Genomic DNA, 144179 nt, shown 5'->3' on the forward strand with positions numbered 1-144179 from the left:
ACGGTTTAAAAAATTGTTCCCATACACTTTTAACATCCTTGCATGGATATCGCTACCTTTAACACCTTCCGCGACTAAAAATCTAATCACGGCAAGTTGTTATTCTGTGGTTCAATTCTCAATCAGACTTGACATCTTGAACTAACTGATGAACGAACGATAATCGTTGGGCAACGACAAATTTTATCGAAATGATAAGCTCAGAATGAGCCCCCTGTGCAGCAATGTGGCGGAACACAACCCGCCCAGGGGCGAACTGTTCATTTGCCAGGCTTGGCTAGTGGGCGATACTCTACACAGAGGAGTGACCAATCAGAAGCAACTTGGCAAATAGATAGTGACAAGGTTAATGGTTTTATTGAAGTGAAACTTCTTTTGCTGAGGGGGTAACAATTTTTGAGCGTAACGAAAATTCCAATCGCATGAGGGGAAATAGCTAGGTATGTGGCGGGGGAACCGGGAGAGGAGGGGCATATGAGGTGGGAGAACTGATAGAGTAGACGGCAGGGAAAGGTATAAATGACGCAGCGTACTTGCAATCTTGCTCACTTGCGCACTCGCACACTTTCATGTGCGTGGTTGTTTCTTGGGGTTGGACGTCGCATCATCCCCACTCCAGGCCCGTTGGTGCGATCAGTGATCGCTGGAGCAGCCTTGAGCGGGCTCCACGTGGCGGCGTGCGGCTCAGATTGAACCCCGCCGTGCTGCAGGGATAGGCGGGTCGCGGCGGTAGGGACTTGCTGGCGTCTAGTAAGGGCAACTCAACCGGGGTTTTAGCTTCTTGTTGTGCACCGCGCCACGGGCCATATTCAAAAGAAAATATTGTTCTTTCATGTATGTATTATTAATTTAATTACTTGTGTAAATCAGTATTGTTAAACAGTGTTATGTGAGTATTGTTTTAGCTGTGTAACTAAATATTTCTGCTGGTATAACGCTTTTCACGCTTTAGTTTGACATGCGTAAATTATTTGTCACGAAATATTATTTGATTAACGAAATCACACACCGTATTTATAGTTACGAGCCCACGAGTGTGTGAATATGTTGAGCTCAACTAAGAGGTGTGGATATTTCTCAATTGTAGTGTAGCTGTGGGCGACTGTGGCTCAACAAAGTAGCATTGAGCTACGTAGGTCCTATTTGTATGCTGTCACTTTCACATCCCAGATACCTACCTCAGACTACACACGTCCATTTGGAAAATTAGTTAGGCTACATAAACTACATAATTATCAGCAAGGTTCAAAAATTGTTTAAAATCAAAGTTTGTTTTAAATATACAAAAAAAAAATTGAGTACATTTTTTTTATTCAAAGAATCTACAATTTATTTATCCGTGTGGAAAAGAGTTATTTCATTTGAGATCATCTGCGTGTCCTTACATTATTCAATTTTTCTCTCTTGTTCTGTTAAAAAATATTAGTAATTTATCTCTGTCTATATCTAATAAGCAAAAAGTTTCACTTTTGTCACGCGTGGACTCGCACACTTTTTTTTTAAAGGTTAATTTTGTTTTTAAAACGGGGGATTTCTGTTACTGTTTTCATTTTTATGCATTGTCTTTATTCATACAAAAACTTTATTATTCAATAAATATAAATCTGAATTACTTCTTAGTATTTATTTTACCCAAAGAGACTCATTTTGACTGACAACAGTGCACTTACACAAAATCATTAGTTCAGCATGTCTAGAACTGAATTACCAATAATAAAAAAAACCTGTAAATTTGTTTTTTTTTTTTTTTAATTGTGCCAACATCATTTATTTAAAAACTTGTTACTAATAAGAGATGTAAGATCAAACAGTGAATATTAATTTTTTTTTCAAGTAATTTATTTCATGCATTTTGATGCAAAATAAGTTATATTCTATGAATTCACCATAATAAAAAAAAATATATTTAAGTTTGGTCAAATTGCTGATTTATTTCATACTTTCACTTATATTTCAGTGCTAAATTGTGTATTAACTTGCATTTCAGTGTTGCATCATGTTGTACTGACATGCTTTGCGGTGTTACATGGTTTTATCGCAGGACACCATGTAATCTTGTCCGTACCAGTACATGACTGAGGAGAGGCCAGTGGATTTTGCTTATGATTAAGTGTTGTGTGGCTTGGCTGTGTTACGTAGAACCTCACTGTAACATTTTGTAGTTAAGAGTTGGGCACAGGTGAGCAGATGCAAGTTGGGTGGGCACAGCAAGTGGGAGAAAAGTGAAATTTGGGTGTGTATTGTGTTTGTGTTCATACTCAAGAATTAACAAAAAAAATTATGTTTCCATTCCAGAGAGATTTCTTGACTTGCTGAAATTGTGTAGGCTGCATGAATACAGAATGTACTTCACTTTTGTTAACTTTTGTTACAGGTGGATGTGGTGCCATGTTTGAGATTATGGTGGAAGCTCAAGAATTCAAAGGACTGAAGACTGTGAAGCAACATAGGCTCGTTAATGAAGTAAGTATTTGTTACACTAAGGGCCGGTTTCACCAAGCAGGTTTAATTTTGTTACAAAACGAGATTTACAAAACTAGATTAAGTATAATCGTAAGTTGAATTCCGACGTGTGTTTCACCATCGTTACACAAGTTTAAATTAATCGAGATTTCTAAAACTCGATTTATAAATGCCTTCCACATAAAAACACCCATTACCTAGCTAATATACCCGAATATCTGTCGGAGATACCCGAATATGTATTTTTTCCCCTCTTGTAGATGCAGCTTTTGGCCGAGCGTAATTTATGGTGGCCGCATTAACCTAAAAAAAAAACTTTATTTTTTTGAAAAATTAGTAATATCGTAGAAATTGTCATATCGCATATAAACATGATTGGCAATGGTGCAGTTTCAGCTGTAATTAAAGAAAAGCTACAAATAAGTCTAAATCTTTCGCCACATGAGAAGTCAGTTTTGTTAGATCAGTCTATGTGCAGACTGTTTCGACAGACGGAAATGGGTTCTAAAGTCCACTTCATCATAGTTTTCAAAATAATTACTCCTTTCGCGAATTGTACGAGGTCGACGCAAAAGAATAAAATCATCTCCATCCGAATCTTCTTCAAATATAACATTGTAAGCTGCTCGAGCCATTTGTTTATATACGTTAAGCGAGATTAGCTGCGCAAACTGGAAGAACTTGGCCAGTTAATATAAAATCTCGCTTTACTCTGGAAAATCGAGATTACGCATGTGGTGAAACGCACAATCGACTAAACGAGTTTATATTGAAACTAATCGAGATTAATTTGCTTAAACTACTTTGGTGAAACCGGCCCTTAGAGGTCTTTGTAGCTGGCTGCCGTTCAATGTGCAAAGTTTTCGTAATTTTTTTTTTTTTTTTTTTTTATAGGAACTACGGAGTTCAAAGTTTCTGAATGGTGCCTTAATAAGACTAGAGTTTAAGAAGCTTATTAAAGCATAAAGTTTACTACTTTTGTTTCTAACGTGTACTTTTGTTTGAGATTGAAGATGTTAATAAAGAGTATTTCTGCGGTAATTCGTAGGTAGGCCTTTCAGAATTCAAGTCCATAATCTTTAAAGCTGCAAAGGTTAACTTTTACCTTTAATCATTGCACTGAATGGTTAAAATGTATTTTTTTAAACTTGCTTGCTGATAGTGACTCATCACGGAAAATCAGCTCTTGTCTTGTAGAGATGGTAAGGGTCCAGCAGTGTTGCTCTTAATTTTCTTCAAGGATAACCCACATGACTTAAGGAATATTTGTCACTGTTAATTTTAATTTATTAATTTTTTGCTGCAGATATTTAGCTTTAGTATTCCTCTGTATGGATTTTTATATTTTTATAATACAATCATTTTTGTCAGTTTAATATTTTCTGATTATTTTTATTTGGAAACAAAAATCTAATTTATTTGTAATTGTGATGGACAATATTATTTTAATGTGCAATCAAACAATTTATACTTTTTGACAACATGGTTCGTATTTGTCTGATTAAATTTTTTTTTAAATTTGTCTCACTTAGGCCTCTTTCACATTAGTAAATAATTTATGTGCAGCATTTTTATAGTGTGTTAAAATTGACAGTTGATTTGTCAGTATACACATGCTTTTAATTTGCCTGTTCCAATAGCCTATAATTCTGAGACATATGTCATAATTTCTTCACATCTGTTTGTAAATTGAAGTTTGTATTTTAAAAAAAAAATCCCTTTTGGCACAGCCTACAGGCGTAGGTAGATTTCGAAGTACCTATTTCTTCTGAGAATATTTTGATAACTTCTATCAACTCCTGGAAAATTTTAAGAACTTAAGTTAGCCCACATAACATTCTATATGTTTGCCAATATTCAAAAAAGATTGATTTAACATTTTCACATATTCCATGCAGCGAAAATATTTTGAATATTTTTTACTTAATGCATCCAGCATTGAATGTCTTAACGAATTTCATATTATTCCTACTAAGGTGCAATTATTTTTGATATTCAAACACTATTTTTCATCCCTTGCACTAATACGTGGTCATATAAATTTCCATGTATTTGATACTAAGAAAGTTTTTATTGTTAAAAATTTTAAACCCTGTTTTTACAGTAGTAGTTCAGTTCATCAAAAATTGTTTCAGCCAAAGGTTTTAGAAAAATTATAATGGATTTGATAGTATGTATATATTTTTAACAAAAGTATTGACATTTGGTCTTTCTACCATTGTTATTTCTACCCCTTGCAAGTAATGGTTTGTAGGATCAAAAATTGTTTCAAACATAAGTTAGGTAAAAATTATAATATTTACAAACAATTTGAATGAATTTGATAGTGTTCCTACTAAGCGAGTTACGATTTTTTTGAATTCTAACCCTCATTTTTTCAACCAGTTACACCAATGGTTCGTTTAATTAAAAATTGTTTCAGACAAAAGTTTTATATAAAAGTTATAATATTAACACATTATTTGCATGAATTTGATGTTGTGCCTACAAAGGAAGATGTGATTTTTTTTGTCCTCCAAACCTTGTTTTTTCAACACTTTGCAGTTGGTCATATCAAAAACTTAATTCAGACAAAACATTTTTGGTATTATTCCTACAAGGTATAAAACGTTCAAACAGATGTGAATTTTCCGTATCATGAGAGTTATAGCGATTTTTCTTTTTAAAAACCTTCCCCATTTCTACCTCATTGGTCGGATATTGCCTATTAACAAACTCGACTGAGATTTTTCACAGTTAGATTTTATGTATCAGTTTGGAAGTGATTTGTGAAAAATTCCGACAGTTATAGTGTCCACAAACACACGTATATATACACACACACTTGTTGAAAATTGTGCTAAATTTATGAATATAGGGTCATTCCATCTCAAATCAACACACTTTTAATAAAATCCTAAAGTAAGGGGAATCCCAAAGCTAGGGAAATCCCAAAGCAAAGTTAGGGGAATCCCCAGTAGCTGGATGCTTGTCTGAACTAATCTTTGAAATCCTGTATCAGAGACAAGCAAAGTGTAGCACTAGAATTAATTACAATTGTGTTATTAGTGATTTTTAATCAATTTTATGTGTCTATACTTTCAACATAACTTATTATAATTATAAAAAATAGTTAAATATCATAATTGGGTAAAGTATAAATATGGTTACAATTACCAATTAATTTTACTATGAACCCATTATTTCTCCACTTTGAAACTTTGTAGACAATTTAATATTTGTACAAAAATTTTTATAGAATATTTTGAAAAAAAAAAATTAAAAATGCACTTTTTCAAAAATTTTAAATTTAAATTTTAAAAATTATTTTTTTTTTAGACATTATTGTTTTACACATCACATAAAAGGCCATGCCAAATGCTGCAAAATGACACCTGTCTCACCTTTCTAACTTAATTTGGAGAAGAGTTATGGTAATTTTAAAATATGCCTGTCGTGCGATTTTGAGTGTTTTTCAAAAAATTACAAAGCAATATTTTCAAAACGGATGGATATATCATTCTAAAATGTTATATTTTTGTTAGTCTGTATGGAGGTAACATCTGTGCAAAATTTCATCAAAACCTGAGATGGTGAGGTAAAATGGGTGTGTTGATTTTACATGGAATGACCCTATACAAAGTTAATAAAACACTAACACCGAAAGCTCTTGTTTTAAAAATGCAATTGTCCTATAAATAAACCTATAAAATGTTATCTCTAACCATAAGCTTTGTGTATAATTGCCTTGTCCTCTTTGTCCCAGGCTCTCAAGGAAGAAATCAAAGACATGCACGGACTAAGGATTCACACGTCGGTTCCATCTTGATGGTGAAGTGGATGCGACTGATGCTCGTATTAATTTTTATTATGTGATATGTAAATAATTTAGTGGTGTACGCACCTTAAAAGTGTATGTTGAACAGTTGAGAATGTGAGACAATGCTTATTGGTTATAAAGTACAAAACAAGCAGATTTGATGATTAAGTTGAGCTCTCTTTCAAATATTATTGATGCTGATAACTTTGTTAACTGTAATAAGTTTAGAGGTACGATCTTGCCTGGAAAATAGTTTTTACGTTTTTCCCCTTGGGAATGTTCCCAGAAAAATTAAATTTTTGAAGAAATGTTTAAAATATCAGTTAAATCTTTAATAAATTTTTTTTTTCAGATCAATTTCAGTACCCTCTCAGCAACATTAATCTGTAACTGCATACCATAATTCATAATGCACGGCTGTACTTAAGTGTTGACTTGAGAAAATATAGTCCAGCAATATCTTACTAGATAGTCTTGTTAATTAATGTGTAAAATTTTAAACTATGCAGTATAAAAAATTACTAACAAAAATATTAAAATACAACCAAAATAGACTTGTCCCAACAATACTGCTTGCTGGCGGTTCACAGTAGGTTTTTGTGTTCTGTGATAAATGACTTGTATCTTTACAGCAAATTGCTCAAATGTTTGAATGGTTCTATGTTTTGTCTCTGGTGCAAAGGTAGAATTGCTGTTTCAAATAATTAGAATAAACAATCAGCATATTTACTGATTTTCATTATTAAAATTTATCTAAATTAAATTTTATATGCATGTTTATATTGAATACTGAGTTGCAATGGCTCTTGTCAATCACCCTCACTTCTCTACCTCCAACCCCTACTTTTACATGCAACTTTTTTTTTGTGTTGTGATGTTTTCCCCTCTCCTCTTCAGTCACCATGCATGTGGTCACTAATGTGATAAATATGCTAGCGCCCAAGACCTCAGTCTTGCTTATTTGTCTAGCCTTCAGCTTTGTATTTAGTCCGATTAGGATTGTTATTTCCTGGCAGACGTGTTCACTGTAGAAAATCATGCTTTTCCTAATGACTGCTGCCTACGTCTGGGATGTTGCACTGAATTTAACATTTTTTTAGCCATTGGTATTTAATGCACTTATTGCCAGTAAGCCTTTAAACAATATTAGTCTATTTTTCTGTAATTGGCGGTTTGCATTACCGCTTACAACACATCTGTACGTGTTATTTTTCTGTATCTCCCGGATCTTGCATTTAATATCTACATTTTTGATAGTATTTAGAGAGGATACTATGCTACTCTGTCACTGCAAGTGTTACACATGCTGTGTAATGCATGAGTGGTCTAGTCTTGTGTGTTGTTTGCAGCTTTCAGTTCATTTTTTAAATTTGTTGTACTGTACCTGCCCTATGCTGTTTACTTTCTTATTGAAGAGTATTCTCCTTTTTTATGTATCGGGCCATTTACGGTAACTATGGTATTGCATCCGAGGTTACTGTACCATAACATTCAACTTGCACAATATCTATTGGGTCATTTATGGTAACTATGGAACTTAGTCCGAGTTTATTCATCAGCTGCTGTTCATTTGTTGTCATGCACCATTTTCAGCTATGTTGACTGTAAAGAATTGTTGTGTGTTTTGAACATGTTTGTTACTTTTTGATAATGCATTGTACAAATTAATGATTATGTAGATAAGAATGTTTGTACCCCATTTCGTGAAACACATCCTTATAATTTTGTTTATGTTAACCTATATTAATGTAAACAGAATTATAAGGATGATACATTAAATGACAGCTACCGTAGAAACCTGTAAATATAGTTTCTCATGAATTTAAGAAAAATTACTCAACACTATTTAACAGTGGGAAATGAGTTTTAATGCAATTTAAATATTTCAGGAAATTTTAAACTTGCAAATTTCTTTGAAAATGATGGTTTTCACAAATTTTTAGTTATTTCACTGAGGTATTTTTATAATTATTTAGATAATTTGGAATGCAGTGTGACACCATAGCGCATCAGCCCGATATGAGCGTCAGCAAGAGGCGGAGATTATATATTTATTTTCTTATTTACAGATGGGATTTTAAAAATAATATTACTTTCTTGTTTGTACGTGTTTTTTCATCTTTTTCATTTTTAAAAAAAGCAAACAAACATGGTTATAAAAACTTAGTAGAAAAGGATCGTAAAATTAAAAATACTAAACCAAACATGCCAGGAAGGATGGGGAGATAACCAGATATCTAGGTGGTTTGTGCTGATTCAGGCATTCAGCAGTCAAAATAAAGCCTTCCTTTGTTCTATCAACTATCCCTCACTCCCAAGCCTTCAAGGGCAAGGTAAGGTTAGAGTTGATGACCGTTCTTGGAATATTTTCATTGCTTTTTAGCACTTTTCTTGGTCGGACATTTTTTCCTTCATACACCCTTCTAGTGTAGCAGTTTCACCCCTGTGAATCTCATCCCAGCCACAGATTTGAAATAAAGAATAAAGAAACAGTAAATTGAAATTGCATAGTTGATAGAACAAAGTAAGTCTTTAATTTGACTGCTGAATCAGCACGAACCACCTAGATATCTGGTTATCTTTCCACCCTTTCTGGCTGTCAGGCATTTTAGGTTTAATATTTTAAATTTTACTTTCCTTTTCAAACACTTTTTATAGCCATGATTGTTGTTTTTTTTAAATGAAAAAAAAAAGGAAAAAACAAGTACAAATGTAATTTATTTTTAAAATCCCATCTGCAAATATGAAAATAAATATATAAACTCTTGCCAGGCTGATGGCTACAGTGTCACACTGCATACCATGTATATATCTATTTAATAATTATGAAAAAACACTGTGAAATAACTAGAAAATTTTGAAAATAATCTTTTCAAAATAAAAACCCTATAATTTCCTTTATAACCACCATTATATATTGTTGACTGAAAGTTTAAAATTCATGAGAAACAATATTAAAATATTTTTATGATGTGTACTTTCTATGTAGGTTCCCGGTTGACTTAAAACTATAATTATATGGTGAGCATAGAAGAATTCCAATAACACTAGTGACATTTCGGGAAACAGACATTTGTTACTGTCATAGTACCAACGGATTAATAATGGATACTGGATAACCATGTGTTTATTATATGATAAGAGTTCCACTCGTTGCTCCAGCAAGGGCTTTTCGGAATGACAGGGTGCACAAAAGGGGTCCTGTTATCAACATATTGCTGTGAGTGGTATGTCGTAAATTTGTTTCTTTTTTAATTTTAAGGTATCACATGTATTTTAAAATCCAGTGTTTTGTTAGGTAATATTGCTTTGCTGAAAATAAATGTATTACAATCGTTACGTTTGCTTTTAATTGGGTGTTCTTCCTGTATGAGTCATACAGCATTGTCCCAGGCATGTTCAGCAAGTCTTGGTTTTTTAGTTTCATCCTCTTCTTATTTTTGTGCTCCTTAATGTGTGTGTAATGGGCCCTGCCAGATGCACTAATGTAGGGTTGTTCATGCATTTGGTAATGGAATTTGAAAACTTTTCTTAAGTGATTTATGAGGTTATGTGCTATTTTGTGATGTCAGATGGGTAGCCATTTGCTAGAAGGTAATACTTTAAGTCATCTGGTTCATCAGCAATTGATTGCTTGTCGGTACAATAACTTGAGCTCCGTTGATTAAAGTGTGAATTATGCCAGTGCCAGTTTTGGTGCTTTTTGGATCGTTGGAAACAAAATGAAGGTTTGGCCCTGTATGAGAGGTTTCCTGTACACTAGTGGTGGTTTTGCATTTTCCTTGGAAGCTAGTACATCTTGGAATCTATGGTTTCCATTTAATATATGAACTGTATAGATGGCCTGAGAGAGTTGTGGAACTGGGAAAAAATTCTTCTAACTGTTCAGGGTCATGTCGTCAACATAACGAAGCCAGATTTTAGGTGGAGTGTTTGTTGTGTTCAGTGCTTCTTGCTTGAAACTCCATGAAAATGTTGGCCATGAAGGGAGAAAGTGAAGATTCCATCAGTTTGCTTGTAGAATTTGTCTTTGAACTGGAAATAGGTTGTATTGACACAGAGTAATTAAGTTCCATGAGCGATGGAATGTGTATTTTGGTTCTTTCTTTCAAGGTGTTGTCATTTTCCAATTTGGTTTTCACAACAGTAAGTGTTTTCGGTACAGGCACATTAATATTGAGGCTTTGAACATCAAAGTTTACAAGTATGTCAGTTGGTGCTATTTCTAGTGTCTTGGTTATGGAGATGAAGTGACCAGAATCTTAACGATAGTATGTGTTTGGCGGGTGAGTGGTTAGACAATTTTTAGCAGAAATACGGAAGGTTTTTGGCATGGAGAATTACGAGAGCTGATGATAGGTCGCAACGGCAGGCCTGGTTTTGTGGATTTTTGGTAGGCCATAAATGAAAGGTGATTTTTACTGCTGTGAGGTGTTGGGGTGCACCTGGTTGTGTCTGGTTTTTTTAGGGTCTTGGATACTTTACGTTCAATGCTAGACATTAGATCTTAGATCAGATGTACAGACCTGCCAACACTCACGATTTTGGAGTGAGGCTCACGATCCTAAGGTCCATCTCACACCAAAGATTTTGTTTGTAAAAGTTACAAAACAAGTTTTACGAAAGCTTACAGTAACGAGTTGCCATCAATACTCGAGTCACGTAAAGGAAGCAATTTTGCGTTTTGTAGCGTGTACAGTGCTGATTTTTCTATCTCGCATAGTGGAAGAGGAGACATTGTGAAACATGTCACTACAAAAAAACACAACTAACACGTGAAGTGTATTGCTTCCAATAAAAAAAATTAATTTTGCTGTGAACAGTGATAATAATGTTACACGAGCAGAATGTTTTTTTACATCTTTTTTAGTTGCGGCCCTGCATGATCACTACACGACAGCGCTAAATTATGTTCAACTAAATTAAATCTGCAACTTATAATTTGTTGAAATAAATTTTGAAGCAGAGACCATGTAACATATGTACAAGTATGTCACTTAAATTTAAAGATTCTCATTTGTTGTTTTTTATATCTAACCTGTATTTATGGGCCTGAAAATTTTTATCGAGGACCTCATGATTTTTAAAATTTGAATGTTGGCAGATCTGGATGTACATATTTGTCTGAGTTAACCAGGTTGGTAATGTTATCATCATAGTCTGTTCTGTCTAGTATGGCTGTGGCCCGGTCTTGTCAGCGGAAAGATTTGGTTTGGGTGACATTGTCATCCTTCCTGCTGACAGGGCTACGTCCGTACTAGACAGAACAGACTATGATGATAACATTACCAACCTGGTTAACTTAGACAAATATGTACATCTGATCTAAGATCTAATGTCTAGCATTGAACGTAAAGTATCCAAGACCCTAAAAAAACCAGACACAACCAGGTGCACCCCAACACCTCACAGCAGTAAAAATTACCTTTCATTTATGGCCTACCAAAACTCCACAAAAGCAGGCCTGCCTTTGCGACCTATCATCAGCTCTCGTAATTCTCCATGCCAAAACCTTTCCAAATTTCTGCTAAAAATTGTCTAACCACTCACCGGGCAAACACATACTTTCTTTAAAGATTCTGGTCACTCCATCTCCAAAACCAAGACACTAGAAATAGCACCAACTGACATACTCGTAAACTTTGATGTTCAAAGCCTCAATATTAATGTGCCTGTACCGTAAACACCAAATTGGAAAATGACAACACTTTGAAAGAAAGAACAAAAATACACATTCCATCGCTCATGGAACTTATTACTCTATTACTCTGTGACAATACAACCTATTTTTCTACAAGCAAACCAATGGAACCTTCACATTCTCCCTTCATGGCCAACATTTTCATGGAGTTTCGAGCAAGAAGCACTGAACACAACAAACACTCCACCTAAAATCTGGCTTCGTTATGTTGACGACATGACCCTGAACAGTTAAAAAAGTTTTACCAATTCCTAAATTCTCTCATGCTATCTATACAGTTCACATAAGAAATGTTTACCATACTTTCCGAGATGTCCTAGCTTCCAAGGAAAATGCAAAATCACCACTAGTGTACAAGAAACCAACTCATACAGACCAATACCTTCATTTTGATTCCAACGATCTAAAAAGCACCAAAACTGGCATAATTCACACTTTAATCAACGGAGCTTAGTTATTTGTACCAACCAAGCAATCACTTGCTAATGAACAAAATCACTTAAAGTATTAACTTATGAAAATGGCTACCCATCTGACATCATAAAACAGCACATGTCCTCAAATAACACTAACTCACTCAACAAATAAAATTCAGATACATGAAGTAAAACAGACTAAGAAAAGTTTTCAAGTCAAATTCCATTATCTGATTATTAAATTATAACCAGCCATACATACAAGAATCTGGCAGGGCCCCTTTGCACACACACATTAAAATAACCAAGAATGAAACTAAAAAAAAAAAAACAAGACTTGCTACAAATGCCTGGCACAATAGCCTTAGAATTATTTGGCACAATGCTGTACAAATCATACACGAAGAACACCCAATTACCGTATATACTCGTGTATAGCGTGCCCTTTTTTCCCCCTCAAGGAAAGGAAAAAAAATCAAGGATGTGCGCTATACATGGAAAATTAAGAGGGGGCGGGGAGGAGGAGTGGTAGTCGTTAACTGAGGGTGATTGTTGACATTTCTGGCCAGCCCCCACACATATGCACAAGCAACGCCTCTCTTTCACATGCACACGCGCACAGGCAGACGCGTGCGCGTGGGCAGGCTCGCACATCATGGTCTCTTGTTTATTTTTAGACCTCCCACCTCTACGGAAAGCCAGCGCAGCAGCTAGTAAATAGAGAGAGAGAGAGAGAGAATGTTGTTGCCAGTCCCCAGCCCACTTCTTTCGCTTCCTCGTCCCAGCAGCTACCTGCGAGTCATCTAGTCCTCCGCGCCAGCTTAGCAACGGTGACGGGAGTGGTGGTGTTTAGTCCTGTCAACTGTCAAGTTACTTGATGGTCATAGTCCCATTCCTGCCTGCCTCCTTTCCTCCCTCTAGCCCACATCCCAGTTGTGATGATACAGCGCTTCATTATCTTCCGTCTACACAGCAGAGTTTAGCTTGCTCGGTCGTTTCAGATGGTACAGTATGCCACAAAAGTTTCGCTTTCAGGTGGAAGAGTATTTAAGTTAAGTATTTTCCTGACACATCACCACACATCAATTTAAATAATCATTTGTTTCATAAGTAATTACTTAACAGGTACCACAAAATGTTAGTAAAATTTATTTATGGGGGAAAATTTTTTTTTCCTTTGGAATTTGTTGCAAAAATCGTGGTGGGCGCTATACACGAGTAAATACGGTAAAAGCAAACTTAAGTAAGCTACATTTATTTTCAACAATAGCAATATTATCTATCAACAAAGCATTGGATTTTAAAATACATGTGGATACCTTAATGCTAAAAGAAACCAATTTACTTCACAACTCAGTTGTAAACCAACAACAACCCTCACAGCAATATGTCAATAGTATCACCCCTTTTGTGCACAATCATTCAGGATAGGCCGTGCAAGGAGAGTAGCTCTGACATATATTAATCCATTCCCAAGATGTTGAAACTGTTGTCACTGGAAATGTTCTTCTGTGCTATACTTGTTAATTTTCTTAGTTTTAATATTTTTGCTGCATTTTCCAGTTATGTTTATCTGCCTGCATTTAACCCCTCTCTTTGTTACTCCATGTTCATCAGTGTGGTTACATTATTTTTTCCATGACTGTTTATTCAACAGATTACTTTTGCTATTGTGATGTCCACAAAACTGTTTTTGGTATCATCATTGGTTTTGTTTGCACGACATCAGCTGATTCAGTCTTGCCAAGCACATATTTGTTATAGTACCATAACATGTATTGTAGGTAGCAACCATCAAATTTGATATTTTATAATATACAGATTCATTTCCACACATAACTTTCTGATTTTGCTAAGTACATTGCAAAATTTTATCTTACAACTGGACAGCATGAGAATGTGACTGCAGTTTGCAGATACAGTACCTTTTTTTTTTTTTTTTCCTTCTCTAATGTGTGACAATAGGGTCTACGTCTTAAATTGAGTTGAGTACTTAAACAAAATTTTACTAGTAAGAACTGAAATTGCAAAAATTTTATTTGGGCAGAAAACACTAATCAATCAAAATTTTTACAAAGGGGTAGTAAAAACCTTTTTTACACATTAGGAAAAATGTATACATCTTGATACAATCCTATTTTTGTATTACATTCGGGATAACAATGGTTCACATTTAAACTAAACACATCATGTTGGTTTTGTACATAGAAAAATAAACATTTACAATAATGTGAATATGTTCATTTGCTTGATACATCACAAAAGATTGGTGTTACACACACTTAAGGAGTTTAGAGCATATAAAATGTCAAGTGTTGCAAATCTTTTACATCCATACATGCAGGAAGAAACATGGACACTAACAAAAATATTAGGGACATGCAATTTTTTTAAAATTTGAATCAAAATCGAAACTATTTTAAATATTTAGTTATGTTACAGAATTTCCACAGATAGTGAGGAATGCTTCAGGATATATTTTATAGTCACTTACTGCATAGAACATCATAACAAGAGCAATATGGGAGTCATTAACAAGCTAACCAATTGCCAATCCTTGTAAATAATAAAAATCAAAATTAGAAATAAGTAAATAGCTTATGTAATAGGACAATTAACACATAGCTATGTTTGACAGTTGAACAGGTTACAATTATTGCAGTACAAATGCTGAAACAATGACAGAAATTATGCTTTTTCCCCTGTTAAATTTCAAGTATGCAGCAAACAAATTAAAAGTCAATCTTATGTGAACAGACATTTTTTTTAACGAGCACATGTGCTTGCTAGAATTGAAACCTAATTTTGCACACTTCAGATTGCTTGTATAAACACAGCTTCCAACATTTACGGGGTTTACTTCTCGAATTAACTTACAAGTAAGCATACAGAAAGTTTGGCACATTGCTTTATGTCCCTCACCAATGCATGTGTGATTTCATAATATGAGGGAATGTTCTTTTATCATTTAGGCAGGTGATTTGTCCAAAGGTACACATCGCTGTTGAAAGTCGCCATGCGAGAGGTCACTGTTTGCAATGCGGTGGCTGTCACACCACACACTGAGCTGTTTCGCAGACATGTTTTAAGCCTTATGAATTTGCCAGGACACAATCTTTTCAAACAACCGCATGAAATACATTTTCAAATTATTTTGCTTTTAAAAAATCAAAATTTTGAATTTTAGTTAAGTTAGACTATCTATCGAAGCTTTGCACACCCATACAACGTTCAACTTCAGTTATAAATAATGAATTATGTTACTTCATGAACAAAAAGTTAGGTCACAGCTCATACATTGTACAATGTTTGCAATTGATACTTTCTCACACTAGAGTAAATTTACTGCAATAGACAACCCTTTCGTGCTGGTTTAAATCATGGAAAATCCAGAAAAAATGTTTCAAATAGACTTAGTACATAAGCCTACACATGATGAAAAATCAATACCTAAGAAAATAACTTAATCATCACTACCAATGCATATGCTTTCAGACTATGGAGAATTTTTGTAGACACACACAAAATACAACGTACTCTTAAGATCCATAGAGCTTATGGCAACCCAGCTTGCTTACATAAATATTTAACACTACTACCTACATTACTGCTGCAAATTCATTGTGTATATGTACATGGCAGAACAAAACGTCCAAACATTCACAATTGTTAATAAAGGATGCTCATCTGAACACACAGTAGGTACACAATTTGTAATCACAACACACTGCACATTTTGCGTCCATTTCCACATATTACAAAGTCGTGCGTATGTAGCATACAGTTTTAATAGGCCACACCACTATGCCTTTGTTTCATTCCTCGAAGATAATAACTTTCTCAAGTGCTTAACTCTTAGTAACTATAGATATTAAGATAATGTACTCAACATTTTATAGCCAAATCTTGACAATTCGTCATGATAGTCTACACTTGCATGTTTATTTATTTATAACCTGAACTATTATATTTTAAGTTACTCCATTACTTAGGACTGACGTATACAGAGTACACTGCTAAAAAGTTCCACAGTATGATTAAAAAAAATTGGAGCCTTTTTTTGGTAAAATTTGGGGGGGGGGGGGGGGGATTTTTTTTTATGTATACCACATTTGTTTCTTGAAAAATTCCAAATATTTTTTATAAGCTTTTGCTGCCATTGAGATATAGTTTTTGACTAAATTAAACTCTTGTACATAAAATGTTCTTTTATTTCACACACATCTTTTTTTTTGTGAAGTTTTGATCTCTGAAATAGGCATGTTGCTTACAAGGCTCAAGTTTTTTTTAAAGGACTAATATGGTGATGCCTCAGATTCCAAATAAAATGGTTTGCAGTCTTGAGATTACGGTGACCAGATATTGCAGTCTTTCATACAGTATATAAATCTAAGAAATTTAATTGTGAACTCTTATCTATTTTAGCATATGCATCAACCATACAATAGTGAAAGCCCTTCTCAAGATAAAATTATGTCTCATAAAATGCATTAACAAGAATGGAGTGCATTACAGAGTTTGCATTACATCTAAACGTACAACTGAAATGAAACTTACATAATTTTACGTAATTTAAACAATTCATGAACAGAATGTCGTACTTACACTAAAATATCATGAATGTATAGCTTTGTTTAAAATTTATTTAGTGCAACTGTTTACTCAAGTTACCAAAGCTAAGTCTGTTTAAGCTAAATACACAGCAAACATAAATCTGTCACCTATTGGCACTAACTCTTTTACATTGATTATTCTGCCATATATCTTACAAACTATAGTAAACATTTCAATTTTAGTTTTTGAAGTATTATTCCTACTTAACATGTTCTAATGAGAGGTAGGCCCACTAAAATGCTGGTGTAGGAAAGGAACACACAAAACATTTTCATGATCATAATCAACCTTTTGTGTGTTAATACTGAAAAAAAAATAGTACATAAATCACTGCAAAAAATGTCCACTCAGAAAACAATAAAAAAAAAAATTACTTTATACCACTGCAATTATATGAATCCAGATATTTGCATCAAACCCGTTTACACAATACAACATGTGATGGAATGTTAAAAACTTGACTATCCATTATGCACACAATAACAGTAATTGTACATAGTGCACGATAACAGCTACTTAGATCAGATGCAAACACACTAACTAGATTACCTGAAATCTTAACCAGAGATTTCCTCCATGTGGCTAATCTTGAAAACTCAATTATTTTCTTCTTCTGGCCATGTTCTTCGATAAACATTAGTGCATAGTAAAAATGTTTAAAGTAGAGCCACAGTTTAAATAATTCATGTGAGATTAATCAAGGTGGGAGGGGGGAGAAAACTGCTATTTTGGCACTAATTAAAAACATGCATCTCATTCAAAATTAATGTTCGTGTGATTCCCCCCCCCCCGTTATCACATGACCAGTAATGGCTAATTAATTCCCATAGGGAATTAAATATTTTTTTTTTGCTGATAGCTATGTTCATAGTTAATGGTAAATTGTAAAATGAGGCTTTCACTGTAAACCACTGGTGTATTCCGGTTACTTTAGAAAATATGTAATTCAAAACTAATCAAATAAGGGAAGAACACCTATTCACGAGTCAACACACATTTCCAACAACCCAACTTCATCACCATATCGGACAGTATGTAAATGCACTGTTTATGTTTACCAATCCATTAATTACTCGTACAACAAACCCCAAACTCCACACAAGTTTGTGATGCAAACATGATGTATCACCAGAACAAACTTGCTCTCGCAGCACTGTCTCCACTGTCTCCACTGTCTCACGGCTACAGAGCTCGTTCCCAACACAGTGCCGCAACATTGTCAGATCCACCGCGCACGTCTCACGAGCCAAAACAGCAGCACTGACAGCTGAAACAAGAACACTTCAAATCCACACTCAACTAGTGAAGAAACCATACAACTTACAAATGTTCAAATTACAGTAAACTCCCTAATTATCCGCGGACGGATGATCCACGGTGCGGATTATCCGCACATGCTACGAAAAAATACCGCACATATGTAAATCTGTATTTCATTACAAATTAGCAAATTTGAACTCTACTGACGAGTGTATTGTGTGCAGTATACAGTAAAACACCACAGGCCTTCTCGGAACTCACACAGTGTCTAATTAAGTCTCTGAATATGTACAGTACTGTATCCTTGTTACAAAGCAAGTACCGAGCACTTTTATGTTTACATTACTGAAATATGTATGTTAATTATTCAGTAAAATACTAAAATTTTAGCATCATTTAAACATTTTTACTGTTAATTGTAACTTTTACCGTACATAAATTTTGAGATATTTAAGCTTAAATTAATGTTTCCTTTTTTGTTTCCCATTTTCGGCTCTTTTGGGGATCGTCGGCGATTTTCACTATCCGCGGTGGCCCTGCCACTTATTTTCGCGGATAATTTGGAGTGTACTGTATATCCAAATTTGACTTCCTTGTATCTCCCAACTTTGGAGAACACAGTGCCCTCGTTACAAGCTACCTCACGTTAAGGGGCACCAGCATTGGCACACACACTGTGTGGAGAGCTTCACGGAAATACACGCAATCTGTACACTGCTCAAGAAATCAGAGTGGGCTCTGTTCACGAAAAGCATTTAAGGTATTTCCTTGTATCTTTTTTTAAACTGTAATTTTAGAAGAGCAAAAATGGCTAAAAGTTTTGTTTAGAATGATTTTTAGACATGAAACAAACAGTAAGGGTTCTGAAAACACTTGAGGGACTTGCATTACACCTTTACCTTTCATTCCTCGGACATAGAATGTTACGGTCACCGCTCAATATCACAGTTACCCTATGCACAATGAGAAGACTGCACGCCAGTTCTGGGCCTATACCGCGCTAGAAGCATGAGCGTTGCACTTATCACCACATCTCACTGACACACATACAGCCCTAACTAGCTGAGCCCCTTAAAGGATTTCACACTTACAAGTATGTACTTTAAAATTCCTACAAGAATACATATCACAAGTATTATGTACCACTGTTTTTTTTTTTTTTCACTAACAAGAAAAAAATTCTTACATTTTCAATATCAATAATTTAACTTTCTTTGCATTAAATCTAAAAGTTACATTAATTTCGACTGATGTTTCCATCTATAGTAGAAAATTAATCACCAAAATGCACTTTCTGACTGTCTAGTTACTACCTCTCATACTATTTTCAGAGGCTTTCGCAGCCAGTGCCCAAATTATTGAACAGCAATCGAATGAAGTAAACCTGTTGTAAATTGTCAACAGATACTTATTAAAAACAAGAAAAATAAATTTGCAATTGCTAGAATATTATAATCAATGTTAGAATCTTATTTAAGTATTTATGCCTAAACAACCATTACTAATCCAGAAAGTCACTTAAGTCATTTCACACATTATTTTTAAAGTAATAGGCAAGTCAATACTTTGAATAAACAAATTTGTATGGTATAATTAGCTAATCTAGCTGGTTACAGCAAACACAAAGATCTCCAACTGAATGTGGTGTATTATTTGAATTCAGCTAAAGTAAATAGCAAACCAGGTAAAACAAACATTTGACAGCAAGGAGCAAAAATTCTAGATGTGTTAGTAATCTGTTGCGAAAACACAAGGAGACTACGGAAAAATCTGCAAGACGACGGTTTAGTGTAGTGTTAAAGTTCACTTCTTGTCTGTCATTTTAGACCTATAACTATAAGTCTGGAGAAGATATCGGCTGTGGCCTATTGCAGAGCACCATTCTAACTATATCGCCCTTAGCGATTTTCAGAGTACCAAGGAAAGAATATCAGGATGGACGGACAGATGAACGATAGTCAAACATTTCACAGTTGTGCAACCTTGGAACCAGGTGGAAAGGGCAATAAAAAGTAAACTGGAATCCATGAGTTGCAGAGAATAATACAATGTGATATCTGCAGGAAGAACCCCTCAGGTTGACTAAGGCAATGTTGATAAACACAAATAAAAGGAATACAAGGAGTAAGTACCAGAGTCGAGCAATGGTGAAACAGACGAACCTGGGTGCACTTTACACAGCCCTGGCCACAGACGTGCACATGTATGCTGATAAATGGAGGAATAACACATGATGATGCAATAATGATGCGAGCTACATCTGCCGATTAAAAATAATCTTGACATGTACTCTCCTAGCGATATATTTTACCACAAGTATGGCTTCATGTCGATTGTAACGTGTAATCATTCATAAGAATGCATTCAAAATGAATATGCGGCTATGCAGCAACATCTAAACATAATTATGCAAAAAAAAATTTAAAAAAAAAAAATCATTAAATATATGGGGTTCCATACAATTCCATTCGATAACAAAAATAAATCAAATGATTTTTTTTACCATCATGCAATTATTAACATTTCAAAGAATGTTATTAATTTTAGCTTGTAGTTTGTAATAAATTATTACGAGCTACAGAACAATTAATTACCTACATTACTCAATTGATAATGCACCTCTTCAACTAATATTTGCCTCATACTTTGACATGTACTTTTTAAACACATAAATTTTTGGCGATTGTTTGTGCTGCCAAGTAAAATGCGGCTTGCGAGCAATCAAAAGACAAACAGCATTTACAAAATTAAAACCAACTACTCTGAAACCATTTTAAAAATGAAATTGAAGAATAAATAAAACAATAAAATATTGTATACTTAATATATATATACTTTTCTTTAATTTTAAGTAATCCTAACATCTTCACTCCTTTACACAAAACTCCTGCTCCTTTGTTTTAAAAACAGCACTGCACAGAGGCCAGGTTGAGCTGACTTCACACACCACACGCAGTCAAGCAAGGCTCAAGCATATTCTGTTAATGCCACGTATCGAGACAGCCGACGTTACCTGAACTATTTGGCCAGGTTGTGCAGCAACTAGAACAAGCCTTTCTTCTTCTTGTTCTTCTCCTTGCCGTCGACGGCTCTAGAAGGCAAGCAAACACACACGTCAGCAGAGCACTATCTGACTACGGCAACAAAAATTAAAACTATGCTCATTTCCGAAACATGAAAACATCAATATATTAAAAATGTCAGCATTATTTTTTTTTTAAAAAACTAAGTAAGCATTTTCACACTCCTAAATAAAATGAATTAAAACTCTTGTAGAGTCATTGACCTTTTAAATATGTTAAACTTACTCATGTCATAAAGATTAGAACCCACACTATAAGGCAAGCAAATGAAACTATTTTTAAGTATGTTAGAAAATTTGCAGTACTTCAGAGAAAGAATAAATATAGATCTGACTTTACACATGAAAACAGCAATGGAAACACACTGATAATTAGGGATTTAAAGGATTGCATGCACTATAAATGCTAAAATCAAGGCCACAGTTAAATTTAGTACATCATCTCTCCCCATCCTCCATAGGATAAATTATGTACAGGTCAAGAATCAACAAAATCCATTATGTTCAGGTTACTAAACAAACATTGCTGAAAACACAAAACTTTAAGTCTGACCTCGCATTAAAAACACACTGGAAAAGCAAAACAGGAACAAAAGTTAAAATGAGAATATGACAACATTGTGTGTGTGTGTGTGCACACAAGTAAACATACAAAAATTTGTAATTGATATCAGTGTGTGAACCTCCATGTAACACATTCATTCTCTGTGTTATACCTTCATTTATAGGGCCTTTGACAGAATGGAATGAGAAGAACCAATTATTGAACTGGAGAAGAAAAAAAACAGTCCTTTGGATGTATGCAGGTGAATGCACACATAATTAAAATACAATTATTATTTTTCTATAAACATACAATAAAGATAAACTAGTTCCTTAAGATTAAATGAAGTTTAAAGGCTGAGAAAAATCTTGATCCAACTTTTCTGCTCTCCATTAATAAACAACATGCCACTCCTATAAGTATGTGTATAATGAGTTTCCTAGTGGCAGGATCAGGCAACACAAAAATTACCATTGAACATAGTTCATAATTCCCCTTTAAGCACAATATTTCTAATCAATGAAACTTAATGTAACTTTGAATTCTTATATATACATACAAAATAAATATAGCCTAAAGTTATCAAAATAATAAAACCATCAAATTTAATCAAATATAAACTTTTCTTGCATTCAACAAATATTGTAACTTATATATGAAATAGATTATGTGATATTAAGTAACAATTATTTATACTATTCATGGTAGAAATGTGTTAAATAGCATTTTGTAATTGGTAAGCTTCTATGGTGACAAAATATAAACCACAAATTACGAAAATACATCACTAATTTTATTGGAAAAATCTGGTCACTTAACAACTTTGCATAAAAAAATTTGCCAATTGGAACACTGCCACAGGCATGAATTTCCCTATCCCTGGCACAGTGTGTATGAACCACAAAGTTAGTTTAAGCAGAGAAAACTTGGTTACAAAACACAATGGTCTTCAATAAGGCATACAGTAGAGCTTCATTATAAAGAACATGAAGGGACCAAAATTATGGCAGTTTGTTATAATGAAGTTCTTTATACCGAAATCACAATGATTGCCTGATTTGGGGTTTTTAACATAACTCGATCTTGTTAAAAAACAAAGTAGAAAATCTAATACCAATATGAGTGGTACAAGCATCAATAACTTTATAACAGTTATACTTTGGGATCAAGATACATAAGTACTACATACATACTAGTATAGTATGTATATGTACAATACAGAAATACTACGTAGGTAAGTTGTTTGCCAAAACAGTAAGCCTACCTTTGGAATCAAGACAAGCTGTTTGCAAAAATGCTGTAATAAATCAAAAATATAAAATTTAAAAGTTAGGAAAATATTTTTACATTTTATTGTCTTCCCAACTGGATCGCTGGGTGAGAATTGTGGATAATATTGATTTGGAGATACGAACTTTTTAGCCACATCAGTCTTTTTATTTCCTTTATCTACTGCTTTTAACATTTCAAGTTTCAAATCAATCGCCTTTCGTTTCCTAGAAGACATGTTCAGTAGTACGGTTTTTTAAACTATAAAAACAAATGGACCCGACACATGTAAAAATAGGGAAGCCTACAACTCACATAGTTTCGGTTCCCTACCACGTTCGTGCAACTTCAGATTTCTCTCAAAAATTGAAATTAAAAAAATCGAAGGGTTAGGTTAGGTTAGTCACAACATGCTTGTTTTCATTGGAAACTTCTGATTTAGCGGCTGAAGTGGCGTTAATACCAAAACGCAAAACTTCGAAAATCTTCGGAAATTCTTGCAGGGAACCGAAACTACGTGAGTTATAGGCTTCCCGTAAAAATAAGTTATACTCGTAGTATAGCCACGTTTCTCAAAACAATAAACAAGGAAACGACCAGAGATATGTATGTAGCAATACTTTATGATGTAGAACACGTGCGAGCATAGAACAAAGAGTAATGTCAGCGAACACCGCAGTGCAGCGCTTTAGTCGCTACACCAGTTTTGTGCATTAATTTCAACACTAGTCCATTGCAGTTATCTATGGCGCGTATTAAAATAAATAAGATGGCAGTTTGTGGGTGAATGGCGACGATTTTATCCGTTTGTCGTTTACCTTGCCGGGCAGAGAAGTGTTCGTTAAAATGAATATTCATAGAATATTTTTAAAATTTGAGTGAGAAAATTCGTAGTAATGAATTTTTTTTACGTTATGTTATATGGACGTCTGACGGGACCAAAGGCATAGTTCGTAGTAATGAATTGTTCGCTCTAATGAAGTTCGTTAAAACGGTGTTTTACTGTATTTGGGACCACATCCATACCGGATAGCAATTTGGTTGGATTATCTAATGTCAATATAGTTTTAACAGGAATCCCAAATGTGAAAATGAGAAATGTAAATCGCAAGAAAACAGGAAACACTACCAAATTAAAACTGACAGTAGCGATAAACTGAGCGAAATAATGCATTTTGGCAGCAAAGGTTAAGAGCCTGAATCCACCTGCACAAACATGAATTTGAGCGTCCACTGGTGCCACATTACAGAATGTCAGATTTAAGACCTTTCATCATACATACATGACCCACTTTTAATAACTGCCACCAACGCTTGCGTTCCTTCTCCACAATCAAACTAGCGTGCAGACTGCTCACACAGCACTTTCATGACAGAATCCAGGCATGCAAAACTGAATCTTATATTTCAACCAACACTTATCTTTAAAGCAACTGAAATTATTAAAGTTTATAACCTAATACAACAAATGAATCTGAACCAAAATTATTTTAACACAGTAAACCCTGGCAAGTGCAACAAAACATGTTCTTAATGTTAAACAGTTGCAATTAATACTCCTGTAGAGCTCTCCAAATATTGTGAAGTGATTCTGAATATTATAAATTATCACACTATGAATACTGTGTAACGATCATTTCATTAACAAAAATTTCACACTCCTCCAAATTAAGTCCTAAAACTTTTTTGATGCACGAACTTTGAGGATATATTATTTCACTGCAAGTGAAAGGTCAGCAATCATTCTCACCTTTAACTTCAAACAGCAAAAACTTTCCTTTTGCAAAGACTAATGTAAGAATTTTGCATTTTTATAATAAATGTTTTCTTTATGAATTAAGAGTTATTTTTTATTTAATCTTAGGTGATCCCACAATAAGTAGCACATACTGTACAGGGTGGAAACTTACTGATCCCCTAACACACATTTTGAATACAATTGTTATTAAAATTCTCTTTCTAGAGTTGCTCTACCTAAGAAGAAAAGTTGATATGGATTTTTTAGTATCCCCTGAGTCGAATAAACAGTTCAGAGTTTTAATCTTAATTCTTCCCCCGCATAAAATGGTTGAAATAGCCGACCAAAATTCTATTTTTAATCGCCCCACCAATTGTAGCACACCCGTCAACAATATCTTGGGGAACCGTAATAGGATAGGTACCAAGAAAAACACAAATAGATATAGTAAACGATTTGTTAGTTTTGAGTTTATGAATTTACTACATTTCTTTGTAAAGTATTTTTTTTTTCTTTAAATCTTTCAAATAATAGTGATTTGTCGGGGGGAGGGGAATTATTACATCTTAATTTGTCTCAAAATTACAGTACCAGTAATGCGAATAGTAGATTTTGCTATTAACACAAAGGTGTCACTGTAATTTTTATACAAACTAAGCTTCCATAACTCCAGTGTTCCTTTCAGCAGGAGTTACTTAGATTACAGCCAAACTATTTGAAATATTTTCTTATAAAATGAAGATTACACACTACACACAGAAAAATAAAGCTCAGACTTACAAAACATATGGAACACACTACACAAAGGATGTAAGTACAAAATGTATTTACAGATTAAATATGTTTATTTTACTAACTCTACTGTAACACTACATCTACATGCATATTTACAATGTTCAAACATAAATATTTATGAAACACTGTTTAAAAGCAACATATACAAAGCCATAAACACTTCAAAATGGAAGACAAATGGATTTTCCAGCAGATCTTTTCATTAATTCTAGCACAAAATTGCCCTAATCTTCCACATCATTGAACAAAAATGCTGAAATGGAATGAATAACAAACTTTACCTACATAAATACTAATACCAAAGTTTGCAGGCAAAGAAAAGAATAAAATCATTTTTTTTATTCTTAGTTCAAGTTGTTAATTTGTTTTTGCAAATAAAAACTACCAGTCAGAATAAGAACAAGAACATCATCAAATATTAAGAATATAACAAATATCAAAATACCTAAAACTCCAGCTTAGAAGCATCATTTAAAATAATACAAAAAATTAATTGTAAAATGCTATCTAACCAAATACATTACATACCCAATTTAAATCCTTAATTTTTTTTCCACACCCATAAGGGAAATATAGATTAAATAAACTTGTAGAAACACTAAAAAATAGACAGTCTTACAATGTACAGCAAGAACCCGCATTTTAGAAACCAATGACACTATAGTGCGCTTGTGATGTCTACGCTACAGTTTGTTTACTTGTTTGATCAAGTCCTCATCACCACCACAGTGAATATACGAACTGCACTACACTTGTAATACTGAAAGGTAGCAACTGTGAGTATCGGGTGCACAGGGGTAGCCAGAGAAGTCTGTCAAATTGCCTACTGTTGCCTGCATTCGTTGGCTTGGTTGAACGAGTGACGGCGCGACAGGGTCATTCTCCCTTTCGAGGCGGCGACCTGCAACGCGCCCGGATCGGAAGCAAGCGAAGCAGTCCTGTGGGAAGGCAGGGACACCACTACTACACGCCAAAAAAAAAAAAAGCAGCAGCGGAGACGCTAACAGGTTGGCAACACTCGCAAGCCGGGCGGGCACGTGCATCGCAATCAATAAAAAAATTAATACTACTCGGCAGTTTCTGCGTGAAAAAGACAACTAATGTGCGACAAAACAAGACACTAGCCTCGCACAAGCGACACAATTTTCGTGCAAACACTATTTACACATGCGCAAGCTCGGAAATCGTACACAGGTTAAATCCATAGCACACAAAAGTCCATAAATGGTGCAAATTAGAACACAAGACATACAACATTCTGGAAACGCATGCAAGGGACGAAACGGTTTTACACTGACTAACTCCTGATGTGCAATCCTTAGCTTCCCTACAAAAGAGGAATACAGCAAAAAATAAAATTACAGTGAAAAAATCATGGACACAATACAAATAACACACAAATACCATAATTGTGGCACTTTTTACAACAGCGATAAAGTATAATCAGGCACATCTTAAGGCACACTATTCCGACACTGACCGAGCCGTTCACTTTCAGAATATTCCGGGTGGATTCCGCTGTTTACCTCGGACAGGTTGCACGATTGCTCTGCCGGCATTTTTAATTCACTCAGGATTTATTGTTACTGTCAGTTTGCATTTCAGTACAATATTTTTTTGGTTGTCCCATTACGACTACAGCATGTCCATAAGAACATGTCCCAGTTTCAATGGTATATTATAGATACATCACATTGATGATAAACTAACCTAGTTTTTCTTTTATAAATTTTCAATATGTGCAACCTTTATTTATACAGCACATCAAACCTTGAGTCCAATTCTTTCCACACTGTGGTCAACACGTACGGAGTAATAGAAGCAATAGCTTCTTCAATTCTGTGTCTCAACTCTGGCAAATCATTAGTAGACAATATTTTATAAAGCACCAAATGAATTTAAAAAAATTGCATGGCGCTGTCTAAAGTGAACGTGGAGGCCAGCGAAAAGAGCTCTGTCGTCTAAACCACTGCGACCAATCCAAGCTACCAAGTAAAGTTTACAGGTTCACCCAGAGTATATTAGCCATGCTTTCAACATAAGTTGGTGCTGCAAGCGAGAAAACAAAGCAGTACTCACGCATGTTCTTATCTAAAACTATGTTACTCTGTAATTGTGAGCTTGATCCAACACACTACAACGATTACAGTTGATGCTATTAAAATTTATAACTGGAACATTCTGTTATGGACATACTGTACACCAATGTTCAATAGGGTAGGAAAATTTCACGAACCACAAAATAATGAGAAATTCAATCTATTCTCCTCTTAACACAAAATGTTTTTTTTTTTTTAAACAACTTTATTTGTGAAATAAATATACTGTGAGCTTATGTATGCCATGACTATACACAAAGCACAAAGCTCGATGCTGCATGCTGCGAGCGTGGACCTTAGTGACAGTTGCTTCTAGCACGGCCGACTATGTGTCTTTTTCTTTTCTGTGTTAGTGAAGCAAACAAGCACTTTGTTCATGTCCTCAATCATGCTACTTCAAACGTTGTATACAAAGAAGCTTTGTAAGTCAAAAATAAATTCTACGTGTACATAGTCAGCGGCACAGCTAGTACACAAATACCTAAAACTAAAAGTTTGTATTGCTAATAATAATGAATAATATGTTGGCACTTTCAGGAGTAACTACACTATGTTTTCCTAATGTAATTAAGCTAAGGCAGTAAAGAAAATACCAACTACAAGTCTGAATTTGCAGACAGATATGCAATTTCTCTTGGTGTATCCAAATGGATACCTTTTTGCAATCCTTCCCTTCCCAGACACACTAAGAACATACACACAGAATTCAGACTAAAAAAAAAGTTATATTTGCTTCTCAAACTGTTATTGCAATTAGGAAATTTTGACCTCCCCCTTAAAAAGTTGAAAAGATGTCAAAAACTAAACTTTGGTACAAGTAAAACTATTCCTTTACATGGTTATAATATTAATAATTAATTATTAAACAATTTATAAAATGAATAAGAGATGGAGTGACAGCCAAAGTTTTGCCATACTTAAATTTCCTGAACATCTGATCTTTTCATGACCTTTCGGAACATAAAAGGTCAACCGTTTCATCTAACAATTCCCCAGGGAATAAACTTGCAGCGCTGACACAGAAACACTGGCAATGAAATGCATTTTCGTTGAAATTTTCAAAAAATATATATACTAGTAAATAAAAAATAAACCTCCAGTGGTATGTACTACGGCAAATCATGTTTATTTTAGTTTCAAGGTGAAATTTCATGCATACAAGTACTTACAGAAATATTAATTTTTTTTAAAAATTAAAGGAAAAGTTATAATTACATAAAAATTATCAAACATTAGTATTATCATACTTCTTGCATAAACTTGTAATGTGACTGGTTTTAATTTCTAATGTTTTATGTTAGGTAAGTATTTTAATTTCTAGTGTTCTACTACTACATATTTGAAAATAAATGAAAGTTTGATTTATATTCATTTTGAATTAGGTTTTAAGGTTAAAAATGAAAACTTGATGCTATATGTAATACTTCGGTAGCAATTTATGTGGGTCCAAATGAATACAATCTCACTTTTGTAATTAAGTGTCAGGATTAAGATAAGATTACTTCACTGTTTGTTTTTACTAGGTTCTTGCAGATAATGAAGAAAATTTTATTTAATTATAGATTCATTTAATGAATGTCCACATGGTTACAAAAAGGTAAATGTTGATATGGGAAGTAAGTTAATGACTAATGTGATTTCAAAACATCACTTTAATTTCTTTGACACTTTTTCACATGTTACATTAAACTATATCAAAGTTAATGTGGAACACCAATAAAATTAATAAAAACATTTGCGGATGAACTTTGTTCATACAGTTGAAATGCCATAAATTACTTTTAAATAAATAAGGTAAAATGTCAGATTTAACTATTTTGCTGCTTACAATCCAAAATTTTTCTTACAAAGATCTACATTAATCTCCTGTGTATAGCTTTGAAATTTTAAAATTTCCTGATTTTTAAAAATCATCAAATCAGCATTATGCATAGGGATGGTTATCTAACTAATAAATAAACTGTGTCCCAGATTAACCAGATAAAAAAGTTGATTAGTTTATGAAAGCATGGGATGCAAAAAAACTGTATAAGAAGAACAAGAAAACCATGCTTGAACAAAAGACACTTTTAATGCTCTATTATGGGTTTTTGTTACTTACTTAGCTTGTGTAAAGTTAATGGAAGCATAATTAATTGTTTCATATTTTTCCCCTTAAAAATATTAATTTTTTAACAGTAGGCACATCTTGTGTCTGCAAAGATAACTAATTAATGTGTATTTTGTATTACACTGCCAGCTTCCTTACAAAATGGTACTGGACAAATAAAACTGGTAGAAAAAAAAGACTAAATATGCTGCCATTTTTTAATTCATAAAAAGAACATTAATTATTAGTAGAGACCTGAAAAAGTAGATGTTATTTTTCTGAAAAATAGGTGTTATTTTTTTTCAAAAATAGGTATTATTTTCCTTACTTTAAAACTGGTACTGATTTTTTTTTTTTTTACAAAATTACGAATTATTGTTTACAAAAACTAACTTGGGAACGCACCACAACGCTAAAATGCCAAATTGACCACAACGCCAACAGCTAGAAAACTGCTGTGTATCACAACGCCAAAATACACTAATGCCAAAAAATGTCATTGCAGGACTGCTACAATGGTTAGGTTAGGTTAGACAAGGTTAAGTTAGGCTAGGCTAGGCTAGGCTAGGCTAGGCTAAGTTAAGTTAGGTTAGGTTATATTATGCTAGGTTAGGTTAGGTTTGATTGTGGTATTTCGGCGTTAGGTACATTTAAGAAACACACACAAATTCATTCAGTTGTTATTTCGGCGTTGTGGTACACAGCAGTTTTCTAGCTGTCGGCGTTGTGGTCAATTTTGACATTCGGCATTATGGTATTTCGGCATTGTGGTAACGACCCCAATAACTTCTGCTGTTCTTGTCTCTTTTTTAATATGTAACTGTGCAGCTGCATTGTCTGCACATTAACGTTTTTGGGTCAGAAGCGTAGAAACCTTAACGTTTGAATTCTTCCGCCCGTATACACGCATTTACGGGAGGCTTAGGCATTTCAAACAAAATATGGGTAACTTTATACTTAATTTAACATTAGCTGTACAATTATTTTAAAGGAATGCTCAAAATCCAGAAAACCACAACGAAAACCAACACCTCATATAATCGCACTAGCTACGTTACTCGTTGATGATAAAATAATTGGTTTTTGCGGCAAAATTGTTAACAGCTTCGTAGGATTTCATATTTTGAGGTTACGATTGAAGTTCCATACTTGTTGTATGTCTCTTTCGTGTTATTCAACTATAACTTTAAAATATGGGTATAGGAAAGTTTAAAAATTTCAATAATTATTTAACAATAAATATTGTCGTTCGTATTATACTACAACGTAATTTCCGTATTAAAGATTTTGTCAGAAGAAACTCGTTTGTATGAAAATAACGAACAAAACAGTGACCAACATGAAATCTCAAACATTCTTAGCCAGCCGATTTATTTTCAACCCAAACGTAAAGGCACCGTTAAAAATATAAAAGTAAATTTAATCGATGTTATAAGAATATGAGAACAATTTACGAAAGAAATTGAACATTGCATTTTTATAATTATATAATTATGTATAAATATATTTCAAGCCCGTGACAAATTTTATTTTTATAGTGCAACAAGTGAACAACCGTTGAGAAAAGGAAAATGGCGACTAAACTAAGAAATCAAAATAACCGTAGTATCTAGAAAAGTAATGAACTTACAGAAAATCATTGTAAATATACGTATGTATAATTAATTACGATACATCTTTATTTTGATACGTAATTTTTAGGCGGATTTAACAAAATTTCTTTAAAATGTGCCAAAAGCATGATAAATAGGCGTTTTCAATTAAAAGTGCAGAAATTCACGTTTTACATGTGAAAATGCTTAAATTCGCGTTATCGCGGCAGCGAATTTTTCAGGTCTCTAATTATTAGTTGTTGAGGTGGACGATAATTCTAAATTCTCTGTTAAAAGAAATGATGTAAATATGCTTGTACTGTGAAATTAAACTGTACAGAATTGCAACTTATATAACAACCTGTTTTGAGGGTCAGCATGCAATATAAAATTGTTTTATTCTTCTTGTTTTTACAATCAGGCTTTTATAGTGAACATATTAGATGTGTTACAATAAAAAAAATTGCATCGTGTAGGCTGTGGATGTAAAAATAAACCGTGAGGTCATTACAACCTCTAGAGATCATAATTATACTTTTTTTTTCTGTACTTTCATGCTTAAATTAATGATAAAATCTCTATGATTATTCTAAATACTTAATATATGTTGAATTAGCCAGCACACAATTTCTCTTGCATTCTGTAAACTGTGTGTTTCCCCAATTGTAATTCAAATGTTAAAAATTAAGACTTAATTAGTAAATATACAAGATAAATTTAATGTATTAAAAGACTAATTATCTTAGACATATTATTTTTATGCCTTCTGTATCCGTGTAAAACATGGATAGGATATTTATTAATGTGCATGCAACCACAAGAAAATTTTTCCTTAAAATTAGAAGTACATATTTCTATTTTTCTTTGCTACCTTATTTTATAGGATCAGCAAACACACTTTAATTTAACTAAAACTGAACCATCACATACCAAATTAAATGTTTCAATCCATTCTTATTCTGACATAAAATTAAAGCTTGCAAATTGTTTTTGCCGATTTTCAAGAATCTAAATATTCTGGTATTTAGTGAACCATGGTTCTTCTCTGTTAATTTACCAGTAACATGCATTTAGGATTGTCTAGATCAGCAAGATCAAGTTTGTGCACTGCTAATCCAAAATGTGACTCTCCCTTCTCTTATCCAAACAGTTTGATGCAACAGTTATGCTACAAGGAGATAATCTTCAAAACTAACACTATTATTTTGAAATGTGGCTTCAAAAAAACTGCCTTAAGGTGGCTGACTGGTAGAGCTGCAAATTATGTTAACACGTCATTTACAAGCCATTGCCATTTCCTACATTAGTTTTGTTTCATGGCTTAGTTTTGCTGTAAAGAAAATACAAGTTTCTTTACAGGAATGTTAGGTAGGAAATATTTGTTACACAGCATTGACAGTAGGCTAGGTACATGCAGGGAGACTTTATATTTAACATTCTACAATTAATTAAAGCCACCGCTTGAAGGTCCACAGAGGTGTGTTACAGACACTTGTGAACTTCGTGTACCCAACCCAGAAGCCACCCGCAAGCGAACATCAAATTAGGTAAGTTATAACAGTGCTAACTGAACTAGGGTTATCACACATATTTGTACAGTCCAACAAGAGCTGCAGAGTACGGTTGCTACAGAGCTTCCGACAGCTTGTCTGAATCTATCATTAGCTTGTCAGACTCGAGCTGGGATAAAGTATCGCACGACTCGTCTGAAAACTGTGCGTCTTCCGAGCTCTGGGAGCAGCTTGTACTGGGAGAGAACACGAATCCACATTTTAGCCGACAACACTGACCCCTTCAACTCTACCCAAAGCTTGATTCATGTGAAATGCACAGGCAGTGGAATTGTGCAGCAGTGTCTGACGTTTAACACTTACAGAAAATCAGACAAACGTATTTGCAATCATTTTTAACAAAAAAAAAAAAAAAAAAAAAAAAAAAGCTCCAGACCACACATTTCACATCACACAAAATATCTTTCAATCACAGCACAGAGCACACAAAGGCAATTAGATAATTTTTCATTAAACACTTAATGCATATGTTTTCACTGCCAAGAAGAATACTGAATAAAATGTATTCTCTGGATAGCTTCAAATTATGTATTACAATCTCCAAATAGTCTATCCGTCAGTATTGGCTAGGTAGACTATTCTGTGCTTCAACAACTAAAAACAGTTATTTACTCTATAAATACCGAATAAAATGGCTGCACTATGGCAATGGTATACCTTTATCTAATATCTAAGAGAACTACACAGTTCCTTTAAGTTATTTTTAAGTAAACCGAGTGAATGTGGATAAGTAACGTTTACTTTTATACCTACATGCATTACAAATTAGTTCTATAGATACATGCTTGCTTGTTAATCTTGTTCAAAACTACAGAAATGACAGACTTTTTTAGTTTAGTAAATAATTATGTACATTATTGAAAAGGTGTTTATAATCAAATCCAGTTTTTATTTGTGTTTTTTTTTTAAATAGAAACCTAAGTAGGTTCTTGTAAATTAAAAATATTTGACCAGTATTTATTTAATTTTAAAAAACTTGAGCAAAAATTAATTAAAATATTATTCCAAATCAATTACATACTACGGTTAACTGCAACAACAAACAAGCTGTAAAGTAGTCAAAGGAAAACTAACCTAATAAAAACACATTTACTTCAGAAAGATGTAAACAACCACACATTAATATAATTGACCCTAAACAAATCCAAATAATTTATTTTCACACAGAAAAACAATTTCAGTTTTCATGTATGATCTTTTTATATAATTTAATTAAATCTCAACCTGTATTTTTAAGATAATGTCGCATCAAAATTGGCACAAATACTGCAGAAGGAAAACCAAATACAATAAATAAATTTTTGTTGATATCATAAAATTGGATTCCTAGGTGGTAAAACACACCTCAAAATGTGTGTTCCAAATGTGTAAAATTGAAAATAAATTAATTAAGTGAATGGATTATTTTACCTTCAGAATTTTAAAGGTGATACTGATAAGGAATGTGCATTAATCCAAGTTCTGTTGCTAAAGGACTACCCCATTTTTACATGCTTTATATTAGCTTCACCTGTATGTTTGTCTGTCCGTCTGTAACTCTTTCGACTAAGAGTGAGTGGCTCATCACTATAAAATGTCCCACCAATTTCATTACGTTCGTTAGCCGAGTGGTCTAAGACGCGCGAATTCTGTGACGTCAGCTTTCGGATTCAGCGATCGTGGGTTCTACTCCCGGCCACGCCGAAAAAAAAATTGTTTTTTTTTCCCGGTTAATTCTAAGATTATATCCATACATCTAACTGTAAATTATTCGGAGAGACTCTTTGTGACGTTGCAACTCCAAATAGTTATCTCAGATGGTAATAGGTAGTGTCGGTAACTCATTTCCCTATGATAATTATACATAAATATAGTTTAAAAAACTAAAAAAAAACATGCTCTTAAAGAATATCAAACTAAAAAGTTAAAAATAAATATAGTTTAAAAAACTCAAAAAACATGCTTTTAAAGAATATCAAACTAAAAAGTAAAAAATAATTTTAAAATTTAATTTATGACAATAGTATATAAGCAATACTAGTATAAATGAGAAAAAAGCATGGGGCGCTTAATATACAAAAAATATGGCACAAAGCGCCTCAAGCTTTTTTCTCATTTATACTAGTATTGCTTATATACTATTGTCATAAATTAAATTTTAAAATTATTTTTTACTTTTTAGTTTGATAATCTTTAAAAGCATGTTTCTTTAGTTTTTTAAACTATATTTATTAATAAGAAACTGTAGCTTTGTCTCACCTCACAGAAAATAATAATTATATTGTAACACCGACACATTGCACACATTTATGGCCTACTGTATGTGTGAGTTCATATTCAAGTCTCCTTAAAAGAATTCCAGTTAGAGAAATTAGTCCTCATTCAAGAAAACAGTACAACACTTTCTCAGAACTGAAGGTCTCTCAAACTTGAGATTATCTAATACAAATAATCATGTATGTAATTCTATGTATAAAAATCCACATTGGCCATGCTCTACAATTCTTCCCCATATCTGTACATCAGCTAAATAAATTTATACCCCAAATGTTTCCACATGCGAGGTAATATTACCACTCTCCACTATTAAGTCATTATGAATTTCACATAGGATTGAATACATACAGTGTCTTTAGTGCTAATGCATTGCACAAATAACGTAGCCCTTGAAGAAACTTTGCTTCTACATGATATTCATGTACTTCATGCAAAAGTGCTCGAGACGTTTACAGAGGTAGAAAGAAGACCACAGCTCACATGTGTGAGGATATGCACTGTCGTCTGAAGGGAAGAACTAAATCAGAAACCAAGAACGTACAGCAGAATGCAGGAACAATGCACCAAACTTCAAGTACAGTTCCGTAAAGTGGCTTGCAGACCGACACCACGCTTTATGCCATAACAAAATTGCATTTAAACAATACACAGGTTACACCATGACAAAACCCACACCATTTAATTTAAAGCTCAGATTGAAAAAGCAAACACTGGTTTGAACAACACCTGGCTTTCTTAAGAAGCTCGCAAAGTTCCTCAAAATAAAGCAGCTTTCTACATCTAGGTACTGTCAAACATGTACATCATCAGAACAAAAATACCTATTATCTGCAAAACATAAAACTGTACAAGTACAGTTTCAAAGCCAACATTACAATTGTAAATATCCACTAACTCCCTGCAAAGCATGTTGAGATATTGAATTTATTTAAAATAGAAAAAAAAAAAAAAAATTGTAATCTAATCAGCTATGTCTTACTGTGAACCCATTGACTTTTTGTTACATCAAAAGTTTTGCTAAATCCACAAACTCAACTATTTAATACTGTAAACTGATGTTGCACTTGTTCAAATGGCCTATGCCATCTACAGTGAGTGCCACTGTCAGCTACCAAGGCTTACTACATGTAAATTATATGTGGTTCCAAGACACCACAGTTTTGTGTGGTACGGTATGTTCCATCCCTCAGTTTGATATTTTTATCCATGTAACTACCCAGGGATGCTTCTAAAACAACTAAACTTCAAGATTGGCAATATTGATATATTTCCAGAAATTACTTATTTGCAAAATAGTCAGCTCTTGCTGATCACACCTGCAACTGCTTCACAAATTTTTGGTCAGGTGAGGTTTAAGACAGTTCTCTGGGATTTTAAAATATGAATTAAAATGGTTCGTAGACTCACTTTAATATATATATTTTTAATCCATTGCCTTTTATTTTCCACTTAGGTTTGAAGTAAAACTATGTATTCCATTTTCAAACAAAATCCTTTTAACTGGGGATGGGCCATCAAATCCTCAATCATCATCAAATCCTTATATTTGAGGAAAAAGATTTGAAGAAATATATCACAAGGAAATAGCGTGAATTAAAAAATTAACACTGATAACCTCCGACGTTTACTAGGTCAATTTTTTTTTTCCTTTACATTTAACCTGTTACCATTCTAAAATTATATAAATGAAATTACAAAATTTATCGTTTCAGAAAACTTAGTTCATGCAAAAAAAAACATTCAAAGGGTTATGATGTTTCAACAACATGGTTGATATTTTCTTTTCGTGTAGATTATTATTTTTTGGTCTCGAACCTGGATTCAGACACGAGGTGCATGTTCGGAAACACCTCTTCGGGGTTCGGATCCGAGGGAACCGGGATCCGACCCGTCGCTACGTCACACAAGTGATCGAGGAAACCGGGATCCGACCCCTCGCTACGTCACACAAGTGATCTAGGAAACCGGGATCCGACCCCTCGCTACGTCACACAATTTATCTAGGAAACCGGGATCCGACCCGTCGCTACGTCACACAAGTGATCGAGGAAACCGGGATCCGACCTGTCGCTACGTCACACAAGTGATCGAGGAAACCGGGATCCGACCCGTCGCTACGTCACACAAGTGACGAGGCAACCGGGATCCGACCCGTCGCTATGTCACACAAGTGATCGAGGAAACCGGGATCCAACCCGTCGCTACGTCACACAAATGATCGAGGAAACCGGGATCCGACCCGTCGCTACGTCACACAAGTGATTGAGGAAACCGGGATCCGACCCATCACTACGTCACACAATTGATCTAGGAAACCGGGATCCGACCTGTCGCTACGTCACACAAGTGATCGAGGAAACCGGGATCCGACCCGTCGCTACGTCACACAAGTGATTGAGGAAACCGGGATCCGACCCCTCGCTACGTCACACAATTGATCTAGGAAACCGGGATCCGACCCGTCGCTACGTCACACAAGTGATCGAGGAAACCGGGATCCGACCTGTCGCTACGTCACACAAGTGATCGAGGAAACCGGGATCCGACCCGTCGCTACGTCACACAAGTGATTGAGGAAACCGGGATCCGACCCATCACTACGTCACACAAGTGATCGAGGAAACCGGGATCCGACCCGTCGCTACATCACACAAGTGATAGAGGGACGACGACGACACAAGAAAGCCAGGGGTCGGGAGGACGGCGGAGGTACTCACTCCTTGGAGTTGGCCTCCAGGCTCTTGCGACGGAGCTCCTCCAGCGTGACGTTGTGCAGCTGCTCCCAGGCCTTCTTCTCCTTCTCGAAGGACTCCCGCCGGTCCTGCATCTCCTGCAGCTGCTGCTCCAGGCTCTTGCGCATCTGCTCGTGCCGCCGCTGCAGCTGTGACACACACGCGGCCACCAGACCGCACGGCTACAGCGGGACTTCCGGTGGCGGACCCAGGATTTTGGTTTGGGAGGGGCTCGACCCAGCTGAGGCCAGGCTTTATCAAGGCAAACACTAAAACAATATAAGGACCCAGATGCTTTTGGAGGGGGCTTCAGCCCCTTAGCCACCCCCTCCCACCCCCCCCCCCCCCCGGATCTGCTACTGAGGACTTCACACGGCAAGTTTTGTCAAAAATGGTGGACTTCCGTCTTCGTCATCGTCAAAAATTAATCGAAACACACGTGTAACAAGTACGTATCAAGCACAATATTACACTGATCAACTGCTTCAACAATTTGTGGTAAGACACTTCAAATGTGTACATTAAATAATAATACTACATATATATTGACGAGAGTTCAGTTGAAGAAAGATCTGCGACTAAAAACATTCAATAATTAAAAAAAAAAATACACATGCAATGTTAAAAGCCCAAAATCATTATACACGTACAATTTTTTTTTTGTAATGTTCCTCAATAGGCCTATGACTGTATGGTGACAGCTAGAGACTGCTTTTATTTACTTTATTTTAAAAAACCATAGATAGAAACTGAATAATGTTTTTTTTTTTTTACTTTGTACATCACATTTTGGGCTTTTAAATAATAAAAACCTAAATTAAGATTTATGGAATTAATTGTATATTTTGATAGCTATAATGAGGTAATTGAGGTGAATTTCCCTGCATTTCGGTTTTATACTGTGTTGACTTCCATTTCGGTGTTTGGCGGGTATAGACTTAATTTTGCTGTTTTTTCGGTCGGTTTGATCACTATTCCCCGGGGGGAGGGGGGGGGGGCTGAATTGTATCTCCTCGGAAAGGGTACCTTTCTGGATTTTCTGTACAATCACACAGCAGAAAATAAACTGGGAAGGTACCCTTTCCGATTTCTTAAAAAGTTTTAGTTTTAATGCAAATATGGACTCGGAAAGGTAAGGTTAGGTTAGGTTAGGTTAGGTTAGGGGGGATAACTTTCACGATTTTAAAGCAGAAAATAATATGCATATTAAGAAATTCGGAAGGGTACATTTCCAATTTATTTTCTGCAGTGTCATTGTACAGAAAATCCTGAAAGGTAACCTTTCCGAGGGGACACCTTTCCAGTGCATATTTGCATTAAAACCAACACATTTTAAGAAGTTGGAAAGGGTACCTTTCCAGTTTCTACCCAGCTGCACTATCACCACCATAAGTCTGAAAGGTACCCTTTCCAAGGGGATACAATTCTGTCGTCCCCTATTCACCATTCAATCTGGCCTGTATATATGGTGAGGCGAGATAAAACCAAAATAACACCGGAAAGCATGTCAAAAAACTCCATAACACCGAAATGCAAGGTATACCATGGAATGAAGTAGCACTTAACCAAAAATTAATTAAAATCATAAAAACAGGAATCTTCTAATTCAGCCCTGAAACCATCTGGCATAACCAGTCAGAAAGCACCCAGAATTGCCTGGTCCAGGAAAAATTCTATTTCGAAATGCAACCTGATGCATACTTTGAGGCTATGACAGTTAGTAACTTGAAGGTGAAACCCTTCCTCGAGCCGAACTTGGCTCTTCTTCAACTCCGGCATCTGCACCAGCTGACTTGACAAGACAATGGATTGCTAGCGTTATCCACCATCGCTTGTATGGATTTATTATCACCATTGACTTCCACCCAAAAACTGTTTCTGTTTCTCCCAGCACTCTTGTACTTTAACCCTTTAACTGCTATGATCGAGTTAACTCGATGTGCTTTAACATGCATACCAATGCGATGATCGAGATAACTCGGACGCGATCATTGTGATGCTGCTGCATCAGCTGTAGATTAACATGTAACATGATTTCGTTTCTTTTGTCGTAGGAGCCGTATACGTAAAGCTAAAATCTAAACATATACTTCTCGATTCCACAATTATTTGGTTAGCACTTTCTCAAAATATAATTTAAAATCCACATTTCTTGCCAAACGTATGTGCGCAGCTAGTAAAACAAATAAAAATTTGTAAAAACAAATAATAAATTTTAGGATAGTGTAAATAAAGTGCAAACTTGTTTTAAGAAGAGAATATTAAAAAACAGAACAGAAATATAGCAACTAACTAGCGTAATTTAAATTTTTTTTAAATTTTTGTTATTTTCACATTTTTGCTTTAAATAACCCAGCACTGAGGGCTTTGCAAAACCATCCAAGTATATAGCAGTTAAAGGGTTAAGACCGCTACTTCTTGTCCACCGGACACTTCGCCACTTCCCTCAGCAGAACGACTGTCACACCTGGACACCTTGGAATGTGTCCTTTTAACACTTGCGGGTATCAGGTGGTTGACTCAAACACTCATGCGCTGTGCAGAGGATGTTCACAGATAGCGCTCGCGACTTCCGCACGAGGCGGAAACTCGCGCAACAGCGAAACATCGAACCCAGTGTGGCACCCCATTATTTTGAGTTTGATGAATTATTACACTGATTCCAAGTTAAAATTTTTTTTTAATGATATTTATAATCAGTGCTAATTTTTAATGAAATTTAGTCTAAAATGTTTTGTGTGAGCACTTTTCTTGGAGATGCTCATTTAAAATCCTTACGACTAAGCAACGAAAAATGATAGCTACAATTCATACAAAACTTAACTCTAAACAAAACATGAACACTTGTAAAATAAACCTTTCAGGGCGGAGTGGGGAATAGCTCACAAACATTACATATCACTCTAAATTGTTTGGTTACCAAGCAAAAACATAGTTTATAATACAGTTAAATTTTCTTAATTTTCTCAAAGCAAATTTTATCAAGAAGAAAATTTTTTTTATTATGTCATACGTAAGAGCTCGGAGCAGTTGAATAAAATGATGAAAAGTAAATAAAAAAAGCATACTTACATCTGCTTCAGAATCCCTAAGTTTTTGTTTCTTTTCTCGAACTTTCATTTCAAACACTTGCTCCATTTCAGCCTCCATCTTCTTCATTTTTGCATCGTGATCCCGCTTCTCCTCTTCCATTTGAGCGAGCGGGTTCCTGAACGCAACAACAGACTGTTTGTTTACTCTACAACACCAACTGGTAAACATTCCCAAGACTAAATTTTGCAATACGTACAATTATGAATTTTAAAATATTAACTAACAGAAGAAGCTAGCTTCCGTGAAGATTAAACTTAAGTACAGTACACCCTCGTGTTCTAAAGCAAACCATTTAAAATTTTATATTTAGTAGAAAAAAAAAAACATTAAAATTTTCTAAGATCAGAGTCAACCTCAAGTTATCAAAATGCTTGTTTTCTTCCACAAACAATTAAAATAAATACTGTACAGAGAAAATAAACTATGTATGGAAATCATAACAAAAATAACTCAAGTCTAAACTTTCATTCATCACTCTAAATAGCACCATCAAACATGTATGCAACAGTACAGTCTAGAATCTAATATACTCTACAGAAAAAAAAAAGATACAATTGTTTTAAAAAAACAATTTTTACTTGCAGTTAAATTAACAAATTTGTGCAACAAAAAAAAAGTGCTGTAGTAAAAAATTGAACTCTGCCTGTGTTTTAACATTCATGCAATAGTTTCTTGAAAACTGAGTGTTTATAACAAGAATGAATAAGTAAACCTAAGCATACAGATACTAAAAACTGATGCATGTTCCCTTCTTGTGGCCATCACATGACTTCACACACAAAAATTATAAAAAGGACCACCACTTATTTACAGTACAATATCCACCAATTTCAACCTAAATAACCAGAACATTATACAGAATGTACAATACAGCTAGTGAAATGGAAATAACGAAGACAGAATAATACAGAAGGGGAAAAGACTGGAAACTTAGCTTACGTACTGGTAATGCAACTTACCAAACCGTCATGAAACTGTTCATGACTCCTTGCGGGCACAAACTGAACGGAAAATGATAAAAAATAATTAGCGTTTGATTGGAACCAGCCATGTGAAAACCAGTGGTAGACAAAACACTCCCACATGCAATAATTATAACAAATAGCTTTTAGAAACGAACTATGAAAATGCATAGTGCATAAACCTACTTTTGAGTGTCATTGTGGATTGTAACACAAAGATATGACAGTAAAACTAATATATAGGGACAAGATATTATGGTTTTATTTTTAGGCCAGTTTCATTTTTAGAACAGGAGATGTCTGTATTACTGTTTTTACTTTATACATTGTTTGTTCATAAAAATGGTATTATCATTTAACAAATATGAAACTAAATATATCATAAGACTGATTTCATGAAAATAGTCTCATTTTGACTGACACAATATGCACTCATACGTTAAAATAATTTGTAATAAGCATGTCTAAACAAAATTACTCAGAAAAATAAAAATAAATTGGCAAATTTAGTGTGTTTGAAAAATATGCAAATGTAACTAATGTAAAATATGTAATCAATAAAAGATGCAAGCTCAAACAACCTATTTTTTCCAAGCCATTTAGTTTTTATAATTTTTGGTACTGAAGTCATGCTACATAATTACATTCAATGAATTAACGATAATAAAAGATAACATTTTTGTGGTTTGAATTCTATTTTGTCAAATTGCTGATTTATGTTAATGTTTTTAAGTTACATTTCGGTGCTAAATGGTGTATTAATTTTAATTTTGATGTTACGTGTTTTATTGGTGTGCTTCGTGGTGTTATTTCGGTTTTATCGCAATTCACCATATAATCTCGTCCCTACCAATATAAAATTAGGAAAATGACGAAACTTTAATAATTTGATACATATTTGATGGGCTAGAAGAAGATATCACCAAAACAAATGCTTAAGTGGCATTATAATTATTCCCTCCTGAAAATTTCTCAACCCTCTACAAATGACCATCTCAACTCACTTGTTCGAAGTTCTCGACGGCTTCCCATCAGTTCCGAGGCCAGCCAGCTTCCGACACCTGTAGTTCTCGTAGTGAACGTTGTTCGTCACGTCTTTGAGGTCTTGCAGGTGAGTGCGAATCAGCATGTTGCGAAGAGCAATGAAGTCACAATGCTCCAGGTTCTCGACTAAGGAACACACAAAAATAAATTTTCAGTTTTTATGGACACAAACACAATGTGATGGCCGTAAAAAAAAAAATCTTTACAATTCAAGCAAATATTTCACTTAAGCAAACAAAATATATTATTTTGTGTTTCTCTCAACTTAATTTGCTGAGCAGCTAGCAGTATTAATTTATATATTTTTTTTCTAATCCGAGGTGCAGAAATGTAGCCTCAATGTTGGATAAGTCGCACAGAATGCGAAGACGTCGTTACAAACTTGGCCCCGTGAGATCTCCCGACGTACACCCTTCAACTTTTCTTGTGGGGATACGTGGAAGAATGAAGGGGCTTAACATCTTTTTAACATCAATGTCATTAGAGATGAGGGATGACCGAGATGAGAACGCAGCACTGATAGAATGAAAGGGTGAACAAAACTGGAGGACCCTGAGAAAACCCACTGGTTTTCCGAAACATCGGCCATGTTTCCCACTTTTTAAGACCCTGGGTTTGATCCCTCACCAAAAATCATTCCCAGACAACCTTGGCGGGATGTAAGTGACTGACCACTCAATGATTCAAAAAAAAAAAAAAAAAACCTATTTTTTTTCTCATTATTATCTATTGGCTTGGATGAGCTTGGAAAAAATATTACTACTGCAATGAATTCTCTGGAGGAACCCACAATAAAGACACTATTGGGACCAATATCACTATTTTATTTGATGTTTTTCACACACAGAAAATGTAATTTACAATATGGCAAGTGAAAAAGTAACACTTGTTAAACAGTTTTTAATTAATAAGCAACATTTCTCAAGTAAATTATTAAAAAAATTTTCTTGAAAAGAAATAATTTTTTAATCATTATACAATACTGAAATTTGTAATTTTTTAGGGCTACATAACATGCTCACCATTCATGAGGTCATCTAGTTTCAAGTTGGCAATGCCATTACACACCAATACACATAGGATAGGAACAGAACATGTCCTATAGTAAGTAATCAAGCATCCCATTAGAAATTTTCTGCAAGATAATACTAAGATTTCTGGACAAGACAAACCCTGGTCTTCCAAAAAATTAAGTGCAGCACATCTATCACTGCAATACGTACTCTGTATGTGTGAATTTTTTTTTAAAAATAACTAAACATGAAAGTATTTTCTTGAATTATAATTTTTTTATGCATCAAAAAAAGAATGACACCTGTAAATTAATTTTCTTCTAACGTTAGTTTATGAAATAATATACAATTCTAGCAATGTAGAATGGGTTCACGAACAAATATAAATGCTTTCAAAAAATTTTTAAAAATAATTACAATCACAAACTTGTTCAAAATAAACCTCTCACCTTCGGCAACACCCCACGGATACTTCCGGCCTCGCAGTTTCTTGCCGTCTACCTCTATGACCGTGTTCGAACCAACCACGGCAAACGGTACCCTGTCTTTCAACACTTTGTTCAGCTTCGCTTCCTCCTCATCCTCTGTGTCTGGGAACTCGTATATCTTAATTTTGTGCTGAGAAATTTCATTCAGTATCTGTGGAGAAACACAATCAGTTTTTAACATTAATGTGGATGCGGTAAGGTAAGCTGAATCTACAAAATAAAGTTATAAAAAGATGGGGGGAAAAAAAATCACAAACCTGTTTCTTGAAATGACTACATTCATCCGGTGTCATCGTATCCGCTTTCGCAACTATAGGAATAATGTTGACTTTGTCGTGAAGTCGCTGCATGAATTCGATGTCTAGTGGTTTCAGGCCGTGTCCGGATGGTGTTATAAAATATAAACAACAGTGCACTCTACTGTCCACAAGTGTTTTACGGTTCACTCGTGATTCTGCATTGAGGTACTCTTCATATTTGGTTTCAATGTAATCTATAACAGGTTGCCAACTGAAAAAGAAAATGTATATAAATTAACTACAAATAATGATTACCTACCTATGTTTGTAGTGCAAACAAAATATAATACACTAAGGGCCGGTCTTACCATCCTCTAGGCAAACTTCCAGGTAGCTACCCTGCGGATAAGCTACCCGGACCCTTTACCCGATGGTCCTGTCTTACCATCCCATTTACACCTCCGTGTAGCTAACTGGAACTTGCCCGGTGGATAGCGAGGATGTGTGTTAGGTTGGTATATTTTTGACAGAGATATCGAAGAAACGATGATTGTGATTGGCCCTCAGATTTTTATTTTATCTTGCTAAACATTAGAGTACCGAAGGCTTAGTGTATTTACATTGTGATGAAAATTCGCCCGGTAATTTGGGAATATAAATAAACACTTGTCAAGGAGAAGAGGTTATGGTAGTTTTAATTAGAATTTCCTTTCTCTTTAAAACAATTCTTGTCAAATAAGGCTACAGCTGTAATTCACACTGTGGCCATAGTTTCTGTTTAACAAGTGCAACAAAGGGGGGCAGCAAAACGTGCAAAAGACTAAAGCTCATGTATACGCAAACTTATGCCCTACTATAGTGATGAAACATGATTTTTAAAAAATACCCACCTGGGGACTTAAGTCTTACATGTGTGCAATCAATAGCACCAATTACTTTTGGAAACTGGGCCATTTCGTAGAAATTTGTCTGAGCATTTCTTATTTCTTGCTCAGTCGATGGCATCCTAATATAGGCAGGTCTCAATGAAGCAATTCCAAATGTCACTTGTTTAATTATTCTAGAAGCTGTTGCTTTACTGACACCTACAAAATCTCCAACACTGGATAGCATTGTTCCCAGGGCATAAAACCGCAATGTCAGCAACAGTTTGTTCAGTGGCGAGACTGCATGATTTCTGGGGGAAATAAAAGCAACAAGATGACAAACTGTTGTTTACATGTATGTTAGGACCCTGGGGTAGGAATACAAAAAGGCACTTTGAGAATTCAGAACAGCCAAAATAAAGCACATTCTGAATGTAATTTACAAAATAAAAGCAGGAATATTTTATTGAAGCGATGTTGACAATGTAAACATTATGCACATGTTATGGTCCGATATAACCTATAAACCTATCAGTTTCATTCAATTTTACAGAATATATAGCATAAGCATACATTTGTAATGTAAAAACAAATGAATTTTTTTGGTAAAAGCAATCGCCTGTCTGTTCGCGATCTAATCAGTGGTTCAAGCTCTTCCAAGTCCAGAACTGTATCTTTACTTAGCCTGAATCTCGCTGAAAACTCTTTATCGTTCCATTGGTTCAAATGGTCTGGTATTTCTCTAAAAATATGTGGACCTCTTGCTAAAGCATTGATTACTTCAATGATCTCTTCATCGTCGTCATCGTCTCCAAAAATCTCACCAACATTATTGACGACATCGACGAACCCTGCTTCGGCCAATTAGATAAACGAGTGAAGAAAATTACAGTCCATGCACCACGTTTTGGCAAATGAACACAATTCAACACATTGCAATAAACGTGCCACGATGTGGCACACAGATTATATAGTTATATGCCGGGTAGTGATTTACCCAGAGCTTCAACCTCCCGGTAAAATCGACAATTATTTATCTTCCGGGTACGCCTACTCATAGGTGGTAACACATTTTGTCATTTGCCAAGGAGATAAATTTTACCCGGACCTTGCCAAGGGATGGTAAGACCGGCCCTAAATGGCACACACATTAAAAATTATATACTAAAATAAAGTATTTACTTTGAATACACCAAGCATAAAATGAACAGCAGCCAGAAATTTAGTCATAAAGTCAATCTTAAATTACAAGTCATTCAACATGATATAATTCATAGCAAGAAAGTAATTACATTTGTATGTAAATCTCAGACCTAAGAGCCAGTTACAGAATTCTATATGAATAATTATACAGAGAACAAAATAAAATTTATTTTGAAAACATTTAAAGCATCTGGAAACACAAAAAGTGTTTTTTGAAAAATAACTTATATGCTAACATTCGCCAAAAAATTCCAGAGTATGAAAAAATGAATTAAGAGTTATTTTTGTTGCTCCCAGAAAGTAGTGAAATGTTTTTAAAAAGAGCTTGCTTATGATTTAATTTATAGTATTCTTCAATTTTGGTCATACTTTAAGTTAAAAACAATGTCAAATTTGAGTTTACAAGCAAAAAATTACCTTCAGGAACAACTAGTGAATCAACATACATTTCATCCTTAAAGTTTGATGCAAATTTTGATGCATTTACTAGTATAAGACTTTAAATGGGCCTTTATACATATGTTTAACATATGTCAACAAAAATACCACAGGGCAACAAAAAAAAACCTGCAGAATGGAAGGGGACAGACCTAAGAATTCAACAGATCCTAGCAGTCAAAAAGTCCTTGAACATATGGTAGATATAAGTTAGTAACCATAGGAATGGACAAGAAAGGTGAATAAATGAATGAACACACAGAAAAGGGGATCAAACACATTATAAACCCCTGTTTTTCCAGTGACGAGCATCAGTTTGTGCCTCATTACAGGAACAGAAGTCAGTTCCCGAAACATTGCAACTGTTGTCTTTTAGGAAGCTTTCTTTCTGTGTTCTTCTGAGCGGTTGTTGCGTTATACAGAATATACATATTTTAGTTTCATCGCTTGGTACGCCTATGCGTCACCATTTTGTCGTGTTGTCAATATTATAAGTTTTGTATATTCGTTGAGTTTGTCCACTTGTCGAGTGTTGTTCGGAGTTTTTTTTTCTGTTCCCCTTACAATTGCTCATCATCGTCAGCCCACTGTGTCTGTGCCGTGGTATTTTTTTTTTGATGTGCGACATCTGAGCTCTCAGGGTGTGACATTTGGTAGGAGTAAGTTTCACGAATGGAATGGAAATTGCACAGAACGGAATGTATAATCACGGTGCTGCCATCTGTGACAGATGCCGCGAACCAAAGAGTCCACAAAGTCGAAAGGGAAACTTTATAGTATTAACACATTAACAGTTTAATGTATTTTTTGAAGACGGACAGCGTTTTAGTAAAATTCCTTGTCCAAAGTCAGGTCCAAAGTCGGCGTTTAGCATTTCTTTCCTTCGTTTTTTCAATTTTTGGCCTGGGAGGGGATGGGGGTTTTTATCGGAGCATTTTCATTATATAGTCAAAATTTTGGTCTGCAAATGGAATGATTCGATAGGCCTGAACGACAGACAGGCCTGTCCCTCGGGTAGGGCAGCTGGCCCCTGTGTACGTCAGCCCCATTGCATCCACGTTGACCCGCCTAAGGCAGGAAACTACATCTACATACCGATTTTCATTTTTCCTTCCAACGAGACAGAAGCCACTCACCAATTGCTGTTGTCCACGGCGTCCCCGAAGCCCGGCGTGTCGACTATCGTGAGCGTGAGGTTGACGCTGTTCTCCTTCAGCAGCACCTTGCTGGTCTCCACGGCGACAGTCTTCTTGATGCGCAGCGACGGGCCGGGGTACTCGCTCGAGTAGATGTCGGCCAGGAACATGGAGTTGATGAGCGTGGACTTGCCGAGGCCGGACTCGCCTGGAACACCCCCCGACAGCTCTGCTGGACAGGCTCCGCGCTTCCGACGGGAAGCCTGCGATTCACGCCGAACATTCGTCATGCCCGAACATTACTGAATACTTGCCTTCGGGTCAGTGGCGTAGCCAGGATTTGTGTATGGGGGATGTTAATAAGCATGCCCCCCCCCCGTCCCTAACGTATTTTAGCGGGGGGGGGGGGGGGGTCCGGGGGTCCTCCCCGGGAAAATTAGGATTTTAAGGTGTAAAATAGTGCTATTTTAGCAGTTTTACGTACTTAAATTTAAATATTGTAATGGTAAAAATTTTATTAATTTTTATTATGAAATTTGTTTGAGTGATGAATAAGAAATTTAATTAAAGATTTGGGGCTAAGGGGGGGGGGGAGGGGTGTTTGAACCCTTAAACCTCCCCCCTGGCTACGCCCCTGCTTCGGGTGTCTTCGGAATTCTTTTGTTTAGGTGAAAAAAGTCTGTTTTAAATGCCGGACATAAACAAATAAAGGTAGTAAGTTTCATAACAATAATACAAATTAAGCCATTAAAACCAAGACTAATATTTGAGTAAATATGCGAACATTCTTATCTTTTACATTCGTCTTGCAAATGTCATCAAATTAAATTGCGATGTAATTAACTTCAGATTTATTTGTTGTTTGGATATTGTTGTGCAAGTAATAAGTAAAAAAAAAATTACGTGAGTTCCTACTGTTAATCCTTTGTTCCAGTTTGTTAGGTCAGGTCAGTTACATTATAAATACTTTAAAACTAAACAACCGTTAAAAATAATTCATATTATTTTTAATGTCTGCTTAGTTTGAAAGTATATATAATGTAACTGACCTGACCTAATCTACCATTTTAATGAATTAGGCATTCACGAACACACGGCAAAATAAAAAAAATGTGTTTTTTCACCTAAACAAAAGAATTCCGAAGTCAACCGAAGGCAGGTATTCGGTAATCTTCGGGCATGTCGAATACTCTGCGTGAATCGTAGGCTTCCCCACTTCCGACACTCCGCGTCCATGCAGGGAACTCTAGGTAGAAATAATTTTTTTTTGAAAATGTAAGCATTAAAAATTAGTTTTACGTGAATCCAAACTGTACATCCCAAGTCGAATCAGGCGATTTTGAGTGGCTAATATATTGTACCAACTTTTTTTGGTTAATTTTTTTATAAGTACAAATGGTGGCTTAATATGTATCAAACTTGGTGCAACTTATCGCAAGCATTCACTCATTCAGTGTGCATTAGCCATAAGAAGCCATGAAAATGTTTTTTAGGCATTCAAATTTGACGAGTGTACGTTCCTTGCTATGTTCCAGAGGGCTTACATCACTGATGTTCTATCTATCAATGAAGAATCAAGCATCAATGAAGGCAGAATATGTTTGCTTAGAATTTTATATCAAATCCTATTTACGTAAACAAAATTATTTTCAATTACAAAATAGAAATTAACTTTGAACTGAAAGAGTACAAATAAAATAAATTTGAAATGATTCAATATCTCTCTTATGAAAAAAGTTAAATTGATCTTTAAAAATCTTCCATATTTCTAACCCCTTGGTCCAATTTTGCCCATAAATGAACTCAAGACAAAATTTTCCATCACTAAACTTATGTATCAGTTTGGAAATATATTGTGCAAAATTATGGCAGTTATGGCACCCATAAAAGTGATCTATATACACACACAGACTTTTGAATTGACTATGGTTTTGGGGTCTAAGAACCAGGAAAGAAAAATTTGGTACAAGTTTTCTGTAGTCCCACCATGGTAACGAAATAGGCAAGTATTCTTTGCAAAAAAAAACCTGACTGGCCACTTAACTGAAACAATGTATGGTCACACCAGCAGTTTCTTCCTTATCATTGACGGCCGTTTGCAAGAGAAGCCTTTGCCTTAGTTGACCGGGGCCATTCAGGACGAGTTTGGTTCCACACAAAATTTGCTGCGATTCGTGCGCAGACAGTGGGCGTGTACTTGAAAGGAACTCAACCAATCATGCTACAGTGTTTCAACACGCATTCCCTAGGTATGGTCTATTTTAAATCTACCTATAAGAAAAAGTGAGAAGTCTCCAAAATATGCATGCACTTTGGGCCACAAGAGAGGCATGATAGCAATTAAGGTACAAGCTATTAGGAAATGAAAAGATGGAGGTTGAAATGCTGGAATGCGAGCTATCAGCCACACACACCTCAGAACCGTCCTTATGGAGATGAAACAGACTCACGTCAGTGTCTGGTTCTGGGGGAGGGGATGAGAGCCCCTTGAATAAACACGGCCAGGGTGTGGATGTAAACTACGAGGAGGGGGGCGAGAGATGTACGGCTGCGGCACAGCAGCGCCCCAGCTCTGGGGGAGACCAGCCCCCTTCAGGACACACCAACTGCCTGCAGAGCTTCACAACAATCCGTGCGATTTGAAAAACTGCTGCGAGACATCAGAGGTTGTGTGTCGTTACGGAAAAGCATCAAAAAATAAGTCCTTTCCTTTTTTTTAAACTGTATTTTAAGATGAGTGACAAATGGCTAAAATGTGTGTTTTGAAAATATTTTTTTAAGACATGTGAAACCAGGTAGAGATTCTTGAAACCACTCGAGGACTTGCATTACACCTTTATCGTCATTACTCGGCCATAAAGTGTTATGTTCACCGCACAAATATCACAGTTGTCCAATGAACAACGAGAAGACTGCTTACCAGTCTCTCTCTCAGCCTTGCACTTAGAGGCTATAACGCGCCAGAAGCACCAACGAGCGTTTACAGCAGGATGGTAGCACAGTAATGAAGGTAATACTCTACCCGATGGGGTGAGTTATTAGCAGGATAATAGCACGGTAATGGAAATGCTCTACCCAAAGGAGTGAGTTATTAGCAGGATAATGGCACAGTGATGGAGATTCTCTACCCAGTGTGGTGAGTTTTATCAGGATTGCATTACAGTAATGCAGGAAATGCTCTTCCCAATAGGGAGAGTTATTACTAGATGTTGGCACAGTAATGAAGAAGATACTCAGGCAAATAGGGTCAGTTATTAGAAGAATGACAGCTCAGTAATGGCGATGCTCTACCCAAAGGGGTGAGTTATTAGCAGGATAATAGCACAGTAATGGAGATGCTCTAGCCAAAGGGGTGAGTTATTAGCAGGATAATAGCTCAGTAATGGAGATGCTCTAGCCAAAGGGGTGAGTTATTAGCAGGATAATAGCTCAGTAATGGAGATGCTCTAGCCAAAGGGGTGAGTTATTAGCAGGATAATAGCACAGTAATGGAGATGCTCTAGCCAAAGGGGTGAGTTATTAGCAGGATAATAGCACAGTAATGGAGATGCTCTAGCCAAAGGGGTGAGTTATTAGCAGGATAATAGCACAGTAATGGAGATGCTCTAGCCAAAGGGGTGAGTTATTAGCAGGATAATAGCACAGTAATGGAGATGCTCTAGCCAAACGGGTGAGTTATTAGCAGGATAATGGCACATTAATGGAGATTCTCTACCCAAAGGAGTGAGTTATTAGCAGAATTGCAGTACAGTAACGCAGGAGATACCCTACCCAATACGGAGAGTAATTACTAGAGACCTGTAAAATTCGCGGATATTTCGCGATAGGATAGAGTCCAAATACTTTTGACATTATTTTGATTCAGTGATTGGGCCACAGTTTATCTGAAGGACTCTGGGCCAATGAAAAATCTTTAACAGAAGAATTAGCGAATCACGATCATTCCAGTCAACAGGTTTTTTACGAGTCGGTAACTAATCAGCAGATGTAATTTGCACGAGTGCGTAGAGGATCATGGAGTCTATCCTTCAGGGATTTTAAATCGCGAAATTTACAGGTCTCTAGTAATTACACTGTAATGAAGAAGACACCCGGGCAAATGGCGAGAGGTTTCGGCAGAACGGTAGCCTAACAATGGAGGAGATGCTCTGGAGTATAGTCGCCGGCGGCTGGGGCTGGGACTGGGACTGGGACTGGGACTGGGGGTGAGGGGGTGTACGGGGAGCCGGAGAGACTCACCCACCACCATCAGCGTGAAGTCGAAGCCCTTCTTGACGGCCTTGCGGTACACCTGGTTGGGCAGGTTCGCGAAGCCCACGTAGCCGTCCAGCTCCTTGGTGCGGCGCTCGGGCAGCTTGTCGCGCTCCGCCTTGTTGTAGCGCTCCTTGTTGTCCGCGGCGGCGGCGGCGTCGTTGTCGGCGGCTAGCGTGGCGGCGGCGGCGGCGGCGGCGGCGGAGCGCTTGGCCAGCGCCTCCTTGACGGCGCCCGGCGTGGGGGCGGGCACGGGGGCAGGCGCGGGGGCGGGCACAGGGGCGCCGGGGGGCGGCTGGGACGGCGTGCTGACCCCGCTCGCCGGGGGCAGCTCATTCTTGAAGAACAGCTCCCGCTTGCTCTGCAGCTGCAACACACGTATCCGGGTTCCCGATCCGACACTAGCTCACACTATGCTACTACGGTCACAGTGGCGGATACAGGATTTTGGTTTTGGGAGAGGGGCCTGACCCAGCTGAGACTAGGCTTTATCAAGGCGAACACTAAAACAATAGTGGACCCAGATGCTTTTCGAGGGGGGGGGGCCTTGAGCCCCTTAGCCCCCCACCCCCACCCCCTCTGGATCCGCTGATTACGGATTAACTCAAAAATAAAAAAACAATAATAATAATAAATTTATATGGAATGAATGCGTGTTTTTGTTTGCTAAAAGAGCGATAAACACGTTCGAGTTGTTATTGAGGTAATGTGTTAAATTGATAAGACATTTACAAAAGCATTGTCGATGGTACTGTTGGAGGTCACGAGCCACTCGGGGCAGCCGTGGGTCGGGAGAAAAGGGGGGAGGGGGGGTCACTGGCCCGCAGAGGGCTGACCCCGGATACAGAGCACTACTCGTGAATGAAGCTGTGCCCCTCCCCACCTCCCCTCCCCCCTCCCTCTTGTACTCAGCGATGCGCTATCAGCTCCGGCGCGCGAGGATGGATGGACTCTGCAGCCGCGCCACGGGCGCTAAGGACCACACAGGCTCGGACACAGCACGCCGCACCGCCTCTACGGCTCATCCTGACAAGCAACGGTTCATCTCATTCATTACAAAACAGTTTAAGAATCATGTTTGCTGTAGTCGTTGTGCGTAAGCTTTTTTTTATTTTAAATATCTAGTATACATTAAGCATGTTATTTTATGACACGCTTTTTGCCACGAGCAGCTCGATCGGTGCCGGATTACAAAAAAAAATTACCTAACCCCCAGAATGCCGGACTAAAGACAGCAAAAAAAAAAAAAAGGGGGGGAAATCGTGTGGGGCCAGGTGTTATCCTCGAATCTCCTACACGAGCTATGGCGCGTGCTCCCAGCTCCGCACCGGCTCAGCTGGGCCGCCCCGGGTCCACACAGTTAGTTCCCTGGGTACAAGCCCCTCCTGGCTCAGATCAACTGCTCAATGAAGCGACCCCGAGCTGCCGTTGCCGACTGACCGACAGGGATGTCTTCATCGCCAGTAGCGGACCCAGGCGCCGAGCACCCCAACTCGGCATCGAACCACGAGGCCCCTACTAACCTCCTGTTTCTGTGCCTGCAAATAATAAGTTTCGACGGGGATCGTGTAAATAACTGACTTTGAAAAATAATTCGTTGAGAATCTTGGTGACTAAAAATGGCCCCGAGTTAAAATTTTTAATTTTAATTTCGAGGGGGGAAAATAATTTTTATTTTCCACGTTAAACCCGTGTGTTGTCCAGCCATCCTTGTTTTGAAGGAAGGAGGGAGGGGTGTGATGTAATATTCAGCTGAGCAGCTGAATTCTTTAACTGCTCAGGCGATGTGGCAGTACCTCTACTTCAGCGAGCTCTGTCTGCGCCACTGTTCTGGCCTCGGGAAGCCTACGATTCACTTGTCCTTCTGGACATACCCGAATTCTCACGTTGGCAAGCCTTCTTTCAACAGACGAGAGAGCCAAACCCGAAGTTCATGCTCGCTTTTTTTTTCCCCGTACCACAACAGGTATTTATTCGGGGGAAACCGTTTACATGATTTCACAGTATCTTTCATGTAGCTATCCTAACCAAATCAACCGTCCACAATGTTTTAAAGTATTTATAATGTAGCTAACCTAACCTAATTGACCATTAGTTGTCATGAGTTGTATATTTATATACAATGAACAAAAAAAAAAAAAACAAGATGCACGATCGGGAGTTTGGCTCTCTCGTCTGTTGAAAGTAGGCTCTTGCCAACGTGAGTATTCGGGTCTGTCCAGAAGGACGAGTGAATCGTAGGCTTCCCTTCTGCCTCGCGTGAAGGAAAACGAGACCGTGTGAACCACCCCCCCCCCCCTTCCCCCCCACACACACACATGCCGAGCTCCAACAAAGGTGTCTCTTCCTGCAACACTCTCCCTGAAGCACCCAGGTCGACCAAGAAGGAAGACCCGTCCACAACAGTCCAAACTTGTGGGGCGGTCCCGTGTCCTCATATCCTGATGTGAATGGACGACACACTGCCACACGGAAAACGAAATCTACTAATTTTCTAAAATACTCAATAGACCCCAGTAAATATACAGCCCGAAATAAGTTTTTTTCGGTTTGTTTTCATGCATTGTAAGTTTTGATTGTTAATTTAAATTATGACAGTTGTAAGAGTTCTATGATATTTAGTCATTCGATAAGGCACTATGCCAAAAATGAATTCGTGTGCTTGGCCTTTGAAATGTGCCGGTCGCAAACGGACAGCACTAAGTCAATACTTCGTCTTGATCTTTTTTTTTTGGCTTCCTGTTCCCGACACATCATCCGTCATTTTCCGTTTACATTTTTTTTTGAAACGGGAACCGGAAACGACAAATATCACGTGTTTTGTTCTTATTCTATGCTACCAGAGTACAGATTGGTACAAAAACTGCAAGTTCGCCGATGCATTCGGACCAGGGTCGAAGGTGAATATTCGGGCGTGTTCGGGCAGGGACAGAGCTTGATGTAGCCTACATCTTAGGCTTCTCGTGTCCGGGTAGGTGGAATCCTTCAGGACATCGGTCAGCATTTTAAACAGGGCAGCTACCAAACCTATGAAAAAAAAAATTACTGACTTTTCCAGGTTTAAAAAAAAAACCTTCCATGGCCCATTAACTTAGTTGGTCACCAGTAACTGACAATAATAAATTCAAAATCTCGACTCTTACGCATAACACACTTTAATACAGGCAATTGTGAATTGTATTATGGCCCTACTGTCGATAAGGGACGGCTATCTGCAGTTTTCTTCAGTTCGTGGTCTTTGCCATGTGATTAAACGCCCAAAACACTGGCTCAAGCGTGGTGTTTTGCATCATGGAAACTTGTTTTTAAATGACTTATTTTATGGAAGTGATAATGTTTAACGGCGAAGATTCTACACAGTAGCGAGCCGTGGCTTAGTTCAAATGTAGCACACACTTGTTTCATCAATGGACGTATACACATCTTGGTGTTGGGCAAGCCGTTTTCGTGCACGCATCCGACGAGTAAAACATGGATACCCCAGTATTTTCACACGGCCAGAAACCGCACGTCGCTCTGTCACGATCAAAGAGTTCCAAGCCAAGTGAATCCACGGCAAGAAATAATACTGAACGACCAGAGACAAATTAACACACACGAAGAGGTTCTTCATTAAGAACTTTTTTTTTTTTTTCGTGAAATATTTTATCACTTCAGATGTAGTAGCTTGGCTTCTGGGTTGTAGCCGAGTCCTTGGGCGAATAATTCAACGGACGTTTCGGTCGACATTGCAGTCGGCCATCAGGAGTAGGTAAAATGCTCACTGACGATGGCGACTGCAATGTCGACCGAAAACGTCGGTTTGAATTATCTCGCCCCGAGGACGCGGCTGCAACCCAGAGGAAGCCAAGCTACTTCAGACAAATGGCCGTGGAAAGCCTGCGAAACATCATCACTTGAAAATAATTTTAATTTAATATTTGATGAATGTTTGGTGTGTGTATTGGGTTGAAGTTTGTCAGGCGCCTAGCTAGTGGCGCCTAGGTCGCGGCAGCCAGACGCGCCACGTGCTAGCGACCGTGGAGAGGAGACGAGGTGATCAATACGGCGCCTCGCTGGACCCGGCTGCTGTGTCTCTCCTAGCGCTCCGCCCCCGCCCCGCCCTCCGAGGACTACAACACCTGGTCTACCATTCAAACAACCTCCCACGACCTCCAAATAAAACTATACTATCAGACCTGCCAACATTCAAATTTAAAAAATCATGAGGTCCTCGATAAAAATTTTCAGGCCCATAAATACAGGTTAGATATAAAAAAAAACAACACATCAGAATCTTTAAATTTAAGTGACACACCTGTACATATGTTACATGGTCTCTGCTTCAAAATTTATCTCAACAAATCATAGGTTGCAGATTTAGGGCCTAATTTAGTTGAACATAATTTAGCGCTGTCGATAGTGATCATGCAGGGCCGCAACTAAAAAAGATGTAAAATAACATTCTGCTCGTGTAACACTATTATCACTGTTCACAGCAAAATTATTTTTTTTTATTGGAAGCAATATACACTTCACGTGTTAGTTGTGTTTTTTTTTGTAGCGACATGTTTCACAATGTCTCCTCTTCCACTATGCGAGATAGAAAAATCAGCACGGCACACGCTACAAAACGCAAAATTGCTTCCTTTACGTGACTCGAGTAGTGATGGAAACTCGTTACCGTAAGCTTTCGTAAAACTTGTTTTTTAACTTTTACAAACAAATTCTTGGGGCCCCGAAAAATCGTGAGGAAACACTATTTTGGCGTGAGGGCGTGAGATGGACCTTAAATTCATGAGCCTCACACCAAAATCGTGAGAGTTGGCAGGTCTGTACTATCGTATATCGTGGGCTTAGTGGAAAAAGTTGGTAAGTCCACTTTTTGTTGTTGTGAAAATGAGTTTACTTTCACAGATGAAGTTGTAAGGGCAATATCTTCGCCAAGAAAACGTTTGGAAGTCCAAATAATGAATGATTGTGGACGTTTTCGTCTAGCTTTAAAATTTCGGCACGTCCATTATGAACGCTATTCTAGGCAAGCAAAACTTGGTAAGTGAACTAACAGTCTTTTTTTTTTTCCCCAGAAATTGGACTTACCGACGTTTTCCACTGAGCCCACGATATTAACAATGAGCAAATAATGAAGTAAATACATAAGAGACGGATTTACAGGAACATACAGATTTTTTTAAGTAAAAAAAAGGCTAAGAACTTCTCTGTGATCATTTCAATATTTAAGTGGTCATTTCACAAGTACATACATAGGTGAGCGTATGTTTTAGTTCTAAGTTATGCGACAAAAAAAATGAAAGTCAGCAGAAGACTGCTGGAAATAAAATTTTCCGAAAAATTTCAGCACAGTTGGTGCGTTTATGTCAGAGCTCTTTCGGTTTCGTGACAGACTGTTAAGAGAAACCATTGCCTTTTATTTCATGCAATACAGCTTCCGTGGTATTTTTTTTTTGTTTGTTTGACATGGAATAGAACTTAAGCTTTGGCTACTTGTGTTGCAGTCGCCCCAGCGGTGTCTACAAATGAAATAAATATTTAATTGCAACAAAGTGTAGGTCTGGGAGATACGATTTATGCCTTGACGTGCCAAAAAAAAAAAAAAAAAAAAGTTCAAAACTAAAATTTTTAGTTTTTTTTCCTTTAATTCACGAGTTTTTTCCCTGATGTTGAAATGACAAGGCTATTGCCAACCCAACTAACAATAAACCTTGCAGGCGCAGGTCTCCCACAGGGATGAAAAAAAAGGGGGGGGGGGGACGCGGAACCCGCATGTGAGAGCCAGACCCCAGGCGTGGTTATCGCCGGCAGTCCCCCCCCCCCCCCCCAACCCACACGCTCCTTCCCAGCAGACGTGAAAGTACCAGGCATGACTTGTTTTGCATCCGTCTACACTATACACACAACCATAAATATTTTTTCCCCTTCCAAACCCCATGAACGTGCCAGTGTCTTAAGCCCACGGAATATTTCACGCATTATAATCAAGGGAAAAAAATAGGGTTAGTTAGTTAAATTGCAATATTGAAAATTTATTTGAGAGGAAATAAACTAGGTCTATTTATAATGTTGCATTACCTTAATTCTATCCATATCCAAGGTTAAATAAAAATGTTTCGATAGAAATATATAACGTATGAAATATGTCAAATCAGCTGTTATAAACAAAGGTATTTAAAAAAAACCGTCAAGAGATAATTTCTACATTAAGAGGGCTGTCTCGGACCATTTATATTAATTGCGCGAATATAAATTAAAGTGAAACGTAAAAAAAATGCAGGTTGGCAAAAATATTGTTGGAAATAAAGGTTTCGTGACCGGTATTCCAGTTTCGATAACTTCTTCGTGACCGGTATTCCAGTTTCGATAACTTCTTCGTGACCGGTATTCCAGTTTCGTTAACTTCTTCGTGACCAGGATTCCAGTTTCGTTAACTTCTTCGTGACCGGTATTCCAGTTTCGTTAACTTCTTCGTGACCGGTATTCCAGTTTCGATAACTTCTTCGTGACCGGTATTCCAGTTTCGATAACTTCTTCGTGACCGGTATTCCAGTTTCGTTAACTTCTTCGTGACCAGGATTCCATTTACGTTAACTTCTTCGTGACCGGTATTCCAGTTTCGTTAACTTCTTCGTGACCGGTATTCCAGTTTCGATAACTTCTTCGTGACCGGTATTCCAGTTTCGTTAACTTCTTCGTGACCAGGATTCCAGTTTCGTTAACTTATTCGTGACCGGTATTCCAGTTTCGTTAACTTCTTCGTGACCGGTATTCCAGTTTCGATAACTTCTTCGTGACCGGTATTCCAGTTTCGTTAACTTCTTCGTGACCAGGATTCCAGTTTCGTTAACTTCTTCGTGACCAGGATTCCAGTTTCGTTAACTTCTTCGTGACCAGGATTCCAGTTTCGTTAACTTCTTCGTGACCGGTCTTTCAGTTTCGTTAACTTCTTCGTGACCGGTCTTTCAGTTTCGTTAACTTCTTCGTGACCGGTCTTTCAGTTTCGTTAACTTCTTCGTCACCGGTCTTTCAGTTTCGTTAACTTCTTCGTGACTTGTGACCTGCAGGCGAGGCGACCCCGCGGGACTCCGCCCGCGCTAATTACGCAGCGACTGGCATAATTCAGGCGGCGACAGCTGCGGCCAGAAGGAAGAGCCCCCTCCCTCCCCCTCCTTCAGGAACTGAACGGGCCGCTCTGTGCCGGCCCGAGCGGCCCGCTACAACGACCGGGCTTGTTCGGCGCCACTCGGCCGCACTCGGCTACGATCACTCGTCCACGATCATGGATGCCCAACCCCCGCATGGTAGACTCATTTCTACTCTGTCCAACACTTCATCCAGACCATCCTCTGTCTCCTGTAAATTCCTACACGTAATGCATGCCAATTTGCATCCCGCATGAATGTGCCCAGGGTTTTCCCTGTGTCTATGCAGGTTTTACCTGGGCCCAACCTATCTCTAGTTATAGTCTAGATTTAAGAGTGAGGGGAGTTAGTCATGGCGCCAATCGCTGCCATGGCTGGCCAATCCCCTCCTAGCACATGATGCATGCGACCCTCTCCCTGCATGGCTAATCCCAGCATGACTAGGCGTATAGGCTTCGGCCTGAGACGCACCTAGGTCCCTCCCTAACCCGGACCCCTCCCAAACACACAATTTTTAGTTAGGTTAGGAAGAAAAAAAAATCATGGAAGGGCCGCACCTTCCACGTCCGAGCAACACACAACCCTCCCTCACCTAAAAAAAAAAAAAAAAAAAGGTTTGTCTGTAAAGTCGGTTTACGGACGATAATTTTACGTGATAACGTCATAAGAAAACATTGATGAAAAATTTGCATACTTTTTTTTTAATTTTCAAATTTTATTTACAGTTTTTGCAAATTTAATTTAAATAATTTGTTTAAATATAATCACGAACAATTAGTTAAAAAAACCCGCCTTAACCTGTTTGATATTATAGAAGTTTTTCTCGCACGGTGGTTGGCCGGTTTAATGCACGCTCGGCTCAGGCGGAACGTGACAATTTTTCGTGCGTGCAGCCGGCTTTCATCTATTTATAAGACGTTATCACGTCAAAAAAAAACGGCAAGACAAAAGTGTTCCGCGTCGCGTCGCTATAAATATGCTTCCCTCCGAGCGATGAACTTTCACCTCTGGGGCGCGATGTTTTTGTTTGCAATAATAGCGCAGGGCTCACACACGTGCTCATATCATCATGCAAGAGCTGTTACCAACATCACAAAACACTACCAGCAGTACACAAAAAATATTAAGGTCCATAAGTTAATATTTGGTTATGTTCAAACTAGTCCTAAGGATGTTTGTTATGTCCCATTCCAGGTCTTTTTATATTTACATTGCACACGGTTAAACTCGCAGACCTTTTGAAAGACAACTTCCACAATATTAAAAAAAAAAAGTTATATCGCATACTATGATCTGTACCCGTGATCTGCGCGTATAGTTTAAACTGGTATGGTATGGTATGGTGGACATATTTCAAAATGGTGATTTTTTTTATTAATTTTTATGATTAAAATATTTTCATAAATATTAAAAATTTTCCCAAATATTTTCGAGAAAAATTACAGATATTCAAGATGGTGTTCGTAACGGAAAGTGTCACAGTGATGTCGTAATTCAAAAATGCGTATTATTAGTTGGCGTAATGTTCTAGAATTCACAGTGGCAAAATCAAGATGGCGGATCAAAATAGCTAAGAGTATAATCAAACCCAAAACACGTCCAAACTGTGTGTGCATATGCAGGGTGTGCAGACGAGACGGAAATGTCAAGAGGCGTAACAGTGCACAGCTAAATGCGCTGTATCCATTTTATGTGGAATGCCATCCCAGCAAAATATAACTTTTAAGTATGGAGCGTTATGTTCCGTGCTCACGATCGCACACATAACGTTCAACGTTAACATGGATCCAGCGTATTTCATTGAACACAAACAGCCCTAGCACAAACAAAAGAATATCGATATTTCTGTCTCCTACATACACGTGTATATTTAAGATACAACATTTATGAAGACATGGTTTTAATCTGCAAGGTCACACGTCTAGATAATCTAAGCGCTCCTTAAGTCACGCGAAGCCCTAGCAAATACGACCACTAAGGACCCTTTCGTAAGCTCTTCAGTTCTCGTGCACCAAAACCTTTTAAAACTCTGGCTTCATTCACGGTGTTATTTTCGTCCTTGAGATATAGTTAGGACTGCGCAGAATACCACATAATTATCGCCGACTGAATTCGCTACAATGCGACCCAAATATGGCGATAAAACGGTCGTGCAAAACCAAAAAAAAAAAGTTTTATTTGAAAACAAATATATTAATACTAAACGTAGTGACCATTCTGAAGGGGGGGAAAAAGCTTCTTCAATAGGATAGGCTACTTATTTATGAAGATACAACGAAACAGGATCTCGCCGAATTCCCAATTATGGCAGCCGAAGGACTACAAACACAACGACGTGAAAAATAATTTCTTGTCCGTTTGAAGCAATGCACAGGAAACCAGAAAATATTAATTAATTTGACCCGGCATATCAAAATTCTCAAATTTATTACGATTTTGACAGCCAAGAAACACGAAATGAGTTTTTTGTGATAGAAATGCAAACCATATCATGAAGTAGCCAGTGGCATTGCAGTTAAACCTAAAAAGTTTCAGTTCTGAAATAAATTAAATTCTCCTTATTTGTACAACCCAAAAAACGTTAAAAAATGTAACTTTGGCGGCCTATTAAGCAAAACGTATACGTTGTATATATTTTTTCATTTCGTTAAAGTTAAACAATTGAAAAAGTTAAAAAGTTGATCAGTGATTAATAAAATATAAAATCATGACCTGAAATAGGAGGCACCCCCTTATGAGTCGACCATCTTGGCGACTGTCAATGTCACCAGCCAGTAATGAGCGCTCTGCGCTGCTGCGTTAAGGCCCCCGCCTACCCGGGCACACATACGGTGTGCAGAGCTTCAGGAAAAACAACGCGATTTCAAAAATACTCAAGATATCCGAGTGGGGCCTGCTTACGAATAGCATTTAAGAGTTCGCTGAGGGACGAAAAGTACTTTTAAATTTCGGATTAAGTTTTTAAACTGTATTTTTAGAAGCGTTAAAATGCCTAAAACGCGTGTTTTCAGAGTAATTTTTAGGCATAAAACAATCAGTACAGATTCTTGAAAGCACTTAAGGGGCTTGCATAACACCTTTATCTTCATTTCTCGGCCATATAATGTTACGGGCACCGCTCAAATTTCACAGTTATCCTGTGACGAGAAGATTGCGCGTCAGTTCAGAGCCCTGCGCTTAGAGGCTATACCGCGCTGGAAGCACCAGCCCCTTAAGGGCCCCGCCTCGTCAGGGGTGTATATGTGTTAGTGAGGCTGGATGATAAGTGCGACGCTCGCTGGTGCTTCCAGCGCGGTATAGCCTCTAAGCGCAGGGCTCTGAACTGACGCGCAATCTTCTCGTCGTCACAGGATAACTGTGAAATTTGTGCGGTGACGGCAACATTATATGGCCGATAAATGAAGATAAAGGTGTAATGCAAGTCCCTTAAGTGCTTTTAATAATCTGTACTGGTAGTTTTACGCCTAAAAATTACTCTCAAAACATGAGTTTTAGCCATTTTAACTCTTTTAGAAATACGATTTAAAAACATGATCCAAAATTAAAAGTACTTTTCGGGCATCAGCGAACTCTTAAATGCTTTTCGTAGACATACCCCACTCGGATATATTTAGTAGTTTTGAAATCGCGTTGTTTTTCCTGAAGCTCTGCACACCGTCTGTGTGACCAGGTAGGCGGGCCCCTTAAACGACAGCGACGTTTTCGCTCTCTCTTTTTAACGGTTTGACTACAGTGACGTCACCAACCGGTCACACACTCAAAGACGACCGGCAGACAAGATGACTGTTAGCAGCTCCAAGTCGACACCAAACGAGAATATTACAATTCTCGAGTACCATTCGCAAAAACCCACGGTGCAAAAACAAAACACAAGTGTTCCGTAACATACACTAACGCACGCACGTGAAGGTCCACAATTATACCTCCGTCACTCCACGAGTTTGTTACGGATGAACTCCCGCACATACGGGTAGACTCCCGCACATACGGGTAAACTCCCGCACATACGGGTAAACTCCCGCACATACGGGTAAACTCCCGCACATACGGGCAAACTCCCGCACATACGGGTAAATGCGGGGAAGACGTTTGTTTCACTGACGTTTCAGTCCCAAACATTTCCCAACTTCGCCGCTCACTCGAGCAACTTTGCGATCCACACATTTTAAGAAGATTTCGGAGTATTTATGTTGCTGAGCTAACCTAAGAATAACGAGCCAAAACTAAACACGAAAAAAAAATTACGATTTTCAATGAGGAAAACCAGTGAGACCCAGCAATGGTTTGCGTCCAAATTATTTCAAATTAATCTTCTCTAATGCAATAATCATTGAAAGAACATAGTATAACATCCCTTACAACCTACTAAATCTGAGTAATTTGTAACCTACCTACCTAAGATGTTATCTACGTAGAAAATGAGCAGTAAATAAGTATCAGCTACAAATTTGTAATATACAATTATCAATACGTATCCCACTTTTTTTATTGACCTTACTGAGACTTGAAAGCTTGTGAAAATAAACTACTGCAAGTTCACGGGAGTGCTTACGTGAAACAACTGAACGGAACACCTCACAAAATTTATGTAAAATTCAAATTTCACTAATTCACCCAGTGGCTGCGAAAGCCCATGAAACACGTGACTTCCAGGGCTGCCAGTAGAGCCAACCTATATTATAACGCTTGGTCTCTGAATTTATACAAACTCGGATATCATTATACAAACCACCAAAACCGTTGAAAAATAGTTTGCAACTAGTATATTTATTAATTTTCCATTGCCAAGACTTACGATGAATAGGGAGAAGATTAAATATTCAACATCTGTTGATTTCTATCAATTTTAAGTCCTCAGTCTTGCCTGACGGGAAAAATGTATTACTTTGGCGGTAAAGTTTGAATCTAGAGAAGAAATGAATACTTTACATTTGCGAAAAGTCATGTCTTACACCCACATTTACACACATAGACAATATATATATTAGGTGTATCACGAGTTAAGAATGAAAATGAAAATTAAGGATTGTTACAATACTTATAGACATTATATGACCATTCTCATTGTATCCAATTATACAGAGACATGGGCTATACAAACAGGATACATGGGATACCCATATTATACACATTTTTGTATCCAATTATACCATCTGGCAGCTCTACTGACAATTTTTTTTCATAACCTAAATTAAAACTAAGTGTATTTGGGAGGGGTCTGGGTTAGGGAGGGACCTAGGTGCGTCTCAGGCCGAAGCCTATACGCTCTAATCATGCAGGGTTTGAGCCATGCGGGAGAGGGTGCATGCATCGTGTGCTAGGAGGGGGATTGGCCAGCCATGGCAGCAATTGGCGCCATGACTAACTCCCCTCACTGACTATTCTAGACTAAAAACTAGATAAGTTCGGCCCAGGTAAACCCTGCATAGACACAGGGAAAACCCTGGGCACTTACATGCGGGATGCAAAATTTCATTGACAAGCAGGTTGATTACAGGAAACAGAAGGCTGACTTCGTAGCTGTTGGGTCATGACTCAAAGGCAACAACTGTGTGTTCCGAGCACGACCTATCGCCGGGATCCGATCAGCCCACGGCACAACGCAAACAGGCGTGGGACAGATAACCTTATCGCGAACAGAACACAAATACCAGGCAATGCGCAACACGCAGATAAAGGTGAAGTGACACACTGCAAATCACCCGTGGAGGGGAACACAGCGGTTTGACCGCGGGAGTTGTTGGGCAGAGACACGAATTTTCGTTGAGACGAACATCTGCCGTTCCCAGTGGCGGATCCAGGATTTTGGTTCGGGAGGGGCTTGACCCAGCTGAAGCTGAGGCTAGGCTTTATCAAGGCAAACACTAAAACAATAGTGGACCCAGATGCTTTTGGAGGGGGCTTCAGCCCCTTAGCCCCCCCTCTGGATCCGCTACTGGCCGTTCCTACACACACGTGACAGGTTCGCTTGACCAATCAGCATTCAAGGATGCGTGCCGGAAAAGAAAACGTCGGGAAACAAGTCTTCCTTACTTTCCTCCTACCTAGTCTTTGGTAGCACTTTGGGCCATAAATCGTATAGACGTTCTCAACTTAATTGGTTGTGACCTTCAGCCGTAGTTGTGTCGGTAGAATTCGGACCCATACTGTGTAGACGTGGTTAGAGACCACCATAGCCCGAATACGTAAAAAAGGATGACAGTAAAACAACTGAAGTGCTGCATTGCAATTTTTGGTGTCAAATTAACTTTATTATATTATTTATTTATTCGGCTTTAGTTTGTTGCAGTTAAGGCGTGTGCGCCGTCTCTTACAGGGAGCCATTAAACATAACTTTCAAGTTATGTCTAGGAATCAAACCTAAAATCACAAACATCACAAATTACAGCAGTTGCTGATGACTCACATACCAATTTAAACATTAAAGTACTAACATAAACCATTTAAAAATAATGTATTAAACATGAATAGGTATATTGAAATGCTAACCTAAAACATGTTCAATTTTTTACATAAAAATTATTAAATTAACATTACATACTAACCTAAAACATATTTTACGTGGTTTTAAATAGGAAAAAAAAAACAATATATAATTAAAATTCTTAATATTAAGCCATTCTCTCACACACGCACAAATTCTGTGTTCTTTTGGGCAACACAACATCTCTTTCTCTCGGAACTGCTCGTTTGTTAAGACAGCGGTATTAATAGCATGCAGCTGTTCAAACAAGAGGGCGGAGATGAAATAAAAATACAAGAGCTGAGGATGAGGAAGAATGTGTAAATGAAGGACCACTAAAATAATCACATCAAGAACTGAAGTATACACAATGCGAGTATTTTATATTATAAATACGCATATAATAATTACACAGTGGTTTGTTTTTAAATGTCCGTATTGTGATAATTAGCAGATAATCATTCGTTTGATGTAAATTTGGACTCCAACAAGTCATAGTAGCTACTTAAGTTGTATGGTCCATCTGAAAGGTCATGCGATTCTGCTTTATAGAAAAAATACTGCAATGTTTGAGAATTTTCTTTTTAATCTTTGACAACTTAGGGTTCCAGGTTATCACGGAAATGAGACTAAGCTTTGGCTTGATGTAAGTTTTTGGACATACGCCATTGCTAAGCACTTTTTCTGTAGAAGAACACTAAAAAATACCCAAAAGACAAAAAAACACTAAATTAAGCAAAAAAAATTGCTGTTGTCAACAGGATATAAACACCACATAATATTCCATAACAGGAATATGGTCAACAAACAAAGAAAAACAAAAAAATAATGGACTAAAAGACCGAAAAAAAACCCACAAATGATGACAGCACAAAAATATTGATAACAAAAAAATTCAACACAACAGTTGAAACGAGACAAAAACACGACAAAACGAAAAGATAAAACAAACAGAATAGTTTTCCAAAACAGAAGAGAACAGAGAGCACTCCCAATGCACAAATCTTTCAAAGATAATACTAAGCTTTGAACTGACATTTCCTCTAATTATTACAATTTTTCGACTATTTGTCTGTACTTTACACCAGATAAAAATTAAATTGATGTAATCAGCCCACGTACAATTCATGGTCCCTGTGCGATCTCTCGCTTCTCGGCTGACTGTACAAAGATTTGCGACGCAATCTCCGGTGTTGCCACATCTATCGATAGCTCAATGCATCCACCAAATTAAATAACAAAAAAATAAAAAAGTATTCTGATTTTTCTGCGTTTTTAGTAACGAATTTTTAATTTTCACTCTATAAATTTTGCAATCATGGTCTCGGAAACTGATATCCCACATAGATTGTATTGCAATATTCGACTCATTCAACGAAAAAAAAACCACGCTCAAATTACGAGTGATATAGATCATATATGAGCGATTCTCCACTAATAATAAAATTGAATGAGAGGGTTTACACCTACGCCTGTATGTTTAAAAATAAATCATGAAAAATAATTTACAGGTTATAAAATTGTTGCGGCATTAGAAAACTATCCAACGAATATTGTTTTTCTTTATTAGCAGGGTACTTCGCTAACTTTAACACTAGGCTATATAGTATGAGTAGCAAAATTTATTATATTATGTCCTCAATAATATGTAATAAAATTATCCTGAATTTTCCTGAATTTTTAAAAATAATTCACCTATTTTGCAATTTTCTGAAATAAAGACAATCCAACCTCAACCATCCACATAGCTGGCATATTTGAAACAGAGCCAGGCATAAGCCATTTAGTGTTTATGACAAATAAAAAATTATTTCACGGCCTGCGTGATAGCTGAAATGAGTATGGCATCCCCCCCCCCCCCACAAATCAAATTATCATCAATGGGAATTGTCCACGACGTTTTCAGTATTTCAAGTAAATTATTCGACTTCCCGTTACGCTGTCAGCCTGAAGTGCTGCGGGCTAAACACTCTCGACTGAAGATACACTGTTAAAGAGAAATCACAGTGAATTTACTGACTTTCCAACGAGGAATTCAACCTCAATTAAACGAAGGGTTCTTCGTTGTGTCATAAAACCGGATCTTAGTAGAAAATACGCCGTATTTTGACCTCGCGAGTTCTGTTTTTTTAGGGCAAGCTCACATCTTGAAATCAAACAGTGTTAAAAAGTTTCGAATGGTTTGCTAGTATGCCAATATTTTACATTCGCGGAATCATGTTGACAGCCAGTTAACTTTAGTACACGTGAACTTACGAAGATCCCTGGATAATTTGAAAAATTTAAGGTGAACATTTTTTTTACAGTGTAGGCGAGTTCACGTGGGCGCTGAACACGAGCAGCTGAACGCATCGTGACGTCACAGGGAGACGCACATGGTGCGAGCCGCCACACCCCCCCCCTCCTCCCAGGGGCTGGCGGGGAGAAGCAATCCTGCCAACTGCAGCGCCCATCCGCGCACAAACACACACGCTCGCGCCAAGGGGACGCACAACAACGCCGAACGTACAATAACGCCGAAAACCATAACGCCGAATGCCAAATTGACTACAACGCCGACAGCTAGAAAACTGCTGTGTACCACAACGCCGAAAAATGTCATTGCAGGACTGCCACAAAGGTTAGGTTAGGTTAGGTTAGGTTAGGTTAGGTTAGGGTACATTTTTCGGCGTTACTGTATTTCGGCGTTGTGGTACACAGCAGTTTTCTAGCTGTCGGCGTTGCGGTCAATTTGGCATTCGGCGTTATGGTATTCGGCGTTGTGGTAACGACCCGCTCGCCAACACACGTCCAAGTAACAATAAACACACGCCTGTAACATTTCAACTCCTAACACAGTTATGGCCATACAAGAATGCCCCAGTTATAAGATTTTAAATTTTCATCATTAAATTGTAAACGTTGGAGAGTTTTCCTTCAAGGTCAAAATTAAAGGGTAACTCATGCGCCGAGTACTGCTGAGTTTTTTTTCGCTCGCAGCGCCACCCGCGCAAAATGGCGACTCCTGAACGTAAGACGTTTTGTGTTCTGCGATTTCCAAAAAATGAATCTGTAATCTCAGTGCAACGTGAGTTTCGTATGTACGAGAGCGGTTAACGTAAACCGCAAAAAAAAAAAAAAAAAAAAAAATTGGTTGTCTGTAAAGTCGGTTTACGGACGATAGTTTAACGTGACGTCATAACAAAACATTGATGAAATGATTGCATACTTTTATGAATAAAATTGATTCATTTTTATTGAATTATCACTATTTTGTATGGATACAAAGAAGAAGTGAAATGAAATATACAATTTAATTGATAAATTTACTTTATTTGCACTCATTGATTCAAATATGTTCATTACTTTAACGAAGAGATTATTTTAACTATAAATTTTATACATGTTTGCTATTTAACTTCTACCAATCTGTGTTATTCTGTTAAAGATAGGACGATGATAGGAAAAGTAGGAAACGAATGGGAGTGTTTCAAGTTTAATGTGCCTCGAAAATGTCAAATCGATGGTTGTTCCAATCGAGTGGGAGAGAGATAGATGCGAAGCAAGCGTACAATGAGCGTAACGGGACAATGTGTGTAACGGGACAACGAGACATTCTTTTTCGTGCGTGCAGCCGGCGTTCATCGATTTATTAGACGTTGTCACATCAATAATCGTGTGCGTTTCGCCACTTACTAAATGATATGCCAGAGTTGACACACAGCATTGAAGAGGCTATTGCTTCCATTATTCCGGGCTAGTTAACGTGTGGGAAGAATTTGACTTTAGGTTGGATTCATCGTCAAACTCAATCAGCAACAGGGTGTCCGCTCAAATTGGCATTAAAATTTACGTGACTTTTCCCCGACTTTCCATGGCCAAAAATTTCAAATTTCTCTGAAAATTATTTAAAATATACTATTTGGCAATTTTCTGAAAGACATTACGAAAATACAGCCTCCACCATTCCCGTTTCTGGCCTAGGATTTTATAACTTACGAAAAATCGAACAAAACATTGAACAAGCCATTTGGACGACCTAGAAATATTTCTTTAAATAATACGTAATTATTATAATTGCATTTTTTTTAAACGCATAACAGAGAAAATTAAAATAAAGTTTAGGGATGTCTTAAAAAAATATTCTGAATACCAAAAAATAACTTACTGTAGCAATTATACCACGTTCAAGTTATAAAAAAATTTATTTGCACACGTCTAAAAATTCTTAGTAGTGAGTAAATAAAGTCCAAATTCATAATCAAATAACATCCTATATTACATAGCTGGCTTTCAATAGAAATGCTCAATCAAAACTAATTAGAGCAAGCCCAGGTCTGAACACGAACACGATCCTTCGCAGCTACACAATATTTGCGTTGGCTCGCTTCTGCTTCTGCTTCCAGAAACTCCCGGTAATTACAACTCGGTGCGGAAAAGGGAAGTCTGGCTTAATTAAAAACTTCTGCCGTGCTCCAACACAGCGGCAAGGCAACAGGACAACAGGAGAGATCGACTTGCAGCAACAGCGCTGGGCGGAAAGGTCTAATGAGCTGTTCTTTCGACAGGAGTTCCGCTTCAGACTTTCACAAAGACCTATCAATTTTTTTTCCCCTCTAGCCTAACTTAAAACTTAAAAAGAGTATTTATTTAGGACGCAGCTGAGTCAGGGAAGGCTTAAGTGCGTCTCAGCCCGAAGCCTATACGCCTAATTATGCTTTATTTCTGCCATGCAGAAAGGGCAGCACGCATCGTATATGGTTTGGGGATTGGCCAGCCAGCCAGCCAGCCAGCCAGCCAATGCTATAATGTTAACACCCATATCTCAAATCTAGACTGCAGTTACGTCGGGCCCAGGTAAAACCTGCTTAGGCACAGGCTCATTCATGAGGGGATTAAAATATTGCAAGCATTAGGTTCAGTACAAGACAAGGATGGGACCTTTCTGGTCCGCGTTCGAGTTGGTACCATTGTATCCAATTTCATCCCTTGATCCTGATGGCATGATCCTGTATAAATTGATCCTGTGGTACGTAATGATTGCTGTTTTAATTCAGTACGCAGAAAGATCCCGGGCATAACCAAAAAAATTAAATATCACAATTCAAACAAATTGTCAGGTGTCGTAATATATTTTTTTTTTACTTTCGTATAGAACACAATTCATTTGTATATCACAAGTTTTTGTTACGTTCAAGATCTTTAAACGTTATAAATTAAAACAGCAAGCATCGTGTAGCACAGGATCAAGGGTTAAACTTGGATACGTAATAAGGAATAATTACCGATAATTTGTGCCGTCCACTCGAAAAGGAAGCTTTATCAATGAGGATACAAAGACCTTGAACTGCGACGAGTAATTACCAGGTTAACTTTCTCAAATGTGACGATTATCAAACTAAGTACCAGAGTCTAAGTATCCTACCCAAACTGTTCTGTTTGAACACTTCATGTAATCGTTAAGTGTTCGTAAAAAAAAAAAAAAAAAAAAACACGTGTTGCTTCGCAAGTGACATTTGGATAAATGGCACCACAAGATATTGGTTTTGGGAAATGTCAAATTTTTAGACAAGTTACAAAATAGCACAGAACAAGCACAGAAATATAGCTAGCAGCCTCTTGCTTTCAGCGGACACGAACCCCACCAGTACAGGGTGTCCACCACAAGGAAAAAAAAAATATTTCGTACCAATTCAGGCGAGAAAAAAGAACTAGATTTGAAATAAAAAAAGTACTAAATTATAATTTATGGTTTTAACAATTTAGGAAGTTATTATGACATTGCAATGCTATAACGTGAATATCACACACACACACATTCCATAGTTTTTTTTAAAAATAATTACGCTTAATAATAAAACATATTGGAGTTACCATAGTATTATTATATTAAAGGGGAAAAAAAGTACTAGATCTGAACGTAAATGCACTAGACCACTAAAAAACTTATGAAAGTACTAGATCTAGTAGGAAAAGTACTAACTGTGAACACCCTGCGCCAGTAGCCGCAGCATGGATTCCCCGCTGAAGAGGGACATAACCCCCCCCCCCCCCCTTTTCCAAAAACTAGGGTCCATCCCCTTCCGTCACGAAGTACCCCCCCCCCCCTAATGAACTATTCATGTGGAAGAACTCCCCTCGCACGAGCGCCGAAATGCATGAGCACCCGACGCGGCGGCGAGAACAACCGATCTTATAACTGGGACTTCAGAGTTAAAAACATGAGATCTATGCCCATATACTGGCTGAATATTAGCACAAATGTTTTCAAACTAATCAACCACTAGTTCTAAACCTTTCTAGAAAAAAAAACATTAATTGACATAGGGGAAAAAACTAATTAAATTACAAAACTATACAGCGTTTAAAACCAAAATTCAAAATCTTTTTTCCGAGCGTTACTTTATTATTCATAGGTACTTCAATTTTCTAAGTAGCAGTTTAACCTTTGTGGCAGTCCTACAATGGCATTTATCGGTGTTACTGTATTTCGGCGTTGTGGTACACAGCAGTTTTCTAGCTGTCGGCGTTGAGGTCAATTTGGTATTCGCCGTTATTGTACGTTCGGCGTCGTGGTATTTCGGCGTTGTGGTAACGACCCCACCCCGACTCCTGCTCGCCAAATGGACAAGACGGGGGACTGGCTCCACGGGAGATGGACACACAGTCCATCCGAGTCCCGAGTTGCTAGGGCGTAATTGGTAGCCGCTGCGCTGTAATTGGTCAACAGCCTGCCATTTGGGTCAGGCACTAATTGCCTTTCCGCGGCCGGCCGTCGTGAATGGGAGCGTACGGGTGGCGTACTGCGTGACAAATCGTCACTGCACAGTCGATAGTATGCGAGGGGCACCGACCCCTACCATTAGACCCCCCCCCCCCCGCCTACCCGGGCACAAACACTGTGCGCAGAGCTTCAGGAAAAAACAACGCGATTTAAAAACTACTCAAGATATCCGAGCGGGGTCTGCTTATGAAAAGCATTTACGAGTTTGCTGAGGGCCGAAAAGTACTTTTGATTTAGGATTAAGTTCTTAAACTGTATTTTTAGAATAGTTAAAATGGCTAAAACGCATGTTTTCAGAGTAAATGTTAGGCGTAAAACACTTGAAAGCACTTAAGGGACTTGCATTACCCCTTTATCTTCATTTCTCCGCAATATAATGTTACGGTCACCGCTCAAATTTCACAGTTGTCCTGTGACGACGAGAAGACTGCGCGCCAGTCCAGAGGAGACACCGCGCTAGAAGCACCAGCGAGCGTCGCGCTTATCATCCCGCCTCACTAACACACACATACACCCCTGACGAGGCGGGCCCCTTAAAAGACCAGAGAGCTAACACTATGTCGTCTGTCATGCATGCTATATTGTCCCTTTGTATTTCATTCGTGTCCATGGACTGCAGGAAGACAAAATGACCGTCTGGTACTGCAGCAAGTGTTGTGTAAATACTTTTTGTATGCATATATTGTATTTATTGGCTCCACAGCCATATGTAATCTCCATTAATAAACGAATTTATGAAAACGAAAACTATATAAGGACATCTTAATTAGTGCCTATGCCATTCCCAACCCTGAAATAATGCACCAACTTTATATTCGAGCGAACATGTTTTCCGATAACCTAAAAAAAAATCATAATTGAGTTTTGATGTATATAATAGCTACACAGCTATTTAATTTTAGCGTGAAGTAGCTTGGCTTCTAAATTGTAGCCATGTCCTTGGCGATAAATTCACCGACGTTTCGGTCGACATTGCAGTCGCCAACATCAGGGAGCAGTAGGTAACTTGCTTCCTGATGATGGCGACTGCAATGTCGACCGAAACGTCGGTGAATTATTCGCCAAGGACACGGCTATAATCCAGAAGCCAAGCTACTTCAGACAATGGCCGTGAAAGCCTGCGAACATGATTAATTTAAGTGTATCTAAATTATCACCTTTATTGTAGACGTATGTATTAAAACTCTTCGAACGGATGGTCACACTGTTAACACTCGATTCTGTTTTTGTGGCGGATGATAACGTCTCACAAACGTGAAAACTTTCGTGAGTTTTGTTGCTAGATAACTTAAATATTATAATCGAATTCGTTTCAAAAATAGAAAATGGGCCGGAAAATAGGTTGGGTGCAAGATATAAACAATAAACCTCCCCGAAACGAAACCGACATTTGAGAAAATAACTAGCCTATGTAACGGGGAAAAACATTTATCAACGAAAATGCCGCCCTGCAAAGCCGTGAAAAAGTTTTTTCGAGCATGCACATAAAAAATGTATTTTGACAAAAAGAAGACATTTAACAAAAATATTATTGACAGTATTCAAGATATAGCCACTAAATATTAAAAATGTTTTATAATATATGATATGTATACTTTATTTGATGGTTTTGTTTCTCATCTTCATTAACTGAGGTTGGTTGAGTATACAGAGACCCACCACCTCCAAAAGAAACTAGCCAATAAGGGACTTCCTTCAACATGGGAGTGGCATCTCTTGTATCTCAATTCCTAACTTTGTTCAGCCCGCAAAAGCCCAATTTGCACAGACGAAGTGAAAAAAAGATATCGGTGGTTGAAATAGCTTGAATATTGAAAACAGAATTTGTGGGTAAAATGTTTTCAGCAACTAGTAAAAGAATTTCCTGACTTTTCCCCGACTTCTACATGTATTTTATAGTTTTTCACACAAACCGAAACATGAAATATTCCCATAGAAAACCACCAATATAAATTGCTCAAGTCATGCATCTCATAACTTTCAATACTAGACATAACGTACTTGCGGATTGTTTAATGTCGTGGCAAAACTGTGGACACAGTAACAAAAATCTTGAAACAATGCACGACATGTTTTTTTTTTTTTACATCCAACTCCGATGAAATATCTCGGATGGAATTCCGCGTGCGTGCCAAAAACACTTGGCACACAACGTTGAAACAAAGACTGGACACAAATACAATACGCACTGCACATTTGATGTGTTGCGATACAGGATGTACATTATTTTTATAATCACTCTACTCGTATTTCTTTTCTAAGATTTACCTTACTATACGATTATTTTTTTCCGCAAATAAAAAATTTCCCTGACAATTCCATGTTTACCCTGATGTTGGACACCCTGCTATGACAGCATTCTGAAACCAACTATTCTATTTGCTATGATCGTTGGTGACGCTGATTATAAACACAATATGAAATACACGTGACAATTAAGAGTACACGTGTTTAAGATGACAATGACATTTTTCATCTTTCAAGAATCATTTCAAGTACACAACATGCCATTTTCTTCAACTCTTGCAAAAATTGGCGTAATGAAACATCAGAAAGCAGACATGTCCAAAATGCGCACTTATTCATGTCACGTGATACAGCTAGCGTAGGTTAGCTTGTAAATACTGCTTATAAACAAAACAGCCTTATGGGTCTGATTCAACATTATACAATATTATTAAATTATGTTACTAAAAGATATATATTTACGAGAATTGAACCACATACTCATACTTACAAACCGCACACCTTACCACTACGCTACCAAGACAAGATAAAAAAAAATTCTCGAACTTCATAGTTTTCGAGAGTCGTATACCAGTTGTGACCATTTTTCCACGTCCACCACACGCAAAACAACGCATGACAACCCCATGCAAGTCAGTAATAAATGTTGAGCGAACATCTGTGAGACAATGATGTGCTACTTTTGACAACTTGTCAAAATTTTCGAGACGAGTTACGCGTGACTGACTTCAGTTTTTTAAAACAATGCAACGAGCGAAAGGCATTAGGTGGTCAATAGGCAGAGCACGCAAAGAAGAGGCCAGGGCAGTGGCGGATCCAAGGGGGAGCACCAGGGGCAAGTGCCCCCCCCCCCCTTTTCCAAAAAAAAAACCAGTTGTCTGCTACATTAATATTGCCGACAAAAGTGATTGTTTCTGAAACCAATAAAATATTTTAATACAATAAATGAATTTCTTGTAGAATCATAAAATCTGGTGGTTGGACGTCATGTGTAGTGTGAGTAGATTAAATGCAAATTTAGTAATTTTAAGACATTTTTTTTCTCTCTGGCTATTTTGAAATCCTAGAGTTCCCCCTCCAAGGTGGACCTCTGGATCCGCCACTGGGCCAGGGTGTTATTTTTTTCCCCCGAGCCGCTGACGAACAGCGCACACGGATGACTGGACAGCGGTGAAGACTGGCTTCCCGGGAGACAGAAGAAGGTAGAGTAGAGGGGGGGGGGGGGAGGGGGAACTGAAGTGACGCACGCTCAAGGCTGACCACACAACCGGACGGGTTAACCTTCTTTTCTTAGACGAGAGAGCCAAACGCCCGATCGTGCATCTTCGGGTTTTTTTTTCCTTCATTGTAAATAAATATGGCGGTGTTGATAGAAAGGATACTAATGGTCAATTAGGTTGGCTACATTATAAATACTTTAAAACATTGTGGAAGGTTGATTTGGTTAGGATAGCTACATTAAAGATAAGAGGGGGAAAAAAAAAAGCATGAACTTCGGGGAACCTCGGGTTTTGGCTCTCTCGTCTGTGAAAATAAGGCTGCCCCGACCGGACAGTCCGGCCGGCGAGGTTAAGGGGCCTCCCTAGTAAAACTTTTTAGCGCGGTGGGCCACTGGCCACGTGCTACGGCCAGTGGTTGGGCGGGGCGATATACCTGAGCCTGTCGCCTGCGCCGTGGTGGAGGGGGGAGAGGGCGTTTCAGCGAGGGGGGCGGAAAAATGGGAGGGTTGTCATTGTGTGGAGTCCATTTACTACTTATACCTGCGTTATCTGCGAACAAGATCGTGGCAAGAAAGGTGACTGTTTTTCCCTTTCGCTACATTCAATCAAAAGGATAATGTTCTCGCATTGCCTTGCTTGCTTCCTGACAGTGTTTATTAACTTGAAACATTAAATTAGTGTTGCGATCCAGTCCATATCCATGAAATGCAAACAATCGTCAATTCTGTTTAAAACATGTATTTTTATTTTTTAATTAACGTTCTACATAATTAAGAGATTTACATACATTACAAAAAATGCTGTCACCAACAATCGATGTGTTAGCTTGTGTTTTCAGGGGGGGGAAAATGCAAAAATTATATCATTAAAAAAATTTCCAACATTATAATTTCGAACTGACATTTGTGTGATGAATCGTTTTGCACGAACAGTTATGCTTTCATTCATAAAAGTATTCCGCACCGCGACGAGACATCACGTCCTACTAATAATTGAGTAATAAAACTGGGAATAAAATGATGAAAATAAAATTAATTATTTTTACTCTTAGACACAAATCAACTTTTTAAATCGCAATAACGACAAATAAATTTTTAACTTACTTCCTGAATAAAAAGTGCATGTCAAACTTACTTTTAAATTCTGTAAAGAAAAATAATGTCAGGAACAAACAAGTGTTCCCACCAACGACACATCGTCAACTTTGTATTCTAGGGTTCACGTCGTATTTAGTTACACTAAATATTACTGCATATTATTATTTTCTGGCTCTTATTACATGTTTAGCATTTTATTTTATTTTTGCATATTTTTTTAATGACTATAACGTTGCATAATATGATGAATAAGTATACACGAATGAACTGGAATCCCGTTTCGAGTTACATACAGACTGTTCACTACGAGCAGTGTAAATTTCTTAGCTGTTGCAACAGCGGCCTACAGGTGGATTCAGACTGCATGCTTAGTCAGTCACGCTGAATCCACCTGAGTTCAGATTTTATCGAAGACAAGTGCGGGTGGTATGGAAGAACTCAGTGTGCACTGACTGTTGTGCTCAAGGTGTCAGTGAAATGTATAGCTGGAATCAAGGGCGAAAATTTGTAGGATTCCCATGAGGCCCACGGGATAACGTGAAGATTTTGCAAATGCAAGCGGGCCCCCTCAGACGGACTTTTTTATTTCAGGGAGGTTCGGGCCACCCTGAGATTCTCCCCTCCTCCCGGAATCTACGCATGCAGCTGGAATTAATTTTTAGCCAAGTACGTCATTTGGTGTTGTATTTAGGCTGTCAAAGAAGATACGAAAAATGGCTGCTTTGATAATTGACGATAACTCCTTTTTATTGTGGAATAGTACCCATCTACAAAGAAATCCCTAAATATACCACCACTACTGTTGGGGATTTTCTATACAAACTATCAAAATAATTTTGGTTTCGTCACTGTCACTAGCTATTATTGTATCATACGAAAACATGTATGTTTTGTGTATTCATTTACGGTATTCATCTCTGTCAAAAAAAAATATTTTTCGATAATAGAGTGTAAGCAAGGTAGAATACAATGGCTAATTTTAAAATAAAAATGGAATAAAGTATTTTTTGCTTGCAGTAGTTCAAATTTTTGAATTAATTTAGTTGTTTGTTCAAAAAACCCTTCTAAAATCAAAGAAACTACCTACTTCCTAAATAGATAAATAGTGCTTTAAGATCACACGCTTTCATAAATATTTAAACGCCAACATTTAAAATGTAGATTTCAAATAATGATAAAATCTTATCTATTTTCATGGTCACGCCTAATGGAAATAATACACAACAATTCGTCATATATGTTTTTTATGCTTTTAATAACTACTCTACACATGAGCAAATTTCAATATACATAAAACTGAGGAACTCTGCATTACATTTTTAATCTGTGTACGACACTAACAGAAATTGAAGCATGAAACAACATTTTAATTTTTTAATTAATAAGTATTTCATCAACGTGAGCTTTGCTTTCATCTCAATGAAGCCACTCTACATAGAGGAAGTGCACATGTGTTCAGTCTTAACATTAGACCCTCCGGATCACAGAGTAAACGAATGAATGGAATTCATAACATTACGCAGGGTTTTAAGGCATATTTTCCCTTCTACTCAATCGCAACATCTCACTTAGCGCGTAAAATGGTTTCAGTAAACATAACATAAAAAATATTCACCCCATGTACAGTAGAGGAAACTAAAATGTTTGGAACACTGTAAACTAATTGTATTGTCATTTCTGTAGTCGCTCGAAGTGGCAAACTATGTATCTTTGTTCAATAAAACGAAATATTAAAACAAACAAACAATAACATTAAGTTCAGACAATTCGTTACGTGAAGTGAATGTAATAAAATACACAAGACAGTTACACACACCATTACCAAAACACAATACCATAAAAATCATAATATTACATGTCGACTTAAAATTATTATTATTCACCATGATAATTTCTTGCGGGTAGCCAGCAACAAAGGGACACAATTTTTATTCATTTAATTAACTTTGACAAAACTTGTAAAACCTGGCATGAGCAAAGTAAGCTGATTCACAATTTTATTTTGCGTCAAAATATTAAACATCAACTAGTAATGAATTAAGAGTTTGCTTCGCTTGGTAGAACACCGAATATAGTCATCTCCAGGTATTAAACTGAATTTTGAAAGAGGGACTCAAGTTTCTGAAGAAGTTGTTAACTTTCCTGATGATCCATCGACAGTTCGTAAACGGTCTCATCGTCGGGATGTCGAGCTTGGGACCTTTTTCCTCACCATAGTCCCGTGGTCTGTTCTACCATTCGCACAGCTATCCCAACCTATACAAATAGCCGAGTGATACTACTCCCGTTGCTTCTATCATGGAGCTCCCCCGCAGTCGTACTTCCCTATCCAGCCTGCGTAATACACGCGTCCTACCTGCTAGCCGCCAAGAACGCGTCCATTTGTGAAAAAGCCTCACCCGCCAACAATACTAACTCATTAATTATAATATGCAAAACATAAAAACATTACATATGCGATAAAACAAAATTTGCTGCTGTCATAAGCCGAAGAAAAAGAATCAATTTGAAATATAACATAGACAGATAAATCGAAAATAGAGTTATCGATAGTAATGTTTTAATAAACAGAATAATATATGTCGTATTACACTAAATACGTGTTCTTACTGACAACCGAATTTAAAAATAAATTAAATTACTTTTTTTTTCTTTTTAAACCATAACCGCATAGAAGAAACAATACTTTTGATACAATTTTTTGCATAACTATACGACAGGACTAAAAGTACATTGTACGTAATAAGTATTTGCTTATAGGAATTAATGCTGCAGAATATACGAATAGATTCAAATGCATAGAATTTAATATATTGTCAAAATTATTTGGAAATATGCATGTAACAAAAGATTGAATTTGAAATGAATTATCTGTTTTTAACTACAAATATAATTTTATCATATCTCACTTTCATTCAAACTTAAGAGTGTCATTTTCAACAACAAAATAGCCACAACTACACTTAAAAATATTTTAACTTGATACTTATATTGTATAACTTTTGATGAAATTAAATGTTAAGAGGTTCATTTAAGTTTGTAAGGAAACATAAATACAACGTTCAAAATAAATAACAAAAATTTTGTGTAGTTAGGAGCTCCGCGTCATGTAAACAAAGGAAAGTTAAACTTTTCAGTATACGGCTGCAATAATTATAGAGGAAAATGTTATTTATTCTTTACTTTTAATTCCCGTTTGGAGAAAATAAATCGAAAAGTGCTATACCGAAAGTATAAAGTTGAAGTTCAATATCGCTTGTCAAGTAAGTTCAAGAACAAAATTTAAAAAAAGAAAATTTGTTTTCTTGAATCTACTGTTTTCAGAAAAGTATACATATATACAATATTATTATATTATAAAAATAATTTTTTTTAGTCCTTAAGTATAAATTACTGAAATATTTTTTAGTTAATTAATTTTTTCATGCGAAGAAATATTTAATTGATAAAATCACGAGAACATAATTTATTATATTTATGTATTCCAAAAGCTTATGTTAAAGATCGACTATATGCTATTCAATTTGCCCAAAAATTTTACTGAAATAGGAGAGCATTACAAAAATACAATTTAACTAATGTAAATTATAACAATAAGTTATGTTCATAAACTATATTAATGGGAAACAAATATTTATCATTTAATGATATGCAACTATTTTCCTTTGAGGTAAAAATTGAGGTATATTTAATGTAATAAGTAAATCCTCTCATAAAATTTACTGAAACTAATATTCTTCATTGTCCGTCATATTATGATTCCAAACAGTTTAAATCAACTGAAACATGAAATAAAATAGTAAGGTTAACCATGAGGTGTGGAAGAAATTAGAGATTTCTTTGTAAAATGTTTTAAAAATTTCTCATGAAATATTGTGATTATAATGTTCGTACATAATGTAAAAAAAAATTCCAATACATGAAATTCAACACATACTTTGCATTGCAAGTTATTAAACATATATTTTAAAAACACATGTGCGTATCTAAGTCAAATTGTTATGTAATACATGATGAACATTACCGATACAACTTCCCTTACAAATAACTTTCACCCAAAGATAAGGCCGCGGACAAATTATACACACTGGTCGCACGAGGAGATGAAATAAGTCATATAAGAAAGCCGGCCGGAGTAATTATTTTCAAGCTAAAGCTAAAAGTAATGGATGTTGTTTGTCTAAAGCAGGCAGTGAAATGACATACAAGTTTACAGAATAGCCATATAAGATCTTTGACGCTTCTTATCCCGTCAGTGGACTGTACGCGAAGAACCAACTGCATCATGGCCCGCCGCCAGTTTTATACTTACGTATGAATACACTTGTAAACGTTGGTTTGTATACTTATGTATGTTGCCGACATCGATAGGTATTCTTTGGCAGCTCGATGTGGATTCATTCGAACACGTTTGCGCTAAACACGACATATTTTTACATGAGAGTGACATCGCGCACTGAAAAAAGTTGCAGGTCTGTAACGCAACAGTGATACAAATATTACATAGTTCGAACATTTTCTGGAGCACGACATTCACTTTGGGTAATGCTAAGCTACTTGATAGGTACCCTTTACCCGCTTTAAAAGTGATAACTTAAAAAAAAAAAGTGTACATGAAAGCAGACTCAGCCATATGTTTATTGCTGTTGTATTTGTCATAAACCTACCCTACGTTCAATACGGCCTGTAAGTAGAACCATATTTTTTTTACTGTGTACAAGCTGTGGTTGTAAAGCGAATTTATATTCTTAGTTAACTAACGTCTATCATAACATATTTGGAACAAGGCTACCTTTTTTTTTTCTAGATTGCTATATTGTTATATATATAAGTATTATTTAAACGGAAATATCTGGTAATAAAAATAAATGAAAAAAAGCATGAAAGGTTAAGGATTATTTTTTTTCAACAACAAATAATTTATGGTTTAACTGCTTTGTGTACTATATAAAAACAGAACAAGCTTTCAAAATTTCAAAATTTCTTTGATTATCCGTTATAGTTATGTTTGGTTTTAACTCATAAATATTTAAGTTGATTGCCAACGTCACGAACGTACAATAATTTATTTCACACCGCTCCGGGTTGCAGGTAAAGTAACAGGCGTGCAATTTGATCAGAAACGCGTTCTACTTATTCAGGCCCTTTAATTGGGCGTGACGGACCATGTGCCAAATATGTAACAATTATAAGTAGGTGAAGTATAAAAAAATAAAGAACTTGAATGCAAAATAATGCATCTAACAAAAATAATTTGCAAGGTTCTTTCGTGGATGTTGTAATGTGTGGGCAATATTTACTTAATTTTGGTTTTTGGATCAATTAATTGTGGTTTAAAATTTTTTAATAATTTTGTATAATTGCTGTAAAAAAATTATTTCCTGCCCTTATTAATTAATTGAGCTGTAGAAATAAGTTTATCTGAAAATTTACGTCATCTTTATTAAACATTGCCACTAATTATACTTTTTAACTTCAAAATGGTTTTTGAATTTTGTAATTAATAACGTACCATCCATAACTACAAATGTGAGCGATCGGTCACTGACCTCATCTTCAATCCTCCTCGTGATTCCTGCGCCAGGAGGAACATTTACATAATTCTGACTAGCTTATTTAATATAGAACTTCCCTAGTTTTTAATTTTTATTTATCATTCCATGAACATTTTTAAAACAGTGCAGACAATCAGATATCTATCTAACCAAAAAGCATAGCAAAATGACATTTAGTTTTCAAAATACGATTTTTCTTTTAATTTAAGATACATTTTATATAAAACCTACATTTTTAAGTATCAAAACTTTTGTAAATAGTTAACCATTTGGTTAATACCAGTATAAAATTTTTCCCCGGCGTTGTAAGCTGTGTAAAATCATTTTGAAAAACTAAAATAATTTTAAAAAATATTGGGTAGTATAATAATTTTTTCTTGAATTTTTATTAAAAATAAAAGGAAAAACAATGAAGTGTATTTTCATGTTAAAAATTAAATATAAATTTTGTCGAATTAGCTAGCGAGACTGTAAAGCCACCAATAAATAGTTTGTAGGACAACTTTCAATGTGTTGATTGATTAGTTTCAATACTTTATTTCGTAATACATGATCTAGTATGGTAAGCTTTAGGATATTTGTAGTTTAAACAAAAGCAATGTTTTAGAGATACACGAATATAGTCACAGAGTAAGTCGAGCACATGGTACTGTGGCGAGGCACACTAAAAGCAATTCTGAGAATTTCTTTCGGTCACGGGATTATCTTTTACCGGTGCCGGTTGTGGGTTGTCTCCCTCTCACGCACGCACGCACGCACACACAGGTAGCCTGACTCCCCTCCGGGCCGGGGTCCCTCACCCCGCTACCTGAGCTGTGTGGCCTGCGAGCTGGCTTCGCCGAGCGGCAGCACGAGACGGTGGAAAACTTTCAGGATTTGCAGAAATTGTGGAAAAGATATCTCGGAATTCAAAGCGATGACTATATGTTTTAAATACATGAATTTCTTCAGAAAAAAATTATCTTTTTTTCTAGACTTGTACTTTTTTTCTGTCATTCTCCTAAGCAGTATAAAATGGCCCCAAAGTTGGACAAGTTGGTGATTTTTTATTTTATATTTTGATAGAAAAAAACAAAAATGTAAAAGTATACAGATAATTCGTGTATTATCTTCTCGTGGGTGAAAAATTTTCAGATTCATAGTGTCGATTAATAAAGTCCCATCATTATTTTAAAAACATAGTGTTCCGCTAACTTCTGATGCTACTAGGGAGGCCCCTTAAGGCCGCGTTCACGATTACAAAAAAAGCGAGCGCACAGCGCGACTCACACGGCTTCTGCGAAGTCTGGTTCACAACTGGAATATTACACAGGCCAACAAGAAAAAAAAATAATTTTTTTCTTCATGCATAGGATTTTGAAACTGATTTTTAGCTATATTTGGGGTGCTGAATCTTAAATATATTAGTTTTTTTAATATCAGCTCTACTTTTTCTGCGAAGAGATGATTAATTTGATATATAACATATATTTTTGTTTAAATCTATATACGTTATGAATAAAAGAAAATGGTTTTAGATTTTTTTTTCTAGTGTATAAGGGACATAATAACACTGGTAGAGGATATAAATTCGACCTTACATACACTGACATACTTTAGAAACCTAGACTCGATGACGACATCAGATGAAATCAAGATGGCGGTCTCCGCTAAACAAGATGGCTGTCTCCAGCAGACAATGATACAATGTTATGAAACTTTAATTACGATTTTTTTAAATTTTTCATTAATTTGTTTCGATAATAATTGTATTTTTAAGATGTTGGAGTGACGAAATGTGCAACGCACAGGAGTGGGGTGCTCGGTGATGTCATAGTGTGTTAATATGAAATTTTATTAAATAATTTTTAATAAATTTTATTTTTCCCCAATTTTCTAAGTTAATAGTTCAGGATTTTCAAGATGGTGGACTTGACGTCAAAATTAAAAATTACGGAATATTCTAGAAAACAAAATGGTGGAATCCAAACTGGCCGCCGAGGTATAATGTCAAGGTCAAATCAAAGATGGCCGCCAGAGATTACGTAATTACATATGGCCGCCCGAAGTGACAATCCAAGATTGCCGCCGCGAATCTCTGAAACCACTACCTCCGGTGTCCCAGGACATACTGTATTAACCTACTCACGTCCAAAATTAGTGCAAAGTTAGCCCCCCCCACCCCACCCCACATTTAGAAATTATAGATTTATATATTGGTTATAAAAGAGCGCCGTTTGATCAACCAAACGTACTATTTGATCGCTCATAGTTTCATAGATATATCAAATAAAAAAAAATGACAATATTAGCGGTGATCGCGTCCTCTCGTACCGCAAACAGTGTGTTCACAATCGGCCCGCCGGCTTCGGGCCGGAAGCGAGTCTAGAGACGCCCTGCTGCGGACTGCAGAGACCTGGCGCGACTCAAAGGCCGAGTGTATTAATGGACCCCCGCTGGTTAGAGTCACGGCTCCTGAGAGTTATTGCCCGCCGCTCCGATATCAAGCGCTCGGAAATAACACGGCGGCGCAGCGGAGAGAGAAGTCCAGCTGCACCAACGTCTGCGTCCGCAGCTCTCGACTACCCAACAGTCGACTACCCAACAGTCGATTACCAACAGTCGATTACCAACAGTCGATTGCCAACAGTCGATTGCCAACAGTCGATTGCCAACAGTCGATTACCAACAGTCGAATACCAACAGTCGATTACCAACAGTCGATTACCAACAGTCGATTACCAACAGTCGAATACCAACAGTCGAATACCAACAGTCGATTACCAACAGTCGATTACCAACAGTCGATTGCCAACAGTCGATTGCCAACAGTCGATTGCCAACAGTCGATTTGCCAACAGTCGATTTACCAACAGTCGATTACCAACAGTCGATTACCAACAGTCGAATACCAACAGTCGAATACCAACAGTCGAATACCAACAGTCGAATACCAACAGTCGAATACAAACAGTCGAATACCAACTTTCGAATACCAACTTTCGAATACCAACAGTCGAATACCAACAGTCGAATACCAACAGTCGATTACCAACAGTCGATTACCAACAGTCGATTACCAACAGTCGATTACCAACAGTCGATTACCAACAGTCGATTACCAACAGTCGAATACCAACAGTCGATTACCAACAGTCGATTACCAACAGTCGATTACCAACAGTCGATTACCAACAGTCGAATACCAACAGTCGAATACCAACAGTCGAATACCAACAGTCGATTGCCAACAGTCGATTACCAACAGTCGAATACCAACAGTCGATTACCAACAGTCGATTACCAACAGTCGATTACCAACAGTCGAATACCAACAGTCGAATACCAACAGTCGATTACCAACAGTCGATTACCAACAGTCGATTACCAACAGTCGATTACCAACAGTCGATTACCAACAGTCGATTACCAGAAACCAAACCGAAAAATGCCTTCCCTCGCCGCCAGTCAACTCGTAGCTCCCGACACCAGGGGACCTCGCGGGCTCAACGACCCTCCAGCTGGACTACGACACGGCGTGTTTTCCTCAACTTCACACTTCAAGAAATTAAAATGAATTTACTGACTTTTCAATGAAGAGTTCGTCTAAAATCAAGCACGATTCCAGAAAGAAAAAAAAAATAATGGGGAGAGGGGTGTTTGGATTACAACCTCTCCCGAACCCAATTTTTTTTTGGAGGGCATTATTAATTTACTTTAATTCCTAAACTCATACGTTAAAACATATATTTCAAAAAGTTGCACGAAACTCTTGATTCTGTATTTGAGAACTTATTTACAAATGTTTCAAGGCCCATCTATGACAATGTCATGTTTAGCAACTGCATACTTACTTCGTACGATAGCCGTAAAGTCTTTAGTAAACCGCCTTTGACCCGGAATTTGTTCCTACTGCCCCCCCCCCTCCACACACACACACACACAGTTTTGTGAAAATTCCGCTATTCGACAAGTCCGCAGGTATGACCGTGTTCAACTCGTCCAGATCGGGAGATGCCCAAAAGGCAGTGCAAATGAACACCGGTTGTCCTCCACAGGACACGTGTCGTGTCGCCGAGAGGCGAGAGGCAAGTCGCAACAAGTCCGGCACGGAAGCAGGCAACAACGTCCGGAAGGGGGGGGGGGGGAGGGGGGTTTACGAGCGGAGGACCGTCCGTAACGGCCGACCTACGAACGTCGCGCAGTAAAACGTCCGTCCACTACGTGCGGGGCGGGCACACGCGCCGTCAAGACAGCGACGAGGCCGCCTCGGGGACGCACCACAACGCCGAAATGCCAAATTGACCGCAACGCCGACAGCTAGAAAACTGCTGTGTACCACAACGCCTAAATACACTAACGCCGAAAAATGTCAATGCAGGACTGCCACAAAGGTTAGGTTAGGTTAGACTAGGTTAGGTTAGACTAGGTTAGGTTAGGCTAGGTTAGGTTAGGCTAGGATAGGATAGGTTAAGTTAGGTTATATTACGCTAGGTTAGGTTAGGTAAGGTTAGGTTTGATTGTGGTATTTCGGCGTTGTGGTCAAATTTGACATTCGGCGTTATGGTATTTCGGCGTTGTGGTACAGTCGGCGTTGTGGTACAGTCGGCATTGTGGTTAATTTTGACATTCGGCGTTATGGTATTTCGGCGTTGTGGTAACGACCCGGCCGCCTCATTCGACGTTAGCGGTGAGTCATGTAACTACCATGAAACATCGGACAGATCTCGAAAATTCAGTAAGCGAAGGATAGGTACCTTAAATCCTGATACAAGTCGGTCGAATATTTTCTTTAAAAAAAAATACTTGTTCAAGTTAGTATTTTCAACCTAAGGTCTATGATAATCGAGAGTTTCTTTGGGGTGATTATATAAACAACGGACTGCGTAGAGAATCTTTTACTGGAATGCAAAATTAATCAAAATAATACTGGTAGATAATCAGTAAATAAAGATACTGTTACGACCTATTTTGGGGAGAACTTGGTGCGTAAGGGATAGCCCAATTAAGTTTTATTAATTACTGATATTTACATTACTAATAAACCATTGTACTTTTTAAAAAAAAATGTCTTCTCGCCAATCACTCGCACTTAAAAATGTTCATTCGCAAGTCACTCAATGTCTTGTCGAGTTCCACAATTCGCACTCCTTTAACTGGAGCTATGCCCAACAGTGATTCGCCCCTTTACCTCACGCCACTCAGTTTCGAACCGACAAGAACGGCAGTGAAGAGTCGCGTCATCTCGGGGCCGACCCGACGCGAAGCCCGAAACATCGAGAACGGCGACGGTTATTCAACGCCATTCCACGCGACAGCTTCTGTAAGTCCCTACAGGTGATAATGGCCCGAGGCGGGACGATGCAAGACGGGTCCGGGGGGGAGAGGGAAACGAGGACGCTTGTAATCCGGCCAGTGGCACGCATGGTATGCCTTACGTCAATGGCCGGCGCGTGATGTCAGTGAACACCAGCCCGCTCTGAACTTGGCATCGCGGTCTGGTCTCTAGAGTTCGCAACAATACTATTAAGGGGCCCGCCTCGTCAGGGGTGTATGTGTGTTAGCGAGGCGGGATGATAAGCGCGACGCTCGCTGGTGCTTCTAGCGCGGTGTCTCCTCTGGACTGGCGCGCGGTCTTCTCGTCGTGCACAGGATAACTGTGGAATTTTAACGGTGACCGCAACATTATATGGCCGAGAAATGAAGATAAAGGTGTAATGCAAGTCCCGTAAGTGCTTTTAATAATCTGTACCTACTGGTATTTTTACGCCTAAATATTACTCTGAAAACATGAGTTTTAGCCATTTTAACTCTTCTATAAATACAGTTTAAAAACATGATCCAAAATTAAAAGTATTTTTTTGGGCCTCAGCGAACTCTTAAATGCTTTTCGTAAGCAGACCCCACTCGGATATCTAGAGTAGTTTTGAAATCGCGTTGTTTTTCCTGAAGCTCTGCGCACCGTGTGTGCCCGGGTAGGCGGGGGCTCTCTCTTCACGGTTTACGGTACAACAGCAAAGAAGGCGACGGATGTCAAGGCCATTCATTCTTCAGCAATCGGAACCGCCAGGGTCATGGACCTAGAGGGAAATCGACCGCAGCGCCGAGAAGATCGATAGATCGATGGTCGCCTTTCGAGGGTTAAGCGAGGCCAATCGCCGCCGAGCACACACACGACGCCCTGGGGAAACAATGACTCAGAGCACACGCTGGATGGACGTCAATGGTACTCCGCCCTTGGAGACAAGTGTGTGTGTGTGTGTCTCTCTCTGTCTCTCTCTCTGTCTCTCTGTCTCTCTCTCTGTCTCTCTCTGTCTCTCTCTCTGTCTCTCTCTCTCTGTCTCTCTCTCTCTGTCTCTCTCTCTCTGTCTCTCTCTCTGTCTGTCTCTCTCTCTGTCTCTCTCTCTATCTGTCTCTCTGTCTCTCCAAACATGACGTGTGACAGCTTCAACGTCACGATCTGGACTGCAGTATGCAGTTTAATGTGCACTATCTGCTATTAGCGCTGTCCTTGTTTCGGTGTGCTGTGTTGCCACACACACGCAAAGAAACAAAAAATGTTGTAGGCAAATTTAAAATGTAATGAAAATTAAAAAAAAAAAGATACAAAAAATTAAAGAGCAAATTTAGTAATGAGAATTTTTGAAATTCATTTATTTGTCGTATTTCATCATGAGCATCAACAGACAATATTGAATTTTACTTCAAAGGAAACATAGCTGATAGATCTTGGTTTCAATGCATCGTTGTTAATAGTGAAAAAATTATTAAAAAATAGTTTCTCCCATAGAGTAATAATTTATGCTTATAATTGATTTACTTCAGAATGTATAAAACTGTATTAAAACTATCAAAAGTCTTAAAAATCAATATTAAGAATAAAAAAAAATCAGTTGTCTGTAAAGTCGAATTACGGACGATAGTGTAACGTGACGTCATAACAAAACATTAATGAAATGATTGCATACTTTTATGAATAAAATTGAATCATTTTTATTGAATTATCACTATTTTGTGTGGATACAAAGGAGTGAAATTAAATCTACAATTTAATTATTTTATTTTAATTATATCTTTTATACATGTTTGCTATTTAACTTCTTCCAATCTGTGTTATTCTGTTAAGGATAGGACGATGATAGGAAAAGTAGGAAACGATTGTGAGTGTTTCAAGTTTAATGTGCCTCGAAAAAGTCAAATCGATGTTTGTTCCAATCGAGTGGAAGAGAGAGAGATGCGGCGCAAGCGTACAATGAGCGTAACGGGACACAGCGTAACGGGACAACGTGCGTTACGGGACACTTTTTCGTGCGTGCAGCCGGCGTTTATCGATTTATTAGACGTCACGTCAAAAATACTAAAACTTATTGTAATAATTGTTGCTAGTATATACAAAATATTAATTTTGATGTGAGCAAGCCGAGTGGTACGAATGTGACGACGCCCTGCGGACCACAGATGATGGTCCTAAAGCTGTGGGCGTGGCATGCCTGCGTAACCAGTCGCCGGCCGATTAGAGATCACGGCCTCGCTCATTGACGGGTTAAAGCCCCTGCCTACACCCCGACACGCGCGGAGCGCAGAGATTCGGAAAAAAAAACCGCGAGAGTTGAAAAACTGCTTAAGATATTAGCGCGGTGCCTGTTAAGAAAATAATTAAAAAAAAAAAATACGTCGGGGCTCTGTTTCCATATTTACTTATTTTTAACTATTTTTGACGTGACAACGTCTAATAAATCAATGAACGCCGGCTGCACGCACGAAAAAGTGTCCCGTTACGCTCATTGTACGCTTGCGCCGCATCTATCTCTCTTCCACTCGATTGGAACAACCATCGATTTGACTATTTCGCGGCACATTAAACTTGAAACACTCCCATTCGTTTCCTACTTTACCTATCATCGTCCTATCCTTAACAGAATAACACAGATTCGAAGAAGAAGTTAAATAGCAAACATGTATAAAAGTTATAGTTGAAATTATCTCTTCTTTAAAGCAATAAACATATTTGAATTAATGAGTGCTAATAAAAGTAAATTCATCAATTAAATTGTAGATTTCATTTCACTCCTCCTTTGTATCCATTCAAAATAGTGATAATTCAATAAAAAGGATTCAATTTTATTCATAAAAATATGCAATCATTTTATCAATGTTTTGTTATGACGTCACGTTAAACTATCGTCTGTAAACCGACTTTACAGACAACCAATTTTTTTTTTGTCGGGCAGCCCGACACGACGCAATTAGAAATAGAACCTATTCATTGTGGACCGTCGGGGTGCGTCTGCGTATTGTGTCGGGTGACGTCACTGCGACCTTGTATCTTATTGGCTACTGAGCGGGCCAGTTGTGACGTAGTGACGCCAGCTTTAGGAACAGGGGTAGTCCGCGGGACGATTTGACCGCTCTGTGAAATTCAACACACTGTGTTCTTTTTTGTAAGGATCTTTGCTTTATAACCTTTAGTTGCAAATTTCCTTTCCCAACTGGACAAATTAAAAAAAAAAGTCACTTGTTGCACTGATTAAATGCCACGGAATGGTCCCTGAATAAAACTTCCACTCCCGTTAGAACAATTTCACCTGAAAAAATAAAATAGATATGTAATTTCCATAACCACCATTGAGTTGTTGACTTAAATACCACAGACTTATTTTTATCGAAACAAATTTTTAAATAATTCTGAAGATAAGACATTTCTGGAGAAAAAAAAATTAAAAAAATACAATATGCATGCAATATTTTTTTTTTACTTCTTGATATGTTTTTCAATCATTAACTAAGAAAGAGGGCGTTGTGATAGTTCAAGTAGTTTACCAGTTGTTTACCATTTTAATAAGTGGTGAGGTTGTGTAACACATTACAAATACCTACTGTTATTTTGTGTGGTCTGTTGGGTTAGCAACATCGGACGGTTGGTTAAGTTATCTCAGTTCAAAACAATGTAAGATAGTTTTAACTACTGTTAGCGAATTACCAAAATAAAATGTAAATAACTTCCTAAGCAACCGTCCACACTATTGTCAAGTATTTTTTAAACTAATTGAGTACCTAGGCTATCAGCTTTATAAAATGGTAAAATATTGGTGAATTACTTTGAAGCATCACAACGCTCTTAGATAATGACTGGAAAACACGCTTAAAAAATAAATAATTTCGGAATATTCACTGAAAAGTGGCTTTCTTTTCAGAATTATCAATTTCTGTTTTGTACACAGCCAAACGTACAACTGCGGTGGGTCAGTTGTAATTGGAGAGGAAAATAATGACATTGGACTACAAAATCAATACACTATGGCCGGCTTGCACAGTCGTGAATTGAGGCGAAGTGGAGTATTCTTCCATTTGTTTAACCTGCCAAGTTTTTGTTCGAACTTCACTCGCCTGCCCCTGCAAACGGCCCTAAATGTGAAATAGCATTGCTTCGACACCGTTTCGCTCCAGTGCAGTATTGAATAGATTCTGGGAATGATTTACGAGGGTATTTGCTGCGACGGTATTGGGTTGGATGTTAGGCTGAACACGGGGGGAAGGCGTGGGTTTCCAAGGTAGAGCACTCTTAAACTCTAAAGGCCGGTCCACACGCAACGTTTTCAGCAACGATTTACGTGCGCAGGTCACATCGTTGTAGACAAGACGTAGCGTGTGGACAGGAAAACTGCGCAGTTTTGTGAACTGCGCGGAGACGGAACACGGAGAAGGAAAACTGTGGCCAAGAGAATTTATGTCCGCGCAGTTTAGTCGACCTGCACAGACTTGTTGTAGCGTGTGGACACTTCCTCCGTCTTCTCCGTACACGGGGGCTCAGTTCACCCTCGGTATTTGTGCCGGAACAGTGTAATATGTTCAACGATGACCGATCTGCGACAATGTTCACGTAGATTTCTTACAGAGTTCATTGGTCTGTTCAAGTCCTTTCCGTGTTTGTGGCGGGTCAAATCAAACGAATATAGCGATAGGGACAAAAGAAGTCAAGCGTATGAAGCACTTGTGCAAAAATACAAAAGGTGATGTCGCGGCTAACAGAGATAAAATCACACAAAAAAAAAAAACTAATTCTTCGAGGTCGGTATACCGGAAAGAATTGGCCAAAGTAAGGAATTCTCGCAACTGATAGGATAAAACTTGGCTGCAAACTGTGTTGAGTGGACCGGCCTTCACGTCGCACGCGCACACGCTACGGTGATGGTTCGATCCGGCGTGGAGTAGGGGGGAGGGTGACTCACCGAAGGGCTGGGGGTGGTGGTGGGGGCGGCGGGCGGCGGCGAGATGACGTCAGGGCAGCCGTTGAGCTGGGGCGGTGCCGGGCCGACGCCGCCCGCCTGCTCGAACTGCCTCTGGCGCTGGGCCAGTCGGTCCAGGCTCGCCAGCCTGAAGGTGGCGGTGCTAGCCCCTCCGCCGCCCCCGGGGGCGGCCGAGTACTTGGGCAGCGTCGGCGGCGGCACGGCGCGCGCCACGGGCTTGGCCGCCGACGAGCCGTACGCGAAGGGCGACGAGAGGCCGGCGGTACGCGCCGCCCCCGGCACGTTGCCGTTGCTGCTGCTCATTGTCCGCCTGTCCGCCGCGGGCGCTAGCTCGACGCACGTCCGACCATAGCAGAGCGCGGCGCGCGACTGTCTCTCCTTCTCCCCCTCTCACACACCCTTCCCCCTCCAACACTCCCGCCCCTCCCTCCCCGCCAACTCCCCGGAGGGGAGGGAACAACGCCAGTCCGCCGCGCCGGCTGGCCCACTGCCAACCTCGCGGCGAGAAATGGCACCAAGCCACGCTGCCAACTTCGCGCTGACGCCACCGCTGACGTGGGAACCGCTTACCCATGCTTCAAAACTGATTCGAATCTGACCGTCGTCCGTCCCACGAGTTCCAAACTACCATATTTTTTAAACGCCTAAACACTTAACAATGAAACCTCGGGCTTGGCTACAGAAAACAAACTGAACAAATACTAAAGTAAAAAAAAAAAAAAAACATTCGGTGCCAACCATGGTACCCTAAAGGGAAAATGAGTGTATTTAGAATTTTACTTCCTTCCAATTACTATGAACATATTGAAAAATACTTCCGAAAGTCACCTCTGCCAACAACTGAACAACACAACAGAGCGCGGCGCGCGTAACTAAGGCAAATTTTCATGCTTAAACTTGAAACTGTTATGACATGAAAACTGCTGTAATAAATATCGAGGACTTTCTGTTACGACTATTGTGTTTAGTAACAAATAAAATTTCAACAATATTACAACAATTACTCTGAATGAACACTTGATTTAAAGGACTGTGGTATTTTGTTTAATGTGGTGGAAGAATTAAGCAAAGACGGAAAAAAAAAAAAAAAAAAAAAAACTTTCAAACATTTCGAAGTATTTATTAAACCATGAGCCAATATTACCATCAACCTAAAACAAATTTTAATGAAATGAAATTTGTTAAATATGTCTAACTCAATTTATCAAAGCTTTTTTCTTGGTACAGAATTTCATTATATTTTGTTATATATAACAAAGAGTTATTTCCAGACCAAATTCTTCAGGAATGTAATTTCATCGACTAGTATATCACGATGTATGAACACAATTATTTGACAATTTCATTCAACGCTATATTAGATATCTGAGAAAAGTACTGGCAATAGTTTATTGAACTAGTTCTTTAAGAAACAAAGAACTGTATTTTATTTAATGTAATAAACTTGTAAGGAATGCCAACTTAATGCCTTGAATGAATCACTCGTTCGTGGAATGGACTTATAGCACTCGACCGCACCCGTTTAATTTTTATCACTCAGAAAATATGTTTGTTTGAACGAAGATGACATTTGTTTGAATAATCAATTTTACACAGTTTAGTTTACGTAATACATAGACTCAACAAAAAAGAAATTGGTTGTCTGTAAAGTCGGTTTACGGACGATAGTTTAACGTGACGTCATAACAAAATATTGATGAACTGATTGCATCATTGAATCATTTTTATTTTAATAAAAGAATAAATACTTGAAATGATACTAATAATCATATTTTTAAAATGCAAGAATAATTAACCTTTATTGCCGAAATTGTTGTTGTAATAAGCAATGAAAACCACATTAACTTTTCACTTGACTTTATAAACAGTCGACGAAACAGTTCACGTGTAGATGACTTGTAATTAATTTTAAAAACTGGCGTTTAGCTACAAAGTTTAAATATAATTATGAACAAGTTTTCATATAAATAAACTGTAATCAAATATCTATCATCAATTATATGAATCACCATAATTTTTTAGTCATATGTAACATAACCTATTATTACTGCACTCGCCGACAGCGTAACGGAATACAGCGTAACGGAACAATGAGCGTAACGGGACACAGCGTAACTGGACATTTTTTCGTGCGTGCAGCCGGCGTTCATCGATTTATTAGACGTTGTCACGTCAAAAACAGTAATTTATTACGAGAGGATTTGAAGTTGCAGACGAATCAAAGCAACTCATCACAGAACGGCGGCATTATCGGTTGCTGACGTCAAACCAGAGTCGTGACGTCGCGTACACATGAAAAGTCAAACTCATCGGGACAAATCACCTCCGCAAACATTGCTGGAACTGACGTCCTCGAAATCCAACAACTTGACGTCAGCTGGATAAGAAACTTAAAGGGGTGCCTTCTATTTCAAGTCAAGATTTTATATTTACAGTATTTACAGATAAACTTGTAGACTTTTTCAATTGTTTAACTTTCAAGAAATTAAAAAAATATATACAGAGCATACTTTTTGCATAATTTGCTGCCAAAGTTACATTTTTAACGTTTTTGGGTCGTATAAATAAGGAGAATTTAATGTAATGCAGAACTGAATCTTTTTAGGTTTAAGTGCAATGCCACTGGCTAAGTCAAGAAATGGTTTTAATTTCTTTCAGAAAATATGTATTAATTTTACCTGGCATTTCAAAATTCTCAAATGTTACGATTTTGACAGCCAAGAAATAATGAAATGGGTTTTTGTAATATAATGGATGTAAAAGTCATAATTACGGACACTTGCACGAACTTTCACATCCATTATATTACACTTAGTTAATATCTGTTGTAAATATTGATAACATGACAAAAACAAAAAAAAATTGGGTTATGACGAGAAATTGAAAAAAAAAAATCAACATGGTAGTGAGAGACAGATACTTAACAATTAAGTTTGCCCACAACACGTTTTTTTTCCCCCTCACGTTTCCAGTTTATTTTTCCCTCGCTACCAGTCAAGCGAGCGATCAAAAAGACTTCTCATTTGCAGCTGTAACGTTCGGTTTCTGGGAAACACACGCCTCTCTCTGGCGCCCGCGTGTTTACGAGCCGGATAACTTATCTACGTAAACATTTGTGTGACGCCTGGTAGACCAGGAATACCTCCCCTTACCAAAAGTCCAGCAGACTGGATAAACGAAGGCAATGTGGTGCTTCCACGCGAAGCTGTAGTCGCAATGCCGTCGTCAGAAACGACATTCTCAGTAGCCTCAATTTACTCTTATTTCTAATTTCTTTGTGTCGCGCCGCACGACGAAAAGCAAAACGGAAACCTTACAAAATTAAACTTCAAAAATATCTACCTGCTTGGTAAAATACTCGGTGAATTTCGTTTGACGTGTGGGCACACTTCCATATTTGTAGCGTCCCTTCAACTGTTTTATGTAAAAGGATGTACCATTGTATTTTTTAACGGTATTATTCCACATTTAGTCAAAATTAATCAAAAGCAATACTTTTAGAAAGGGGGGGGGGGGAGGAAATGAATTGGAAAACTTAGTTGCAAATTTGTACAGTCATACTGTTAAAAAAAATTACTTTATATTAACTAGTTATTTGTTAAGATGGCTAATTCAAGCAAATAACTTGCTAAGTTAGCAAAATCATTGTTGCAGAATAAGTCTAGCGAAGAATTTTTTCCCAAAAATATAGCATATTTCATTTAATTTTTAACTGTTAACCATATTAGGTTTATTTATGAATGCGTAGCAACAATTTTTAGTCACAGCATCTAATAATTTGGTGCGGGGCTGCGATTAAAAAAAAAAAAAAAAACTTTTGAAAAATGCCTACAACTCGAACAGTACAACACTTTTTTTTAAGAACCGTAAATAAATGCCTGTAAACAATTATCAGCTTGACGTTGAGATACGGAACATCCTGTATGACAGTCGGACAGACGGGCGTGAAAAAGGAGTGTTGTGTCGTCACCAAACACAATGCGATCTTTTTTGAATATACAGAGTGTTCGATTACAGAGGTGTCGACACACACTGAGCTGTGGGTTTCATATTCAGAAAGACAAATAAAAGACAAAGCACAGTAAGCTAGAAGGTTGCCGGAATCTATTCAGTAAGATAACACACAAAAGAAGAAAAAAAACCTGTAAATGTTTAGTTAATGTATCCCTTGTATATAAATTCTGTTCTGTGGTGGGAGTTTTTATTCTAATTTTCCCCGTGTTGTTCTGTATGTTCTTTTAATGTATTTATATCATGTATATAATTTTATCCTTTTGTGTCTATTCGTAGTACCCAATTTCGCAGGAAGAGACTATTACGTTTGGAATTACGACTCTTGTGTAACCACTTTACTCAATGAATAAACAGAATTTTAGAAAACCAAACCAATCATCGTATACATTCAAAGGATAAATGAGTGAACACCGATTAAAGACACGTATTATGATTCAGTAAAACTAAACTTGCGTGCTCTCATATACGATAGCACTAGTAGCTGAAACACGTACATACAAAAAGGCGTCTTCTAGAAACAAGTGAGTGGGCCGCCTGACACCCCCCCCCCCCCCCCTCTCCCTGTGCGATGTCAAAAATATGCGGTGTCGCTATAATCTGAACCCTGTTCATCCTAAAATCCAGGTAATCCAAATAAGTTTATAGACTGCAAAAAAAAAAATTATTGGTAAAAATCTGTACTTCTAGTAGTTTAAAAATTATCCTTGATATCTTGAATGCCAAATTTAGCAACTTTTTTTTAGAGATTTCATGCTTGTAAAAATTTTTACGTTTCTCTGTTATGCGATAACTAAACGCTTATAGGGATGTATTTTACTACATGTCCTTGATTTAACACACTTAATTGGACATACATAATTGCAGTTTTGCACCGTCTGTCATGGAAAAAAATTCATAAAAGCAAAATAAATAATTATGAGAACATAAACCCACAGAAAGCAAGCCTAAATCATCTTATGTTAAAAATGATAAACATAACAGAAGCACAGACGAACACATTCAAACTGTAATATCAGAAACCACAAGGATTCCATGGATGTCATGAAAAAAAAACTACAATAACAGGAGACAGGACAGCAATGGCTTATGTTCAAGAAATTGTACTAAATAAAAATGCTACACTAAATTAATAATTAAAAAGAATGCACATGCCCTTGTATCACGGCTTATTATCCGACTAATCCGAAAATATGGTAATCCGAACAGGTCTCCACCACAATTAGTTTGGATAAGCTGGTTCTCCGCTGAACAATATTCAATATTACATCGAGGATTATTCGATGCGATGCCTGCGAAACATGACATGTGTGTGAAAAGTATTCGACAGCAAAAAAAAGGGGGTTGTCCGTAAAGTCGGTTTACGGACGATAATTTTACGTGATAACGTCATGAGAAAACATTGATGAAAAATTGCATACTTTTTTAATTCTCAAATATTATTTACAATTTTTTTTGCAAATTTAATTTAAAATAATTTGTTTAAATATAATCACGAACAAAATAGTTTAAAAAAACGCCTGAACCTGTTTCGTTATTATGGAAGATTTTCCTCGCACGGTGGTTGGCAGGTTCTTGCTAGCTCGTCGGCTCAGGCGGAACGTGACAATGAGCCGTGCTTTTTTTCGTGCGTGCATCCGGCGTTCGTCGATTTATAAAGACGTTGTCACGTCGAAAAGTATGGATACTTTCCCCAATATTATCTTTGAAAGATTTGTGCAATGGGAGTGCATGACTTGATGTAAGTTTTTGGACATACGCCATTGCTAAGAACTTTATCTGTTGAAGAATAACTTAAAAATAAAAAAATAAAATAAAATATTTATTTCTTTATTTTTTTTTATTTTTTGTTCCACAGAAAAAGTTCTTAGCAATGGCGTATGTCCAAAAAATTACATCAAGTCACTTTCCCCGCCCGCTGAAGACACGTACGACCTTCTTCTCGTCAGCGGCCCGACACGTCGATAAGGCTGAACACGTGAGCGATAACACGCCTCCGCCAGCCTTCAGCGCCACCATCCCGCTCACTGACCCCCCGTCAGTCCTGGGAAGCCTTTATTTCACAAACGAGAGAGCCACACCCGAAGTTCCCCGAAGTTCATGCTCCCTTTTATCTCTCGTACCACAAAAGGTTTATTTATTTGGGGGGGGGGGGAAATGATAGGTTAGCTACATTATAAATACTTTAAAACATTCTGGATGGTCGGTTATGTTAGGTAAGTGTAGCTACATTAAAAAATACTGTAAAATCATTTTATGGTTGCTTAGCCGATAACTTTTTAATATGGTAGCTATCCAGGACTAGGGAAACCTTTTATATGATTTCACAGTATCTTTAATGTAGCTATGCTAACCAAATCAACCGTCCACAATGTTTTAAAGTATTTATTATGTAGCTGACCTAACATAATTGACCATTAGTATCCTTTTATCAACACCGCCATATTTATTTACAATGATCTCAAAAAAAAAACGAAGATGCACGATCGGGCGTTTGGCTCTCTCGTCTGTGAAAAGAAGGCTTCCCGTCCTGGTCGCACCGCGAGGTTGCCAAACTTCTGCAGTCGGGATGAAGGGAAGAAATGGGTGCGTGTACTTGGAGTGATATTATAATAAAAGTTTGGTAAAATATAGGTTCAATAATTTTTTTAAAACAATTATCAAACTCGATATTAAAATACACATGTATGAATTTTTTTTTTTTAATTTTTGATCAACATGAATTAAAATTAATAATGATCAACAAAAATGTTGAATTTTTTATTCTAATTTATTAATTTTAATATTTATTAAATAATGTAATAATTAATGCAAATAAATTACACATACGACATCATAACCTCATTTACATAAAAAAACGCGATAAAAGTTTTTTTTTTCATAACGCGCCTATAGTAGTAGTTAAACTGCAATAACTAAAAAAAACATGATAGATTTCATACATTCTCATTACGAAAGCGTTTTTTTAGATGTCGCTAACCTACTAAACATTTCAGTTTAGCAACGATTACCTAGACATATGAAAACTTCCTCATTACAAGGGGTGGAAAAAAAAGGGGGCTATAAGACGTTTTACTAGGGTTTAAATACTCAAAACAACAATTTTAGATATTATTTACTTAATACTAACCTAATCAATGTTTTTATTTCAGATATCGCCTAGACGTGAGGGTATCAAAAATCATTCCGGGAAAATTTTTAAAAATATTTTAGCTAGAATATTATGTACGTAACACATCTACCCTAACCTACATTTCATTATACAACAGCCAACTTGTTCTTTTAAAAAAAATACCAATGATAAACGAACACGCGGATTATTCGGGCGTCTGACTCGGGGTCTATGAATAGTAGGTTTCCTCTCTCTTGCACTGGTGGGAGTGCCATAGAGTACAGGAAGACCGCAGAGAGAATACACAGGTACACCCCATTAAAAATAAGGCGAGTAATTTTTTTAACAGGTACTTCATCTAACATGCACACTCATACTCGTGATTATTGTGACGTAATATAAAAACTAAACACAGATCCGTGCATTACCAGACTGGCTATATGCATACCAATATTCGTTTAGTTTATTATAAAAATTAAATTCTACTTTTGACAGGTGCTTCAGGGAACATTCAGACTTTCAAAGTCTCGTCTTACTTTGGACAGAGTATACAGTGCTGGCTGGCTAGGCTGCACAGTGAAGACATTTTGTAACCAACATTTACCGGCCATTCATTCAACTAATCTACATCAAAGTTACATACTGGAAAAAGGCCGTGGCGAAAATTGGGAAGGGGGGGGGGGGATATTTTTGTAACCATGGCCGTATAGGGACACTAAGTATCAGCCAAGTTATTGATGCAGTAGGTAAGTAAAAATTGGAAAAATGAAATCCATTTTGTGCTTTATACCTCCCCAACTTGTTGCGTCTAAACTTAAAAATATTTAAAAAGGCATTTAAAATGTTGTTACTTCGTAAGTTCACATATCACCGGCACCGTCGTATAAAAATACAGTCTGTTCAAAAACAAGCGTCACAAACCTGGATCAACACCTAATAATTTCCTCACACTTGCACTCAACAGTTTACCACAGCTAATGCATAAATATATATTTTTTTTGCCCATCCAGTGGCGCGGTGCACCTAGAAACTGCATCAACTGTTATGTTCTGTTACCTGCAAGAAGGCACGAACTCGCACAAAAAAAATGTCCAACCGCACAAAAAAAAAGTCCTTTACTCCAAGAGTTTATGTTCGTCAGTAAAATGTGACGGCTAAATACACATGCTATTATTCATTTTAAAAAAATCTGATAAGCATAAGGGTGCGAATTCCGGAAACATAGATTTACAGGAATTGGGGGTTTTAAAATATTTAAAACTTACCTAAAAATATCAAACAAATTTGAATTTCAAAAAGTAATGACATAATTTACTTGATTAAAAAAAAATTACAACTTAATGCATATCAGTCAAGTAAATGATGTTCTAAATAATGATACTCAAAAAAATTACATTTTAAATAAAAGGACTAGCACCTATTGTACGTAACGTACTGATCCCCTAAAAAAAATTAAGATTTTTAGATACGCTTTTCAGTATTTAAGTAACATACAAGTACGTGAAAAGCTAAAAATTTAATTCATATGCTATTTATGAAACGCCAGCCACAGTCGCGACATAGACATAGTTATGCTAAATGCACAGAAACGTTTAATTAAAAAAACTTAATATATTATTGAACCGTTGAAAATTCCATATATTCAATTATATTTAATATATATCAAATGTTTCCGTGTTTTTTTTAAGCCAAATATGTCATTTTATATTTTGAAGCAATAAGGAGGTAGGCATTTTTTTTAAAGTATGCACATTTAATTTACAACAAACCAACGTAGTTAGTAGTTATAATCCTTCATTCTTGTATCTCTTTGGTAATAATCGTCACGACTCACGTTTGGATAAATAAACACTTGTAATGTGCCAGTACTAGAGATCGGAAAAATTCGCGAATTCATTTCGCGATAGGCTCAAATACAAATAGTTTATACCTCAGTGCTGCCTCTGCTATTGGTTCACAACTCACCTGGATGACTCTGGGCCAATGAGAAACGCCCCACCAAAGATTTATCGAATCAACAGGCTGCTGCGTTGGGACGTCTCACAAGACAGCAGCCAATGAGTGGGTGACATTTGACCGAATGTACGTAGAACTATGGAGTGCATCCTGCAGGTCATTGAAACCGCGAATTTTTCCGGTCCCTAACCATTACTAGAGACCCGACAAATTCGCGGGTTCAATGACCTCCAGGATAGACTCCAATATCCTCTACACACTCGGGCAATTGCCAACTGTTCATTGACTGCTGACTTGTGAGTCGTCTCGACTGGGTGGCCTGTGATTCGACACTTCTATGAGTGAGGGTCTCTAATTGGTAGGGACCGGAAAAATTCGCGGGTTCAATAACCTGCAGGATGAACTCCATAGTTATACGTACACTCGGTCAAATGTCACCCACTCATTGGCTGCTGTCTTGTGAGACGTCCCAACGTAGCAGCCTGTGATTCGATAAAGCTTTGGTTTGGTGTTTCTAATTGGCCCAGAGTCATCCAGGTGAGTTGCGAGCCAATAGCAGAGGCAGCACTGAGGTATAACTATTTGTATTTTAGCCTATCGCGAAATGAATTCGCGAATTTTTCCGGTCTCTACTAATTGGCCCTCCATCCTCCAGATTAACAGTGAATCAATGACAGAAGCAAAACTAAGGTATAATTATTTGAATTTTAGCATAACACGAAATGAACCCGCGGATTTTACGGGTCTCTAATCATTACTTACGTCCGCATAGTTCCTCGAAAGCCACTTCTCTCTAGATTTCTCGCCGACTCTTGTTCGACAGTCTCTTTGCAGCACCATACTTGAAGCACGAGGTGGAAAAAGGGGTTGGGGGCGGGGGAATAAGTATAAACTATTATCTACAGCCCGAGCGAGTTAACCGAGTTAATAGCTGCGCGCGCCGATTCTAACCTCGTCACCGCCCACACTCACTCGGCGAATGAAGGAGAGCTCCTGTAACTCAATACGGCAGCCACTTTGAGGGGACAATTAACGCCGTGGCGACGAGTGACTCCCGCGAGACCTTGGGGAGGAAGGCTTGAGCCGTGACGTAAGACGGGCCACGTAGCGACGAGACTACGTGTCGTAGCGCCTTTCCCGGACTGCGATAACACTTCCGACCTCCCCCGTGCGAAGATAAGGCTCGCGGCCCTCGCCTGAAGGGAAGCCTAAAGCTGGGTTTACGATTGATTTCCTTAAGAATTATAACTTAACATCGAGCACACGATTAAGTCAAAACTACATTTTCCAGTTTATGATTGACATAGAAGTCGTTAATTCTAACCAATCACAGCACAAAACACATGGTCGGCCATTGTTCGAAACGGAGAAGCAGGTTTGAAATAGGTTATTGACAAATGGGATATCTATTTTTCGAAATGGATGATGATTACAAATGACAAATATACGAATTATAACCCAAAATACTGCCTCGCTCGGTCGAATAATAAGACATAAACTTCCGGTTGAAAGGTTCCGGTTTGTTGTGATTGGTCGCTTCCTTAATTCTTAACGAAAAATATAAAATATAACCATTTCTGTTAAGTCTTAAGTCATCATATGATTCGCACACGACCCGTCAAAATTCACACACGACAATCATAAACCATTCCACTAGTTTACATAGAGTCATATGGTAAGTACACGACTAAGTCTTAAGTCTTAATTCTTAATTTTCAATCGTAAACCCACCTTAATATGTCCAACAAGTTCTGTCCCTGCCCGAACACGTCCGAATATTCACCTTCGGCCAACCTCGGGTTCATTTTTATATACATTTATATTTCTCAGTTTATTTTAATGTAGCTCTATGCTAACCTAACCAACCGTCCACAGTGTTTTAAAATGTTTTAATGTAGCTAACCTAACCGACCACTTTTAATATTAGAATTCATTTGTAGACGAAGATTCTCCACCGACGTTTTCGGACTGCCTCGCAGTAGCCATCTTCATGATTTGCAGTCGCCTACCGCTTACCCAGACGATGGCGACTGTTAAGGCCGACCGAAACCTAGGTGAAAATTTCGATTTTTCGACCCAGCTACGAACCCAAAACACGCGCAATTTCACCTTTGCAAACGCGAACCCAACAACCAAATAAAGTTTCATTGCTTTTGCTTCGAGCTATACAAACTACGCCATAAAGTAACAAATTCTATAAAAGGGGGAGAAGGGAGGGGGAGGGGGGAGGGGGGGAGGGGGGAGGGGGTGGTGAAGGGGGAGAAGGGGGTAAATGGGGTAAAGTGGGGAAGGGGGAGAATGTAGAAAAGGGGGAAGGGGAAAGGGGGAAAAAGTCCTGTCTGTGGAAAAGGGGAGGGAGAAGAGAAAGCGATACCCTATTTTCAAGGTCAGAGGCAAATTTATTTCTATATCTCTATTTTGCATTCGTGTACGCTAATTTTCTCACCAGATGGTTACTAAACGTTATTTTCGAGCTTGAAACGTCACACACATGGATCAATATGAAAAATGTAACGCAAGAAAGCTATCGTGATAGATTTGCAAGTAGAACTCATTAAATTATGGACAGTAATAAAATGAAAAAGTATATAACCAACAAGTAAGACCGAGCTTTAATGTGCAACTAATATAAATATTAACGTATTTTAATACATTTACACAATTTGAATTCATGAAAATAGCATATCAAATTCCAGAAGTATGGTCACGTTCAAAGCAAATAAATAACAAACTAATAGGTACTGTGCCCGGCAGTTATCTTGGCGTCTCTCAGCGCGGGGGTGCGGGGACAGCGGGACCGGAGAAAGGAGAGGGGGTAAGCAGGCGACACGTAGCCGAGAGTCGTGTAGTGGCTGTTAGGAAAATTTCGCCCTTCAGTGTATACCCGAAAATGGAAGGCGAAGGTGGCAGCTCGCAGAGGCGCGGTAAAGTGATACATAGCGGAGAGCGGGAAATAATAAAAACCGTGATGCAGTGTTGTGATGAAGAAGCGAAAAATAAATGTCTGTTCAATCAGTTATCACGGAAAGAGAACTTCACACTTACAATAAACAAATCATATAATATATATGCATGCTAAAGTGGAAGTACAATGTAAATTGTATTTACATTTATAATAAATAATCGATTAAAGGTGCATTAAAATATAAAGCCACACAACGTACACAATCATTTTTTCAATGCCATTAACGTTGGTAGTCAGGTGTTTCCTAAACGACTGACATGAAGTTAATGCAGCAAATATAACATAACAAGCTCCGTGTTTACTTAAATGTTAATCCAGCGCTAAATGGCACGTTTTAGGTACGGAAACCGGAGAACGATAAGGGCTAGACTGGCTCCTGCGTAATCAACTGTGAGATAGCTTTCGCGCGGAGAGCTACAAATGCGTAATGTTTTGGTCGTTTACTTTTTCTTGTGAGAATTTTTTTTAAAAATAACTTTGAGAACACAATGAATTAAGAAGCATAGTTTTAAATTTATTTTACATACTAAGTGACCTAGTTTTCCAAAATAAATAGTGTCTGGTTTTCGCTAGTTACTGAGTTAACAACATTTCGATTAATTTTGTTTAGCATAATAATTAGCAGACACCGTAAGTATATTTTATGAGACAAAGTAAAACGTTGTAGGTTTAGATAATAGTTTGTTACTTTTCCTGACAGATGAGTACCTACAAATATTCGAGCACAACCACTGCAATTTACACAATGTTACACTTATGTAGTACAAGTACAATTCATAGGATTTCTTACTTTTGGTTTGGTAACCCAGCGCTCTTAGCCAAAAGGCCTTACCGCCCTAGGGCCCCCACGGGCGTGGATACAGACTTACGTAGTGTAGGAAGTCACGCGCCGAATGTTTTCTGTTCTGCTAGTACAAACCTGGCCTCTGACCTTGACAATAGGGTATCGCTTTCTCTTCTCCCTCCCCTTTTCCACAGACAGGACTAGGGAGCTCAGACGCCAAGTTATCTACCGGGCACAGTAGTTGCAACACCCCTAGCGTGAGAGACGAATTCGCCTACTGCGTTAGGCAACACGCTGGACTGAAGTGCATCACACAGCTGTCCACATCGCAGGGATGAGCGTTCTAAGCAGTTTCCTAAAAGTCAGCGGCACAATACTTATTTTTATTTAATAATTTATTTAGGTTTTAGGCAACAAGCAATACGCAACGCTTTGGCTTTCTTTTCGACGGCCATTCTTAAAAAAAAAATCAGAAAACAAAATTTAAAGACGCAATTGTTACGTGCATAGATGAATGAGAACAATATTCCTTTATTACACACACACAAACGTATCTGTGTGCCAAATTAAACTTTATGATAGTAAAACTACCTCGGAATATATTTAGTAAACTAAATTTAGTCACTGTGAAAAGTAATCCCAAGTTTTAAAATACCTAAGAAAAGTGGCATTAAAGTTTATAATACATATTCTACTTCTAAAATGCAAAGTAATGGCGGAATCCCAATACTGACGTTGTGAGCCTTCTGTTTTACAACTTTCTTACAAACTCGCTTTCTTGTCTGTTCGGTACATTTTTGCAATCGATCAAAAATAACTTCCCGACAAGCTATAGACTTTAAACTTTAAATATAGCTCAGTTCTGGATGGCAATGCACACACAAGACTAAAAAGCAGAAAATAATTATTTTTTTAATTTGCCACGTTCTTAAAACGTATAAAATAATTTCTCACAACCAAATGGAGATTTATAACGATTTATAACCCCGTACAGATTACTAACCTCAAAAAAAAAAAGTCCTGAAAAATTGTGATTGCGAATTCTTAACACCTACGAAAACACTTTCTAAGATTTAAAGCGAAAAACGTGGTGCGCATGAAATAATAGAAAATCGTAAGGAGTGTACGGAGTAGCTGTATTTGAGAGAACTCACACAAACAGTTCATATCATTTGCAGTGCAATAAAATTTGTTAGTGATTTGGATGAATCATCCATGTATGAAATATCTACTGCATGCACCTCACGTGTATTTTTTTTAATCTGAGAGTATTTTCACAGGTTGGCTTCTGGGTTTGTAGCCGCGTCCTTGGGCGAGTAATTCACCGACGTTTCGGTCGACATCGCAGTTAGGTTAACTGCTCCCTGATGATGGCGACTGCAATGTTCGACCGAAACGTCGGTGAATCATTCCGCCAAGAACGCGGCTAACAACCCAGAAGCCAAGCTTACTTCAGACAAATGGCCGTGAAAGCCTGCGAACATTATGTTCACAGGTAGTATTAAAAATTTTCAATCACAGGAATTATTTTATGCTATTATCTTTGAAAGATTTGTGCAATGGGAGTGCATGACTTGATGCAAGCTTTTGGACACACGCCATTGCAAAGCACATGTATGTCTGTAGAAGAAAACTACAAAAAACAAAAAAAAAGAAGACAAAAACACAAAATTAAGTTGACAACAGCAATTTTTTTGCTTAATTTTGTGTTTTTTGTCTTTTGTGTTTTTTTGTAGTTTTCTTCTACAGACATGCGTGTGCTTTGCAATGGCGTGTGTCCAAAAGCTTACATCAAGTTATTTTATGCTCTTTAGTAAATTATAAAAAAAACGTGCTTTGCTCAAAAGTGTTTTATTAAAGGGAAGCCTGAGATGTACATTAAGTTCTTTCCCTGCCCGAACACGCCCGAATATTCACCTTCGGCCAACCTCGGGTTTATTTACATATATTTACAATTCTCTGTTTATTTTAATGCAGCTATACTAACCTAACTAACCGTCCATATTGTTATAAAGTGTCTTAATGTAGCTAACCCAACCGACCACTTTTAATATTTGAATTAATTTTTTCCTGCGCGAAAAAAAATAAAACAAATCCCGAGGTTTGGCCGAAGGTGAATATTCGGGGCGTTGTTCGGGCAGGGACAGAACTTGATGTACATCTCAGGCGTCTCTTTATTAGGAGGCCACTCCTGTGTTTCAGGGGCACAACGCAACCCGCGTTAACCTCATAAGATTCAATGCTATTTTCATTTTGCTTATAACTAATTAACTAATATAGATTTCGAAATGATGCTTGCTTGATATGTAAGACAACGATGCACTTATCAAAGCCCCTTTCTTCAAAAACGTGCATAAATTATGGTTTTATACTAATCTTTACTAATATGAACAAGTGTATTGTCTAGGTTTGAACCATAATTTATGCACGTTTTTTGAAGAAAGGGGCTCTGATAAGAGCATCGTCGTCTTACATATCAAGCAAGCATCATTTCGAAATCTATATTAGTTAATTAGTTATAAGCAAAATGAAAATAGCATTGAATCTTATGAGGTAAACGCGGGTCGCGTTGTGCCCCTGAAACACTGGAGTGGCCTCTGAAAGAAGAAGAAGAGGAGCTGGGCCTCGTGTCGGAACTCACTTGTCGACGGAAGCGATGGAGCGTCTCGTCTATGTCCTGCATGGACGCCGGCGGATACACACTGCGTCCCGACGCCCGACGCCCCGATATAGTCTCGGCCTGGCTTGGCCGGCGTCCACCGCGGAGGGTCGACGCAGCGGCGTCCAAATGCCAGCCGCGCCCGCAGCCGCGGCATCATGCACGGGGGGAGGGGGGGGGACAGGGAGGGGGGGATGAAAGTGCACGGTCGCGGGCGGAAATGTCAACGGGAATACCTTCTTTCCACAGACGAGAGAGGCGAACGCCCGATCGTGCATATTTTTATTTTATTTTTATTCAGTTTTTTACCTGTAGGCTAGATCCCATATGGAGGTAAGGACTCCGGGATATAGAACAAGTCAATTAATACATACATATATGTATACACATATACACACACAAACAAACATACTGTACAACCACAAAAACTAAATATTACAGAGTACTTTTACATTTCAATATTAAGAAAGAGAGAAGAAGAAAAAAAAAACATGTGTACATAAAGAAATGGTATAAACTCAAGTCTAAGGCTCAGAGCGAAGAGTTAAGTTTACAAAACTCAATATTTTTCTCCTCGTTTTGTGATGGATTTAAATAATATTTACCAGAGTTTAGTTTTCTAATCTGTTATTAGGTCAAAGAATTCTTATCAGAGAGTAGGAAGGATGTTCTAACAGAACATGTTTGATTGTTGTTTTGAATATAGATAAATCGGTTATATAGGTGACATTTTGTGGCAATAAGTTGTAAATTTTTATGCCTATGTAATTTGTGCCCTTTTCGTACTAACTGGTATTATGAACTGTTATCCTCAATTTATTGGAGTTTCTTGTGTTGTATAAATGAATACCTATTTTTTTTTTTTTTAAATAGCGTTTCTCCTTATGTATGAATAAGAGTATTCATACTCGTTTATGACTGTTAAGATTTTTTTTTTGTTCATTGTAACTCATGATAACTAATGGTCAATTAGGTTGGGTTACCTACATTATAAACACTTTAAAACATTGTGGACGGTTTGATTTGATTAGGAAAGCTACATTAAAAGATACTGGGAAATCATGTAAACGGTTTATTCCTAGCCCTGGATAGCTACATATTAAAAAAAGTTATTTGCTAAGCAACCAATAAAATGATTTTACAGTATTTTTAATGTAGCTATACTGATCTAATATAACCAACCATCCACGATGTTTTAAAATATTTATAATGTAGCTAACCTATCCTAATTGACCGCAAACATTTAATGCCACCCCGGTTTATACAATGAGATAGGACGGTTAAAAAAAAAAAAAGCGAGCATGAACTTCGGGGAACTTCGGGTTATGGCTCTCTCGTCTGTGAAAAGTAGGCTTCCCAAATGTCAACGACCACGAAGAAAGAGCAACCAACCCCGAAAAATAAAAAATAAAAGTTCACGAGCCAGGTGTGAAACACATAGGAACCTTTCCCTGTCATCAGGTACGGGCGACGTTGAATTTTTACTATGCGCGCGAAGGATGGGGAAAAAAAGCTAGGTGCCAAAAAAAAAATTATATATATGTACTTTTAAATCTTTAGTGCTTGATACTGAATGCTGGTGCATGTAATTAAATACATTTATTTATCGTGAATTCTAGTGATAGAATGCGTTTATTAACTTTTTCAGGTGTATTTATATAAGTGAAGTTATGTTCGCGTTAATTTGCATTATAAATTATTACATTATTTAATAAATAATTTAAATTAAATTAGAATAATCTTTGAGCATATGTATTGATTTTCACTATAAAAATTTATCTCAAAAGTTTTACTTCATTAAATAATTAATTTATACACGGGTTTATATTAAAATTTAATAATGAATATTGAATTACATTTATTTTAATTCGATTAAATTTATACTTTTATAATATCACCCCAGTTCTTTCATTATTTTATTGCTATTAATTATTTGCATGCAAAATTAAAGTTAGTTTTTACTACTTTAAGTAAGCGTAACTTTTAATGCGCGTACATAAGTACACACGCCCAATTATTTATGTTTCTAAAATTTACGGATGATATACGAAAAAATAGTTTATATTAACGTTATATTAAAAACTATGTAACACAAAAAGTAAATGATCTTAGTTCATGCTAGAATTAAAGTATAAATACCTTTAAGTTTACACAAACCATTAAAAGGACTTGTTTGGTTTTAAAAACTTTTACTAACAATTAACGACACTTACACTAAAATTTATTGAAAAATAATCAAATCAAAGAAGCAAAATAATTCAGAATACTATCCAGTGTTGTTACTATTATTTTGATGGCTATTCCAGTAAATGTATCACAATAGCTCAGCTAAATGGTATGTGTGGTCTAACATTTCCCCCCAGCTAATTTTACTGAACGATATTTGCGGGCTGTAAAATGCCAGGCAAATGAAGAAATATTAATACTTGCGTAGTATTTTAAAGCTTACAAAGGTTCAGTAAATATCTGGTGACATAATTTCGGACAAACATCAAAAGAAAAAATAGTTATTACACAGAAAAATCACTGTTAACTAAAATAATTCACTTGTATAGTGTGCTACACCGTAACGTAGAAAAATTTTCAACGATAAACAATAAAAAAAACTGTTAAATTAAAAATGTCGTGTTTCGGTTTCAAAATAATCCCGTCTTGATTTAAATATCAGGTACCATCACACATGCAAACAAAAAGCGTATTTTGTACTAATCAACAACGATGTTGACAGATCAAAATTTTGGTTATAACCTTAACATAAAGAAGTTGTAATAGGAATTTTGTCCGAGGATTTTAAATAATCCAAGAGAGATTCCCCTTTGGTGAAACCAGCCATGAGACCATCTTTAAACAAAAATTGGTTGTCTGTAAAGTCGGTTTACGGACGATAGTTTAACGTGACGTCATAACAAAACATTGATGAAATGATTGCATACTTTTATGAATAAAACTGAATCATTTTTATTGAATTATCACTATTTTGTATGGATACAAAGGAGTGAAATGAAATCTACAATTTAATTTATAAATTTTATTTTATTTACACTCATTAATTCAAATATGTTTATTACTTTAACGAAGATATTATTTTAACTATAACTTTTATACATGTTTGCTATTTAACTTCTTCCAATCTGTGTTATTCTGTTAAGGATAGGACGATGATAGGAAAAGTAGGAAACGAATGGGAGTGTTTCAAGTTTAATGTGCCTCGAAAAAGTCAAATCGATGGTTGTTCCAATCGAGTGGAAGAGAGATAGATGCGGCGCAAGAGTACAATGAGTGTAACGGGACACAGCGTAACGGGACAATGTGCGTAACGGGACACTTATTCGTGCGTGCAGCCAGCGTTCATCGATTTATTAGACGTTGTCACGTCAAAAAGTTATTTTTTTAAGATAAATTGAAAAAGATTAACTAACTTGAGATGTTAAAACTCCAGTCAAAGAACCAAAGTAGAAAAGAAAGCGGTAAACGGTGACAAGAGTCGTATAAATAAGTGCGTGGACAGTGCGCGTTGTAGAGGCAGGAAGCACTAGAGGGTGAAGAGTAAACAAGACAGATAAAAAGTCCTCCACTTCCGCAAACACTCAGGCCGGCCAACCTTTTACACGTCACGTCACACTACGGCTGATAACCTGATAACCCGCTACGTTCGCTTCTAATTAAGTGGTTCACTACACACTGCGTGCATTAGGGGACGGTAAAAAAAAAAACACCGCTAGGTCATCCTCTCTCTCTCTCTCTCTCTCTTTCCGCCTGCTAACAAATAACAAAAACAACGCGAGCGCCTCGTTGCAAGAGCCTTGCGCGTTTCACCGACAGTGCTGCCATCTATCAACGCCACGAGAAACTACGGCACCAGCTACTTTAACCCAACAATGGCTCACTGGGTAATTCGCCGTTTATCGTCTCGTTGCGCATGCTACGTACAGCGCGTTGTATTGTTTAAGTGTTTGCAGTGTGCATTTAAACAGGCATTTACTACGTTACCAATGCAAGATTTATATTATTAACGCTGCAATTTCGGTATGCTCTGTTGCCAGGTATACATAATATAACAAAATTGTTTTATAAATAACTTTACAATGCAATTACAAATTTTTTCTAGTGTATTTGAAAAACTGTATTTTGCAAAATCAAAATTTGTAATGATGATTTCGGGGTTTAAATTTACCTGTTGTATAATAGTTTCTCAATTAAAATAGTAATAGGTGTAATAATTAAATTTTTTTTGCCAATACTACAATTATTGTAATAATACTGTAAATATACACTAATTTGTAGTTTTAGATAAATCCACAAATATTACAATAAAAAATAAACAAATATATAAGTATAGTATTCAAAATAATATTTACGATATTAAAAAGCCGGGTAGTATCAAATCAAGCAACCGTGATAGCCAGTACTGTAATGCAATATAAGCGTGAGATGCCACAATAGTTTTACAATCAATGTGTAGAATTAAATTTGACAGAAACGAAGATGATACAAAAATTACACGAACAGCTCCCACAAAACAGCAAACAGGAAAATGTAATAATACTACGTTTGGGATAAAATCTTCAATACAGCTAAATATAACGAATTTTAAAAGAACTATCACCATCTTATTCGTGTCCTAATGTGACAAATTTCATAATCAGGGTTTCCATACAAAACTGCCTATAAAGTTTCACCTGATTTCCCAGAAACCATGTTTCAAATTTTCCTCTTTTTTTTTTTTTAAATAATTTACGTATTTTGACATATTCTGAAAGAAATAACGAAAATACAGCCTTCACCATTCCCATATTTGACCTAGAATGATATACCTAATAAAAACTAAACTTAAACAACCTTGCAGACGCAATTTTATAGTGTATGACTATGCACCAAAACAAAATCTGAAAAAAAAAAAAAAAAAAAAACATCACAGTCTGGGCGATTACAGATTAGTGAATGAGATTTTGCCCTCAAATTACTACCTTCGGGTAGTTTCCCAATTTCCATGACTTTACCAGGATTGCAAGTAACTTTCCTGACTTCACTGGCTTAACTAAAACAAAACTATCATTTTAGTTACGAACACATCCGAGACGTGCGAAATCTCAATCTTCCAGCATAAAAAAAATAAAGAATTTTTTTTTGCGAGATTTTAATATTTTTAAACAACGATGACACGTATCATTCATTCAAATGGCTATTTTGACGAAACTTCCATTTTATTTACGATTACCCAAACGTGCAGGAAAAAAAAACTTTAAAAATAAGAACAAAAAATTGGTTGTCTGTAAAGTCGGTTTACGGACGATAGTTTAACGTGACGTCATAACAAAACATTGATGAAATTATTGCATACTTTTATGAATAAAATTGAATAATATTTATTGAATTATCACTATTTTGTATGGATACAAAGAAGGAGTGAAATGAAATATACATTTTAATTGATAAATTTACTTTTATTTGCACTCATTAATTCAAATATTTTTATGACTTTAACGAACAAATTATTTTAACCATAAATTTTATACATGTTTGCTATTTAACTTCTTCCAATCTGTGTTATTCTGTTAAGGATAGGACGATGATAGGAAAAGCAGGGAACGAATGGGAGTGTTTGAAGTTTAATGTGCCTCGAAAAAGTCAAATCTATGGTTGTTCCAATCGAGTGGAAGAAGATAGATGCGGCGCAAGCGTACAATGAGCGTAACGGGACAAAAGCGTAACGGGACAATGAGTCATCCTTTTCCGTGCGTGCAGCCAGCGTTCATCGATTTATTAGACGTTGTCACGTCAAAAATAAAAAGTGTGACCCGGGGTCAGTGGATTATGGCGGGACCAGGCGTGTAACTGTACACAATGCGCATGCGCATGGCGATAGTCGCCGGCCAGCGAATAAGGCGTATGCTGGTTAGCAGCCGGAAGACACGGAGTGGTAATTGGCCGACTGCTCCAGTGGCGAGGCCGTCTTCGCTTGCGTGGCCCGGTCATGACCCGCCCCGTCAGGGGTGTACGTGTGCAGTGGCGGATTCATAGGGGGGGCGCAGGGGGCGCCCCCCCCCCTTGACCTGGGGCAGCCCAGCACCAAGCATGGTTCTTGGCCAGGGGAGGGCGCGCACCCGGCCGCCGATGTTATACAATACACATTCATACACTTACCTTTCACGACTTCATGTCTTGGAAACAGTTTGAGTAAAGTTTTACTAAGCTTTGCATGTGACTAGAATCTTTAGTTTTTCTGTAGTGATTTTGATATTTCTATACTGCACAATTGGTCATTTTAACTACATATAGCACACAATTATGCACCAACAACAGCAAATATTCGGGCGAGACGTAAATGAAACGGATAGAGCTGGCTGCATCCAAGCAACCAAGGTGACGTAACAAGGGAGTGTGTGGAAGAGGTAGACCTGCGCCCCCCCTTGAGATTTTTCTGTATCCGCCACTGTGTGTGTCAGTGAGGCGGGATGATAAGCGCGACGCTCGCTGGTGCTTCTAGCGCGGTGTCTCCTCTGGACTGGCGCGCAGTCTTCTCGTCGTCACAGGACAACTGTGAGATCTGAGCGGTGATCGTAACATTATATGGCCGAGAAATGAAGATAAAGGTGTAATGCAAGTCCCTCAAGTGCTTTCAAGAATCTGTACTGGTTTGTTTTACACCTAAAAATTACTCTGAGAACGTGCGTTTCAGCCATTTTAACTCTTCTAAAAATACAGTTTAAAAACTTAATCCAAAATCAAAAGTACTTTTCGGCCCTCAGCGAAATCAAATGCTTTTCGTAAGCAGACCCCACTCGGATATCTAGAGTAGTTTTGAAATGGCGTTGTTTTTCCTGAAGCTCTGCACACCGTATGTGTGTCCGGGTAGGCGTAGCCCCTAAGGCCACATTACCAGCCAGAAAGTCTAGTATATGCCCGGCTACAATGTTCTAGGCGCGACTGTTCCCTCTTCCTCCTCCATCCCTTCTTTCACCAGCACACACCCTTCCCGAAACTGTGCTGAAAGTTGCAAAGCGAAGACAGAGAAAATAGGATCCGTTATCACATATTTGAAAAAGAGTCGTTAGCCTTATATATCGGCCATCAAATTAACACTGTACGAAATTCCAATTATCAACATTAAGGTCTATAACATAAAGATCACATTCGGGAAATTGCTTTTTAGACTTAAATACCACGTCTTATATAAATCGGGATACCAGTTTCAAAGTTTAAATAAAATATAACGATGGATTTTTAAACGTTATAAAAATAAACCGGGCTTGAAATATTAAGAGTTTCGCCAAATAATACGCGTCCATGCTTCTTTGAATTTTTTACGTCTCGTCGTCGGCTAACCACACACAGACCAGGAGATATTCGGAAAGGAAACCGCGCGTGTCCCAAAGTAAGCGACCATCCTTGCATTCGTCTGGTGTGGCGTTTCGGGAAGCCGTGGGATACCGAGTTCAGGATTCGAACCCGGGCCCCTCGGGGGACGAGAGTCCAGTGTGTCGCCGCGGCGGCACTTCACTCCACTCACTCACTCGCTCAAAAATCACATTTTCTGTTCTTATTAGATTAATTTTTGGAAACTAAATAAAACGATTATAAATTTATTAATTTGCGCACTTCAACTGTTTACAGAGAATCCAAACGAGCAACGGAATGCAGGTCAATGCGGAGCGAGCTGAGAGTTTAACGATTCGGCGTGGTTTGTACATCGGGCGAGGTTGTTCGCAAATAAGCAAATCTGCTTGATGGAGGATAAAAAAAAGGTGCTAGTGTAACCGAGGCTCGGGACTGCAGGCGCCGAGCAAACAACGCGCCGCCAGGAAGCAGCCATTTGCCCGAACACGACGCTTCCCCGACAACCAAGTGGCGGGAGTGGGGGAGGAGGTTCCCCCCCCCTCTCCCGGCCACAGCTTGCGGCGAACAGCCCAGCGCACAGAGCAAGTAAAGAGAAACAGAGACGTCACTCCCATGTTGGCGAGAGTTCCTTGTTGGATAGTCTCTTCTGGGAACAGTGGGTCAGTCAAATAACGTGAACGAAAACAAGCAATTTTAACATGTAGCAGTGAAAATAAATATATTTTTTTTTTCAATTTGTCAAAACAAATTATACGTCGAAACGCTCAAAATAAATATTTCTACAGCCATCCAGGGTGGCAAATGTGTTTTTTTTCTACATAAACTATTATGATTCTCAATATTTTCAAATTTTCACTTGCAAAATTAAAAACAAATCATGTACGCCTTTAAGTGTGTACGGGACAGCCCACGAGCGGATAAATTTTCGGAACAGATACCTTTATCAAGGTATATGTTTGAGAGCTAATTCCTCTTCCGTAATTTCTAAGGAAAAAAATACTGGTAAACAGTTGGCTAGATTAGTTTTTGGAACTATTATGGAATAAATTACGTCAAAAGACAACTTAACACCTTGAATGATTATATAAAATGAAGTTCCATCGGTGACCGTACGAAATACCACCCCCTCTCACACACACGCGCTAAATCAAAGGAAGATCCATTATTCACCCGGGGCTACATGCAACACCGGGGCGCCTGGCGCAGGAAGAAAGTGGCCCCAATGTTGCAGGAAGTGTTCTTCCGGTCGCGTGCTGACGTCACGTGCGCAGGTGTCGCGGAACACACCGCCTCCCCTCCACTCCGCCTCCTGAGTGCCGTGGTTTTCGGCAGCTGTGAGCTCGCAAGGTGGGTCTCCCACCTGGCGGCTGGAAGACCCCGCCGAGGAGTGGTCTGCACGGGGTCGTTACCACAAAGCCGAAATACTACAACGCCGAAATGCCAAATTGACCACAACGCCGACAGCTAGAAAACTGTTGTGTACCACAACGCCGAATTACCACAACACCGAAATACACTAACGCCGAAAAATGTCACTGCAGGATTGCCACAAAGGTTAGATTAGGTTAGGTTAGGTTAGGCTAGGTTAAGTTAGGCTAGGTTAAGTTAGGTTAGGTTATATTATGCTAGGTTAGGTTAGGTTTGATTGTGGTATTTCGGCGATAAGGTACATTTAAGAAACACACACAAATTAATTCAGTTGTTATTTCGGCGTAGTGGTACACAGCAGTTTTCTAGCTGTCGGCGTTGTGGTCAATTTTGACATTCGGCGTTATGGTATTTCGGCGTTGTGGTAACGACCCGGTCTGCACTAGTAGAGTTCAGATGTGATGTCGACTCGAGTCATGGGCGGGTTTGATCTTCGTTCCTGCCACATTCCCTGGTTGCGTGATGTCGACTCGAGTCATGGGCGGGTTTGATCTTCGTTCCTGCCACATTCCCTGGTTGCGTGATGTCGACTCGAGTCATGGGCGGGTTTGATCTTCGTTCCTGCCACATTCCCTGGTTGCGTGATGTCGACTCGAGTCATGGGCGGGTTTGATCTTCGTTCCTGCCACATTCCCTGGTTGCGTGATGTCGACTCGAGTCATGGGCGGGTTTGATCTTCGTTCCTGCCACATTCCCTGGTTGCGTGATGTCGACTCGAGTCATGGGCGGATTTGATCTTCGTTCCTGCCACATTCCCTGGTTGCGTGATGTCGACTCGAGTCATGGGCGGGTTTGATCTTCGTTCCTGCCACATTCCCTGGTTGCACCACTGCGTTGTGAGCGCTGGGCTAAGATCACTGGAGACTTCGACGTGAACCGACTCTATAGAGTCGGCAATGATCTCGGATAGATACCGCGCCAGCAGACATGGCCGGCGTTTTCGCGGACTTCGTGAAGGTTAATTTAACCATACGTAAACATTAAAGTACTGTTTACAAAAAGAATTTTAAAAGACTAGGTAATTACTTTTTTGAAAGAGATTAAACCGTAACACATAGTAGCCAGTAAAATTGACTTTAAACCTAAAAAGGTTACAGTTTAATAATCCATTTCATTCTCCTTATACATACTGCACGAAAAAGTTAAAACTGCAATTTTTGCAGCTAATTACGCAAAAAGTATGCTATATATATTTCATTTTGTATAAGTTCAGGCATTCAAAAATGTCAGCAAGATTAACTAGTGGAACGTAATATAAAATTATCACCTGTATACCTGGAATGAGACATAACCCCTTAATTTCTCAGCCATATAATGTTACGGTCACCGGTTGTCCTGTGCACTACGAGAAGACTGCGCGCCAGTCCAGAGAAGACACCGCGCTAGAAGCACCAACGAGCGTCGCGCTTATCATCCCGCCTCGCTGACACACGTACACTCCTGACGAGGCGGGCCACTTAAAGGTTTGGACAACCCCTTCCTTTGGTTTCTGAAACGAACACAAAATAGAGGGGGAAAAAAATCCAAAGTCGCAGTCACGCGGCGGCAGAGCTGTCCAAGGCCGGCTCTCGCGTCGGGGTCGCTCGACAAAAGCGCAAACACAATGGCGCCGAATAAAACCACTCCAAGAAGACCTCGAAGCTGCGAGATTCTGACCAAACGCGACCCCAGCAGCTCGGCGGGAAGGCCAGTAGACACCACGAGGTCGTTACCACAACGCCGAAATACCACAACGCCGAACGTACAATAACGCCGAATGCCAAATTGACCGCAACGCAAATAGCTAGAAAACTGCTGTGTACCACAACGCCGAAATACAGTAACAACGAAAAATGTTGCTGCGGGGAGGGCCACAGGACAAAATGAAAAATAACTGAATTAATTTGTGTACCTAACCTAACGTAGGCTAGCCTAACCTAACCTAACCTAAGCTAACCTAACCTAACCTAAGCTAACCTAACCTAACCTAACATAACCTTTGTGGCAGTCCTGCAATGACATTTTTCGGCGTTAATGTATCTCGGCGTTGTGGTACACAGCACACAGAGAAAAAAGGTTTGTTTGAATCAAACAAATATTTGTTTGTATATGGCGAAACAAATATTTACTTGCTGTAACAAAATACTTTGCTAGCTTAACCAAACTTGGTAAGTAAAAAAAAAAAAAAATTTGTTACACCTAACCAAATATACAGTTGAGTTGAAAACAACATTTTTGTTGGGTCTACGGAATCTTTCCTACTACAAAATATTTGCTTGAAATAACAAATTTTATTTATTTCGCCATGTACAAACAAATATTTTGTCGAGGCAAACAATTCTTTCTCTCACTGCAGTTTTCTAGCTGTCGGCGTTGTAGTCAATTTGGCATTCGGCGTTATGGTTTTCGGCGTTGTGGTATTTCGGCGTTGTGGTGAGTCCCCGACACCACGCCACGGCTCGCGATCCAGCAGATAAGACAAACGCGGCAGCAGACTCCTAGAGATAACCGAGATGGCCCTAATTCCGTACAGGGGAAATACAAAAAATTATTTCAGCATCACCATTGTAAAGATAAAATAAAATCAAGGAAGGAGCCCGCGCCTATTTTTGGGGTGTATCCGTCGGTGAGGCGGGGATGATAAGTGCGACGCTCGCTGGTGCTTCCAGCAAGGCATCGCCTCTAAGCGGCAGGCGCGGTCTTCTCGTCGTAGAATGGTAACAGTGGCATATCGCGGAGAAATGAGATGAAGATGTAACGAAAAGTGTCCCATGGGGTGCTTTTCAAGGAAGGGGGCGCAAATTGGTAAAATTTCGCAAGCCGAAGGCCCCGCGGAAATTTCACGTGGTTGGGAGGGGGAGAAGTTAGGCCTCGCGGTCCGTGAGATATGCACTTGGGGGTTAATAGACACGTCATCACCTGGTACGGACCTTGTATTGTGTATACTGGCGACAGAATTCTTTTAAAAATTTCAAATTTAGAATTGTGCCAAAAATATTAATTGGCGGCACACCATATTTGGACCCCTACATGCATGCAATAAGCAGAAAAGTTATATATATATATATATAATTTTCCACAGAACATAGTTTCACAGTCACGCTTTTGCAAGTGCAGACAGACCCCTGGGCAGTGGCGGATCCAGAGGTTCACCTCGGAGGGGGGCACTGTAGGATTTCAGAACAGCCAGGAAAAAAAAAAGTCTTAAAATTACTAAATTTGTATATTTAATCTACTCACGCCCTACACATAAACATCCAACCACCAGATTTTAATGATTATACAAGAAATTCATTAATTTTATTAAAATATTTTATAGGTTTCAGAAACAACAATTTTTTGTCGGTAGTATTAATGTAGCAGACAAGTGGTTTTTTCGGGGGGGGGGGGGGGGAAGGGAAAGGGGCACTTGCCCCTGGTGCACCCCCCCCCCCCCTGGATCCGCCACTGCGCCCCGGGATCTACGGCCCATGTAATAAAAATCTGTACCGGGTGTTTCATACCAAAAACACACGTTCGAGCCACTATCACTCTCCTGAAAGCAGAGTTCGGGAACTGAAGAGCTGGACGAGGGGCACTCACCTCGTCGGGGGCGTGTCCCCCGGGGTTGTTCATGAAGGCGAGCAGGCTCGGGGACAGCTTGGACACGGGCACCACGGGCATGGCTGTCGGGGGGCCACTACACCACACCACACCACACCACACCACACCACCACCGACACTACACTGGGGCGGAGGAGAGCGGGGTACTTACTGCTGCAGGATCGGCGTCCGCGTCCCAGGAAGCCGCGGGGACCGCACACCGGAAACAGAGAGGCACAGGAAGCACGTGAGCTGCGGCGCGCACGACAACCGGCCGCGTTCCGACACGCGCGCGCGACCCGACTGCACTACTTTAACTCCACGCGCCCCCGGACAAACAAGCACCACAGTCTCCCACACCTCCTCTTCCTCCTCACTTTCCACCAGGGTTCGGGCTCATTCTTAACCACAAATTGTTTAAACCACGGTTTACCATCAAGTGGTACATATTGTCTGTGAAGTCGGTTTACGGACGATAATTTTCCGTGATGACGTCATAAGAAAACGTCGGTGAATTATTCCGCCAAGGACGCGGCTACGACCCGGAAGCCAAGCTACTTTCAGACAATGGACCGTGAAAGCCTGCGTACATTATACTGTTTGTATGTCTGTGACCTATTATTTCCTGTTTACCCGTGGCGATCGGTTGAACAGTTTAGAAATTGATGCGCTGCAGCGACATCTAGCGGAAAGTTAGTTACAAAAAAAAAAGAGATTGTCTGTGAAGTCGGTTTACGGACGATAATTTTACGTGATAACGTCATACGAAAACATTGATGAAAAATTGGATACTTTTTAAATTCCAAATATTAACAATTTTTGCGAATTTAATTAAAATAACTTGTTTAAGTATAATCACGAACAATTAGTTATAGAAAAAAAACTGAAATCAAATAAATGTCAATAAATTGTTAATTTGAAATGACGAAATTGGACAAATAAATCAATTTTTTTTTTAATTGCTGCTTTTAAAAAGCCCGCATTAACCTGTGTTTGATATTATAGAAGATTTTCTCGCACGGTGGTTGGCCGGTTCTTGCACGCTCGGCTCAGGCGGAACGTGACAATGAGTCATGCTTTTTCGTGCGTGCAGCCGGCGTTCATAGATTTATAAGACGTTATCACGTCAAAAAACATTTTTTTAATGTATATTTAATAGAATATCTAAATTAGTATCACGTGTGATAAAATATTTAATTTAGTAAAATAATGGAGTTAAACATCAATTAAAATGATAATAAACATGCTGAATGTTGATTCCAATTTATTAATTTTAATTATTTATTAAACAATGTGATAATTTATAATAAAAATAAATTATACATGCTGGAACATTACCTCACTTATATAAATACACTTGAAAGTACATTAATCTTCTTTAATGATGAACCAGAATTCATTATCAATCAAGAAAATAAGTAAATTGTAGGGACTGGTAAATTCGCGGGTTCAATGACCTCCAGGATGAACACCATAGTTCTGTATACACTCGGTCAAATGTCACCCACTCATCTTGTGAGACGTCCCAACGTAGCAGCCTGTGATTTGATGCTGCTTTAGTTGAGTTTTTCTCACTGGCCCAGAGTCATCCAGGTGAGTTGTGAGCCAATAGCAGAGGCAGCACTGAGGTATAACTATTTGAATTCTAGCCTATCGCGAAATGAATCCGCGAATTTTTCCGGTCTCTAGTAATTTGTATTTGTATGCAGCCTTTTTTTTTTTTATTCAACCTGTGAAAAATTTCGTTGCACGGTGCGCGCGCATCGTAAATATTCACTCTCCTCATTTTTAAATTATTATTTTTCTTAACGCACCTAACGAAGTATGACTTCAAAACAGAACATCTACTCAGCGTGTGAACTTCCCGGCGCACGTGCTGCGTGAATCCGCGAGTGGAAAGAGAGTGGACGAGAGTGGTATCAATGCGCTCGGCCTTGAAGCGCGGATCTCCGGACGTAAGGGACGTCGCCATTGGTCCGATAAGCAGGCCGCGCTCTTGCGGGGGCGGGGGACCGGTCCTTCGTCGGAGATCATCACGCACGTGGGCGAACTTTTGGGTTCTCCCCCCCCCCCCCCTTCCTTCTCGTTCAAACTTTCCGCCCGTGACCTTTGCAGTAGACTTGCGGGTGCCACAAGTTCGCGTGAAATCTTTTCCCGAAGTCGCTGCGGCGAGGAGTGATAACTAGAGACCGGAAAAATTCGCGGATTCATTTCGCGACAGTCTGAAATTCATACACGCATACCTTTAAGCTGCTCTTGCTGTCGGCTCGCTGTTCGTCTGGGCGACTCTGGGCCAATGAGAAACTCCTCAACCAAAGAAGTGACGAATCTCGGGGCAAACACCAGTCGAGACGACTCACAAGTCAGCAGCCAAACGAACTGGCGTTATTTACCCCGAGTGTACAAGAGGACCGTGTGGACTATCCTGGAGGTCATCGAAACCGCGAATTTTTCAGGTCCCTAAATATTGCAATCTTTGCGTGTCACAATATGAATCCACGAAATTTTTTTTCCTGTCTATATCGATGCACCCTTGGAGTAAGAGACCGGAAAAAAATTCGCCGATTCATTTCGCGATATGCTGAAATGCAACTTCTGCTATTGGTTCACTGTTGACCTGGAGGACTGCGGGGCCAACTATAGACCCTCAGTCGAAGCAGTATCGAATCACGAGTCTCCCAGTTGAGACGCCTCACGAGTCAGTAGCCAATGAACAGGTGACGTTTGCCCGAGAGTGCACAGGATCGTGGAGTCTATCCTGGAGGTCGTTGAATACGCGAATCGAATTTTTTTCCAGTCCCTTACCTTGGAGTTAGTTCGCAGGTGTTCTTTTAACGGCGCGATGCGTGGCCTAGCGGCCAACGCACCGAGTACGTGCCGCGCATCGAAACGATCCCTCCGCGCATGCGCATCACGTGATGCGGCCGCGAGGGGCGTGGTGCGCATGCGCAGACCGCAGTCCGCTTCACGCGGCCACACGGCCGCGGGAAGCCTTCATTTCACAGACGAGAGAGCCACACCCGAAGTTCCCCGAAGTTCTTGCTCCCTTCCCCCCCCCCCCGTCCCATCTCATTTTATAAAACGGTGTGGCATTAAATTTTGCGGTCGATTAGGATAAGTTAGCTACATTATAAATACTTTTAAAACATTGTGGACGTTGGTTGTATTAGGTAAGTATTAGCTACATTAAAAAAATACTGTAAAATCATTTTATGGTTTGCTTAGGAAATAACTTTTTTAAATATGTAGCTACCCAGGGCTGGGAAACTGTTTACATGATTTCAGAGTATCTTCAATGTAGCTATCCTAACCAAATCAACCGTCCACAATGTTTTAAATGTAGCTAACCTAACCTTTTACAATGAACAAAAAAAAAACAACCGAAGATGCAGGATCGGGCGTTTGGCTCTCTCGTCTGTGAAAAAAAGGCTTCCCCACGGCGGGAGCTGGCGCCGCCAGCGGCGGGGACAGTCGTGTGACACCGATAATCGTTTAATAAGTTCATCCGAGAGTGAGAGATAGGGAAAGGCGATAATAGAGTCGGAGATAAGAGTTAGATAGAGAGAGAAGAGAAAGAAAGGAGAAAGGGAAAAAAGAGATAGTGAAAAGGAAAGATAAAACGAAAGAGAAAGAGAAAAAAAGAGATACTGAAAACGAATGATAAAACGAAAGAGAAAGAGAAATAGAGAGAGCATAAACGTGTAAAGTATTAAAAAAAAATTATGAGAACTCATATTTGACAATAAACCGTGATGCATGTTTTTTTTTTCTTTGAAAACACTGAATACTAGATTTATTTTGTCCCGCCAGTATATTAAGTAAGTTCTCTGGGGGAAAAATGACTGCGAATCAGGAATTCCGTCCCAGCCAACAGTAAAACAATTATGATTAAGTGGGAGGAAATGGCTGGTACTTTTGAAATTCAATTCCGCGGGGAAAAATATTCTTAAAATTTTAATATTTAGTACTTACTTGATTATGTACTCCCAATTTTCTTTTCAGTTGCATCTAATTTTTACTACTGCTCTTGAAACAAACAAAAAAAAGTACAATACCCTTCAGTGGAGATTTCGGGAGGAGTATCTTGAAGTCATAAAGAACACATGTTAAAATAAGTAACTATATGTGTATATATTTAGAAAATATGCCGACCAAACTTTTTTTTTTTTCAAAAAAATAAATATTAAATATATTTTTGCCATCAAGTATAAGCACTAAACAAAAATTTGTGAATTTGTTGCAGATACAAGGGCATATAAAGCAAATGGAAAAACTAATATAAATAAATTTCACACCCATTAATCCTTCCCACTTACTAAGTAAAAAAAAGGATGTGATGAATATATATATATTTTTGATTTTCAAGAATATATTTTGTCTTCTATGTGTAAAAAAAATAAATGGGGTGAGATGTGGTTAAATCAAACGTAGAATTTTCAATAACATAGTCATAATTTTGTTATTACTTTGAAAAAATAAAAATACATCAGAACATTTCTAAATGCATACGTAAATTTGTGGAATATTATCTATAAATTAATCTCAATAATTTTTTTAAAAAAAATTAGGATTTTCAATGTTAATTCCAAACCATCCCATTTCACACTTATTTTGTGTAACTTTTTTACAACAGCAGACAATGTGTATATTAGTTGATGATAATATTTGATACAGAAAACTGCTCCGTATTAAAATAGATGATTTTTGTGTTGTGGTTAAGTGCTAAGAGAAGGTTAAAAAGCCTTTGCAATTAGGTCAATAAATAAATAAATGTGTGGCATCAAACCATTATGATTGTCCTAGGTAAAAAAAAAATGGCATGGAAAATGCTTAAAACCCAAAATGGCCGGTGAAGATTACAGACGAGTACAGTCATTAATTAAAATATCGCGCACTCTATATCTAGGAACTGGAAAAATTCGCGGTTTCAATGACCACTAGGATAGACTCCACGATTCCCTATGTACTCGGGCAACTATCATCTGGTCATTGGCTACCGACTCGGGACACCTTTTTACTGCCATTCTCATGATTCGATACTTCTTTTGTTGAGTGTCTGCCATTGGATCAGAGTCCTTCAGGTAAATTGCGGTCCAATCACTGACGCAGCATTAAGCTAAACGAGTTCGGATTCCAGCCTGTCACGAAAGGAATCCGCGAATTTTTCCGGTCTCTATCTAAATCTCAACTCCCGCCATCTTGAATCCGCGAGGAACAGCAACGAAGGTCGCCGTCTCCATGGCAACCGCCGGCCGCCGACAAAACCGGGGCAGCGGGAAACCGGTCGTCGGGGGAGAAGTAAATAAAAAACAAAAGCGTAACGAAAAAAGTGAGTGTGGAAGAAGGCCGAGGAAAACCTGCCGCGCGAACGACGGCGGAACACAATGGCGGGCTAGCGGAGCGACGAATTTCATGGTCACGTGATACTGCACCCTTCCCCCCACCCCCTTCCCTTTTAAACATACATCCACTCCGCCGAGGACACTGCACCAGGGTTGTTATGAGTACTATCACAATGATACAATAAAAGGTCTCTAATCCGGCACTTTCAGGACCACGGCCACAGAGAAATAGCTATTTTTACCGGATTAAGGGGCCCGCCTCGTCAGGGGTGTATGTGTGTCAGCGAGGCGGGATGATAAGCGCGACGCCCGCTGGTGCTTCTAGCGCGGTGTCTCCTCTGGACTGGCGCGCAGTCTTCTCCCAGTGCACAGGACAACTGTGAAATTTGACCCCTGACTAGGCGGGCCTCTTTAGCGTTAAGTTAAATGTTTCATTTTTTTTTTTCATTTTTTTTTTAAATAAAGGCTTACATCGCGTTAGTCTGCGATTCAGACCTCTTCTTCGAAAAATCATCACGGAAATGTATTCGGTGAAAATAACTCCTAGCTGAGAAAAAAAAAAAAAAAAAAAAAACAGGCAGCGTTGTAATGCGACCGAACGGCCTAAGTCAACAGAGACGGGATTCAGCCAAAAAAAAATTTTGAAGAGCGGCTCGATTGGTTACGGATTACAGAATGTATCGGCAAATAAATTCCGGACTAAAGAAAGACCTTTCACTACAACAATTCGTCAGGTAAACCTCTCAAAAGCTGCATCACTGTCCCTTGCAAAGCATCACGTGATGTTTGTTCGCAAACACAAAGCTGTTTACAAACACTTCTGAAGGAACATCAGTGGCGGAAGTATACGCAACTGTCAGCTAATCATGCAAAACGTATGCGACGTGTAATTTCCCCCCCCCCCCCCCCACCATTTTGTGACCGTTCAGTCATTCAAAAAGTCGGCAATGTAACCGCGTGGAACGTAAATATAAAAGAATGACCTTGAACTAAGGACGCCGCCTGGCGTGCAGACCTCCACGTGTTGACGAGCCATTTGCAAACAGCGCGGGGGGGACTGAAATACTGCCCCTTGGAAGGGCAGCCCTTCAGGATTTTTCTGACAGTAGTGTTTTTGAAAGGTTGTCTGAATTGTTGCCCCTTGGATGGGCAGCCCGTCAAGATTTTTCTGACAGTGGTTGTTTGTACAGCGACTGGAAGGGCAACGCTTCAGGATTTTTCTGACAGTGGTTTGTTTGTACAGCGACTGGAAGGGCAGCCCTTCAGGATTTTTCTGACAGTGGTTTGTTTGTACAGCGACTGGAAAGGCAGTCCTACAGGATTTTTCTGACAGTAGTGTTTTTAAAAGGTTGTCTGAATTGTTGCCCCTTGGATGGGCAGCCCTTCAGGATTTTTCTGACTGTGGTTAGATTTAAAATGGACCTGACCTAACCTAAGCTAACCTAGCACATGATGCATGCTACCCCTCCTGCATGGCTAATACCCTGCATGATTAGAACGTATGGGCTTCGGCCTGAGACGCACTTAGACTCCCTCCCTAACCCGGACCCCTCCCCAACACACTTAGTTATGATTTAGGTAAGGAAAAAAAAAATAAAAAAAACACAACACGCGGAATGTCGGGACAACGGGAACAGACAGCTGTCCTGCGGCGGCTCGCAAGATGGCCGGCGGAGGCTACTCACAGAAACAGCAGATGCGGTCGCTCATGCCTCGAACAGCAGCGTCTGTACCTCCCACTCCTCCCCCTCCCCCTCCCAGGCTGGTCCAGGCTTCGATCCCCCCTCGCGCCGGCGCGCGGGTCGATGCGCGGGTGTCGGCGGTCAGGGTCGCCGGGTCGCCGGTATCGACGGCGCCGCCCGTCGCCTCGCGATACAATTACCTCACCGAAATTAAATACGGACACGTCTAAAAATTCCGGACACGTCTAAAAAATACGGGCACGTCTAAAAAATACTAAAAATTCCAGACACGTCTAAAAAAATACTGAAAAATTCCGGACACGTCTAAAAAATACTGAAAAATCCGGACACGTCTAAAAAATCCGGACGCGTCTAAAAACACCGGACGCGTCTAAAAACACCGGACACGTCTAAAAAATACTGAATATTACGGGCACGTCTTAAAAATAATGAATATTACGGACACGTCTTAAAAATACTAAATAATACGGACAAGTCTAAATAATACTAAAAATTACGGAAACGTCTAAAAAAAATACGGTCACGTCAAAAAAATACGGGCACGTCCAAAAATTACTAAAAATTTCGGGCAAATCTAAAAAAAAAAAAAACACTAGAAATTACGGACGCGTCGAAAAATATGCAAAACGTCGGAAAATAAGACGGACGCAGCGAAAAATATACGGACGCGTAGGAAATAATTGTCACGGACAGGAAAATACGTTTACGTAATGCGGAAAAAAATACTCGTCGGAAAATACTTTTTTTTAAATAGAAAATTGCTGGAATTTTCCTGGTTCTCAAAACCAAAATTTATAATTTATCCTGAACATTTTTTTTTCAGAATACACTTGTACACATAGCAAAAAAAAAAAAAGTTTCTAATTACTTCGTCAATATCGAGGATAGGCTCGTGCTACATACGCATTAAGACCTGAGTGGCGGTTACTTCTCGTGAATCACCCTGTAGGCCTATACTGAATATGCATGAAAATAAATTTCAAGGTCTCTTTCCAGTTGTAAAATTAAATCTCCGTTACAGATACCGCGCAATAAAAAAACTTCTCCGGATCCGACGGGCCTCGGTGAACTTTTCGGGATTTATGGACGCAACTTCACTGAGGCTCGAGTGGCATCAATTTAAGTCGGTCGGTCATCGCCGCAAATAGGTGCTAGCGTTTCTTAAGTGCGACGAGCTATCTTCCTCTCGACATCGCAAAACACAAGCGAGTGCAGAGCAGGCCATGCGCACACGACTTTGTGCCAAATCGGTTCACGATTGAAATCTTTAATGTCAATTTCAGCCGATGACATCTCTCCAAGTATCCGACAACTGTTGGCCGTGTAATGAACTATATTAACTACCAAATACTTATCCCCGTGACATCTGATCAGCAGTTTGTGAGCATAGTTTTTCAGCGTATAAATAATTCAAGGTTATACAAAAAAAATTTAATTTTCAGGAGCATTCGTAATCATACACTAAGTGAATACCTGCTGAAAATATTTGTGGCAGAACAAATAATGCAAAGAATGTATAGAGTTGAAATTTTAGAAATAACTCTTAAGAATACGTAATGACTAAAACAAAAAAAAATTGAAATCAACATGGCGTGAGAGAACAAGCCTTAAGCCGGGTTCAAAATTGAAAAAAAAAAAAATTTTTGATAAAATAACATTACTAACATAAAACTTTTTACTAGAACCTCTATCCCGGTTTTTTTTTTTTTTTTTGTAAATACGGGCCCACCCAGCAGATAACGTCAGATGTCGCGCGAAACATTAAGAGTCACGCTTGTATTATCTCCCTCCTTGTTCTGTGGCGGCGACGAAAACACGAGAAGCCTAAGGTGTCCATCAAGTTCTGTCCCTGCCCGAACACGCCCGAACATTCACCTTCAGCCAACCTCGGGATTTGTTTTATTTTTGCGCAGGAAAAATGAATTCAAATATTAAAAGTGGTCGGTTAGGTTAGCTACATTAAAAAACTTTAAAACACTATGGACGGTTAGTTAGGTTAGTATAGCTACGTTAAAATAAACAGAGAAATATAAATATATATAAATAAACGCGAGGTTGGCCCGAAGGTGAATATTCGGGCGTGTTCGGGCAGGGACAGAACTTGATGTACATCTTAGGCTTCCCGACGAACACGGGCCTGGTGCTGTTGCCGCGACGTTGGCAGCGCCGGACCGCCCCCGGAAGAAGACCAGGCAGGCACTTCCTCCTCTTCGCCCACGCTGTGCCTCTCCCCCTCTGCCCGATGACACACCACCTTTGAATATATATACTGTATAGAAGTCGCCCGCCCAGGTTAAAATTTCTAATTCCGTTTTGAGGTATTTGGTTAATTCACCGCCGCAATCGCCACCATCTATAGGGCATCGACTTGTGGTGGTCCCTAGCGGACAAGTGTCGAACTCTTCATACACCCCTTCCCCCTACCGTTGAACGAACTTGAGCTGCAGTGAATGATAGGTGGGGGGTGCGGGGAATGACAGCGGGCGACAGAGCTGCGCTCTAACGCGTAAATAACAACTAAGACGATACAGGGCGTTACGGCAGCGCCGTGCAGCGGCGAAGTTCCCAAGCTGCTCATCATACGCTTCTGAAAAACGTAGAGTAAATCCTATCCACTCGTGACTTCTATACAGTATATATATTCAAAGACACCGCGTAACTTGGCCCGCGACTCTTCGGCCAGTCCTCTCAAAGTGGCGCCCACTTCACAGCCTGTCCCTTGCGGGCAGCCTTCTTTTCACAGACGAGAGAACCAAACACCCGATCGTCCATCTTCGGTTTTTTTTTTGTTCATTGTAAATAAATATCGCGGTGTTGATAAAAAGGATACTAATGGTCAATTAGGTTAGGTCAGCTACATTATAAATACTTTAAAACATTGTGGACGGTTGATTTGGTTAGGATAGCTACATTAAAGATACCGAAAAAAAAAACATGAACTTCGGGTTTTGGCTCTTTCGTCTGTGAAAAGAAGACTGCCCGTCACTTGAACAACATCCGAGGCGTCTACACAAATTTGAAATGAAAATTTCCCCAGACGTTTACCTGACCGGATTTGCATAGCTTTTTATTTATTTTTTAAATAATAATTTACCTATTTTGCAATTTTCTGAAAGAAATAAAACTCCACAGCTGGCCTATTTGTCCATCCACTTCATTTCAAACAAATTCACCGTCCTTCAAAACCATCAAGAGGTAGAAAACTATTTGCATGTCACAAAATCCCCCAAGAAAAAAAAGTTGAATAGTCCATGCACACAGAATTGTTTTGTTGGTTGGTTCAATTCTTACAGATAAGCAAGCCTCTATTGTCCAGAATTATAAGGGAAATACCAAATGAGATATAGTGAAATTTAAACCGCTATAAAACAAAGAACACTGTACCGAGATGAAAATCGTGAGTAACGATAAACACCGAGCCCAGAGAAGCGACCTGGCGCACAAGGTAAACAGCAGACATACACCTAAAAAAATTTAAAAAAAAAAAATCTTCAAATAATCTTAACAGAAAACGTGCTCGATCGGTGCCAGATTATAGAATGCCGTATTGTAGACCTTTAATGCACTATAACCTTTCCGTGATTTCGAAAAAAATATGTTTTTGACGTGATAACGTCTTATTAATCGGTGAACGCCGGCTGCACGGACGAAAAAGGCAGGACTCATTGTCACGTTCCGCCTGAGCCGAGCGTGCAAGAACCGGTCAACCACCGTACGAGAAAATCTTTCTATAATATCAAACAGGTTAAGGCGAGCTTTTTAACTAATTGATCGTGATTATATTTAAACAAATTATTTAAATTAAATTTGCAAAAACTGTAAATAATATTTGAAAATTAAAAAAGTATGCAAACTTCATCAATGTTTTCTTTATGACGTTATAACGTAAAATTATAGTCGGTAAACCGACTTTACAGACAAACCCTCCCCCCCCCCTTTTTTTGTTTTGACGTGACGTCTAATAAATCGATGAACGCCGGCTGCCCTCACAAAAATAATGACTCATTGTCCCGTTACGCTCATTGTACGCTTACGCTGCATCTATCTATCTCTTCCACTCGATTGGAACAACCATCGACTTGACTTTTTAGAGGCACATTAAACTTGAAACACTCCCATTCGTTTCCTACTTTTCCTATCATCGTCCTATCCTTAACAGAATAACACAGATTGGAAGACGTTAAATAGCAAACATGTATAAACGTTATAGTTAAAATAATCTGTTCGTTAAAGTAATAAACATATTTGAATTAATGAGTGCAACTAAAAGTAAATTTATCAATTAAATTGCAAATTTCATTTCACTCATTTTTGTATCCATACAAAATAGTGATAATTCAATAAAAATGATTCAATTTTATTCATAAAACTATGCAATCATTTCATCAATGTTTTGTTATGACGTTGTCACGTTAAACTATCGTCCGTAAACCGACTTTACAGACAACCAATTTTTTAATTTACCTCGCGGTCTGTTCAGATTGGCAGTGAACCGAAGCGAGTTAACAACGAGAACTTCCCACACATGCTCCGCCGACACCCACGCGAGGCAATATCGATTAGGTAACCAGGCAACAAATCGCGCGCAATCAGAGCCGGAAACTGTAAACGGACCACTGTCCCCCGCCAGTTCTGCAAATAAAGCCGAATTACCCACTCAAATCCCCACGCAACCAGCCGCCGCAGGCATTTGATTCGGGCATGAATTAAAAATAGCCATCCACCAATTTGGGCCAGGCTTGATGGGGGAGAGATACAAACGCCATCTTGGTTTCAAACGTTTTTCATGCCAGTGAAAATTTTAACAACGTTTAACATATAAATTTTGCCTTCGCGAAAGCTCGGCCGCTCACGCCTAATTCATTTTTCGTTTTTGGGTCATTACTTTTTCCTAGCGGTTATTTCAAAAAAATTTCAACTCGATACCTCCCTTGTATTTGATTGTTCTGCCACAAATATCAATGACTTCAGAGGGGTTTACTATTTGCAGCAGCGATGCTTTTACGAAACCAAATTTTGAAAAGGAAAAAAAAAAAGGAAAATTTAAATGTTGAAAGCAATCTGACGTCTTTTGGAATCAATCTGTCCCCCTTAACTTGTCACGGTATGTTTCCAGTGTTTAACGATATTTTGCTAATTACATATTTTCACGAAGAAATGTTTCCTAGTGTTATTGTACATTAAACTATATGAATAACATAGTTTTAAAAACATATAATTTAGATTGATATTTTCTATCTCTATATGTCATGTATCAGTTTGGAAGTTATTTTATACAAAATTACGGCAGTTATTGGGTCCACATTAAAAAATTAAACTTTTGAGTTGACGATGGTTTTTGGGATCTAGGAACACTAGACAGAAATAAATTCTGCAAGTCACGCGGTGGTTAAGGACTGCAATTATGAAGATGGCTGCGTTCGTAAATCTCCGCTTACTAGGCGTGTAAAGAGCTGCGCAAACTCACGGCACAGCAGTCGACAAACATCGACTTGTAAACTGTTTGCGCCCAGTGTTTTAAAAACCTTGAGCGATGTCTGAACTGTTTAAACACTGGCCCATAAACAGAAATCCTTCCGGTTCGCTACCGACTATGATACGGCTGGTGGAAAAAAAAAAAAAAAGTCAAGCGTCATGTATCGGCATGCCACAGTATAAAAGTTAAAGATATTATGAAAAAAATTTTTACTGGTTTAATATTAATAAAATTGCCGTCGTTAAAGCTTACACATTAAGAGTCTATAAAATCATATAAATATATTGGCTTATCACTGACTCTATAACGCCAAAGAGATATGTGTACCTTGGAGAATAACGTATCATGAAGCACAAATATTAGCCTACTCCATAGAGATGGGTATACAATAGAAAATGGATGTGAAACAATAGAGAAACTTTAGAATTACGCTACATAAAGTGAATAGTCGTAATTATTAAAGTTCTTGTTATATTTATAATTTTTCGAACAACTATACATAATTACTAGAAGGGCTTATACTTCAGAAAGTTTAGCTCTTAACGAAAAACTGTGAAAACTTTTCCTTTTTTTTTTTAAATATAAGTTTGCGTCACTGGGAATATTTTGATGATATTTTTAATTTTGTACTTACATCCTTTCTAAAATGTTTTTTTTTTTAATGCTTATATCTTTGACGGTTATAATTTTATTCAAAACCGTTGGTATTTTGGTATTTTATGTATATAATATATGTTGGTATGGACGAAAGTTTTTTTCAGCTGATTTGCTTTTTTTGTAGTTATGCACTTTTGAATTTTTTTTATTATATTCTTCTTTTGTGGTCACTTAATTTCTTGATGCTAAAATTATCGGATTATTTCGTGTTATGACCATTAAAGTGTACAATATGTACTCCAGGATAGTTTCGTTATTACACAGTTTCATTTGGCACACCAACATGCTTGGTGCGTCCCCCGATGTTCACGGAAGTGACTATATACGAGTTGATGGCGCCAGACGCGGATCCCCCACCTGGACGAGATCGACGAAATAGTTAGCTCTGCGCATGCGCGGAATTTGGGAAACAGATAGATAGGTCACGGATAGGGGGGAAGCCTTCTTTTCACAGACGAGAGAGCCAAACGCCCGATCGTGCATCTTCGGTTTTTTTTTGTTCATTGTAAATAAATATGGCGGTGTTGATAAAAGGAAATACCATAAACAGGGCAACGGTATTTATTTGTACGCCGCCATATTTTTCGTTTGCCGTGTGTCCGTGAATGTTTAGTTTGGACAATTCATGATAACTAATCGTCAATTAGGTTAGGTTAGCTACATTATAAATACTTTAAAACATTGTGGACTGTTGATTTGGTTAGGATAGCTACATATTAAAAGTTATTTGCTAAGCAACCATAAAATGATTTTACAGTATTTTAAATGTAGCTATACTTACCTAATATAACCAACCATCCACAATGTTTTAAAGTATTTATAATGTAGCTAACCTACCCTAATCGACCGCAAAAATTTAATGCCACACCGGTTTATACAATGAGATAGAACGGCGTATGACGTATGAGTAAGCTACATCCCAAACAAATACACCTGTTGTGGTACGGAAAAAAAAAAAGCGCGCATGACCTTCGGGGAACTTCGGGTGTGGCTCTCTCGTCTGTGAAAAGGATGGCTTCCCGGAGTGCGACTCCAACTGCCGACACTTACAGTTTTTTTTTATGTAGTTCCGGGCCCACACGCCAGATGGCAGCTTTCATAATATATTGTCAACATAGTTACATTGATTGTGAGAAGTAACGCGTAAACTATAATCAGGCAAACAAAACAAGTGAAATTAATTAAATATATTTCTGTAGAAACATTTATTTTTTCGGTGCGGCATGCCAGGAATTTTTGCATCATCTCCTACTCATTTATATATAACATGACCCTTTTTTTTAATTACAATACAGCATTAAGGGTTTTCGCACAATTAAAATCACTTTTACTAAGCAATTAGTCGTCAAGTTAGATAAATTTATATTTAAAAAAGACTTTGTGATAAAACCTCTATCCCAAGTTGATTTTTGCTAGTGGTTACGGGCTCACCCAACAGGTAGCATACTGCTTGAATCTGTGTGTGAATGTGCGAGTGACTGGTTTTAATGTAGTAGATCTTTTTTTCTTCCGGTTTTGATAATATTTGCTGTATGTTTAATTACTTTCCTTTTTATGTATGTCTATGCTTAATTTTTAATTACTTTAAATTAGTTATGGTTGAATCTTTTATAATAGTTAATATTTGAACATTAAGTTAAAATTTTAATTTGTTCTCTTAATAGTTAGTCAACATCTGCTTATATTATGCTTAATTTTTAATATTCCACTATTTGATGTAATTGTAGAAAAGTGGTTAACTTCGGCACCAATAAAGACGATAAATAAATAAATAAATAACTAAATAAATAAATGTCGCGCGAAACATGGTTTCAGTTTCAACTGTGAGTCGCACTTCTGTCTCCCTCCATGTTCTGTGCGTGCAACCGACAGACCTCCCCCCCCCCCCCCTCGGGTGACTCACGAATCAGGCCGATTTACGCACGAGCTGTTTACGAGTTTGTTTTGAGACGACGAATCTCAACACAATTCCCTCCCCTACCCGCTCCCCCTTCCCAAAAAAAATGAGATGCAAAACTCACTACGACCGGATTCATTTTGCGAGATTCTCGTTTCGATCCAACCGGTTCAGAGTCCAGTAAAAAAAAAAAAAAAAAACACGACATGAACACACGTGTACGCTGACGTCACTAAAAACTGCGTCTGCGAAACATGAGTCTAGCACGTCAGTACTAATGAATTAATTATGATTAGTCCCTGCCAATCCCGAGTGATTTGCACGACGGTGTGAGTTTGCGATGGTTCGCCATTGCCTCATGCAGCACGGAGACGAGATAACAAAGGTAATCTACCTTCTAAACCAATTCCTGGACTTTTCCAGGAACTTTCAGTAACGTTCTCTCACAACTTTCGTCTATATTACAGGGTCTTTTTTACGTAACAATAAAACTTAAAACGTAATACGGAATACATCTTTGTAGGAATGTGCCGGTTTTTTAAGTTAGGAATCTAAAAACCTTTACAGGCGTAAATCATTTCCACAATATTTAAGTGGAGAGTCCAATATGTTTTTATATTGTAGGAATATATCAACTGAAGTGAGTCGTGGGGGGAAAAAAAATGCAAGCCAGCAAAAGGCGGCCGGCACTGTTTTCGTGACATGAAGAAAAGACAACCTTTGTACGTCCGGGAAGGAAAATTCAAACGATTATAAAAACTCGCCGACCGACTAGAAGCTCTGACCACCGTGTTTCAGGAAACCTCATTTTTACATGCTTTATATTAGCTTCACCTGTATGTTTGTCTGTCCGTCTGTAACTCTTTCGACTAAGAGAGAGTGATCACTGTAAAATGTTCTCTAATTTCATTACGTTCGTTAGCCGAGCGGTCTAAGGCGCGCGACTTCTGTGACGTCAGTTTTCGGATTCAGCGATCGTGGGTTCTACTCCCGGCCACGCCGAAAAAAAAAAAAAGGGGGTGTTTTTTTTTTTCGATAAATTCTTAGATTATATCCATTCATTTAACTGTAAATGATTCGGAGAGACTTTACCATTTCTTTGTGACGTTGCAACTCCAAATAGTTATCTCAGATGGTAATAGGTAGTGTCGGTAACTCATTTCCCTATGATAATTATACATAAATATAGTTTAAAAAACTAAAAAAACATGCTTTTAAAGAATATCAAACTAAAAAGTTAAAAATAAATATAGTTTAAAAAACTAAAAAAAACATGCTTTTAAAGAATATCAAACTAAAAAGTTAAAAATAAATATAGTTTAAAAAACTAAAGAAACATGCTTTTAAATATTATCAAACTAAAAAGTAAAAAATAATTTTAAAATTTAATTTATGACAATAGTATATAAGCAATACTAGTATAAATGAGAAAAAAGCATGGGGCGCTTAATATACAAAAAATATGGCACAAAGCGCCTCAAGCTTTTTTCTCATTTATACTAGTATTGCTTATATACTATTGTCATAAATTAAATTTTAAAATTATTTTTTACTTTTTAGTTTGATAATCTTTAAAAGCATGTTTCTTTAGTTTTTTAAACTATATTTATTATTGACTTACAACTGATACACGAAAAATAGAGGGTTACAAGACAACGGTTAATCCAAAAAAAACTTTACACCGCACGGTATTCTCACTGGCTCATTCCGTCGAACATCCAACGTATGTGCTGTGCACCATAGAGTAAGTAAAGGGAGAGGCCCAACTCCCATAGTAATGATCGTTCGCTTAAATTCGTAAACAAAACCTTTGCGATCGTACCATTTCTTTGCAACTTGACAACGAAAAAATCACAGCCAAATGCAGTATAGGCCTACTTTCATTAAAATTAACTTCAATTAATTTAAAACTATTTATAATTAGAATGGAAGTAATTTCTAGTACTGTAACAGCAACTTAGATTAACACAAATTAATAACAACTGGACATGTAATGAACTAAAGAGATCAAAACTTGTAATCTATTTTTCCCGAAGTTGGTGTTACGTATTCAAAATTGCTTCTAGTATGTTGTGTTTTGCGTTTTGTGTGTCTGGCGTAGTTATAAAACAAGTTAATATTTGAAAACGTCGTTGCTGAACTTTCTGCGTCTACCGTTTCTTGTGTAATTTATAAACCCGGCCTTATGTTTACTGGGGTTAACTTATTCTACGATAAAATAGAGAGTTTGCCACAGCTTGCAGCAATACATATGTATTACATAATTTTATGACTCAACGAACCACAGGTATTAGCTTCGGATCCTTATTGAAAAACTATTTTTAAGGATTCAGTTCGTCCTATCTACTGTCACGGTAGCCTACAACTCACGTAGTTTCGGTTCCCTACCACGTTCGTGCAACTTCGGATTTCTCTCAAAAATTAAAATTAAAAAAATCGAAGGGTTAGGTTAGGTTAGTCACAACATGCTTGAAACTTCTGATTTAGCGGCTGAAGTGGCGTTAAGAGGCCCGCCTACCTGGGCACACATACGGTGTGCAGAGCTTCAGGAAAAACAACGCGATTTCAAAACTACTTAAGATATCCGAGTGGGGCCTATTTACGAATAGCATTTAAGAGTTCGCTGAGGGCCGAAAAGTACTTTTAATTTCGGATTAAGTATTTAAACTGTATTTTTAAAAGCTTTAAAATGCCTAAAACGCGTGTTTTCAGAGTAATTTTTAGGCATAAAACAATCAGTACAGATTCTTGAAAGCACTTAAGGGGCTTGCATAACACCTTTATCTTCATTTATCGGCCATATGATGTTACGGTCACCGGTAAAATTTCACAGTTATCCTGTGACAACGAGAAGACTGCGCGCCAGTCCAGAGGAGACACCGCGCTAGAAGCACCAGCGAGCGTCGCGCTTATCATCCCGCCTCGCTGACACACGCACACCCCTGACGAGGCGAGCCCCTTAATACCAAAACGCAAAACTTCGGAAATCTTCGGAAATTCTTGCAGGGAACCGAAACTACGTGAGTTGTAGGCTTCCCCTACCGTCACCACCCTGCTGTGCACCAAACATCTGGACGGGCAGTCGGGTCGTGCTAATGGGTCCGGGGAGGTAAGTACTCACGACTGTCCATCGTTGCGAAGACAGCGATGACGCGGCCCCTGGCAGGCGGACAGCCGAGCGACCACTGAGACCACCACACAACCACCAGAGTGCGAGCGGCCAGACTCCCGATGGTTTGAGAGCGACTGGCGCGATGCCTCTGGTTAACCTCCCGCCCGACATCGGCGACTCAGAGAGGTCGCCACTCTCGCTCCAATCTCTCTCTCTCTCTCTTCGGTGAAGTATTAGGTTAGGGGGGGGGGCAGATATAGAGACTAAGGGGTTTATTTTATTTATTATCGCCTTCATTGGTGGCTAAGTTAAGGCGGTGCGCCTTTTCTTACACTTAACCACTTTTCTGCAATTACATCAAATAGTGGAATATTAAAAATTAAGCATGATATAAGCAGATGTTGACTAAATATCAAGAGAGCAGATTGAAATTTCAACTTAACGTTCAAATATTAACTATTACAAAAGATTCAACCATAACTAATTTAAAGTAATTAAAAATTAATCATAGACATACAAAAAAAAGGAAAGTGATTAAACATACAGCAAAAAAATTTTTTAAAAAAAAAAGGTGCTGCTATCGCCTTCATTGGTGGCTAAGTTAAGGCGATACGCCTTTTCTTACACTCAACCATAGGTGTAGATCCCGGTTCTCTCCCCCCCCCCCCCCCCAAACAGAGGGGGCCCGTTTGCGCTTGCGGAAATCGTGACTTGATAAAAAGTAAAAGTCATATATACGTTTTACGGAAAACTTTCTGTACATTTTAAAAGTTTTCTGCTTATTGAATGCACAAAAGCCACAATATGGGCAGTTATACCACGTAAAATAACCCTATCCAGAGAAAATGTTTGTTGTTTAAAACCCACGTGAAAAACTCTCGCCGCCGCCCCCCCCCCCCTCCCCAACAAAGGAAAATTCCACTGGGCCCCAGACGAAACATTCAGATCTGTGTCCCTGCACTTTACCATATTTTCAACTATTACGTCATACATCATAGATGATAAAATAGGTAATAAGATCGAAAAAAGATAAGAATAGAATAAAATAGATTTAAACAAAAACCTAATTTACGTATCCAAAATTGCTTCTAGTATGTTGTATTTTGCGTTTTTGAGTCTAGCGTAGTTATAAAACAAGTACGTATTTGAAAAAAGTCGTAGAACTTTCTTTGTCTACCGTTTCTTGTGTAATTTATAAACCCGGCCTATGTCTACTAGGGTTAACTTATACCTGGATATCTAGGTCAGCAGTAGATATGTATTAAATAATTTTTGGCTCAACAAACCACAGGTATTATCTTTGGATCCTTACTGAAGTAAAAATTCGTTGTCTAGTGTAACTGACGCGTGGAACGCAGTCGCTCACTAGGAATAATAGTGCTTTCCTTACGTGTAAAGAGAGGGGGGGGGGGGGCTGTAAACTAAATAATGTATGCCTAGTCGAGCCAATAATATTTATTTCAAAATCTGCACTGTAACAATAAAATTTTTCTACGAAATCCAAGATGGCGAAATAAGTTCCCCATAAGGACCCCACCAATCCGGACACACATACTATGTGCAGAGCTTCAGGGAAGAAAAAAAAACACGATTCGAAAACCACTCAGGATATCCAAGTGGGGTCTGCTTACGAAATGCATTTTAGTACTGGCTGAGGACCGAAAAGTACTTTTGATTTCGGATTAAGTTTTTTTAAGGTGTTTTTAGATGAGTTAAAACGGCTAAAATGCGAGTTCTTCGGAGTAATGTTTAGCGTACAAAAAACCTGTACAGATTCTTGAAAGCACTTAAAGGAATTTCCATTAGACCTTTACCTTCATTTCTATGCCAAATGTTGTTACGGTCGCCGCTCAAATTTCACAGTTGTCCTGTGCACTGGGAGAAGACTGCGCGCCAGTCCAGAGGAGACACCGCGCTAGAAGCACCAGCGAGCGTCGCGCTTATCATCCCGCCTCACTGACACACATACACCCCTGATTAGACGTCCAATCGATAGGGCTGTGCTTAATTTGTAATCGCCGTTAACAAAATTTTCGATGGGTCGATATAATTTCACAATTTGGTTCGAATAATCGATACATACGTCGTGAACGATATCTCAATGCCAAGTATCACGAGACCGACACAAAATGGGTCGAGACTTAAGTGTTGAGGTCTGAGATGTGATTCCATGCATGTCTCGAATATTTCACTAACAGAAATAAAAAATATGTTTTTAAGTGCAGTTTGAATATAAAGAGTATTAAATATACCGTAGCTAAAATAAAGATAAATAAAATCTTAGTTATGAATTTCGCATGGCGAAGAGTACACAGACCTACGCCGAGGTCCGCCATTCTTGAAATTACCGCTGACATAGTAAGAGACCGACGTGACGACTTATTCATCCGACGACCAACATCCACGTTCTGGACGCTGCATGGCGCTACCTACTCGCCGACGGCGAGATCACAAGATACTGACGGTTGCACAAAACGGGAAGCCTACGATTCACTCCGTCCTTCTGGACATACCCGAATACTCACGTTGGCAAGTCTTCTTTCAACAGACGAGAGAGCCAAACGCCCGATCGTACATCTTCGGTTTTTTTTTTGTTCATTGTAAATAAATATACAACTCATGATAATGGTTAGAGACCTGTAAAATTCGCGATTTCAAATCCCTAAAGGATGGACTCCATGATCCTCTACGCACTCGTGTAAATTACATCTGCTGATTGGTTACCGACTCGTAACACCTGTTAACTGGAATGACCGTGATTCGCTAATTCTTCTGTTAAAGATTTTTCATTGGCCCAGAGTCCTTCAGATAAATTGTGGCCCAATCACTGAAGCAAAATAATGTCAAAAGTATTTGAACTCTATCCTATCGCGAAATGAATCCGCGAATTTTACAGGTCTCTACTAATGGTGAATTAGGTTAGGTTAGCTACATTATAAATACTTTAAAACATTGTGGACGGTTGATTTGGTTAGGATAGCTACATTAATGATACTGTGAAATCATGTAAACGGTTTCCCCTAAATAAATACACCTGTTGTGGTACGGAAAAAAAAAGCGAGCATGAACTTCGGGTTTGGCTCTCTCGTCTGTGAAAAGAAGGCTTGCCAACGTGAGTATTCGGGTATGTCGAGAAGGACGAGTGAATCGCAGGCTTCCGCACAAAACGGAACACAACCTTGTGAGGGAATCAAGGAATCATCGGTGGCCTACTGTACGAATCATCCCAAATAGTAATTTCGATTTTTTCTTCTATTTTAATTTTTTTTGCCTTGATTTTTTTTTCTTATTTCAGTGAATGTTTGTTTTTATCATTTAAGACTGTTGGTTGTTCATCTGACCAAACGTCTATTCCCTGAATATATTGCACATTCCGGGATTTCCCTGTTTCATTTCTATAAAACATGGTTCCGTATCACCTTTTGATCTCCACGCTACTCGAACTTCACGCAGACACTCTAAAATTAGACAAAATTTTGTTTGGAAGGCTAAAAATAAAATATCTTTGATAGCACTGCATTCCCTCGAGCCTTTCGTTGAATTTATAAAATGCATAGTTATACTTGATGCGGTGGGTATTTCAGTCGACTACAAACCTAAACAACCGTACTTAGCATCGAAATTCGAGCACAAAAAACGCTAAGACATTTTATAAACTCTACAGTGTAACAACTGAGTCCAGTACAGGGGCACGCGACTGTATAGGCAAAATATGGCCAGCGAAAAAAAAAAAAAAACTGTGGTTGAGAAATGCCAACATCCAAATTTAGTTTTAAATATAAGAAAAACAGAAATTTCTTAAACATAGGTAACTTAAATAAAGAACATATTAAAAAAAAAACATTCGTTCAGAATTTATAGGATGGTGTATTAACGGAATGGCATTTTGAGTATAATAGCAATTGGAATCATTTTTGACAATGTTGAATTATTTTTGTACTAATGAAATAAGCATGGCTTCCAAATCAAAACAGTTTATTAATTAAACACGAAAAACGTGGTAAATGTATTAAAAGTTTATCGTCAGCACATTATTTGCATTTGAATGTTGTTTCCATACCGCGAATATTAACACTGTGTCAAAGGTGAAGGTTATCAGACGCAACGCAGTAAATAAATGTTGGCCTCGCGAATTCCGTCTAGCGCGCGCGCGCGCGCAGTACGGCGGGAAACTGTCAGGTGTTCGTTTGATCGGTGGCCCAGATCTCCCGACGTGACCGAAAACTTACGCATCGTCAAATCCTTGGAGCCTCACGTCACATTCCTGACCACCCTTTCCCCCCCCCCCCCAACAACCCCCCGGTGAACAAACGACAGTCTGTCGCCAGGCTTATCCCCCCCCCCCCCCACTTCCCCGACCGTGACGTCACACCGGACCAACGTCGGCCTTCGCATTCCCAGCTGGCCGGCACCGTGAAGAGAAACGGACAGGGCCCAATATTTTACAACACCCGTTACCGACTACTGGGGGGTTACGAAAAAAAAAAACACATCGCAAACATCTCACGTAGTACCTACTTCTCTTTTCTACAACTATAGTTAACTGGAGGATTTTTTTTTTACATTAACGATAAACCAAGCTAAAGTATTTCCCTTAATAACTTTATAATTACAATAGTAGGTAAGTGTTATTATATTGTGAATTATCGAAAAAAAAAATATTAATTATAATGTCATAGTCAATAAAAAATGCAAATTATTTAGAATTATATAATTGT

The 144179-nt window shown here is 38.1% G+C and overlaps 2 protein-coding genes across 3 annotated transcripts in view; one reads left to right on the plus strand and one right to left on the minus strand.

Annotated features, from left to right (window-relative positions):
- The window catches only part of LOC134540190 (bolA-like protein 3), a 13724-nt gene extending 6733 nt beyond the window's left edge, over positions 1-6991 (plus strand). The window contains exons 3-4 of the mRNA XM_063382760.1: positions 2375-2463; positions 6209-6991. Of these exons, the coding sequence (XP_063238830.1) occupies positions 2375-2463; positions 6209-6271 (152 nt within the window). The 3' untranslated portion in view covers positions 6272-6991. The remainder of the gene's footprint in view (positions 1-2374; positions 2464-6208) is intronic.
- A 7409-nt stretch (positions 6992-14400) lies between these two features.
- Positions 14401-121445, minus strand: LOC134540189 (septin-7). 2 transcript variants are annotated; one of them, XM_063382759.1, is made up of 10 exons: positions 121275-121445; positions 52742-53120; positions 48503-48710; positions 44878-45130; positions 44582-44771; positions 43080-43245; positions 41093-41228; positions 38006-38169; positions 21267-21344; positions 14401-18260 (listed from the first exon to the last, which is right to left on the minus strand). In XM_063382759.1, the coding sequence occupies exons 1-9, from the start codon at positions 121353-121355 to the stop codon at positions 21296-21298; spliced, it is 1626 nt and encodes a 541-aa protein (XP_063238829.1). In that variant the 5' UTR covers positions 121356-121445; the 3' UTR covers positions 14401-18260; positions 21267-21295. The 2 variants fall into 2 exon arrangements, with proteins under 2 accessions (XP_063238829.1, XP_063238828.1); XM_063382758.1 differs by lacking the exons at positions 14401-18260; positions 21267-21344 and adding an exon at positions 22605-26619.
- Positions 121446-144179: the final 22734 nt, after the last annotated feature.

Source organism: Bacillus rossius, chromosome 16, assembly GCF_032445375.1.
Source record: "Bacillus rossius redtenbacheri isolate Brsri chromosome 16, Brsri_v3, whole genome shotgun sequence".
In the NCBI taxonomy this organism is placed as follows: domain Eukaryota; kingdom Metazoa; phylum Arthropoda; class Insecta; order Phasmatodea; family Bacillidae; genus Bacillus; species Bacillus rossius.

Coding starts and splice junctions, on each gene's coding strand:
- LOC134540189 (XM_063382758.1), bottom strand. CDS start 121,355: ATGCCCGTGGTGCCCGTGTCCAAGCTGTCCCCGAGCCTGCTCGCCTTC. Junction 43,246..44,581: donor TCCGTGGGGTGTTGCCGAAG/GTGAGAGGTTTA, acceptor TGTGTTCCTTAG/TCGAGAACCTGGAGCATTGT. Junction 26,620..38,005: donor CTGGAGGCCAACTCCAAGGA/GTGAGTACCTCC, acceptor GCCTTCCCACAG/GACTGCTTCGCTTGCTTCCG.